Source organism: Hemitrygon akajei, chromosome 5 (assembly GCF_048418815.1).
Source record: "Hemitrygon akajei chromosome 5, sHemAka1.3, whole genome shotgun sequence".
NCBI classification, from domain to species: Eukaryota; Metazoa; Chordata; class Chondrichthyes; order Myliobatiformes; family Dasyatidae; genus Hemitrygon; species Hemitrygon akajei.
This window is the reverse complement of record NC_133128.1, coordinates 136,520,369-136,645,686: the sequence shown is the minus strand read 5'-3', so window position 1 is coordinate 136,645,686 and position 125,318 is coordinate 136,520,369. Positions and strand designations below refer to the sequence as shown.

The window sequence follows — 125,318 nt, the reverse complement described above, 5'->3', positions numbered from 1 at the left end:
AATTGACTTCCAGTCTCCTCCCTTCCAGTACTGCTTTTTTTGGTGTCAGCATATGACTCAGTAGTCAAAATATTTCATCTGACTCTACAGTAAATAACAGGAAACACTCCCACAAATTCAGTACTGTGGTGCTGTGGAGTATGTCTTTTTTTTAAGTGAGAAAGTGAACCAATGCCATGCTCCGAGGCAGATGTAAACCATAAGATATAGGAGCAGAATTAGGTTATTCAGCCCACTGAGTCTGCCCCCAATCCATCGTGGCCGATTTATTATCCCTCTCATCCCCATTCGCCTGCCTTATCGTAACCTCTGGAGCCCTGATTAATCAAGAATCTATCAACATCCGCTTTAAATATACCCAGTTACTTAGCCTGCACAGCCGTCTGTGGCAATGAATTCCAGAGATTCACCACCCACTAGCTAAAGAAATTCCTTCTCATATCTGTTCTAAATGGATGTCCCTCTATTCTGAGACACTGCCCTTTGGTCCTAGATTCCCCCACTATAGGAAATATCCTCTCCACATCCACTCAGCATGTCAATATTCAATAGGTTTCAATGTAATCTCCTCCTCATACTTCTAAACTCCAACAAGTACAGGCCCAGATCCATGAAGTGCTCACTCTTCATGTGTTAACCCTTTCATTTCTGGGATCATTCTCGTGAACCACCTCTGGACACTCTCTAGTGCCATCACATCCTTTCCTGAACAAGGGGCCCAAAACTGTTCTCAGTACACCAAGTGCGACTGACCAACATTTTATAAAGCCTCAGCATTCCACCCTTTTTTAAAATTCTAGTCCTCGCAAAATTTATGCTAACATTGTATTTGCCTTCTTTACCAATGACTCAACCTGCAAGTTCACCTTCTGTCCTGTAATCATCACCCTTTTCGAATTTGGGCCCCTGTTACACTTCAACTCATCCACTGACTTTGATTTTATCCCATCATCTTCTTGTCCTTCCTCACAGTCTCACTACATGCTGCATATATTTGCATGCCAACTGCCCCTTCCTCAGTTCTATCACACTGGTTCCCATACTCAAGCCAAATTAAGCCCTCCCTAACACCTCTAGAAAACTTTACTGCAAGGAGATTAGTCCTGCCTGGGGTTCACGTGCTAACCCGTCCTTTTTGTACAGGTCATACTTTCTCCAGAAGAGATCCCAATTATCCAGAAATATGAAACCCTGCCCCTTGCACAGATTCCTCAGCCGTCTGCCAAATCATCTAAACTCTTACCCTCACTGGCGCATAGCAGAAGCAGCAATCTATAGATTACTACCTGGAGGCACTGCTTTTCAGCTTCCTGCCTAACTCCCTATATTCTCTCTTCAGGACTGCCTCACTTTTCCTACCTATGTCATTGGTACCACAGCCTCTCCCTTCAGTACTGAATTTGTGGGAGAGTTTCCTGTTATTTACTGTAGAGTCAGATGAAATATTTTGACTACTGAGTCATATGCTGACACCAAAAAAAGCAGTACTGGAAGGGAGGAGACTGGAAGTCAATTGTCAGAATGAAGTGCCTGGGATGGTTACAGAAAAGGGATATGGCAGCCTGGTTTCCATTTCTGGGAGTGCATGCAATCGAGATATCACGGGGTGGAGTGTGACGGGATAAATGGCTTGTAGATTGCACTAAATGTATTGTATTCATAGACTGTTTTATCTGGATCATTTAGGTTGCCTCAATCTTGTTGAAGGCAGTTTTGTTGCAACCCTAGTACAACTCCAAGAAAGCTACCCTTTACTGAAGGATGGGTATCATCTGTGGCTTGGCTTATTTGTGAATGCATGCTTTTCTACTCAGTCTTAAGCTTCATTGAAATGCCAAAGTGCATCTTTGTGGATGAGGTATTCAGTGAAGACTGCTGGCCCTGTCAGATGAAGTTACCAGTTTGAATGGCAAGAAAATTTTTAACTAAGCATCACAAATGATCTCATTATTACATTGCTTTTGCAGGAACTAGTTTACAAAGCAGTTTCTCAGGGATGAAGGCAATTTAGTTTGACTCCATTCTGTGGGCTCTGAGCAGCTTGTTCACCCTCTCCCTTCAGAATATCGGTGGCCTGATCTGAGACCTCCCTGATGCTGGCACCTGGGAGGCAACCCCATCTTCTCTTCTGAGCCACACAGACTCAGTGCCAGAGATGAGGTCACTGCAGCTTCTGGTAGGTGTTCCCCACCCCAAAAATATCCAAAGTGGTATTGCGGACAATGACCTGCACTGACTTTCCTCCTTTCCTGCCCCTGAAAGTCACCCAGGTTCCTCCCTCCTGAAAGGTACGGGTAAACATCCTCGCCTATATTCTACAAAATGAGCAGGGGAGTACTTGCTACTGCCGATTGTCAAATAAAATTACTAAAGCATTCATCGTTGCATTAGAATTAAAGAGTCTATCACTGGCTGAAAACATTTGGAAATTACAGAAGGTATTATGAATTTTTTTTTGCAAAGCTTGTACAGTTTATTCCAATATCCAATTGTTTGAAAATCCTCACGGTTCACGGTTCAGCATCTGGCTTATTGGGTGCCAACTTACATGCTCCCCATTGCACACGGAGACCTCAGTTCCCACACTCCCCTTATACTTAACAGGTTCACTGGAAATTCATGATAGTACTGCGTGCTGTTATGAGTGATGAACAGACCTGATGGACAATGGGGTGCAGAGTTAACCATTCCCAACCCCCTCCTGAGAACTACGAACTATTGCTGTTGTTATGCTGCTCATGAGAGATAAAGCCCAGGCAAGAACATTTGCTACATATAAGAGGGGGAGAGAGACTGTTGAGACATAATTTACTGTATTATGACTCTTCCTGGATTATTTACCTTCTACTACAAGGACTGTACTTTGCTTGTTAACATTCCTCAGGAGACAGCAGAAGTGGCCTGATTTGATGGACACAATCATTCAGAGTTGATGGATAGCTGAGACCCCGTGAGTGGGGATAAAAGACAGGTCTGGAGAGACACACCAGCGGACACTGACTGAGTGTTGGGAACCCACAGAAAGGTGGGGGGCTTCGGAGACCAAACCAGGAGATCGGTCAATAAAGCTCACAGTGTTACAGCAGGGCCGGTGGGGACTTGTGTGTGTCCACTCATGCCGGAGTGACGAGTCCACCACTGAAGAACGGTCTAGCTGAAGACCAGAGGGGTCATAACTGAATGACCACAACAGTGCAATGGAATCAAAAAGGAAGGTTTGGCTGCTGTAGCTGTTACCTCTCGCTCTCTCTCTCTCTCTCTCTCTCCAACGATTTCAACACAACAACCATAACTACTTTAGCATTTATGAACTGAACTCTATACTTTCCTATGACAAGTCATTTACCCCTAGACATCGATAGAGCTTGTTTATTATTGATTATTATTATTCCTACACTTTTAGATTTATTACTGCTAACTTGTTTTATATGTATATTTGCAATTTTGATATTGCACAGAAAGCGTGCTGGGGAGCCGGCTGGATTCGAACTTAGAACCTCCCGCCCCCCCCAAGTCTAGCACTGATGCCACTACGCCACCAGCCATTTCACGCACATCTGCTCTCACCCTATCCTTCCGCCACACCATTAGGGATATGGTTCCTCTTGCCCTAACCTACTACCCCATCAGCCTCCGTGTCCAACATATAATTCTCCGTAACTTCCGCCACCTCCAACGGGATCCCACCACCAAGCACATCTTTCCCTCACCCCCTCTTTCTGCTTTCCACAGGGATTGCTCCCTATGCAACTCCCTTGTCCATTCGACCCCCCCCCCCCATCTCTTCCCACCGATCTCCCTCCTGGCACTTAACCTTATAACCAGAACAAGTGCTACACCTGCCCTTACACTTCCCCCCTCACCACCATTCAGGGCCCCAGACAGTCCTTCCAGGTGAGGCGACACTTCACCTGTGAGTCGGCTGGTGTGGTATACTGCGTCCGGTGCTCCCGGTGTGGCCTTTTATATATTGGTGAGACCCGACGCAGACTGGGAGACCATTTCGCTGAACACCTACGCTCAGTCTGCCAGAGAAAGCAGGATCTCCCAGTGGCCACATACCGTATTTTAATTCCACGTCCCATTCCCATTCTGATATGTCAATCCATGGCCTCCTCTACTGTCGAGATGAAGCCACACTCAGGTTGGAGGAGCAACACCTTATATTCCGTTTGGGTAGCCTCCAACCTGATGGCATGAACATTGATTTCTCTAACTTCTATTAATGCCCCTCCTCCCCTTCCTATCCCATCACTAATTTTTATTTTTTTCTCTCTCTGTCCCTCTCACAATCACTCCTTGCCTGTTCTCCATCTCCCTCTGGTGCTCCCCTCCCCCTTTCTATCTTCCAAGGCCTTCGTCCTATGAATCTCCCCCTTCTCCAGCTCCATATCACTTTCATCAATCACCTTTCCAGCTCTTAGCTTTATCCCACCCCCTCCGCTCTTCTCCTATCATTTCGTGTTTCCCCCTCCTCCCACTACTTTCAAATCTCTTACTATCTTTCCTTTCGGTCAGTCCTGACGAAGGGTCTCGGCCCGAAACATCGACAGCTCTTCTCCCTATAGATGCTGCCTGGCCCGCTGAGTTCCACCGGCACTTTGTGTGTGTTGTTTGGAGGAAAAGACGTGGTTTGCAAAAGCAGCCAATCGTCACTGAGGAAGGCGGGGCAGCCCAAAATTTCGGTTTCGTTTTCCACTTTGTTTTCCGGACCAGGTTTAAAGAAAAGGAGGAGAGAAGATCGGGGGACGGGAGAGGGCGGGCGGGCGGCACCATGTCTCTAGATTGTGTCCGAGATTACTGCATTCAGGCTTTGTGCTCCCGTTGTGGCTCGCTGAGCTACAGCACTTTGCGCAGGGAGGTCTCCAGGTATTTCAAGGTGTCGGACGGAGAGCTGTCCAAGTTACTGGCCGACGGGCAGTTGTTCACCAAAGTGCCGGCCGAGGTCTCAGGTCTCCCGGGCCCACAGCTCAGCGGAGACTCTTTGATCGTCGCCACCACTCCTGCAAGGCTGTGCAGTGACTTTCTGAAAAGAAAGTGCAGCGATGGTGACTGCAGACAACTCCATCTGTGCAAGTTCTTCCTCTTCGACAACTGCAGGTTCGCCAAAGGAAGGTAAAAGAACTCGGTCGGTCTTCTGTGTCGGCAAACACCGTGTAAAGTGAGACTTGGGCAGGGAGGCGTGATAAACAAGGAGAGGGAGTTTGGGGAAGGGGATTACTGAGAACAGAATGAGGTCAGGATTTTTTCTTTCTTACTCACTCACTCACTCACTCACACACACTTTAATGCAGTCAGCGACTTGTTTAATTTTTTCAGAATCAAGTAGAATAGAATTGATTTACTGCTTCAACTATGCCTCAAAGAGCAGTTTAATTATTTTGGATCTAGAAAATTGTGGAAACAAAGTCAAACTAAAATCTATTATCAAAATAAGTATACGTGACCATATAACCACCTTGAGATTCAGTTTCTTGCAGGCATTTACAGGAAAATAAAGGAATACAATTTATTAAAACTATACATAAGCAAAGCCCAAAAAACAACTAATGTGCAAAAGAATACAGATTGAGCAAATAAAAAAAATACTGAGAAGTTGAGTTGTAAAGTCAACTTGTAGAGTCTGTAGGTTGTGGAATCAGTTTCAGATTTGTGGTTCAAGTGTGGTTTTACAAACACACTGTTGGGAAAACCATCTTTCAGGTGAGGCATTAAGCTGAGACCTTGTCTCTCTTCAGTGTTGAATGTAAAGATCAGTGGAAATGCACTGAAGTTGTACATCTCCCTGTGCCTCCATTAGGAATACAACAACAGAGCACAGTTGTGTCACAATCTACATTCAATAAAGACTAGTTCAGGACTTCAAATGAAACTGATAATATTTGATCAGATCTGGGATGTAACTGGCAATGCTAATTGGATTTTCTCATATGCAGACTGACAGCCACTGTTAAGTGGAGCAATGGCCGTACTTCAGAAAAGTACCCAATTGTCAGAACTTTTGAATGACCTAAGGTAGTATATCTTGATAGGCCACTCTTGAACATCTGATATGTCAACAGGTTTATTCGCTTAAGGGTCTTGTGTTCATTTCCCAGCCCCAGTAAAGTTATATTTAGTATTTATTATATATATTTTAAATTGTGATGGGATAAAGATCTGGGATCTAATGGATTCCATCCCAGCATGTCAAAAAGAGGAGTGAGTAAATTATGGTACATTATTTGCAATCCCTAAATCCTGTAATTTTACCTGTAAAGTTTACTATAACAATCAGTTGATGACTTATTAAGGGAGAGAGGAATTACAGTTGACAAAGCCCCTCATGGTAGGCTGATGCAGGAAAGGAAATTAAGATGCATGGGATCCATGGTAACTTGGTAGTGTGGATTCAAAGTTGGCTTGCCCACAGAAGACAGAGGGTACAGGAAGGGTATTATTCTGGCTGGATTCCTGTGACCAGTGGTGTTCTGCGGTGAGCAGTGCTGAGGTCCCCATGTGTGATACCTGTAAAGTAGCTTAGATGAAAATGTAGATAGGTCAGTTAGTAAGATGGCAAATGGCACAAAGGTTGATGGAATAGTTGACAATGTGGAGGTTGTCAAAGAATACAGCAGAATATAGATCAGAGAAATGCAAATCAAGTTTAATCTGAACAGGATCATAAGAGAGAGGAGTAGAATTAGGCCATTCAGTCCATTGGGTTTGCTCTGCCATTTTACCATGGCTGTCTCAACCCCATTCTCCTGCCTTCTTGCTGAAAGCTTCCTGACACTGGATTCCAGCTACCACTTTTGCCCTTTCTCCTAATCTGTCATGAGTACTTCTGCAGACACCTTGCTTTCTCAACACCTGCCCCTTCACCTACCTTCATATTGTCTGCAGACTTGGACACAAAGCCATCAATTCCATCATTCAAGTCTTTGACATTTATGTCCTAGCACTGACCTCTCAGAACACCGGCAGCCAATCAGAAAAGGCTGCTGTATCCATGTGATAATCTGGGCTGTTAACTTGCTAAGCAGCCTCGTGTGTGGCACCTTGTCAAAGGCCTTCTGAAAATCCAAGTAAACGACATCGACTGATTCTCCTGCTTGTCATTTTGTCAATGAATTCTAACAGATGTGTCAGGCAAGATATTCCCTTAAAGAAACCATGCTAATTTTGGCCTATTTTATCATGAGACCTCATCCCTAACATTCAACTTCAGCATCTTCCCAGCCACTGAGGTCAGGCTAACTGACCTACAATTTTCTTTCTTCCATCACCCTTCCTTCTTGAGAGTAAGGTGTTGCACTTTGAGAGGTCACATGTAATGAAAGTATACAGTTAATAGCAGGATACTTAACAGTACTGATTTACAGACCAATGTTTGGGTGCAACTCTATAGCTCCCTGAAAGTGACTAAACAGTTAGATAGTTTGGTAAAGAAGTCATATAGCACACTTTCCTTCACAGGTAGGTGCACTGAGTATATGAGAAAGGAAGCCATGTTGAGCTGTATAAAATTCTGGTTAAGCTGCACTTGGAGTATTGTGTAGTTGCCCCATTACGGAAAGGATAAGGAGGCTTTGGAAAAGGCGCAGAGGATGTTTACTGAAACACAGGGTTACGAGCACCAAGAAGAAATTGGATAAACTTGGGTTGTTTCTGACAGGGTCAGAGACCGACAGGGCACCTGAGAGAATTTAATAAAATTATCAGAAACGTAGATTGGATGGACAGTCAGAATCTTTATCCCAGAGTAGAAATGTCATGTGCTAGAAGACATGCATTTCAAATGAGAGGGGAAAGTTTAAAGGAAATTTGTGGGGCAAGCTTTTTTATTAAAAATACTGCTGAGTATCCCAAATGGGCTTCCAGGGGTAGTGGTGGTATAGATATGATGGTGGCATTTAAGATGACATGAGGATATAATATGCAGGCATAAGAGGCATATGGATTAGGGATTGGCAAAAGTGATTTTAATTTAGCATCACCTAGTATTGACCAATCTTGTTGCCCCCTTTTTTTGAGATTATCAGTGAATGTCATTCGTTTAAGAAGTTTTCTATTGGAAGATTTCCAGAAAACATTTAATTATATTTCAAATTTAAAAAACTAGTAGCAGAAGCAAACATGGATTTGGAGAGAACCTAACAATGTGCTTTGTTAATTGCTTGGGAGAAAGGAAATGGAGAATGGTAATAAAGGAAATGAAGTTTGATTGACAGGGTGGAGCGAGTGATGTAACCAGGAGAGTCTTTCCATCATGCCATTTGCATAAAGCAGGTGACAGCTAGTTCCCAGATGTCACTGTATTTAAAGGGAGGGAAACTAGCATGGGACCGGGAAACTACAAAGAGATGTTCATGAAGAGAGCAGACAAAACTGGGAAAGCTGGAGATAACTGTGGGAGAGTGAGAGGTTGGGGAGGGGCAAGGGAATGCAAATGTGTAGAGGAGAGGTACAAACTTTATCATAAACAGAATGGAATGTTGGTCTGTGTCTTGAGGAGAATGAAAACAGAATACAGTGACGCGAGAAACCTTGAACCCTGTAGAATTTTCTCTATTTCTGCTTAAGTATAACCTAAAGTGTGATCAGACCTTCATGCAAGTCCTAAAACAAGATAAAGAGAACCCAATTAAATAAGTAACACAAAAACATTATACTTGTTCATCTCTTTATTGAGAAAATTATCTGATATTTGATTTAAAAAGTATGTGAACCTTTGCTGGTATGACCCCCTTGTACAGCAATAACTTCAAGCAAACATTTCTGGTAACTGTTGATCAGTCCTGCACATCAGCTTGGAGGAATTTTAGGCCATTCCTCCTTACAGAACTGCTTCAACTCTGGGATGTTGGTTGGCTTCCTTGCATGAAGCTAGTTTTTTAACTCGGCATAATCCCTCAAGCAAGATTCTGATAACAAGCAGAATATTTTTCCCAGTTTATTCATTGGTTTCTTCTTTATATTTGCACAGTTAGAACAGTTGAGATGCCAGGCAGAATAGCTGGATGGTCCTCTTGCGGGATGTGGGAAGGCAGGGATGCTTTCAGTCCCTTGTCGACTACACCTAAGAGAAGTGCATCCAGCTGCAGATTGTAACACTCTGTGTTAAGGAGCCGGAGCTGGAACTGAATGGACTCCGGATCATTCAGGAGGCTGAGGGGTTGATAGAGAGGTAGTTACACTCAAGGTGCAGGACACAGGAGTCTGGAGACGGTCAGGAAGGGAAAAGGTGTGAAACAGCCAGTGCAGAGCATCCTGGCCATTCCCTCAACAACAATAGCTATACCACTTTGGGTAATGTTCTGGGGGATGACCTAGCAGAGGAAAGTCACAACGATCAGGCCTCTGGCACTGAGTCTGGCTGTGTGACTCAGAAGGGAAGTGGGGTGGGGGGGGGGGGAGAAGAAGAGATGAGCTGTGATGATAGGGGATATGTTCGGGGAACAGAATGGAGGTTCTGTGGACAAGGACGAGCTACCCTGATGCCTCCCCGGTGGCAGGATTCAGAACATCTTCAAAGGTTCAAAGGTCAACTTTAATGTCTGAGAAATGTATACTATATATATTGTCGTGGTTTCTCATGCCCCACAAACGACCAGGAGACGCAGAAGATTCTTCAAGAAGTATTAAACTTTAATTTGCAAATCAAAGCTTGAGACAGTGAGCTAGTCGCTGATTGCCCACCGATCCTTGTACATAGCATTTTTTATAGCAATCTCCTGGTTTAGTTGTATTAGCATATCCAATCGGTCTATAGGTGCGTATCACAAGTACATCTGCCACTATTGTTTCTACCTATTGACTTAATCATGTTCTAATCTACATCTCTTAGCTTCCTCTTATTAACACACCATTGTCTTCTACATTCTTAAGATTTCATTTCTAGTAAATAGCAAGTTACATAATCCACATCTCTTAGCTTCCTCTTATTAACACACCATTGTCTTCTACATTCAATTGGATACATGCATAGCAAATAGCAAACTCAGACTACATAATCCACATCTCTTAGCTACCTCTCATTAACACACCATTGTCTTCTACATTCTTAAGATTTCATTCTCTAGCAAATAGCAAGTTCAAAGCTGACTACATAGTTTTGGTTACACAGCAAACAACGCAACTTTTATACTCCAATATATCCCCCCTTTGAGACCCAGAGAAAGAAGACTAAGAGTCTGTGCACAAAAGCCCCAATAAACTCAAGCACTTATTCCCAAATCTTGGGTTAAACTATAATTTTCTGCACCAAGACCTCTAAGTATTCTCTCCCTGTTACCTTGGGCCACTGAGCCAAAAACCTGTCCCTTTGTATCTGAGACAGGGAAAAAACTCAGAAGCCCTTACAATCTACTCCCACGTTGTCGTTTTGCTCTTGTTCATCCTACAGGTGTTGTAGGCTGTAACGATACATTTTCGGTGTTTCTTTCTCCACTAAGCTTGCTTCAGTAATTGCCACGAGCATCGGAAATTGTTTGGTTGCATCACGCACTACAAGAGATTTGAGACAAGGAAGAAAACAGCACAGCACAAGCACACAGCTCAATACAATACTGACAGTTATTGTTATTTTAGTCATCCATGCTCCCCATCCTCCGAGTCTACTTTCTAACCAGTCAAATAACTGATGTCAGAACCCTGCATTCTGTGTGCATACCTCGCACTGTGACAAGACAAAGTCCACTGAAGCCTGTAAATAAGGTGACCAAAAACCATCCTTCTTTATTTTATCACTTCCCCCCTTGCACAATGGTCAATCCCATGCGCTTCTGAAATCAGAATCGTCAGTGGAGGGGTGGGAGCTACCAACAAACCGTTTTCCATGCTCCACAAGCCTTCCGGGTTCTGCTTGGCCCCCCTTCGTCTCCACATTGTCTGTTCTGCCAAAGTTGCCTTACCTTGTATTTCAATTAGGTCCTCTGCCACAGGTTCTGGAGCTAGGCTTACCTGGGGGGCAATGACAGCTGGTGTACATCCAGATGCTTTTCTGGCTGCCTCGTCCGCAGCTTGATTTCCCTTTGTTATTACATCATTTCCCTTTTTATGTGCCTGGCATTTTACTATAGCCAATGCTTTAGGTTTCATTATGGCTTTTATTAAGTCTAGAATTTGCTGACAATGTTGCATGGGATCTCCTCCCGAACAAATGGCATACTCCATAAGCATATGTCGAATCAGTATAGATGCCTACTTTCTCACCTTCCATCATTTCACACGCAGCTGTCAGGGCTTTGATTTCCGCTAGTTGGGCGGAACACGGTTGGGGACAGGACTCCATCCTAATAATCTTATAGCTCGACTGATCCTGCTGCACTACTGAGAACCCTGCATGATTTCCATCTTAATCTCTATAACAAGAGCCATCTACGAACAGAACCTTTTTATCTGCATCCTCTAGTGGTTCTGACCGTAAATCTGCTCTCAATTTGGCAAATGCCATCGTCTTCCCTACACAATCATGGGGTTCTCCTTCATAGCTCAAAGGGACAAAATTGGCTATATTACTGGTAGTGCATCTCTGTATAGTTATGTCTGGAAATGTCAATAGCATCTGATACGCTGCTATCCTGGCTGGCGTCAGCACAAATTTCCCTCTTTCCAGCAACTCTGCTACTTTGTGGTGTGTGTACAGAGTCACAGGATAGCCCAGGGTTACAGATGATGGGGATGCCTTTTCATATGCATAGTACAGTGTCACCAATCCCTGATAACAAGGTGGATACCCCTGAGCCACCTCATCTAGTCTCGTACTGTAGTATGCTATCGGCTGCTTTGCTTTTCCTGTGCCTGTCTCTTGTGTTAGAACCGCTGTGACATAACCCTCCTGTCTGTTGGATACATACAAATGAAATACCTTCTCGTAGATAGGCAAAGCTAATGCTGGTGCTGACTGCAATTCCTGCTTAATAGTATTGAAAGCTATCTCCGCCTCTCCATTCCACTGTAAGCCCGTTCTTCAAATTCGTATGTCCTGCTTCTTTCATTATCTTAAAGGTGCCACAATCTCAGCATATTCTCCTATCCAATCTGAGCTGTACCCTGCCATTCCCAAAAACGTCATCATCTGCCCTACAGTCTGGGGTTTTGGGGCCTTAGTTATTGCCTCAATCTGATCTGGTGCTATCGCCTTCACTCCCTTGGATATTACCCTGCCTAAGTATTCCACTTGCTGCGTGCAAAATTGCAGTTTCTTTTTGGATACTTTATGTCCTCCATGTGCCAGCTTCTCTAACAGAGTTATAGTGTCCTGCTCACACTGTTCCTTACTGTGGGAGCAAATCAACAGGTCATCCACATACTGTAACAATGTACTTTCCAATGGCATGCCCTCTAGGTCTGCCTTCAACACCTGATTAAAAACATGTGGTGAATGTTTAAATCCTTGCGGCATTCTGGTATAGGTATACTGAGCACCTCTGTAAGTAAATGCAAACAGATACTGACACTGGTCGGCTAGAGGAATGCTGAAGAAAGCCGAACACAAATCAATCACTGAAAAGTAACTCGCTTCTGGTGGAACATTAGTCAAAAGCGTGTGTGGGTTGGGGACTACCGCTGGCCAGTCCTCTACCACATTATTTACCGCTCGCAAATCATGCACCAATCTCCACTTAGATTTATCTGCTTTTAAGACTGGCAGCAACGGGGTATTGCATGGACTGTTTGTTCTTTTAAGAACTCCTATTTCAAGCAACCCCTGCACTGTCGATGCTATTCCCTCTTCTGCTTCTGGTCTTAGAGGGTATTGTGGTCTCCTGGGTGGAATTGCTTTCCTTTTTAGCCTTATTTCCACCGGACTAGCTGTTTTTATTTTCCCTACATCCGTGTCATGCTGTGACCACAGAATAGACGGCAACTCATCTAACCTTCTATCTTTCTGCTGGCCTCTTTCCTTTCCCAGCAAGGGCAGGTGTGGTTGGGGAGTTATTTCGACCTCTCTCACTGTCCCTACCATATTTACACTTACCATTATTTTAATGCAATTGTTGTCTTCTGATATCCACACCTCTGGCATGATTTTCCTCCACACTGTTACGGTTTCAGCACTCTTAACTAAGTCTTTAGACTGATATCCCTTGTTTACCAACAACGTTACGTGGGGCACAGCCTCCGGTATCCTGTACCATTTTTCTAAAAAGGTGTTCCACTTAACTTGTAAAGCTGCCCCTTGCTTTCCAATTATCACAGCCTCCCCTTCCAGGTGCTGTTGGGTACATGCCTCCAGGTGCCATCTCTCCTCTAACTCCCTGTTCTGAGTCTTGTCAAAAATCACTGTACAATGTAGCTCAGATTTGGGCATTACAGCCCTGGGTAATATAGCCTGCACGCCCTTTTTCCATTTCTCCCAGGTTTCCTGAATCTGATCTGCGATGTCTCCTATCCAAAAGACATTAGCCTTCTTGTCTTCTCGCACTATCAATTGAGCCCCTGCTCTCTCCACACTCAGCCCATTTCTGGTGCATTCTAATTTTAATTCCAGTTTCAATAAGGCATCTCTGCCTAACAAATTAATTGGAGTTCCTTTAAATACTAGCACCGGCAAAACAATTCCTTTATTTCCCATTCTCAACCACACTGGAGCCGTGCACTGTGTCAACTGTGTTTTCCCCGAGAACCCTACCGTCTTAATAAACTTTCTTGACATGGGAAGGTGAAGGGCATACTGTGGCTGTACACAAGTGTACGTGGCTCCAGTATCTATCATCATTGGTGCCAGTTGCCCTTCTAACATAACCTGAACAATGGGTTCCTCATCTGCCTCCCTTGTTATCATTGGGTAATGTCCCTTCCCACTCGAGTTCTCGGGGCACCCCTAATACCTCGCATAGGGGTTCATAGGTCCGCTTGGGCCTGTGGGGGCTGGTCCTTGGCTAAACTTTAGTTCCCTTCTTATCGGTTCCTGATGGTGTGTGACAGGCCATGGTGTAAACGGACAATCTCTTCTCATGTGACCTGGCTGATTACATCCCCAGCACAATCTCTCTACCTCTCTTTCCCCCTGTTTCCTCACTGGTCCCCTCTGCCCATAGCTCCTCTGTCCCCCTCCTTGGGACTTCCAGTCCTGTCTGGGCTGTTTGAATTTAGTCTGTTCCTGATAGGGCATTTGTGGGAATGCTCCTCCAAAGACGTTGATTATTGGCATGGGGTTTTCCGGCCCTTGTCTTACAGTATGATCGGTTCCTCCATATAGCGGTGCTTCATCCAGTTCGATGGTTGTACTCGGACTGGTGTTGCTGGCAGCATCTTTTTACTTTTCTCTTTTTCCTTCTTTTTGAGTTCTTCGAGCTGCATTTGTATTAACTTTCTTTGCACCTCTTGCTGCTGCTCAGCCAACCTTCGTTTGTCTTTCCGGTACTTCTCAACTGCATGGTCTACGTGGTCTCTAAATTCTTGTGGGGTCATTGACGTCAGCCCAACCACTTCCTCCAGTTTGGATTTTACTTGCGGAGGCATTGCATCCAAAATGCTATGTCGGAATAAGCTATTTTCCACCTCTTGCTCAGTCTCCAGTCTCCACCTTTTCAACTGGTTTTCTACGTAGGCTGCTGGGTTTTCAGTGTCTCCCAGTGGATCCCCCTTTTAAGGCTTTGGGGTCCACTTTGGGTGGATAAAGCTTCCTGAGGGCCTGCCATACCCTCTGCCTCACTCTGTCAAACCCGTCTCCATCAGTTCTCGGGTCGTTCGAGTTTACTATGCCAGCCATTTCCATTAGTTCATTAAATTTGGAGGTTCCCATCAACCTTATCAATAGTGCCTTCAAATCTCCCATAGCCAATAATCATCCCGCCGTTTCTTCTTCAAAGGCTCTAATCCATTTCCCTGCTCCTTCATGTAGATTGGGTAGAGTATTTTTCAGCCCTTCTAGGTCCTGGGATCCCCAAGGGATATACTGCACCTGTCCTGATCCTTTAACTAACAATGGCATCATTCTTCCTCCTTCTTCCCACCTGCCCTGGCTCTCCTCCTCGCCTGACTCCCCATCTGTCTCAGGGTATGTCTTTACTGCCTCCCACACAAATGTCTCCGGGGTCCTCTTCTTCCCTCGGTCTCCCTGTGGAGTCCTTCCTTTCTGTCCTGATTCAATACTTGGTTGGCCCCTGGAGTATTTTTCGCATCTCCTCTGGCAATCCCCTCTCAGTAACTTATCTAGCTCTCTCTCTACTTCCGCAAGTCGCTTCCCTACCGTCTCCTTCTGCTCTTCTAGGTTTCTGCCTCCTACCTCTTCCCCACAAATTCTCGCATCCTCTCTCCACTTAACTCTTGCTCCTCCAATGAGTCACCTTCTCTTTCTTCCTGTCCGTGTCTGTACACCTGTGGCAGGGACTCCTCATGATCCTTACTCGTGCTTGATTCCCTTCTCTCTCATGTTTCTCCAAGACTCTCATCTCCTATCCTTTTTCCACTTCCTCTTGAATGCCTCATCTCTTCCTGCCCTGATGAGCCACTTTCTTTTCTAGTCTGTTTATTTCTATGGTATAACCGATACTCCTCATACTCCTTTTCCTCTCTCAAGTATTTCATCCGTTCAATCTCTTCTTTCATTTCTCTCTTTGCCTGTTCCACCTTTATCCTTTCTGCCTGTATCTCCTTCCATATCGCCGCTTTTTCCTTCTTGTATTGTCTTTTTTTCCTACTCATTATCCCAAACTTGTACTTCTCCCTGCATGTTTACTGTTCCCGTCAACAGGGGGCACTGCTTAGGGGTTCCTTCCTCATTATAGGGAGGGGGCTTTTCTGTTTCTTTCGCATCCGGGTACACGGAGCTGAAGCCAGCTTCTCACTGTACCTTCCTCTCTCTCTAACAGGCTGTTTCTCCAGCACCCTTAGTGTCTTCCTCGCTTGTAATCAATATTCTACCTGTCCTCCTCAGCCTTTCTCCCTCCGTTCTGAAGAGTTTTAGCACTTCCATTTCTCGTTCTCTTTTTTGCCCTCTTCTTAGATTTATCTTTTGGTTTGTAATTTTTAATTAGTGCCTCCATTTCTTCGCACAAGCTTACATCAAACGTTCCTTCTCTTGGCCATTTTGTGACCAGGTTTTTGGTTCTCTTTTCCCATTTTTCTGAAGTTTTTGTTATCTCATATTTATTTACCGGGATTTTTTTGCTCAGAATCTCTACTGCCGTTCCTTTACCTGTCATGTTGTTCTCTCTTTTTAAGGTTTTTCAGAGATTCACAGTTTGTTTACTGGATGATATTATTTACTCTAATTCTATGCCTAGTCTATCGCTTTAAACTATATATTGGACTGTCCTTGTTTCCTATTCTGTTCTGCCCGTACAGACCTCTATTCAGAGCGGTATCCACAGAACTTTCTTTTTGCACCTCGTCTATTCAGACCCTTATCTCTTAAGGCGGTATCCACAGGGATTTTCTCTATTTTCCTTTTCCCTGCCCGTTCAGGCCTTCGTTTCATACGAAGCGGTATCCACAGGGATTTACCAACACCACGTGGAATTTTTCTTAACTTCTTATTAACTTATTTGTACTTACCCTCACTGCAGTGTTCTTGATCAATCCTCTGAGCCTCCTGTTAACCCCCAATTCTGCCAGATTCTTTGGACCGGGTGAGAGACCCTTCGGCAGTGGTTCCACACTTCTGAGACTCCAAGACCTCCCCAAAACCAACAGAATTCTGAGTCCAAATGGTCGCAAAAAGCGCTTACCTTTTGTTTGGATGCACCCTTAATTCTGTTAGCCTTGTGGGGGTCCCTAGAGGACTGGGAAGCGTCCCCAATCTGCCGTTTCCTTTCCGCGGGTCTCTTGTCGTGGTTTCTCGTGCCCCACAAACGACCAGGAGACGCAGAAGATTCTTCAAGAAGTATTAAACTTTAATTTGCAAATCAAAGCTGAGACAGTCAGTGAGCTAGTCGCTGATTGCCCACCGATCCTTGTACATAGCATTTTTTATAGCAATCTCCTGGTTTAGTTGCATTAGCATATCCAATCGGTCTATAGGTGCGTATCACAAGTACATCCGCCACTATTGTTTCTACCCATTGACTTAATCATGTTCTAATCTACATCTCTTAGCTTCCTCTTATTAACACACCATTGTCTTCTACATTCTTAAGATTTCATTCTCTAGCAAATAGCAAGTTCAAAGCTGACTACATAGTTTTGGTTACACAGCAAACAATGCAACTTTTATACTCCAATAATATACATCCTGAAATGCTTTTTCTTTGCAAACATCCATGAAAACAGAGAAGTGCCCCAAAGAATGCACAACAGTTAAACATGAGAATCCCAAAGTCCCCCCCAGCTCCCCCCCGCACGTAAGCGACAGCAAGCGACGATCCCCCCCTCACTAGCAAACAAAATGCGCGTCGGTACTATCACCGAGCCCAAGTGTGTGCTAAGCAATACCAAAGACATAGACCAAAGTTGCCCCAAAAGCTTTGCATTTTGTCCGAAATTTGACAATCCACAGGTTCTCTCTCCCTGGCAAGGGAGAGGGGTGTGTCCACATTTTCACAGCAAGCAGGAGACATAACACCAACCCTCTGGTTTTCGATCTTAAAAGTCCGTTCGTTGCTCTTTTTCACGCTCTGTGTCTGAAGATCACAAAGATCTCGGGTCTTTGGGCCCACAGCAAAAGATTTTTCGGCCTCCCCGACAACACACGAGTCTCCTGCCGTGACACCGACCCTCAATCCGCCTGTCTCCAGAGCCTTGAGATCTTAGGCTTTCAAACACGATCGAGATTCTCAGGCCAAACCCTTGTCATGTTGAATAGCGGCCAGTCTTGGAACCCCGAGAGCGGGTCCCATTCCCACGGAGAACTGAAGCTGCATGTAACTCCAGGTCAGGGTTTTCAAAAGAACCCTGAAAGGGAAAAATAAAGATATTAAAGATAGAAATAGCAAGTCCTCAGAATTCTTAAGAGGGAGGGTGAGCAGTCAGAGACATAGGTAGGAAGAAGGCGGAGGATCTGCAAAGTAAGTTCAGAGAGTTTGGTGTTAAGTTAAATGGCAGGTCTCCAGGATTGTGATCGCAGGATTGTTACCCATGCCACATGCTAATAAGGCCAGAAATAGGAAGATTGTATGTTTTAACACGTGGCTAAGGAGTTGGTGTAGGAGGGAGGGCATAAGATTTTTGGATCTTTGGGCTCTCTTCAAGGGAAGGTGGGATCTGTACAGAAGAGATGGTTAGCTCCTGATCTGGAGGGGTGATAATATCCCAGCTGGAAGGTTTGCTGCTGCTGCTGCATGGGGGAGGTGGGTTTTAAACTAGAGTTGCAGGGGGATGGAAACCTGAGTGCCGGAACAGATAGTGGAGAGGTTGTGGAGACCTCCCAATCAGTATGCGGAAAGTTAAAATCACCTACTGTAACAAACTTGTGTTTCTTTCAATCTTATATTCTGTGATCTCCAAAAATTTGTTGTTCTAAGTCCATTAACATGGTCATCCTTTTCTTTTTCGTCGGTTCCAGCCTTAAAGCCTCACTAGGTGAGTTCTGCACTCTGTCCTGACTGAGACTGCCATGACATTTTCCCTGACAGGTGGTGCCTCTCCTCCTCCTTCAACCCCTCCCGCTCCCTGGTGTCTAAAACAGCCACATCGTGGAATATTGAGCTGCCAGTCCTGCCCCCCACAACGAAGTTTCACTAATAGCTACAATATCCTAATTCCAGGTGTTGATCCATGCCCTGAACTCGTCTGCCTTTCCTGCGATACTTCTTGCATTGAAATATATGCACAGTTCGGGACATTAGTCGTTTCTTTTGATTCCTGACTTTGTCTGGAATCTTAAGGCCAGAGGACTTAACAACATCTGTCTCCACTAACTGTGCTGGCACTCCAGTTCCCATCCTCCTGAAACTCTCTAGTTTAAACTCCACCAGCACTACCAGACCTTCCAGCTAGGATCTGCTTCCAGTTCAGGAGCAAACTGTCTCTTCTGTACAGGTCCCACCTTGCCTGGAAGAGAGCCCAATGATCCAAAAATCTTATGCCCTCCCTCCTACACCAGCTCCTTAGCTACATGTTAAACTGCTTAACCTTCCTAGTTCTGGCTTCACTAGCACGTGGCATGGGTAGCAATCCTGAGAACACAACCCTGGAGGCTGGGACCTTTAACATGGCACCTAACTCCCTGAATTCCTTTAGCAGAACTTCGTCACTCTTCCTACCTGTTCCATTGGTACTTAAATGGACCACAACCTCTGGCTGTCCACCCTTCCCACTTCAGAATGCTGGGGACTCGATCCAAAATGTCGCAGACCCTGGCACCTGGGATGCAACGTACCATTTGGGAATCTTGTTCTCGTCCACAGAACCTTCTTTCTGTTCCCCTAACTAACAAATCCCCTCTCGCCGCATCTCACCTCTTCTCCCCGCTACTCTCTGAATTGTAGAATCAGACTCAATGCCAGAAACCTGACCACTGTGAATCTCCTCTGCTGGGTCGCCCCCCCCAACAGTATACAAACTGTTCTGGTGGGGGGCAGCCATAGAGTACTCTGCACTGTTTAACTCCTTTCCCCTTCCTGACTGTTACCCAGTTTCCTGTGTCCTGCAGCTTGGGTGTAACTACCTCTCTATGTGTCCTAACGACCACCCCCAAATGATCTGGAGTTCATCCAGTTCCTGTCCAGCTCTGATAACACGGAGTGTTAGAAGCTGCAGCTGAATGTGCTTCTCGCCGGTATAGTTGTCAGGGACACTTGAGGTCTCTCTGCCTTCTACCATCCTGCAAGATTAGGGATAGTTCAGCATGGTTGTGTGCATGGTAGGTCATGTCTAACCAGTCTTTTCCAGGAAGTTGCCAGGAAAGTTGATGAAGCCAAGGCAGTGGATGTTGTCTGCATGGACTTTAGCAAGGCATTTGACAAGCTCTGGCGTGGGAAGCTGATTCAAAATGAGATAGTAAATTGGATTAGACAGCTGCTTTGTGGGAGAAGCCAGAGAGTGGTAGTAGAGGGAAGCCTCTCTGACTGGAGGACTGTGACAAGTGGAGTGCCGCAGGGATCAGTGTTGGGTCCTTTGTTGTTTGTCATCTATATCAATGATCTGGGCGATTAATGTGGTTAATTGGATGTAATGTGAAGAGGTAATTTATTTGTCAGTCAAAGGGCACTTCTGCTGTGCCTATTCGAATGATGCAGCGGCTCTTTCCCAATGGTCGCTGTATGTGCCATGGTGGTGGTGTCCGTTCTCAGGGGGGTCTCCTTTGTCTGCAGGGAGCCCTCTTCACCCTGACGTCACGACCAGTGCTGATGAACCATTGGGAAAGTGCTGCAGGCATAGGAGGGCCCGTTCACACACTTCGCTAAGTATCTGTTGGATGTTTAGCTTTGTAGTTGTGTAACTTGGGGGGACTTAATGAAGTACCTGTTGAGTTTGAAGTGCTACTGAATGTTTAGCATTGTCATTTTTGTAATTTAGGGTGGCTTGGATGTTTGGTCAAATGTTTTCCTGTTTTCTTTAAATAAATTAATTAGTAAGCAGTGTCTTCTGTCTCACTTACCAAACCTGCTCTCTTGTGACATTTGGCACAGTGAGCAGGGTTTGGTGATTGAACAGAAGATGAATATCCTGAGAAGGTTAATTAAAAGAGAGCCCCATATGTGAGTAATGCTGAGTCACAGGGTGTGGGATTTGGGAGCCTAGTCATCCTACTAATGGGTAACGGTAGATTGGTTAGATCAGTTGGATTCTCCTGGGGTTGAAACTGGACGCTAGGATTCCCCAGGAGAAAGGATAGTCAAAGGGATGCTGTCATAAAGCACCAGCACAGCATGATCATATGGAAGCGGCAGGAGACGGGGCCCTTAAGAATGAGGTGGAGATGCTGCACCAGTGTTGTGCTCCCATGGGGGAAGTCGCCCGGTTGGCTAAGACCCGTGCCACACAGCTGGAAGAAGTACGGAGATAGCCAGTTAGAGCTGGTTTGACGGGCTAATAGGCATCCGGATCCCATTAAGCTTTGATGCGGTGCACCGGGTGATGAACTCACCTTGTGGGTAGGAGATGGGGACGTCTGACTGGATGGTGAGAATGGGAAAGAGTGGAGTTCTAGGATTCTCCCTTGAAATGATCGCCTCTCCCCTACTTTCCTGAAGCAATACAGGCTGCCATGGGCGACATTTGCCTGCAGCCTCTTCCTCCCAGGAGGAAGAGGATGAGGAGGAGGAGGAGGATCAGGAACATGTGGGGAGTGGTACAACAGGCCCCCTCATGACAACAGAGATCAGGGAATTCTCCACTAAGGAATTGGTGACAGGTACAGACAGAAGCCTGGAGAGTCCATGACCATGTGGATATTAAGGATATGGGATGAGGGAGATACCAGAGTCAGCCTATCTAGTAGAGATACAGTGTTTTAAGGAGCCTTGCATCCCAACACGCAATCAATAATGCCCTGAGGATCATGCGTCATTATGGGATGGGGTGGCAGCAAGTACCCGTCTCTTCTTCTTGAATGGGCAGAGTGGAGTACAATAACGGAAGGAATTGGAGCCCTTCAGCATTGGGCTCTAATTACAGCCGTTTGTGGTGATGGTGACAGTGATAACTCGCTGGAGAATTTTGAATGCCTGTTAGGGCATTTGATTACAGCAGCAATCCCTACTTGAAAGGGGTGATGTTGGTTTTAGTAGGACCAGCAGTTGGACGTCCCATTCTGTATCACAGTGTTTGGTGCCCGTTGAAGGAAGTGCATGTAGCCAGGTACGGAAGCTGGATAAGCGGACGGGGAGTGGAGGATCCGAGGGATCCAGCATGGCCTGTAAGCTAATGTTTCTGACGTTGCTCAAAACTGGGGTCCCGAAGGAGCAGGTAAATGGGGTTCCCACTCCAACCCTCAATGCAGCATGGAGGAAAGAGAGGTCAGGATGCCACAAAAGGGTTGATTTTCAAGCCCCCTCTGAAAAAAGGGCTCCCTTTGTCCTCCGTATTTCTCACATTCTATTCAGGGTTCCCTATATCCCTAGCAGGAGGCTCTGAAAGGTACTGATGAGCCTTCAGTGGCAGCAGACATCGGTGGAGGGCGGGTGGGGGGGGTGGGGGAACGTGGCACCTTCCCACCTCACCCACAGAGGGAGGAGGTCATTCGGTTTGCAATCCCTCTGCCTATAATGAAGTGTGAATAGTTTGATTTAGTGAGAAATACTGCGTAAGGTGTGGCCACACATCAGTTGGTTGAGTGTATGTGTGTGAGTGAGGGTTGTGTCTGTGTGAATGTGTTAATGTGCCGGGCCCCCACCCACTTGTTTTTTTCCCTTCTCTTTGTTCTTTAGACAATGTGTTAGTTTTTCACTGGGAATTAACTATTTTGTTCTAAATTCTGCACTTACTTGAAAAGCTTCTACAAGCCTGGATCTTTGTTCGTCCTGTCTGTATTTTTAATTTGTTTTGTCATCTGCTTTCCATAAAATTGGGTTTAGGGAGAGACCTCGATTCCACACTGGCCATGTGGAAACCAGGTTAAGGTGATGGAAATCTGTACATCTTTATTCTGAATATGAGATGCTCACATTTCAGAGGGAAATGGGCATTTGGGGAAATTGCTCATTGGTGGACAGTTAAATTGGGAATTTGGATTTCATATTTTAGAAGATTTGGGGAGCAATCCTAAGAGTTGTTTTTGCTAACACACACTGCTTTATGTCTAATACCCAGTGACTAATCAGGAGCGAGTGAGTTTCTGTTTCCCTAATTACGGAATGGCAAAGTGGTGGACGCTGGTGGCAGTGGTGATGACGCTGATCTGTGGTGGGCGGTCGTATTACATGGAGGGTGTGTGAATATGCTAATGTGCCGGACTGCTTGATTTGTTTGAGGACTCCAAACCACGCCGCAGATGGGATGCCCGATCCCTTTCAATGATGAAGAAAAAGACTGTTGGGGAAAATTGTCCATCTTCTTGGGTTTTAGCATTTTGTTTTGGGGGAAGCCAGGAGGGAATAGCTTATTCGGGACAACCTAGTACGGCAGTACCCTTAATGAACTTGAGCCGCAGTAACCTCCAGTGGAGTAAGGGCTTTAAGGAGAGGCATTTCCCTATGGACTATTTGTTGAACTGGAAGGTCCCGACTCTCAAAGTGATTCCCCATCTGGCAGGGCAAGGAAGGGAATGCTGGTGTAGGTGGTACGATAAGCACAAGTACAACCAGTCAGTGAGATAGAGCAAGTGTAAGAAGGATCAGTATCCTGGGCGACTGTCTATGCTGAATGGTGCGGTGGTGGTGGGCAGGTACTAGATATATGGCTCCCGCGCCTATCCTGTGGGGTGGGATGGCTGCTGTTGTCTGGGATGAGCTGGTCAGTGATAGTAAGAGGACTATCACAGAGGCAGAAAGGTTGTAGATGACGGCCTTTCCCAGTACAGTATGGCCAAACTGTCCCAGGAAATGAAATGAATGGCCTTAGAATACCTTTTGCAAAGAAAGGAGGCTCTTGTGTTTTTATTGGTCAGGAATGCTGCACCTACATTCCTGACAAGTTGGGGAACAGGCCTCGCCTGGCTGATCACACCTGACAGTGTCGTGGTTTCTCGTGCCCCACAAACGACCAGGAGACGCAGAAGATTCTTCAAGAAGTATTAAACTTTAATTTGCAAATCAAAGCTGAGACAGTCATTGAGCTAGTCACTGATTGCCCACCGATCCTTGTACATAGCATTTTTTATAGCAATCTCCTGGTTTAGTTGCATTAGCATATCCAATCACAAGTACATCTGCCACTATTGTTCCTACCTATTGACTTAATCATGTTCTAATCTACATCTCTTAGCTACCTCTCATTAACACACCATTGTCTTCTACATTCTTAAGATTTCATTCTCCTACTAAATTGGATACATGCATAGCAAATAGCAAGTTCAAAGCTGACTACATAGTTTTGATTACACAGCAAACAATGCAACTTTTATACTCCAATAACAGTCAGTGGATAAGACTAAGTGGAGGGACCAGTTCCTTTGCTATTATATTTCGGGGGAAGGCTGGTGGACTACAGTAGTATACTGAGGAGTGACGATTTGGGTTTACAGTACTGGGTATTGTACCTTTGTGTTTTATATGTAGTTTAATGGGACATTCTAGTCTGGGTGCCGGATTGTTATGGTGTCACGTCTTCCGAGGCGTGGAAGGTAATGCGAAGGGTTAATTTTACTAGTCAGTCGAAAGCCGCTTCTGCTGTGCCGGTCATCGATTGGCCCATTCAAAGGATGCAGCAGCTCTTTCTCATTGGTTGCCTTGTGTGCCACGGATTCAGGTGCCCCAGGGGCTTTTCCTTTGCCTCTGGGGGCTTCTGTTCGCACTGAGGTTGTGACCAGCAAAGTGCTGCAGATGTAGGAGGGCCTACATGCACTCTTAGCTAGTTGAATGCTTAGTTTTGTACTTGTTTAACTTGGGGAGACTTAATGAGGTACCTGTTGAGTTTGAAGTTTTCTGGATGTTTAGTATTGAAAAAGTATGTAAACGGTTACCACTTCGTTAAACAATAGCAGCCTGTTTTTCTGAAAGAAACCGCTGATGATCGACAGATGTGCTAATTTTGTTATTCATTGCTGTGCAATATTTCTTCTTGAAGGTAGCTAGCTAGGGTTTCAGGATGCTATCTCCTTGTGCAGTCAGTGTAGAGATAGGACAACTCCAGTCTGTTTTGTGCATTTAGGCCATTATGCCTATTCTGTAATTTGTCTTTCGGTACTGTCAAGCAACAGATAAAGTCTGACTTCAGCTTGGTAGGTGTGTGTGGGGGGGTGGGGGTATCTGAACGAATATATCCCTTCTGTAAGGGGAATTGTGAGTGAGTTTGGTGGATCGGGCAGGAAGAGTCACAGACTGTTTCTGTTTAAGCGACTACTGAGTAAGCCCCAGGTGCTTTGAATAAAGAGTATGTACTTATACGGTCTCTGAGTGACTTCGACTTCCGCAGTATCAGAGCTTTGTAACTTAGGGTGACTTAGGTGTTTGGTTTGTTACGTGACAACATTTTTTTTGCTGCGAGCATCACTTTAAGCGCTTGGACGAGGTGGGTGAATGACGTCATTATAAAATGTGGACAGGTTTCTGGGACATTCGGCAGAGAAGGAACAGCAGACTGCGAGTACCAGCGAGAGCGAGCTGGGTGGAGATTGTTGTTGAGTTCGTTATAGCAGCAGACGAGTCTAATCCTCCATGTCCAGAGGATTGTGATAATTAGCGGCACACAGTGCATATTGGATACGTGACTGTCGCTTTACATGATCCATACCTGGATTTCTGGAGTATTCCTGTGGCGACCACTTTTGTGTCGCCTTGTGATAATCCTTTGGTGGATTTGGAATGCTACTCAATGTCTGGAATCTGCTGTGACTGCTATCGTGTTTTCTCTACATGAATCCTCTGGAATTTTCCCTGATTGCCGCCTCGTGTCATCTTAGTGTGGAGTTACAAATTTCTTTCCCTCACCTGTTTCCGTGGGTTTCTGGAATCATCTGGATTGACATTTCTGGGACTGTGTTTGAGTAAGATTTAAGAAGAACTGTTCCCAAACCTGACACTGTTTGTGAGCTGCAAATGCATAGCACTGTTAATTTTTATTTAGGGGAGTAATTTGTTTAATTGTCTGAATTCTGGGTAGTTACTGAATTATAGCTGTTTAACATTAAAAACTGAGTCTGTGGTCTGTTGCTGCTGTCACATAAGGTGGGGGCTGGCCCTGGTATCTAAACAAATTGGGGCTTACTGACAATTGATTTGATTGATTACATCCTTTTGATTGAGTTGTGTATGGAAACCGGCAGCAACGGCAGCATCACCAACCCCTGATGAATTGTAGAAAGGCAAAAAGATAGAGTTGTTGACCATTGCTAGTAAGCTAAAACTTATTACGGTAAAGCAGACTATGAGAAAGGCAGAGATTCAAAGGAGAATAGTTGAGCACTACGTGGCTAAGGATGTGTTTGCGGCTGTGGTGTTAGACCTGTTTACTGAAAGTAAACCAGATGACCCTGAGCTCCGGTACAAGCTGGAACAACTAAATTTAGAGAAACTTAGATTAGAAGCTGTGGAGAGAGAAAAACAAAGACAGCAAGAGGCTGATGAAAAACAAAGGCTGCTAGAAGCTGAGGAAAGAGAAAAGCAAAGGCAGTTTGAGTTAGAGAAGCTAAGGCTTGTGGGTCAAACTTCTGGCTCTAGTAACACACACAAAATGCTGGTGGAACGCAGCAGGCCAGGCAGCATCTATAGGAAGAAGTACAGTCGATGTTTCGGGCTGAGACCCTTCATCAGGACTAACTGAAAGAAGAGATAGTAAGAGATTTTGAGGGGGGGAGGGGGAGATCTGAAATGATAGGAAAGGACTGGAGGGGGAGGGATGAAGCTAAGAGCTGGAAAGTTGATTGGAAAAAGGGATACAGAGCTGGAGAACAGAGAGGATCATGGGATGGGAGGCCTAGGGAGAAAAAGGGAGAGGGGAGCACCAGAGAGAGATGGAGAGCAGGCAAGGAGTGATTGTGAGAGAGAGAGAGAGAGAGAGAAAAGAAAAGAGAGAAAAAAAAGAGGGAAAATAAATAAATAAGGGATGGGGTAAGAAGGGGAGGGGCATTAACGGAGGTAACTTCCGTTAATGTCTCATAACTTGCGTAAATGTCCCCCTCCCCTTCTTACCCCATCCCTTATTCATTTATTTATTTATTATTTTTTCCTCTTTTTTTCTTTTCTCTTTTCTCTCTCTCTCTGTCCCTCTCACAATCACTCCTTGCCTGTTCTCCATCTCCCTCTGGTGCTCCCCTCCCCCTTTCTTTCTCCCTAGGCCTCCTGTCACATGATCCTTTCCCTTCTCCAGCTCTATATCCTTTTTGCCAATCAACTTTCCAGCACTTAGCTTCATCCCTCCCCCTCCTGTCTTCTATCATATCGGATTTACCCCATCCCCTCCCACTTTCAAATCTCTTACTATCTGCTTTTTCCGTTAGTCCTGACGAAGGGTTTCGGTCTGAAATGTTGACTGTACTTCTTCCTATAGATGCTGCCTGGCCTGCTGTGTTCCACCAACATTTTGTGTGTGTTGCTTGAATTTCCAGCATCTGCAGATTTCCTCGTGTTTGCGTTTTGGCTCTAGGGATAGGTTTGTTGCCAGTCTGGAAGTTAGATTGGTTCCTCCATTTGATGAGGCCAAGGTTGATAAATACTTTCAGCATTTTAAGAAAGTTGCTCAGAGCCTATGGTGGCCAAGAGAGTGTTGGCCTCTCATGTTGCAGAGTGTAATTAAAGGTAAGGCTCAGCAAGCTTATTCTGCCCTATCAGTTGAAGATGCAGCTGACAATGAGATAGTAATGTGGGCTTTGCTTAAAGCCTATGAACTGGTTCCAGGGGCCTATAGACAAAGGTTTAGGAATTTGAGAAAATCTGTGAGCCAGGTTCATGTGGAATTTGCTTTTGAAAAGTCAAATGATGGTGCATGTCTAAAAATGTGAATGATGATTACGACAAATTGAAAGAGTTAGTTTAAAAGGTAATTCCTAATGATATAAAGACATATTTAGAGGAGAAGGATGCTGCAACTTTGCAGGAGGCTGCTATCCTAGCAGATGAGTTTGCTCTCACCCTTAAGTTTAAGTTTGTCCCAAGTAAGGCCTTCCAGAAGAATAGCATGGATAATCAGGGTAAATCAGAAGTCAAATCTGGGAGTAGTGACAAAGGTAAGGATGAAGGAAAGCAACTAAAGGAGAAACGTTCTGGTCCTGTTTGTCATTATTGCAAGAAACCTGGTCATGTTATGGCTAACTGTTTCCTTCTGAGGAAGAAGGCGGAGAAGAGGTAGTTCCAGATGCCTATATTCAGCGCTTTGAAACACCTGGGAACCCACAGGGTTCCGGGCATTCTGATGAAGGGCTGAGATGTCTGACCTAGTTAGGGACAAATTCATTCCTTTTGTGACAGAGGGATTTGTTTCAGTAAATGAAGGGTCACGCCCGGTGACAGTGAAAATTCTTCGAGATACTGGGGCTTCTCAGTCACTCGTTTGGACAGTGTTCTAGAGTTTTGTGATGAGACTGCCACTGGTGAAGTGAATCTTATTCAAGGCACTGGAGGAGGCATTGTTTCTGTACCTCTGCACAAGGTCATTTTGAAGTCAGAGTCAGTTTCAGGACCTTTTACGATAGGATTACAGCCCAGTTTACCAGTGAAAGGTGTTCCTTTGTTGTTAGGGAACGACAACAAGTTGTCGCTGCAGTGCAGTTGAGGAGTAAGCCAGTCACTGATGATCCAAAGATGGATTCGAACGTTTATTCATCCTGCGCAGTAACTCGAGCTTTGGCCAGGAAGCTTGCCTATGCGGATGGTCCTGTGCAGAATGGTCCTGCTACCTATGATAGCCCAAATCAGGACTCAGGTTTTGATGACATGTCAGTGACTTTCCTTCCTTCATTGTTGGACCAGGATCCTTGTATTAGGTCTGACTATAAAGATTTGTCTGTGTCCAGGAAGGAGTTTATAGTGGAACAGACCAGAGACCATCAGATTGCTACATTGAGAGATAGAGCTCTCTCAGGTGATGAGATTGAGAAAGTGCGAGTTGGGTACTATTTCAAGGATGGAGTGTTATTGAGGAAGTGGAGACCACCTGATATCCCTGCAAGTAGGAATGGGCAATTGTTCACCAGGTTGTAGTTCCTAAAATCTATAGGAATGAGATTTTGAGTTTGCCCTTGGGTGGCCATCTTGGTGTGAATAAAACTACGAATAGGGTTTTGAAATAATTTTTCTGGCTTGGATTAAGGAAAGATATTGTGTCATTTTGCCAGACTTGTCAAGTTGTGGTTAAACCTAATCGGGTCACCCCAGTGGCTCTGTTGCAGCCTATTCCTGCATTTGGTGAACCCTTTTCTAAAGTTATTGTGGATTGTGTTGGCCCATTGCCAAAGATCAGGGCTGGCTATCAGTATTTGCTAACTATCATGTGTACATCTAGATTTCTGGAAGCATTAAGGGAGCTAGGGCTTTACTCTTTGGAGAGAAGGAGGATGAGAGGAGACATGATAGAGGTGTATAAGATATTCAGAGGAATAGACAGAGTGGACAGCCAGCACCTCTTCCCCAGGGCACCACTGCTCAGTACAAGAGGACATGGCTTTAAGGTAAGAGGAGGGAAGTTTAAGGGGGATATTAGAGGAAGGTTTTTCACTCAGAGAGTGGTTGGTGCGTGGAATGCACTGCCTGAGTCAGTGGTGGAGGCAGATACAGTTTAAGAGACTACTGGACAGGTATATGGAAGAATTTAAGGTAGAGGGTTATATGGGAGGCAGGGTTTGAGGGTCGGCACAACATTGTGGGCTAAAGGGCCTGTACTGTGCTGTACTGTTCTATGTTCTATAAGCAGTACCTCTCATGAATATCAAAGCTCCAACACTGTCAAAGGCTCTCATAAAATTTTTCACTCTATTTGGTTTGCCTAAAGAAATCCAGTCCAATCAAGGAAGTAAGTTTATGTTAGGATTATTCCAGCAGGTAATTTACGAACTGGGGGCCAAACAAATTACGTCTTCTGCATACCATCCAGAATCCCAAGGGGCCTTAGAAAGATTTCATTATACTCTCAAAACCATGATTAGGACATTCTGTTTTGAAAATGAGAAGGAGTGGGATGAGGGAGTTCACTTGCTTTTATTTGCAGTAAGGGAGTCTGTGCAGAAGTCCCTAGGCTTTAGCCCCTTTGAGCTTGTGTTTGGGCACCAGGTTCGAGGTCCTTTGGCATTGTTAGGAGAGCAGTGTACCAACAATGACCTGCGCTTAAATTTGTTGGACTATGTTTTAAAATTCAAGGGCAGATTGCAGAGGGCTTGCCACCTAGCTAGGGAGAATTCAACATCTGCTCAGAGTAGAATGAAAACCTGGTATGATAAGAAAGCCAGAGTTAGGACATTTAAGCCAGGAGGTAAGGGACTCGTTCTTTTCCCTGTGCAGACAAATCCTCTGCAGGCCAGATTCCATGGTCCCTGTGAAATTGTGTCCACGGTCAATAATGTAGATTATGTAGTCAAAACACCAAATAGGAGACCAACACATTTCTGTCACATAAACATGCTTAAACCATATTATGAAAGGCTGACTGCAGCCGTGGTGGTTGCTGTGAATCGGAAGGAATCTGGGCTCTGTGACTAAATGGACGATCCTTCTGAGGCCCATTTTAAACTAAACATTCTTCTGGCTAGATTGCCAAATTCCACTATTTTGGAAAACCTTGATGAAAAGCTGGCTCATTTACAGCCGGAGCAGCAAATGAAGCAATTGATCATGAAATTTCGGGATTTGTTCCCTGATGTTCCAAAAAGAACAACAGTGGCCTCACATGATGCAGATGTTGGTGATGCTAGACCTATGAAACAGCATCCGTGTCGCATGAATGTTGGAAAATGTAAATTTGCTGATCGAGAAATTGAGTATATGTTAGAAAATGGTATTATTAGGCATTCTACTTCGGATTGGAGCTCACCTTGTGTCATGGTGCCTAACCAGTTGGTAGTATCAGGTTTTGCACTGATTACAGAAAGGTGAATGCTATAACAAAAACAGATGCTTATCCAATCCCCAGAGTGGATGATTGTGTAGATAAGGTTGGAAAAGCTAAGTTTCTTACAAAAATCAATCTGTTAAAAGGGTATTGGTGTGTTCCATTAATGGATAAAGGTAGAGAATCTCTGCATTTCTGACGCCTTCTGGGTTGTATGAATACAACGTTCTGCCATTTAGAATGAAAAATGCTGTAGGAACATTCCAGAAGATGATTAATTCTGTAATTCAAGGGTTAGAACACACAGACACCTATATTGATGACTTGGTCACAGGAAATGACACCCGGGAAGCCCATGTCTCTGCAGTGGAAAAGCTGTTTGACAGGCTCTCAAAGGCTAACCTTACAGTTAACTTAGCTAAGAGTGAATTTGGCCATGCCACTGTGGCCTATCTTGGTTATGTTGTAGGTCAGGGCAGGTTGGTTCCTGTTCAGGCAAGAGTTCAGGCAACTTCTGAGGTTCCCATTCCAACTGGTAAGAAGGCTCTTAGAAGATTCTTGGGAATGGTCGGATATTATTGCAAGTTCTGTAGGAACTTTGCTGATATTGCCCTCTCATTGACTAATATCCTGCAGAAGGGTGAACAATTTGTTTGGACAGAGCCTTGCCAGGAGGCGTTATTTGATAAATTGAAAGCGATCTTATGTCACCAAGCTGTGCTCAGGTCGCCTGACTTTGCAAAGCCATTTTCCATAGCTGTGGATGCCAGTGATGAAGCTGCAGGAACAGTGTTACTAAAGGGCTGATTATGATGATGCTGACCATCCTGTGGCCTACTGTTCAAAGAAATTCAATAAGCACCAAAAAAATTATTCCACCATAGAGAAAGGATTACTATCACTTATTTTGGCTTTGCAGAATTTTGATGTTTATGTTTGCACAGCTCAGAAACCACTTGTTGTGTATACAGATCATAATCCATTGGTGTTCTTGAGTAAGGTGAAAATCAAAAATAGAAGGTTGTTGAATTGGAGCTTGATTTTTACAAGAGTATGATCTCATGATGACTCACATTAAAGGCAGGGATAATATAACTGCCAATTGCCTTTCTAGGTGTTAAGCTTGCAATGTACTTAGATAGGGAATAGAAGTTGCTATTTGTTTATGCTTCTGCAATATGTTATTATTCTGTAGTGTGCTGTATAGTAATTGTATATGTATTGTTTCACATATTGTAGTTTGTAGTTAAAATTTTGCTCTTACAGATCAAAATTTTCCCTTCTTGGGGGGAGGTGTTACATGACAGCATTTTTTTTATGGTGAGTGTCATTTTAAGCGCCTGGATGAGGCGGGTGAATGACGTCATTATAAAATGTGGACAGGATTCTGGAACATTCGGCAGAGAAGGAACAGCGGACTGCAAGTACCACCAAGAGAGCGAGCTGGGTGGAGATTGTTGAAGAATTTGCTACAGCAGCGGACGAGTCTAATCCTCCATGTCCAGAGGATTGTGATAATTAGCGGCACACAGTGCATATTGGATATGTGACTGTCACTTTACATGATCCATACCTGGATTTCTGGAGTATTCCTGTGGCGACCACTTTTTGTTAATTCATACATGGATCTGGGTGTGTTAGGTGGCGACCACTTGTGTTAAGGAATATCCTGTGACTGTCGCCTTGTGATAATCCTTCGGTGGATTTGGAATGCTACTCAACGTCTGGAATCTGCTGTGACTGCTATCGTGTTTTCCCAGCGTGAATCCTCTGGAATTTTCCCTGATCGCCGCCTCATGTCACCTTAGTGTGCCTTTCCCTCACCTGTTTCTGTGGGTTTCTGGAATCATCTGGATTGACATTTCTGGGACTGTGTTTGAGTAAGATTTAAGAAGAACTGTTCCCAAACCTGACACTGTTTGTGAGCTACAAATGCATAGCACTGTTAATTTTTATTTAGGGGAGTAATTTGTTTAATTGTCTGAATTCTGGGTAGTTACTGAATTATAGCTGTTTAACATTAAAAACTGAGTCTGTGGTCTATTGCTGCTGGCACATAACAGGCTGAATCTTTTAGTGTTTTCTGTAAATAAATATTTTAATATGCTTATTCATAATCATGTCTTCTGTCTCACTGACCAAACCCATGAACCTGTTACCTTGTAACACTGGAGCAACAAATTTGCGGATGACACCAAGATTGGGTGTGCTGTGGACAGCAATAAAGACTGTCAGACATCACAGAGGGATCTGGACCAGCTGGAAAAATGACAGATGGAATTTAATGTAGACAAGTGTGAGGCATTGCACTTTGGTAGGACCAACCAGGGTAGGTCTTACACTGTGAATGTCGGGGCACTGAAGAGTGTGGTAGAACAGAGGGATTTGGGAATAGAGGTCCTTGGTTCATTGAAAGTGATGGCACAGGTAGATAGGGTCGTAAAGAAAACTTTTAGCACATTGGCCTTCATAAATTCAAAGTATTGAGTGCGGTAGTTGGGATGATATGTTGAAGTTGTATAAGATGTTGGTGAGGCCTAATTTGGTGTGCAGTTTTGATCATCTACCTACAGGCAAGATGTAATTAAGGTTGAAAGAGTGCAGAGAAAATTTACAAGGATGTTGCTGGGCCTGGAGGACTTGAGTTATAAGGAAAGATTGAATAGATTATGATTTTATTCATTGCAACATTGAAGATTGAGGGGAGATTTGATAGAGGTAGACAAGATTATATTGAGAGTGTATATATAGGGAAAATGCAAGCAGGCTTTTTCCACTAAGGTTGGTGGGACTACAACTAGAAGTCATGGGTTAAGGGTGAAAGGTTTAAGGTGGACATGATGGTCATGTTCTTCACTCAGAGGGTTGTGAGAGTGTGAAACCTACTGCCAACACATGGTGCATGCAAGCTCTATTTTAAACTTTTAAATGAAGTTTGGATAGTTACATGGATGTTAGGGGCACGGAGGGCTGTGGTCCAGGTGCAGGTCAATAGGAGTCGGCAGTTTAAGTAGTTCAGCATGGACTTGATGGGCAGAATGATCTGAAACTACTTTATTTACAATTCTATGACTTTTCCTTGGTGATGCTGATTTAGGGATAAAAACACAAAATGCTGGCAGAACTCAGCAGGCCAGACAGCATCTAGGGGAGGAGGAATGGAGAGCGAGAGACTTCTTCTTTAAAGCCCTAATGGACAACATAGGTGGTGTGGAGAGAGAGGCTTCTTCTTTAAAATTTGGACCTTCTGATTTAGGGATATTGGCTTTTAACATAGTACTAACAAATTGGAATAAACGGGTGTTTTACTGGTTGGCAGTCAGTGGAGAGCAGAATGCTACAGGTATTAGTGCTGGATCAGCAACTTTCATGATACACATGAATGATTTGGAAGAGGGGACAGAGTGTAGCATATGTAAGTTTGCTGATGACACCAAATTCAGTGTGAAAGCAAATTGTACAAAGGATTTAGAGAGTCTGCAGAGAGAGATAGATAGATTAAGTGAGTGGGCAAAGGTCAAGATAGTCTAGAGTTGATGCTCCAGCCTCGAAGTACTTCATGATGTGGATGTTGCAGCCAGTGGGCAGTCATTATGAAAGCACATTTTCTTGTTTTTCTTGGGTATTGAAATGATAATGGTATTAAAGTAGGAGAGGACCACAGCCTGAAGCAGGGATAAGTTAAAAATGTCTCCAAATGCCCCTGCCAGCTGATCCGCACAGGATCTAAGGATGTGGCCGTGACACCATCTAGGCCCAATGCTTTCCGTGGATTCACTCTTCAGAAGACTGATCTTGCATGCTTGAAGGTGACTGTAAATTCAAGTGCATTGGAGACTGTCAGGGTGGGCAGTGGCATACCTGGTCCCTTCAATTCAAAGGTGGAGACTAATCAGCATATACTATAGAAGGGAAGTAGAAAATCTCACTGAGTGGTGTCACAACGATATCCTCTCATTCAACGCCCACAAGACCAAGGAGCTTATTATTGACTTAAAGAGGAGCAAAAGGAGGTCTGTGAGCCAGTCCTCATTTGGGGATCAGAGATGGAGAGTTTCAACAACTTGAAATTCCTTGGTGTAGATCCTTCGGAGGATCTGCCTAGGGTCCAGCACACAAGTGCCATTATGAACAAAGCATGGCAGCACCTCTGCTTTCTTGAGGTTTGCAAAGATTCGGCATACCGTCTAAAACTTTGACAAACTTTATAGAGGTGTGATGGTGAGTGTATCGACTGGTTGCACCACGGCTCGGTATGGAAACACTAATTCTTTTGAACTGAATATCCTTCAGAAAGGACTGAATACAGCCCAGTCCATCACAGCCAAAGCTTCTCCACCGCTGAGCACATCTTTCACTGGAAAGCATCATCAAGAATTCCCACCATCCAGACCATGGTCTCCTATTGCTGCTGCCATCAGGAAGAAGGTACAGGAGCCTCAGGACCCACACCACCAGGTTCAGGAAAAGTTATTACCCTTCAACCATTAGGCTCTTGAACCAGAGGGGATAATTTCACTTGCCCAATTCCTGAACCTGTGGACTCATTTTCAAAGACTTCATTTCATGTTCACAATATTTTTTGCTTATTTATCTATCATTATTATTATTATTTTTCTTTTTGTATTTACACAGTTTGTTGTCTTTTGCACACTGGTTGCTTGTCCATCCTGTTGGGAGCAGCCTTTCATTGACTGTGTTGTGTTTCTTGGATTTACTGTGAATGCCCACAAGAAAAAAGAATTTCAGGGCTGTATATGGTGACATATATGTACTTTGATAATAAATTTACTTTGAACTTTTTTTCAAAAGGTGCATAAAATAAGGGGGTTCCCGTTTCAGATGGAGATGGGGAGGAACCTGTCTGTCAATCACAACTTAAAAAAAATTCTCCACACGAGAAAGCTGTGGAGATACAGTCATTGAATATATCTAAGGCAAAGACTGACAGGCATTTAACCTGTAAGGGAGTTAAGGGCAGGTGAAACAGGAGGAAAGTACTTTTGAGGCCAAGATTAGATTATCCTTGACTACACTGAATGATGATATAAGCTCAAAAGGACAATTGGTCTCCTCTTATTATTTTTTCCTTATATTCTCATGTTAGGCACATGATATCACTTAAATTCAAAGACTTCTGTAGTTCTTGGTTTGGTCAACTACTCCCGAGCTTAAGGATGCCCTCTTCACCGATGGTGACTGATGACTTTCGTAAACTGAATCTTAGGGATAAAAAGTCTCATCTCTTGAAGAGAACTCCCTCAACCAAACAGCTGCCTCCAATTTTTTTTGTGTAAATGTACACTGCAAGACATATTTAAAATTTTCTTGGCTGATTCTTTGCTTTCCTTTACAGAAATAGCTGCAATTTCTCACACGACATCCATTCTCGCCACAACTCCGCTGTACTGCGTGCTCACAAACTTCACCATCTGAAAGAGCTGGAATTGCGCCAGATTCTGCTACAGAATGATTCATCCCTGTTGCCTGAGGTAGGAGCTTTGTCACGCCTCCGGTTCCATTGATGTATTACCATTGCACTCCAGAGTCGTCTTAACTCCCGATGCATGAGCCGAGGAGGCAGACCGTGACGTGTGATCTAATGAATGTTGAAAGGCTTACTTGGGCTTAATTTAGCCCCAGGTTCCTTGTCTGTTAGCTCTCCAGAGTGTATTTTCTCTTTTTTCTGTATTCTTTACTCTGTCATCACCTCCAGCCTGATAGATCTCAGATCTCTGCAATCTCCAGTTTTATCTTCTTGGTCATTCTTTATCTCTGCTCCTTAACCTCAGGTTTCTAGGCCAGATATACTGGAACATCCTCTCTCAGCCTTTCTTCCTCTCCTGTCAACCAACCTCAAAATCTCTGGGGCGAGGAGGGTGGGGGAACATTTGGTTAACTATTTCAGCATCTGATTCAGTGTGAAGATTCTGCTTGCTCTCACACTTGTGAAACCCCATGGAAAGTTTCATCACATTATTTATTCATTTATCTGCTTCTGGTCAAAAATAGCATGTGTTGCCAACTCCGTCCTTCCCCCCCCCACCCCAGTTGCTTTTGAGATTATGGTGATAAACTGCTGGATTTAACTACTACAGTCCTTCTGATTGGGACATTTCCACAGTGTTGTTGCATTGGGAGTTCCAGGATTTAGACACAACAACAATGAAGGAACAGACATATCTCCAAGTCAAGCAGTATGCACTCGGGAGAGGAGCCCTCTGGTGGTGCTGATCGGACACTCCTTCTGCACTTGACCTTCCTGATGGGGGCAGTCAGAGGTTTGGCAGGTGTTGCGGGAAATCAGGTTCGCGGCCTCAGTGAATGGGGCCAAGACATTAACACTCAGCAAAGATTTTATTTACAAGACAAAACAGATAACGAACATTCAGTAAATCCTTCATACGAATCTTGGTTACAGCTACTTATCTAAACTGAGTGCACGAAGTAGTAGGACAAAACCGACAATAAACGTACACACAGAGGCAAATACCGATTTAAAGTATGTGGCCGGGTTTCCTGCACTACAGCATACCCCCACTGTTCACCGTTTCCACGGCACTCTCATCTACCTGGTCCCCGGTGACCTGAGAGCAAAAGAGACCCCATGGTTACCTTGCGCTAACTTTAAACCCTACCGACACCATGACATGCTAATGGATGCTAGTGGGCGGGGCTGTGATGCTCCTTACATGGGCCAGTTCTCGTCTCCAACGGGGTAATGGCTTTCGATGAGCAGGTAAGTTCAGATACTTACTGCAACAGTCCCCCCCCCCCCCCCCCCCAAAAGCCACAAGGCTGTTTCGTTCGGCCCGCGGGCTAGTATAACCCCTACGGATGCCTCACTTTACTTCACACAAACAATAACACAATAATACCCGGGATTATCAACCCACTGGTTACTATAAAGTACACCAGCCTCCCAATGCCCCAAAAAGCCAACATCTTTCCCCTGAGCATAATGGCTATGGAACCTCCTAAATCTTATCCACGGACTGTCGGCTGTGATCAACCAGGTGAGTGATGGTCCCAGATTTGCTGGGGATGTCGGTGCAGCACTCCTGACCAATCACTGACAGATGCCATCCTTCTCTGTGAGATTGCACAGGGAAACCGCCTGAATAGCCATCACTTCAGCTGACGCTCGGGTTAGCACGCGTGCTTGAGAGCTGTGACCATTTCATTGGCCAGTTCCTGGGACAGCCTGGCCGTGCCATTCGGGGGAAAGGCCGTCATCCAGAACCTTTCTGCCGCTGTGATACACCTCTTGCTGGCTGCCCTCATGGGTAGGGTGCATGATCCGGTTATTGAAATGGTGTATGTACCGTACTGTGTACCCTGGATAGCGGCATCCGTACCATCCCGTGGGAAGCCACAGGTACACGCAGGAGTCGTATATCTAGTGTGTACTCTTCAGCGTCCCAGGAGCGCCCACCCTCATGACACCATTAGGTGTGAACACAGCCATCCCAGGATACTGCTCCCACTCACACTCACTGCTCATTGTACCTCTTGCACCAACACTCCTTCCGTTTCCATGTTGGCAGACTGACTACTCTCCGAATTGGAACCTCGGGATTAGACAAATCATACGTAGGGAAGTACCAGTCCTTAAAACACTTCTCCACCAGGGGTTACTGAAACTCAGGTTATTTAAGGCCCGTCCCAGACAATAGGGCGAGGTGGGCTGGAATGGTCTACTCCCTGCCAGCTTACCCCACGACAGAATGCAATACCGAGAAGCAAGTTCCTCCAACTGTCCTGTTTGTCGTTAAAGAGGATCGGTATTGGTGGCACTCCTGCTGTAGCGTGATGGGGCCCTCATGCAGACCCAACAATCCAAAGCACTGGTGTGGTTTGCAGGTTCGTTTGCCATCTGTAGGAATGTGTTGTAGGATCTCACACCAACTGCTGTCATCATCACTGCCGTAAGAATCCACCACTTTGACCTTCTATAATGTAGGGAGACACACACTCTGTCCCTCATGGTTAGTCACTGGGTACTTCAGAATCAGAATCGGGTTTATTATCACCAGTATATGACAGACAGACAGACAGACGTACTTTATTGATCCCGAGGGAAATTGGATTTCGTTACAGCCGTGAAGTTTGTTAACTTAGCAGCAGTTCAGTGCAATACATGATCTAGCAGAGAGAGAAAAAAATAATAATAAATAAAATAAAACATAATAAACAAGTAAATCAATTATGTATATTGAATAGATTATTAAAAAGTGTGCAAAAACAGAAATACTGTATCTTTAAAAAAGTGAGGTAGTGTCCAAAGCTTTAAAGTCCATTCAGGAATCGGATGGCAGACGGGAAGAAGCTGTTCCTGAATCGCTAAATGTGTGCCTTTAGGCTTCTGTGATGGTAACAGTGAGAAAAGGACATGCCCTGGGTGCTGGAGGTCTTTAATAATGGAAGCTGCCTTTCTGAGACACCGCTCCCTGAAGATGTCCTGGATACTTTGTAGGCTAGTTCTCAAGATGGAGCTGACTAGATCTACAACCTTCTGCAGCTTCTTTCGGTCCTGTGCAGTAGTCCCTCCATACCAGACAGTGATGCAGCCTGTCAGAATGCTCTCCACGGTACATCCATAGAAGTTTTTGAGTGTATTTGTTGACATGCCAAATCACTTCAAACTCCTAATAAAGTATAGCCGCTGTCTTGTCTTCTGTATGCTGGGACCAGGTTAGATCCCCAGAGATCTTGACACCCAGGAACTTGAAGCCGCTCACTCTCTCCACTTCTGATCCCTCTGTGAGGATTGGTACGTGTTCCTTCACCTTACCCTTCCTGGTCCACAATCAGCTTAGGCATGCCATTCCCATTTCCCCCAGTAACACTCCCCACTGCCTACTGTATTTCCTGGAATGTGCACTGCAGTAAACGTCCTGGTAGCCCCTGTGATTGCTGCACCCAAACCTTCCCTGAGCTCCTCTGGTTTTGGAGGGTCCGACTCTGCTCAACGCTGGGGCATCAGGGACTCGCCCAGACTTTATGGCTGGGAACTCAGGTGACCCACCACTTGCTGCAGCACACACAGCCGATCCTGGAGGGTGTGGTTAGGGGTCAGCAGCTTTGCCTGATGCTTCAACAACCCATTCCAGCGTTCAGTCAGCCCTACCGCCTGTGGGTAGTAGGGGATGTGGAACAGAATGCCAGACTCACCTCCCTCCAAAAACAAATTTAATCCAATCTTGTACTTTCCTTCCTTCAGAGACTTCACAAGTAACTGCAAAATTTAGAACAGATTATTTCCAAGGTGGAAAACTTTAGCACGTTTTCCAAAGACGGAAGGGGGTAAAAATGACTAGGTGAGGGTCCCTGATACATTAACACATTCACATAGCTGCTTAATAACACAGACCTTTTAAACGATAAGAGCTTCTGGAAATTCACTTCACTGGAGTAGAGAAGTACTTCGATCGGTCACCTTTTCTGCTGAAGCATAGGATTAATTCAAACACCCTTCTGATACAAATTTAACAAACATGTGACAGACTTTTCTTTCCCCCTCTCTCCCCTTTCCCCCTCTTTCCCCTCCCACACCTCACAACATTATTCAAACTCAAAACATTTACACTTTACTCTAGGGGGGGTGGGTGCAGGCAAAATGGGGGTGGAGTGGGAAGGCGCTACCCATCGCCTCGCCCCTGTCGTCGCTGAAGATCCACCAGTACCTTTTTTCAGAGCCTCCAGCAAGAGATGTGGGTAACTCTAAGCGGAATGCGAGGAATCCTGTGGAGGGCAGAAGGAGTCCTTATCGGGAGAGAGCTTGGAAAATGACTTTTCTCCTTTTGTGGCCTCCTCACCTGTTTTCTTCTGGCAGTTCTCCCTGCACAAGGCAGAGAGGGAATCCCACTTAGCTGTTCCTTCAGCTCCGACCAATGCCAAAAATACTTCCTTACGGATCACGTGGGGCCCTCCACTGCAGATTGCTTACCTAATTTGTGCACCTGACTACAGGGACCTTTCTCCAAGTACTCTAATCCCACTAATAGTTTGATGACGGTGGCTACAGTGCCCCCCGATGTTGGTCCCAATAATGGCAGCACCATTCCCTTTAGATCGTGACCTGCTGCTTTAACTAAACAGCCCAGCATGGTTGAAGTTAACCTATGATGCCACTGTTAGAATAGATCCCTGTGACTAGAGCCCACTGACGAAGGACTTGGTTCCTTCCTGCACAGTACTCCGCTCCTCCTGGGGCTGCAGATCCCACCCAGAGAGTGATGAATACCTGACCTTAAATAGTCACTATCACTGCCCCTTGGCAATTCCTCATCCCCATGAGAAGTGGCTGGTGCATGTTGAACATGTGGTGGGAGGACAGGCCCTCTAGGACACCCATCTCCCTGTCGGATAGACTCACTCCAGCATTCCCCGCATCCCAGATCCTCAGCAACCACGTGGGCAGAGGTCCCCCTGGCTTCTGCCTTTGACGGTCTCCCAGCTCCGCCAGTTCCTTCGTGGAGAACTCCCTGATGGCCGTCATCCTGGTGAGAACCATTGTGTCATTGTCCCTAGGTCCCTCTCCCCCTGCCTGCTGCCCTTCCTCATCTTCCTCCATGGAGGCTGGAGGGCCTAGGGGCCAGCGGCCTCCTTGCTGGGTCTGGGACCACTGGTCAGGTTTGCAGTGGCTTGGCTGCACTCACAGAGAGGGAAAGCTGAGGCTCTCTTCTAACCTTTCTTCAACCTCATTGTATAACCAAATTTCCCTATCGTACATCCTGGGTTGCCTCGTCAGCCCTAAATGGGATCCAGTTGCCAGTAGCCCTGTGGGCCACCTCTACCTGCTGCACTTTCACTAGTCAACAGGCCATTTCTGTGCTCTAATCCTCTAACTCCCTGCCCAGGTAACCTCCTCCATGATAACACATTGCTGGTTTATCATTTCACCTCATTTCTCAAACTTTCTACCTCTTTCTCCTTCCGTGAGATTATCTCGAGCTGCTGCCTTACTATAGTTGACAGCAACCAGAAAGCATCCCTCTGGCTCTCCTTCTTCTTGAGGAATCCTACCTTATAAATATGGACACGATGTAGTGTCCCATTTTTATGCTATGGGAGTCCCAACTTTTCTGACCAGTCTACTGGTGTCCTGTAGTCCACTTGTAAGTAGGGTGAGTTTACAAAATCCTGCACTGTTGTTGGTCCACCCAGGACTCAATACTCCTGAAACTCTCTTACTTTTGCTTTTAAAGATGCTCATCTTCTGTATAAACACCTAGGGACTTCTAAGGTAGCTTACAGTATGTCAACAACATAAGAGAATAAAAAGATCAACATGCTTCTGGTGTTAACTTGTGAAGGATTACTGTTGTGTGAGAACTGTGTTGCGGTGAGGTCAAGCACAGCAGGTTAGACAGTATTCAGCTATCCTTACAAAGTTTACCTTGGTATAGTATCTGCCCTTTCACAACCTATGGCACTGTTTTTACAAGTAATAATGGGTAGGATCCAGCAAACTTGGAATTTGCCTGAAAGGTACATTGAGATTAATCTATGTTACTCGAATGGAAACTCTAATTACTTCATCAGGTGTACTCATCCACTGATACTCTAAAAACTGTCTCAGTACATTCAGCAGATTGTCTAGGGTCAGGGCATTTACATATCAAAGCAATTCTTTATGGCAGTCTTATAAATATCTAGGACTTCAGCTTGCAATCAGATAGACCTTCATAAATATCAGATAACTTTATATACTTAATCTGCATATGAAAGCAGTGAAAACAAAAAAAAATGAAACCTGATCCAATGTGTTCAAATATCTGACATGCAACGTCTAGTTCTCTTTTCAGTAGAAAGTTTAATTTTTGATTGGCTCTTTTGAATCCATGTTTATTTTCCAGCAGTCAAAACTGGCAAGCAGATTTAATTTTAACTATCATTTATTTTAAAGTACAAACAAACATACGAATAGATAGATAGATAGATAGATAGATAGATACTTTATTCATCCCCATGGGGAAATTCAACATTTTTTCCAATGTCCCATACACTTGTTGTAGCAAAAACTCCTTACATACAATACTTAACTCAGTAATAATATGATATGCATCTAAATCACTAACTCAAAAAGCATTAATAATAGCTTTAAAAAAAAAAAGTTCTTAAGTCCTGGCAGTTGAATTGTAAAGCCTAATGGCATTGGGGAGTATTGACCTCTTCATCCTGTCTGAGGAGCATTGCATCGACAGTAACCTGTCGCTGAAACTGCTTCTCTGTCTCTGGATGGTGCTATGTAGAGGATGTTCAGGGTTTTCCATAATTGACCGTAGCCTACTCAGCGCCCTTCGCTCAGCTACCGATGTTAAACTCTCCAGTACTTTGCCCACGACAGAGCCAGCCTTCCTTATCAGCTTATTAAGACGTGAGGCGTCCTTCTTCTTAATGCTTCCTCCCCAACACGCCACCACAAAGAAGAGGGCGCTCTCAACAACTGACCTATAGAACATCATCAGCATCTCACTGCAGACATTGAATGACGCCAATACTCGGCAAACTAAACAAGGAGCTGAGAAACAAAGCCGAAGTGAATGAACAGCAAAGAATGGGAAGATAAAAATACGGTGCCTCTGAGAAAAATCCATCACCTTTATAGTTGAGATAAGAAAAATTCCGTGGATAAACTAAACCAATCAATGATTGCACAATTACATCACGTGGGTAATATGCTAATACTCAGCCAATGAAAAATGAGAAAGGTGATGACCTGTTAGTTTAACTACAATACCGCTTCCTGCCAGTAAGCCATAACGAACCACCACCTACTGTGAAAAATACACTAGTTTGTTAAAAAGTACAAATGATTAGCTTGCAACTTTAGTCTTACATGAATTCATCTTATAAAAAGTATTTTTAAAAAACAGTGATTTCTAACAGCACAAATTGCTCTTCATCGTTCAGAAATCTCAGTTTGTATGCAAATCTTTGTGCACAATCAAAATAGTGTCACTGTAACGTTCTCGCTCGGGTGTAACGGAACGCCGAACTAAACGTCGAGTTAAACCGTAGTCAATGAAAACAAGGTCGCAGTAAGATTAACCATTTACTGTTCACTTTTCACATTAACGTATGATGAAAACTGTTGATAAAACAATACAAGATTGGTACAGTGTTTGTTTCCTTCTAGATATCACATTTACATCGTGAATACTTGCAAAGGTAAAACTACAATAACTACATTACATTAAAGTGCAGCATACAGTCAGAATCTACCTGCTCCATTGACTGCTTTAAATACACTTCAACACAAACTATCCCAGCCGTCAGCTTTAGCTCAGTGGGTACTTCGCAGCATCAACTTAACAACACAAACTATCCCGACTCGTTAACTAACGAAAACATAAACCTTATCGACCGTCGTTACTTTTAACAGAATCAGCGTTAACATTTTAATTCAACATATCGATTATCTCATGACTTACAGCGTTGCTTTCACTGTGTTTCTGGTGCGTAGAGAGAAAACTGCTCGCGCTGTGGCGCCACATGTGAGCGCCCCCCCACCCTTGCGTTTATCCCAAACCGGTATTTTCCCACAAGACACGGCGAAACCGGATGTGACGTCATCACAGCCGCGATATATTACAGACAAATGAATTTACTTAAACAATCCTAACTTTAACTAAAAAATGCTAACAAACGAATTACTAAGCGAAAATACTATAAACTAAATAACTGCCATAAAGGCAGCACAGTCACAATTGAATAAACCTGGAGTTGGCAGTTTCCATTGTTTACTGGAAAGTATTTCAAACAGATCAGATGAAAAAGATGTGCAAACTAAAATGTTTCAATTAGTTTGTGATTGATATCAGACATCAATAAGATGGTGTGATGAGATCTTAATCTGTGTAAGATAAGTCACTTTCTTTTGACAATGTCGGGCTTACACAAAGAGTGTTTTTACTTTTTAGGTAATGTCACATTTTCAAACCAAACAAACCACATCTATTGGCCATTTGTTCATAGATGGATATATTACGAGTTTGTAGTATATTTGGCCCTAACAATGTTCTCACCTGAAGTGCCAGCAGCTCAGCTGGCATAAACCTCCCAAGTACATGGGGGGAAAAATAAATTGTTCAGCAATATCATCAAACTGTTGTCAAACTTCAAGGTTAGTCCAGTAGCAGGTTAACCAATTTGGTTATAGTTGAGGTGACAGGAAATCAAATATACCTCCTTACAAGGTTTTTTTTATTTTTTTTTGAAAAGTGGATATTGAAATGTAACATCCAATTCTACCTACAGCACAGAATGTTTTCTCAAAAGCCTGATACCATCACATAAAGTAGTAGTTGAACACACCATAGGTTTCGTATTCAATAGCGGCAGGATCATGCAAGGAAAGGTTCCAAGAGATGTAAGCCATAGGGGCTGTTGACAGTGACATTTTAATTGAAATTCATTCTTTCAGTTCTCCAAAAAGGGGATGTGGGTGTTCCTCAAACAAAACTTTAGTCTGCACTGCCTCCTTCTTCATCAGAATCAATCATCAAAGCAGAGGTGAATTTAGGAGTGGGCAATTCTTAGTATTTCATTGGCTCAGTTGTAGGTTGTGAATCACAGCGCCTTTTGTCTTCCCTTCCTAGTTCTGTCCTTTGGTCCTTGTTTACGTCATCTTTCCATCCGCAGTTCATAGCGCTGTTGACTCTTCCACATTCTTTACGTGATATTTCTGCTTCATTTGTTGGTGGAACTTGTCCGGTTTTGCCACTTGGTGACCTGAGGGGTTTATTCGATGATGCACTTTTTGGTGGAAGTGGCATTGTGGCCTCTGTCTCGGTGTTCCAGTTATTATTCCACTTTGTTCAGGCATTTTCTTCAGGTGGAGGGGCAGGTACAACCATTTGGAGCTGGTCTGGTTTAGAAGATTTGGACACTGGTGAGTGTGGATCCACCTCTTTGCTGAACACTTCATTGTCCATTGATTTTTCACGCTGTTCTGACTGTAACTCAACCTGCAGGTGCACTGGTATCATTTGGCTGTGAAGAGTCGCTGGCAGTCCTTGAATGCTCACCCTGATCCTCATTGTGTCGGCTTGGATGCCTTTCTCGTGCTGTTCAACCCCTTTAATCTCTCTTTCTTCATCATCTAGTTACCTGTGCTAGTTTTCCTGCTCTTTCTTCAATCTCTCCTCAACCTCACGTCCTTTAGCTGTTGTATTTACTGGCTTGGTAGCACCAAAAATGGTTGCTGCTCTTCCAGGCGATGTTGCAGGAGGGGCACACACAACCTCTTCGTTTGGAGTGCTGCAGGATTTCAGATTCAATTCAGGCCTTTGTACGGGTCCTCTATCCCCTGTTATAATCCCATCTCTTCCTCCCTGCATTGACGACTGCATGAACACTGCTTCATACACCTATGCTGAGATAGTCAGTTTTATCAACTTTCCCTCCAACTTGCACTCTGCCCTTAAATTCACTTGGTCCATCTCTTGATACCTTCCCCCCCCACCCCCCCATCTCTCTGTCTCCATCTCTGGAGACAAACTGTCTACCAACATCTTTTATAAAGCTACTGATTCCTGTGGTTATCTCTATATCTATTCCCAACCTATCTCTTAGCGGATCCTTCCAACGAGCCAATCAATGACCGGCGCGGTAGAAGTGGCTTTCGACTGACAAGTAAACCAACCCCCTCCCCCCCACCCCCATGACATTCTTCGCTTTGAAAGACGCGACTCTATGACAGTTTGGCACTCAGACTTAGTATGACCTTCGCGAACAGCACACTAATTTACATTTAGAACACAAAAGTACTATACCCAGATTGATAAACACAGTAGTCAATCCTCAGTGTCCTGTAGCAGTCCACCAGCCTCCTAGCATTTCAAAAGGCCACCAAATACCCCCCAGAGTGTAATTGTGATGGAGCTGGCCCCCACCTTATCATCCACAGATCACAGGTGTGATCAGCCGGGTGAGTGATGTTCCCCAATTCATCAGGAATGTGTGTGCAGCATTCTTCACCAATAATAGCACAAGAGCCACCTTCTTTGCAAACAAGTAATCTGAGGCCACCAGTAGCAGTTCCCGAGACTGGCTGGGGCTGTACCATTCTGGGAAAGGTCATTGTCCAAAACCTTTCTGCCTCTATGATAGCCCTCCTACTACGCCAACCCGCCTTTACAGTACAAGTTGGCATAGACACAGCCATCTCAGGGAACTGTTCCCGCTGGCACTCGCTGTATCCCACTGACTGGTTTGACCTGCGTTCATCATACCACTTGCATCAGCACTCCTTTCCCTTACCTGCTGGGTGGGGAATTACTTTCAGAGTCGGGACTTTTGAATTAAGCAAGTCATACGTAGGGAAGTACCAGTCCTTAGAGCACATGCTCCACTGGGGGTTATTAAGGCTCAAGTTTCTGAAAGCTGCTACCATACCATAGGGTGAGGTTGGCTGGATGAAGCTACTCCCCTCTCAGCTTCCCCCAAAACAATGCCAAAAGCACAGAAGCTGGACAATTTCCCCCAACAGTCCTGTTCCTTGTCATCGAAAGGGATTGATATTAATGGCATTCCTTCTGCAGTGTAGTTAGGCGTTCTCGGGCAAATCGAGCAACCCGATGTATTGCATATTCAAATACCATCTGCAGGAATGTATTATAGGATTTCCCACCAGAAGTCAGCGTCATCACCACTGCCATCAGCATCCACCACTTTGCCATTCCGTAATGCAGGAAACACAAACTCACTTGCTCTTGATTAGCCACTGGGTAAAAAGGTGCAAAAACAATAATCCCTGGATTGCTCACCTAGTCTCCCAATTTTACAAATTATGAATGCAAAATTCCCAATTTAACCATAAAACAGGACAAACAAAAATGCAAGCTGGTATTCTGTTTCTTCAAAACCTTCGTAAGTAACTAAAGAACTTAGAACAAACAGTTAATTTCCACGGTGAAAAGCTGACACATTTTCCAATGGAAAGAGTAAACAAATGGGTGGGGCCCTGACACATTAACACAGTCACTTTCAGATACATAAAGTGTAAAAGAAAGGTGAGAGTGGATATCGGACTGCTGGAAAACAATGCTGACGGTCATTGGGGAACTATGGGGGACAAGGAATTGGCAGATAAATGGAATAAGTATTTCGAATCAGTCTTCACTGTCTTCACTGTGGAAAACACTAGCAGTATGGTGGACGTTCCAGTGGTCAGGAAGTGTGTGAAGTTACCGTAACCAGAGAGAAGGTTCTTGGGAAACTGAAAGGTCTAAAGGTAGATAAGTCACCTGGACTAGATGCTGTAGTCAAGTCAAGTCAAGATTATTGTCATTTCAACCATAAACTACTGGTACACAGTAAAAACGAAACAACGTTCCTCCAGGACCCTGGTGCTACATGAAACACAAAACTACACTAGACAGCACAAAGCTACACTAGACTACATAAAACAACATAAAAACTGCACTAGACTACAGACCTGCACAGGACTACTTGAAGTGCACAAAACAGCGCAGGGCAGTATAATAATTATATAAGCAAGACAATAGGCACAGTAAAGGTCAAATTACAATAATACTAAATGATGTAGATGTCAGTCTGGACTCTTGAGTATTGAGGAGTCTGATGGCTTGGAGGAAGAAACTGTTCCACAGTCTGGTTGGGAGAGCCCAACCCAGAGTTCAAAAGAAGTGGCTGAAAAGATTATGGAGGCATTATTAATGATCTTTCAAGATTCTGGAATGGTTCCGAAAGACTGGAAAATTGCAAACGTCATTCCACTCCTCTGGAAAGGAGAGAAGCAGAAGAAAGGGAACTATAGGCCAGGTAGTCTGACGTCAGGGGTTGAGAAGATGTTGGAGTGGATTATTAAAGATGAGGTCTCAGGGCACTTGGAGGCACATGGTAAATAGGCCATAGTCAGCATGGTTTCTTCGAGGGTCTGACAAATTGGTTGCAATTATTTAAAGAAATAACAAGCAGAATAGACAAAGGAGAATCAGTTGATGTGTGTACTTGGATTTTCAGAAGATCTTTGACAAGGTACCGCACATGAGGCTGCTTAACAAGCTGCTTAACAAGATGGTATTACAGGAAAGATCCTAGCATGGATAAAGCAGTGGCTGATTGGCAGGAGGCAAAGAGTGGGAATAAAGGGAGCCTTTTCTGACTGGCTGCTGGTGACTAGTGGTGTTGCACAGGGGTCTGTTTGGGACTGATTTCTTTTTACGTTACATGTCAATGATTTGGATGATGGAATTGGTGGCTTTGTGGAGAAGTTTGCAGAAAATATGAAGATAGCTGGAAGGGCAGGTAGTTTTGAGAGGTAGACAGGCTGCAGAAGGACTTACACAGATTAGGAGAATGGACAGAGAAAAGGCAAATAGAATAGTGTCGGGAAGTGTATGGTCATGCACTTTGGTAGAAGAAATGAAAGGGTTGACTCTTCTAAATGGAGAGGAAAATACAAGAAAACTGAGGTGCAAAGAGACTTGGGAGTCCTTGTGCAGGATTCCCTAAAGTTTAATTTGCAGGTTGAGTCTGTGGTGAGGAAGGCAAATGCAATTGCAGCATTCATTTCAAGAGGACTAGAATATGAAAACAAGGATTTAACGTAGAGACTTTATAAAGTACTGGTATTGCCCTACTTGGAGTATTGTGAGCAGGTTTGGGGACCCTTAGAAACGATTTGCTGAAATTGAAGAGGGTTTGAAGGAGATTCATGAAAATGTTTCCAGGATTGAATGGCTTGTCATATGAAGAGCATTTGACGGCTCTGGGCCTGTATTCACCAGAATTTGGAAGAATGAGGGGTGACCCCATTAAAACCTATCGAATGGTTAAAGGTCTTGATAGAGTGGATGTGGAGAGGATGTTTCCTATGGTGGGAGAGCCTCATACCAGAAGACACAGCCTCAGAATAGAGGAGTGCCCTTTTAGAATGGCAATGAGGAGGAATTTCTTTAGCCAGAGGGTGGTGAATCTGTAGAATTCTTTGCCACAGGCAGCTGAGGAGGCTAAGTCTGTATGTATATTTAAGACAGAGGTTGATAGATTCTTGATTGGTCAGGGCATGAAGGGATATGGGAAGAAGGCAGGAGATTGGGACTGAGAGGAACATTGGATCAGCCATGATGAAATGGTGGAGCAGACTTGATGGGGCAAATGGTCTAATTCTGCTCCTGCAGTGGTGCTAGAAAGTTAGTGAGCCCTGTAGAATTGTCTCTATTTCTGCAGAAACATGACCTAAAATGTAATCAGATCTTCACATAAGTCCTACAATGAGATAAAGAAAACCCAGTTAAATAAACAACACAAAAACATTATACTTGTTCATTTATTTATCGAGAAAAATGATCCGATATTAGATTGTATTTGTTGAAAAAAGTATGTGGAACTGCTCTCAGTAAACTGATGTGACCCCCTTGTACAGCAATAACTAACAAATGTTCTTGGTAACTGTTAATCATATTGCATGTGGCTTGGAGGAATTTTAGGACATTCCCCCTTACAAAAAAAACTGCTTCAACTCTGGGATGTTGGTGGGCTTCCCTGCATGAACTGCTTGCTTCAGGTCCTTCCACAACATTTCTATAGGATTAAGGTCAGGTCTTTGACTCCACTATTCCAAAACACAAATTTTCTTCTTTTTAAACCATTCTGTTATTGACTTACTCTCGTCTTTCGAATCATTGTCCTGTTGCATTATCCAAGTTCTATTAAGCTTCAGGAGACGGACGGCTAACCTGACATTCTCCTGTGACATATCTTGATACAATTCTGAATTCATTGTTCCCTCAACAATTACAAGCTGTCCAAACCCTGGGGCAGCAAAGCAGCCCCAAACCATGATACTCCTTCCACCATGCTCACAGTTGGGATGAGGTTTTAGTGTCAGTGCCCTTTCCCCTCCAAACATAGAAATGTGTATTTCTGCCAAAATGTTCAATTTTTGTCTCATCTGTCTGGAGAACATTGTCCCAGAAGCATTGTAGAATATCCAGGTGGTCTTTTGCAAACTTGAGGTATGCAGCAATGTTTTTTTTTGGAGAGCAGTGTTTCCTCTGTGGTGTCCTTCCATGAACGTCATTCTTGTTCAATGTTTTTCTTACAGTGGACACATGAACAGAGACCTTAGCAAGTTCTAGAGATTTCTACAGATCGTTTGCTGTTCTTTTTCACCTCCTTCAGCATTGCACGTTGTGCTAATGGGGTGAACGTCACAGGATGCCCACTCCTGGACAGAGTAGCAACAGTACTGAATTTCCTCCATTTGTAAACAGTTTCTCTTACTGTGGACTGATAAACACTCATGTCTTTAGAAATGCTTTTGTAGCCTTTTCCAACTTCATCCAGCTTCTACAATTCTTCTAAATTCCTCTGAAAGTTGATTTATTGATGCATGGTGCATATAAACAGAGCTTTCTTGAGAAGAGCAGGCTCTGTCAGTAGCCTGACTGTGTGTCTTTTTTATAAGGCAGGACATCTCTACAACCCACACCTCCAATCTCATCTCATTGACTTGAACACCTGACTCAAAATAGCTTTTTAAGAAGGCATTAGCCCAGAGGTTCACATATTTTTCCAACGAATACATGTAATATTGGATCATTTTTCTCAATGAATAAATGAACAGGTATAATGGTTTTTGTGTTACTTATTTCATTGGGTTCTCTTTAACTAGTTATAGGACTTGCGTGAAGATCTGATCATACATTAGGTCAGTTCTATGCAGAAATAGAACCCTACAGAGTTCACAAACTTTCTAAACTGTGTATCTTACAGTGTTATGGTCTTAAAGGCAAAACCCTCAGTCATATACACACTCAAGCAAACTGATGTGTGGCCACACCTCATGCAACACTTCTCCTACACTCAAATCATTCACATAGGGGAGAGGGATGCAGGCCAAATGGCCCCCTCAGTCTGGGGTGAGGTGTGGAGACACTAACTATCCCCCCCCCCCACCCCACACACACAACTGCAGTTACTAAAAGTCCGCCAGAACCTCTAGCGTGAGATATAGGGAATCCTGAAGGAAATGTGAAAATCCAGCTGAGGACAAAAGGTGCCCTTATCAGGAGAGGGCTTCAATGACCCTTCCCCCTTACCAGCATCTTGGCCTCTCCTCTGGCAGTAAACATTGCCTGGAGGCTGGGAATGGGAGCCGCATTCACCTTCTCCTTTGGGAAGCCAGATTTGAGCAACACCAAAAACATTTCCTTATGGATCATGCAGGATCCCCAACTTCCCGCCTACTTATCCAACTTCTGTCCCTGGCTATGTGCACTTTCTACACACTCCAAAGCCTGCAACAACTGAATGGCTACTTTTATGGGATGTCCCGACTGCTGGTCCTATTAAAGACAGCACCACCCCTCTCAAGTGGGGAGCCACCGCCATAACCAAATGTCCTATCATAGCAGGGGTTAGTTTAGAATCCACTGCAAGCTGTCACTGTCACTGTATAAGCCCATAATCAGAGCCCACTGGTGAAGGGCTGAAATCCCTCCCTCTACTGTGCTCCACTCTGCCTGGGTATTCAAAGGGGGGAGGGTACCTGGCCCCTGACCGCCACTGCCTCCCAATCCCATAAAGATGCATTATGCTCAGAAGTGAGCAGTGTCCTCAGGGCATTATTGATCACGTGTTAGGACGCTAGGCTCCCTAAAATGCCCGTCTCTGTACTAGATAGGGTCACTCCAATACTCCCCTCATCCCATTTCCCCAACAGCTTCGTGGCCAGAGACTCTCCAGGCTTCTGTCTGTACCTATCCCCTAATCTCGCCAATTCCCTAATGGAGATTTCCTGTTTTCATGAAGGGGCCTGTTGTACCACCCCCTCCCCTACACATTCCTGGTCCTCCTCCTGGGAGGACGAAGCTGTGGGACGTTCCCCCACCCCCACCCTCCATGTTGGGAATGAGACAGCAAGATCACCAGCCTAGCCTGTGCTGTTGAGAGTGCATTGGGGAGAGGGTGATCATTTCAAGAAAGACTCCTAGGACTCCACTCTACCCTCTCCTCCATCTTCAACATCCAGCCAGACATTCCCATCCCCCATTCACGCACCCCACCGCATCAAGGCTCAGACCTTAACGGGATCCGGCTGCCAATTAGCCCACTGGGCAGCCTTGAATCACAGTACCTTCACTGGCCGACAGGGTATCTCCGTATGCTTGTCTTCTAGCTCTGTGGCCCAGTTCTGGGTTGTCAGCTGACTTCCCCCCATCGTGGTACACTTCTAACGCAGTATCTCCACGGCAGTCTGAAGGCCTGCGATTGTCTTGTACTGGTGGCTTATGATGGCTGCAAACAGCCAGCAAGCATTCCCCCGGCTATCCTTTCTCCTGGGAAATCCTAATGTGTTATGTGTGGACATAATGTGTCCAGTTTCAGCCCTGGAGAATCTAACTGGTCTGACCAGTCTGCGGGATCAGGAGATTGGCGAGACACCCAAATCTCGCACTGTTCTGGGTCCACCCCGGGACTCAGCATTGCTCATACAGTGCGGGGGTGGGGGGGGGTGTTTCTCTCTCTGAAATAACCTTCTAAAGATATTCATCTTATGTTCAATCATCAAACCCTGCTCGCAACGCCAAATGTTACAGGGGAACAGGTTTGTGGGTTTCGTAGGTGAGACAGAAGATACTGATTATGAATTAAGATGAATCATATATTTTCAAAAAGTCAAATATTCAGCCAAACATCTAAGTCACAAGATACACAACTACGAAGTTAAATGCTCAATAAACAGATACTTAGCTAAGAATGCACGTGGTCTCTTTGATATCTGCAACATACTTTCCCAATGGCTCTGCAGCACTGGTCATTACCTCAAAGTGGGCCCTGGGAATGAAAGAAAGTGGCCGAGCCTTCCACATGTGCTATTCTTATACCCCCGAGGCACCTGGAACCGGACACTGGTGCCTTGCCACAAGGCAACCAATGGGAAAGAGCAGTTGCATCCTTCAAACAGGCCAGTCGATGACTGGCACGGTAGAAGCAGCTTTCGACAACTGACAAGTAGACTAACCTTCCCCCCCCCCACCCCATGTAAGAGCATTTGTTCCTAGGACACGGCTTTTGATTCCAGAGCATCAGAGATGCCCTTCTCCTTTAAAGAACAGGGTTTCCCTTCCTCTACTATTGACGCTGCCCTCACCCACATCTCCTCCATTTCCTGAACATTCGTGTTCCCCTCATCTTCCCATCGCCAGAATAGTGATAGAGTCCCTTTTGTGCTTCACCCCATCAGCCTCTGCATCTTCCACCATCTCCAAAGGGACTTTACCTCCCTCTTTTTGCAATTCCCTTGTCCATTCATCCTTCCCCACTAATCTCCTTTGAGACACTTACCCCTGCAAGTGGCCAAAGTACTCCACTTGCCCATATACAGCACCTCCTCCCTCACCTCCGTTCAGGCCCCAAAACAGTCCTGACTGGCGAGGCAACACTTCACCTGTGAATCTGCTGGGGTCGTCTATTGTGTCTGATGCTCCCGATGCGGCCTCCTCTACATTGGTGAGACCCGTTATAAGTTGGGTGTTCACTTGGTCGAGCACCTCTGCACCATCCGCCACAAGTGGGCCTTCCCTGTGGTCAAACATTTTAACTCCAATTCCCATTCCCTTTCCAGCGCGTCAATCCATGGCCCACTCTTGAGCCATGTTGAGGCCACCCGCAAGATGGAGGAGCAGCACCTTATATTCCATCTGGTATCCTCCAATCTGATGGCATGAATATCGCTTTCTCCTTCTGGTGAACAAATTCTGCCCCCTCCCTTCCTCTGTTTCCCATTCTGACCTTTCACTTTCTTTCAACTGTGTATTACTTCCCCCGTTTCCCTTTCTCCTATTGTCCACTCTCCTCTCCTATTAGATTCTTTCTTCTCCAGCCCTTGACCTTCCCCACCCACCTGGCTTCACCTATCACAGCTAACCTCTTTCCCCTCCCCCCCCCACCTTTTTATTCCGGCATCTTCCCCCTTCCTTCTCAGTCCTGAAGAAGGGTCTCAGCTTGAAACGCTGACTGTTTACTCTTTTCCATAGCTGCTGCCTGACCTGCTGAGTTCCTCCAGTATTTTGTGTGTGTTCCTCTATCTTCCTGTCTCATTTAATCTCTTGAGCCATAATCACTTCACTCGTAATCTCTTGTCAAAAACAGTCAAATCCATCACTGTAATGATTGCCACCAGCTCGATAATCATCACTCCACTTATCATTATTAATGTCACTCCTAAATCAACTGCTAAATACACACCAGCTGTCTCTATCATAACCATTGCTTCTGAAGCCATCACTCCCTGTTCCTACCTCCATCCCACTGTGGACCAACCCAATCACAAATGTCATAATGATCCCAATTGAATCCTCCAGCCTCCTTGACAGGTAATTATCATTGGTATTGGTTGCTGGCTGAGCTCTCCTATTATACTTCATCTCAACATCACAAACTCTGTACCAATCTCCTCCCCTCCCGAATTCCCTTTCCTTTTCCTGAGTTTTATCAGCAATATCCACCCTCATTCTTCAGTTCTGCAACATTTCTTCATTGAGACTTAAAGCATTCATCAGTGATTCCACATCATCAAACAGCAGAACCAAATTCCTTCGGTCCGACCCGGTAAACGCACAGCACTGATACTCATTCCTTGGAAGAGCTTGAGGTGGACTCTCCGTACATCGTAAGACAAATTTCTTAGAAAGGCTGTGTAAGGTGACTGTTTAGGAATACTATGTATTAATATTAATAGTATTAATATGTGGTGCATGCGCTGCTCAAGGTGCTGTTGGCAGTAGTGCCCTATTAATGACAGGCTCGCGAACGTCACCACCAAGCCAAGCAGTGGAAACTTCTTTATCCAAGTCTTCTATCTCATCTGCCCAACTTACTGGCTTGAGGGAATTTGGTCTGGGCTATTCCTTCCTTCATCCTCTACCAGAAAGTCAATTAAGGTAAGGGTCTTTCCCTTCTTTATGTTTTTTCTTCCCTGAAGCTGCCAGGTCAGAGTAACCTGGGTGAGTAATTATAGTGCATTTTGCAGATGGTGCATACCATAGCCACTGTGTACTAGTGGCAGAGAGAATGTGTGTTTCAGATGGTGGATGGGGTGTTGGTCAAATGGGCTGCTTTGTCTGAGTGCTACAGGCCCTATGAATGTGCTGACCAGCAAACACCCATTTCCTCTCATCCTCCACTAATCCCACATATCTCAAGCTCCTCCATTTCTAGTTAACCTGCTAACTCATACATCTTTGTGATGTGGAAGGAAACCAGGGAGGATGTGCAGCCTCCTCATGGAGGTTAGGGTTGAACCTGGGCCTCTGAGATAAACTTGCACCTTTAACAGCCTCAGGGTGTTAAAAGAATCAATGAAGCGAAGTCACCATTGTAATCAAAGAATACTGCACAGAAGTAAACCATTCTGATAGCATCTTGTATTACAATCCTGCTTCCCTACGTATTACTATCTCCCAGGAAAGTAAAAATACACAGATCAAATGCCCTCAAACGGCAATACGATAATGGCCAGGCACATTACTGTATGATGCTGATTGAAGCATAAATGTCAGGATATTGCATAGAACTTCCCACCTGCATTTGAATTCTACCCATCTTAAGGAAAATGCCTGCAGTAGTCAGTGTGAGTTTCTGCCTCTGGAATGGAAGGCAACAATTACGTCAGTGCCTAAGAAAAATATTGTGATCTGCCTAAATGACTATCGCCCGGTAACACTCACATCGACAGTGGTGAAATGCTTTGAGAGGTTGGTCATGACTGGACTGAACTCCTGCCTCAGCAAGGACCTGGATCCATTGCAATTTGCCTATATTCACAATAGGTCAATGGCAGACACAATCTCAATGGCTCTCCACACAGCTTTAGACCAACTGGACAATACAAACACCTACATCAGGATGCTGTTCTCTGACTATAGCTCAGCATTTAATACCATCATTCCCACAATCCTGATTGAGAAGTTGCAGAACCTGAAGACCACAATCTGTGTGGATTGGTGATAACATATCCTCCTTGCTGACAAATAACACTGATGCATCTCAGGGGTGTGTACTTAGCCACTGTTCTACTCTCTGTATACACATGACTGTGTGGCTAGGCATAGCTCAAATATCATCTACAAATTTGCTGATGATACAACCATTGTTGGTAGAATCTCAGGTGGTGACAAGAGGGCGTACAGGAGTGAGATATGCTAACCATCTGGCACTCAACGTCAGTAAGACAAAAGAGCTGATTGTGGACCAGGAAGGGTAAGACGAAGGAATACATACCAATCCTTATAAAGGGATTAGAAGTGGAGAGAGCGAGCAGCTTCAAGTTCCTGGGTGTGAAGATCTCTGAAGATCTAACCTGGTCCCAACATATTGATGTAGTCATAAAGGCAAGACAGCGGCTATTAGGAGTTTGAAGTGATTTGGCATGTCAACGAATACTCTCAAAAACTTCCACAGTTGTACCGTGGAGAGCATTCTGACAGGCTGCATCAATGTCTGGTATGGAAAGGCTACTGCACAGGACCGAAAGAAGCTGCAGAAGGTTGTAAATTTAGTCAGCTCCATCTTGGGTACTAGCCTACAAAGTACCCAGGACATCTTCAGGGAGCGGTGTCTCAGAGAGACAGTGTCCATTATTAAGGACCTCCAGCACCCAGGGATGCACTTTTCTCACTGTTACCATCAAGTAGGAGATACAGAAGCCTGAAGGCACACACTCAGTGATTCAGAAACAGCTCCTTCCCCTCTGCCATCCGATTCCTAAATGGACATTGAAGCTTTGGACACTACCTCACTTTTTTTAAATATACAATATTTCTGTTTATTGCACATTTTTAAAATCTATTCAATATACGTATACTGTAATTTATTTATTTATTTATTATTACTATTATTAATTTTATTTCATTTATCATTTTTTAAATATATTATGTATTGCATTGAACTGCTGCTGCTAAGTTAACAAATTTCATGTCACATGCCGGTGATAATAAACCTGATTCTGATTCTGAACACGCTTAAACTAATTGTGTTACCAGCTGACCTCAGCAATAACATAGACACTTGTAATGCACACCTAACCTAGCCTAGTTCCCCCTCCCACAGCCTTCAGTGTGGGAATTCCTGGCACATTTTCCGGGTGTGTGCAGTGTGATGGTTGCATTATTCTGTCTCATGTTTCTGAACTATCTCTTGCAGATTTGTGTGTTCTACAACAAGGGCCTCGGGCAGTATGGCAGCTGTACTTTCAAGCATTCCTGCACCAAGCTTCATGTCTGCCTTCACTTTGTCCAGGGATCCTGCAAGTTTGGGTCAAGCTGTAAACATTCCCATAATTTCAAAAACAACAATAACTCCTCTGTCTTGGAAAATCTGAGCTTAGACCTGATCATGCGCCTGCCTCAAATATACCAGAATATGTACAACATCAGAACTTACAGTGTCTGGAAAGATGATGCAAGTGAAAATAACCATCGCTGCAGCACTGCCGCTGTGAAAGGTCTGTGCAAACACAGTAAATCACTTTATAAACTTGTTCAAGGAAACATCAAATAATTGGGAAGACTAACAGAATGTTGACCTTGATCTCATAGGAATACAACAGTCAGAGAGTCATAGAGCACTACAGCACAGAAACAGGCCCTTTGGCCTACCTAGTTCATGCCAGGCTTTCTGCTGAGACCCATTTACCTGCATCCAGACCATAGGCCTCCATACCACTCCCATCCATGTACCACCCCAGACTTCTTTTAAACGTTAAAACACAATCTGTATCCACCACTTCTGCTCTCACCACCCACAGAGAGAAGAAATTCCCTCTCAGGTTCTCCATAAATTTTTCACCTTTCACCCTAAACCTATGACCTCTAGTTCTAATCTCACTCAACATGAGAGAAAAAAAGCTTGTATGCATTCATCCAATCTATACCGCTCATAATTTTATACCTCTATAAGATCTCCCGTCATTCTCCAGATTTCGAGGGAATGAAGTCCTTATTCAGCCCATCGCTGTAACTCAGACCTTCAAGTCATGGCAACGTTCATGTAAATTTCTCTACACTCTTTCAGGCTTATTGATATATTTCCTGTAGGTGATCAGAACTGCCCACAATATTCTAAATTTGGCCTCACCAATGTCTTAGCATAACATCCCAGCCAATGTGCCAAAAGCTCTCTTTACAGCCCTATCTACCTGTGATGTCACTTTCAAGGAATTTATGGAGCTGTATTTCCAGGTCCCTTTGTTCTATTGCACAGCTCATTCCCTCAAACCAGTCTTATCCTGGTTTGTTCTCCCAAAGTGCAAAACCTCACACTTGTCTACATCAAATTCCATCAGCCATTTTCAGCCCATTTTCTCAGCAGGTGGAGATCACTTTGCAAGCACTTTGGAGATCAATTTGCAGGTGGAGATCACTTCCTCGCTGTCCACTACATCCCCAGCCTTAGTGTCATCCACAAATTTGCTGATCCCAGTTTACTACATTTCCATCTAAACCAATAATATAGATGATAAGCAACAAATGGAACCAGCGCTGATTCCTGATGCACACCGCAGGCCTCCAGTCAGAGAGGCAACCATCCACTACCACTCTCTGGCTTCTCCCACTAAGCCAACATTGAACTGAGTTGACTCCTTCATCCTGAATGCCAAGCGACTTAACTAGTTGAACCAGCCTCCACTGCAGGATTTTGTCAAAGGCCTTGCTAAAGTTCCTCCAGACAATATCCACTACTTCCCCTTCATCAACTTTCTTGGTAACCTCATTTAAAACAGTAGGATCTGTTAGATATAACTGCCTCTAACAAAGCCACGTTGACTATCCCTAATCAAGCTCTGCGTATCCAGTACTTATATACTGTACAGTGCCTATAAAAATATTCACCCCCTTGGAAGTTTTTAGGTTTTATTGTTTTACAACATTGAATCACAGTAGATTTAATTTGGCTTTTTTGACACTGATCAACAGAAAAAGACTCTCCCATGTCAAAATGAAAACAGAACTCTACAAAGTGATCTAAATTAATTACAAATATAAAACACAAAATAATTGATTGCATAAGTAGTCACCCTCTTTAATATGACACACCAAATCATCACTGGCGCAGCCAATTGTTTTAGAAGTCACATAATTAGTTAAGTGGAGATCACCATGTGAAGTCAAGATGTTTCAATTGATTGTAGTAAAATACACCTGTATCTGGAAGGTCCAACTGTTGGTGAGTCAGCGTCCTGGCAGAAAATAACACCATGAAGACAAAGTAACACTCCAGACAACTCCATGAAAAGGTTATTGAAAAGCACAAGTCAGGAGATGAATACAAGAAAATTCCAAGTCACTGAATATCCCTTGGTGTACAGTTGTCAATCAACAAGAAATGGAAAGAATATGGCACAGCTGTAAATCTGCCTAGAACAGGTCATCCTCAAAAACTGAGTGACTGTGCAAGAAGTGGACTACTGAGAGAGGCCACAAAGAGACCTATGACAACTATGGAGGAGTTGCAGCTTTATGGGAGAATGGAAAACAAGAGAATGCCACTGTTGAAAAAATCTCACATGAAATCTTGGCTAGAGTTTGCCAGAAGGCATGTGGGAGACTCTGAAGTCAGCCGAAAGAAGGTTCTATGGTCTGACAAAACCAAAATTGAACTTTGTGGCCATCAGACTAAATGCTATGTTTGACGTAAACCAAGCACCACACATCATCAAAAATAGACCATCCTTACTGTGAACCATGGTGGTGGCTGCATCGTGCTGTGGGGGTGCTTCACTGCAGCGGGACCTGGAAGGCTTGTGAAGGTAGAGGGTAAAATTAATGCAGCTAAATACTGGGAAATCCTGGAGGAAAACCTGATGCAGTCTGCAAGAGAATGGTGACTTGGGTGAAGATTTGTTTTCCAGCAAGACAATGACCCCAAGCATAAAGCCAAGCTAAACAGGAATAGCTTAAAAAGAATAAAGGTAATGTCTTGGAGTGGCCAAGTCAGAGTCCAGATCTCAATCCCGTTGAGAATTTGTGGCTGGACTTGAAAAGGGCTGTTCACTCACGACCCCCATGCAATCTGACAGAACTTGAGCAGCTTTGTAAAGAAGAATGGGGAAAAATTGCAGTGTCCAGATGTCCACACGGACTTGAGGCTGTAATTGCTGCCAAAGGTGCATCTACTAAATACTGACTTTGAAGAGGGTGAATACTTATGCAAACAATTATTTTGTGTTTTATATTTGTAATTAATTTAGATCATTTTGTAGAGATTTGTTTTCACATTGACGCGAAAGTGCCTTTTTCTGTTGATCAGTGTCAAAAAAGCCAAATTCAATCCATCATGATTCAAAGCTGTAAAACAATAAGACATGAAATCTTCCGGGGGGGGGGGGGGGTGAATACTTTTTATAGGAACTGTACCTGCCAACTTCTAACTGCGTTGTAAAAACATCTACTTTATTTTGTTTATGATGTGCATTCAAATATAACACCTTCAGTCCTGTGACATCACCCTTTTTAATTTTTCCTCCACATTCCCAGAAATTAAATTTTAGCCCTTTCAAAATGCTTTGCCTTTTTATTTATTCTGGATACTTTCATAATCTCTCCTGCACTCTCAAGTTCAAAGTAAATTTATTACCTAAATACCTAATATGTCTCCATATTCAACCCTGTGATTCATTTTCTTGTAGCATACTCAATAAATCCATTATAGAATTTTACGAAAATAGAAACAAAGCCTGCACCAACTTGGACGTTCAACCAGTGTGCAAAAGACAACAAACAGTGCAAATATAAAATACAAGAAATATTAATAATCAACTAGGCAACAAATACTGAGAACATGAGATGAAGATTCCTTGAAAGTGAGTCCATAGGTTCTGGGAACATTTCAATGAAGTTGTCCCCTTTGGTTTAAGAGCCTAATGGTTGAGGTGTAATAACTGTTCGGGAGCCTGTTGGTTTGAGTCCTGAGGTCCCTGTACTTTCTTCCTGATGGCAGCAATGAGAAGGAAGTATGACCTGGGTGGTGGGGGTCACGGATGTTGGATGCTGCTCTCCGGTGGCAATGTTTCACGTAGATGTGCTCAGTGGTGGAAAGGGCTTTGCCGTGATGGACTGGGCCATAAACACTACTTTTTGAGGGAATTTCCATTCAAGGCCACAAGTGTTTCTGTACCAGGCTGTGATGCAGCCAGTCAATATACTCTCCACTAGAAATTTGTCAGAGTTTTGGATGTCATGCTGAATCTTCACAAACTCCTACGGAAGTAGAGGCACTGCCATGCTGTCTTTGTAATTGCGGTTACATGCTGGGTCTAGGACAGGTCCTCTGAAATGATAACACTGAGGAATTTAAAGTTGCTGACCCTCTCCACCTCTGATCCTCTGATGAGGACTGGCTCATGGACCCCTGGTTTCCTCCTCTTCAGGTCAATAATCAGCGCCCTGGTCTTGCTGACATCAAGTAAGAGGCTGTTTCTGTAGCAGCACTCAGCCAGATTTTCAGTCTCCCTCCTATATGCTTGAAGGCCAGTCAACGTAAACTCAATTCCTTTTTCTTGGCCTTTGCCAGGTATCCAGTAGATCATTGTGATTGAAGTCCACAAAAATTCCTGAAAGGTCCCAGGCTCATTTAAAATCTCATGTTGCCTCAGCCAAATAAGCAACTACTCACTATGGTTGAAGCCCACCAAAAGTCCTGAAAGGCCCTGATCTCTACCTGTGAGAACGCTTGCTGACCAAGATTCTACCTTTGCAGGTTCCATTTGGCTCCTAACCCCTTAAGCCTCTCCTAGCCATATACCTCTCTAAATGCCTTTTAAACATTGAAATTGTACTGAATCTGTCATTTTTTCTGGTAACTCATTCCAGATGCCCACTACCTCCTGTGTAAACATGAAAAGTTGCCCCTCTCATCCCCTTTAAATCTTTCGCCCCTCACCTTAAACTTACGGCCTCTAATGTTTACTCCTCTACCCTGGGAAAATGACTTGGGAAGCTGGTGAGCCTGTGCTGATTTTTTCCTCTCAGGGCAGAAGTGTTTAAGGGGAGCTCTTACCACAGCAGTAGAGTTGGTTCCCATATATTTAATGTATTTGCTATAAAGAAATCAGAGGAGGGATGAGTAAAAATAGTATTTATTGTTGTGATCTGGAATAGATTCTGTGCAGAGGTGGCAGAAGCAGAGTCGACAATAACACTCCAAAAGGAATGTTTCTTGCCAATAGATGATTCCTTGCTTCACATTGGAAAATCCCTTCATGTTGAGGGATTGAATTTAAGAGCAGGGAGACTATGCTGCAACTGTACAGGGTACTGGTGAGGCTGCACCTGGAGTACTGTGTGCAGTTCTGGTCTCCTTGTTCAAGGAAGGATATACTGGCTTTGGAGGTGGTGTAGAGGAGGTTCAGCAGGTTGATTCCAGAGATGTGGGGTTAGACTATGAGGAGAGAATGAGTTGCCTGGGACTGTACTTGCTGGAATTCAGAAGGATGAGAGGAGATCTTATAGAAACACATAAAGTTATGAAAGGGATAGATAAGATAGAGGCAGGAAAGTTGTTTCCACTGGTAGGTGAGACTAGAACTAGGGGACATGGCCTCAAGATTCAGGGGAGCAAATTTAGGACTGGGATGAGGAGGAACTGCTTTTCCCAGAGGGTGGTGAATCTGTGGAATTCTCTGCCCAATGAAGCAGTGGAGGGTGCCTCAGTTGATATATTTAAGACTAGATTGGATAGATTATTGCATAGTATGGGAATTAAGGGGTACGGGGAAAAGGCAGGTAGGTGGAGATGAGCCAATGGTCAGGTCAGCCATGATTTTATTGAATGGTGGAGCAGGTTCAATAGGCCAGGTGACCTACTCCTGCTCTTATTTCTTATGTTCTTATGTAAATGTAAGGTAATGAAAGAATGAGTACAGGCACAGTAATGCAATGGTTTCCTCTCAAACGGGTTTCCTTATCTGACTGATTTTGGTAAATGGGTTATTAAAGTGTTCCTGTACATTTTTAGAATCACTGATCGTAGCTGAATGCGTGAGATTGACTTTTCACCTGCTATGATTTGCAACCCACAGAGAAGAGACCTCAGTCCCGACTATCTTCCAGCAGTTCCAGTGGGGACATGGACAACGAAGAAATTTGTCTGTACTTCATCTGGAGCAACTGCAGCTTTAAAGGTACTGGAAATCTAGCAGGATCTTGTCTCCGGAGTTGGAAAAATAATGATGCTCACGCCATAAATGCAGCATGTTTTCCAATGGAACCCAAGCTTTGCATTTGTGTGTATGGTCCTTTTCCAAACCTTACGCTTGTACTTCCAATTTTACAGAAGTGTATTTGGGCAAGAATAGCATCTGGTTCACATTTAGAAACCGAGTTTACCTGCGTGTGAGAACCAATCTGATCCAATATTAGGCATTCTCTCTCCGCTATGGGTGAGCCACCACCTCAGGGACTGCAGTGGCTCAAGACAGCAGCTCATCGCCACCACCTCAAGGGCAACTAGGGATGTGCAATAAATGCTGGCTTAGCTGGCAACACACACATCCCGCAAATGAATAAATATTGAAACAAGCTTGATATAAATTGGCTTTAGGATTTGTCCTAACCTTGTCTCAGTTAAATGCCAAAAATACTACATTCCAACAGTGAGATTAGAGAAATACTCCTGACTGTTCATAGGTCTGTTAAAAGTTGGCTTTAAAATTTGGTGCTGTTGAAGTGAATGGACATAAAGATAGGGTGGGGGCACAGTGGAGACATGTAATTCAATTCTGAATTATAAATAACACAGTAAACACTCAAGAGAGCAACTGGCACTAAAAAAAAAATCAAATTAACAACACCAAATTCTGCTGTCTACCTGTATGCCTTAGTGTCATATTCTGGTATTTTTTTGGTGCTTACAATCTTACACTGTCTTCAACTACCTTCTTACAATGCACACTTCAATTTCCACCAAGTCTGGATTTGGAATTGGCTTGCCCGCAGAAGGCAGAGGATGGAAGTAGATGGAGTGTATTCTGCCTGTAGGTCGGTGACCAGTGGTGTTCTGGATGGATCTGTGTGATTTTTATAAGTGACTTAGACGAGGAAGTAGAAGGGTGGGTTAATAAGTTTGCTGATGACACAAAGTTTGGTCATATTCTGGATGGTGTCAAGGTTGTCAGAGATTATAATGGGATATTGATAGAATCCGGAGCAGGGCAGAAAAGTGGCAGATGGAGTTCAATGTGGAGAAATTTGCAGTGATACACTTTGTAAAGTTGAACTTGAAGGCAAAGTACAAGGTTAATGGCAGGATTCTTAGCGGTGTAAAGGAACAGAGGGATCTTGCAGTTCACATCCATTGATGTCTCAGAGTTGCCATGCAAGTGGTTCACAATGTGTATGGCTTTCATTAGTGAAGGGTTTGAGTTCAAGAGCCACAAGGCGATGTTGCAGTTTAAAACTCTGGTTAGACCACACTTGCAGTATTGTGTTCAGTTGCATTATCTAGTAAGGTTTTAAAACCAGATTTTACCTGCACGTGAGAACCAACCTGATCCAATACTAATCGTTCTCTCCCCACTATGTATAAATTGGCATTAGGATTGGTTCTAGCTTTGTCTCAGTTAAATGTCAACAATACACCAACATTGAGGATGTGGAAGCTTTAGGAAGGCTGCAGAACAGGTTTACCAGGATGCTACTGCATGTTTTATGAGGAAAGGTTGAGCAAGCTGGGGCTTTCTCTCTGCAGTGAAGGAGGATAAGAGGTGACTTGTTAGAGGTATACAAGATGTTAGGATGAGTAAATAGATTCAAGAGTGAGTAGCTTTTTTCCAGGGTGGCAAAGCGTATTATGAGCGGACATCATTTTAAAGTGATTGTGAGAAAGTATAGGGGATAGGTCAGAGCTAGGTTTTTACACAGAGCGGTAAGTGCATAAACAGCACTGGTTAGGGATAGTCAGCAATGCTTTGTGAGTGGGAGGTTGTGCCTTGTGAACCTGATTGACTTCTTCAAGGAAGTGACAAAACAAATTGATGAAGGTAGAGTGGTGGATGAAAAGAAGAGACCTCCTACAAGTTCCCATTAATATTTAATGACTCTACCATTACCAAGACCCGCCATCTATATTGTGTTCTCATTAAACTCATCTAGAGTAGGCAGGTAAATAAAGGTCAGAGGCTGGTTATCTTGTGGTGAGTAATTCACCTTTTAATACCCCAAAGCATTTTTGTCATCTATATTGCATTAAGGCGAGAGCAGGATCGAACAGTCTTCATTTGTCAAGATGGGGGCAGCTCAGCAACACTCAATCTCAACACCATTCAGGATGAAGCACCCTGCTTTCTTGGCATCACATCCACTTCCCACAACATGTGCTGAAGTTCATACCATTAACAAAGGGCTTCTCAAAAGGAGGGGGATGGGGCCTGCCTTCTCTTAGAGATTATTATTTTGCAGCACAGTTGAGAGCTGTGATATGTTGGTGCAACCCATCGTATGACGCTCAATGGAAAAACATTGAGGAGCGGGTACTTCCCATCCCCATACAGGCAATTTTGGCTGATAACAACCTGCAAAGGTACATAAATACCATTGATAATCCATGGGTTGAATGGACTCTTAAAATACGGAAAACTATTATAAAAGAATATAAACTAGAGGGAGATATTGCAGTTCTTAAATGGTGTGCATATGATTCGGATTTTACACCAAATAAACTGGATGCTAGATTTAAGGACTGGACAGCTAAAGGAATAACAGTTCTTTGCAATATAATGAAAGAAGGAACAGAGTTCAGTTTTGAAATGCTTAAAGAAAAACACTTATTAGAAAAACAAGACTTTTATTGGTATTTACAGATGTGACAATATGTTAATAGGACAGTTAAAAATGTAACCAAGGCAAGAACATGTTTGATAGAGCTATTTAGAAAAGCATATAATTCAGGTAACGATAGAAAAATCAGTTCAAGCGTGTATAAGGGTTTGTCAAATTTTAAAACACATTTGACTTCATACATTAAAACAAAATGGGAGAAGGAAGGAGAGATAATTATATTTGAGGAAGAATGGACAATAATATGGAGGTACCAATGGAAGTGTACCAGTTCACAGAAATGGAGGGAGTTTGGATGGAAAAACTTGACATTTTATTACACCCTCTCAGAAATCCCATTATGATAGTAACCTCCCTGTTTACTGGAGAAATTGTGGAAATCAAAATGCAAACCATTATCATATTTTCTGGGAATGCCCCGTTATCAAAGACTATTGGAGTGGGATGCACAGTGCCCTACAAGACATCTTTAAATGTGTAATACCCTTAGAGAGTAAGACCATATATTTTGGGTATATACCTCAAGAATGATTGAAGAGAGATAAATATTTAATGAATATTCTGTTGGTGGCTGATAGGAAATGGTTATCACAGGAGTGCCAAACTTTAAATACATGGATGAAAATTACAATGGACATTTACAAAATGGAGAAGATAACAGCATCTGTTAATCATAAGTTGGAACAAATTGATTCATACTGGGAAAAATGGTTTAACTACATAATGCCTCATAGGCCTGATTTTATTCTCACAAATCAATGAATCTGTTGTAAAAAAAAAGATCACTCCCTGCTTGTACATAGTCTTCTCCTTTTGCTTGTTCTTTCTTTCCTCTCTTTTCTATAAGTGTATATCTCATAGACAAATATTATGTAGAGATTTGTGGCATATATGACTATATGATATATATGTACAATATCTGAAAAACATCTTATGGAAATGTTTGTTTGATGATGAACTTCCATAAAAAATAAATTACCAAAATGGGCTTCTCTAAACCCACTACCTCGAGCACCAGGAAGAACAAGAGCAGGAACGCATTGCCTGATGATTCCCCTGAGTGACACTCCTGACTTGAAATCATTGTTTCTTTCCTTCATTGCCATTGGGTTTAAATCCTAGAAGTCCTTACCCAACAGCTATGGGAGTACCTTCACCACAGGAATTGCAGTAGTTCATTTCTACTTTCTCAAGGGAGGGGCAATAAATGTGGCCTTTTGCTGCCATACAGATCTATTAAAAATAAAAAATAAAAAATTCTGTATCCCAGAATTGTTCTCTTGAGCAGTGTAACACTAGAGTAACTCACTGCAGAAAACTGTATCTTAATAAATTCTGTGTCCTGAGTTTCTCTTTTGTTGCTGAGACTAAAGGTACTTCAGCTGCCACTTATACTTGCCATCATAGTTGGGATGGCTGATACTCCCCTAAGAACTCAGTAATAGCGGTCGAGACACACCGATTAGTCAGACAATCGGTGACAAGGGTGTAGAGGAGCACGTATCCCTAAATAAAAGTAAGATGAGCTTAATGCCTGAGATCAGATTACTGATTACTGGCAACATGCTTAGTTACAAAAGCAGAACAATGTTAAGTGACTCTGACTGGCAGCCTGAATCTTTTCCAATCTCTATAACTCCTCTAACCAAGCACCAGTGAAACCACAGCTAGGCTCAGCTTCTGTTTACTTCGAGGTTGGAGTTGGTGGCTTTGGAGGAGACTGAAATAATTCGAAGTGTGTTTCATAATCTTGCATTCCTGTCCAAAGCACAGCATTTTATCTGAGGTGCACTAATTATTAGAAGGGAATTATTTTCTCGCAGTCATTCAAGAGTGTCTCTTTGACATGATCTGCCAAGATTCTTACTTTGCCTTTCTATCTGTTGTTGATAATACTCTATTTATTGACCAAGGTAACCCTCCCTCTTCTGAAGAGCTGAACCTTGATGCTTTATCTTTCATCAGTCAGTCATCTAGGCTCTTTTTATGAAGAACCAGCAAGATACAAAAGGATTTCTGCTGCCTTACACATTGTAGTATGTTCTGTTCAAGGTGGTATGATATATGTTTTCAGAATGTTATGATCTGATTGTTGGTGCCACTAACTGTCTCCAATGTAGTACTGAGTCTATAGAGTTTAGTGCCAATGTTTATGTACGTTAAACAAACTCAGAGGTAAAACAAACTCAGAGGTAAAATCAATCACAACCACGCTGGCTGAATTGATTCTAGTATAATTCTATAAATGCTGAAGATTAACAGAGCCTTAAAGTGAGTCTGTAAAATGTCCTTAACAACGTGTCTTCATCTTCCAAAAAGGTGAAATCTTTCTTTACCAAATGTAGCTTCTCTTGTTTCAGAAGGTTAAGCAATCCTTCCTGCTACCCTGACTGGTCAGCAAAAGAAACAAACCTCAGTAATCTTATATTCCTCCACTAATGCAAAAACATTTCTACTATTTTAGGTTTCCCATTGTCTCTCAAGGTCTACAAAAGAACCATAGAACACTACAGCACCTGTTTACCTGTGATGCCACTTTCAGGGAATTATGTATCTGAACTCCCAGATCTCTTTGTTCCTCCGCACTCCTCAGTGCCCTAACATTTACTGTGTATGTCCTACCTTGATTTGTCCTTCCAAAATGCAACACCTCACACTTGTCTGCATTAAATTCCATCTGCCATTTTCTGGCCCATTTTTCCAGTTGGTCCAGATCCCTCTGCAGGCTTTGAAAGCCTTCCTCGCTGTCCACAACACCTCCTCCAATGTTAGTGTCATCAGCAAACTTGCTGATCCAATTTACCGTATTATTATCTAGATCATTGATTTAGACAACAAACACCAATGGTCCCAGCACAGATCCCTGAGACACACCACTATTCACTGGCCTCCAGTCTGAGAAGCAATCATCCACTACCACTCCCTGTCTTCTCCCACACAGCCAATTTTGAATCCAGTTTACAACCTCTCCATGGATAACTCGTGTCTGAACCTTCTGAACTAACCTCCCATGTGGGACCTTATCAAAGGCCTTACTAAAGTCCATGTAGACAACATCCACAGCCTTTCCTTCATCTACTTTCTTGGTAACCTCCTCGAAAAACTATACAAGATTCGTTAAACACGATCTACCACGCAGAAAGCCATGCTGACTATCCTTTATCAGCCCTTGGCTGTCCAATTACTTGCATATCTGATCTCTCAGAACACCTTCCAATAATTTACCTACTACTGATGTCAGGCTCACCGGCCTGTAATTACCTGGTTTACTTTTGGAGCCTTTTTTAAACAACGGAAGAACATGAGCTACCCTCCAATCCTCTGGCACTGCACCCGTTGCTAAGGACATTTAAAATATTGATGCCAGGGCCCCTGCAATTTCTACACTAGTCTCTCTCAAGGTCCGAGGAAATATCATGTCAGGCCCGGGGGATTTATCTACCTTTATTCGCTGTAAGGCAGCAAGCATCTCCTCCTCTTTAATCTCTATATGTTCCATGACACTACTGCTTGTTTCCCTTACTTCTATATACATTATGCCAGTTTCCTGAGTAAATACTGATGCAAAAATACTGTTTAAGATTCTCCCCCATCTTATGAGGCTCCACACATAGACAACCACTTTGATCTTCTAGAGGGCCAATTTTGTCCCTTACTATCCTTTTACTCTTAATAACTTGTAGAAACCCTCTGGGTTTACCTTTACGTTATCTGCCAAAGCAACCTCATGTCTTCTTTTTGACTTCCTAATTTCCTCCTTTAGTATTTTCTTACATTTTCTATACTCTTCAAGTACCTCATTTGTTCCTTGTTGCCTATACCTGCTATACACCTCTCTCTTTTTCTTAACCAGATCGCCAATATCCCTTGAAAACCAAGGTTCCCTATGTCTGTTGACTTTGCATTTAATCCTGGCAGGAACATGCAAACTCTGCACTCTCAAAATTTTGCCTTTGAAGGCTTTCCACTTACTGAACACATCCTTGCCAGAAAACAACTTATCACGATCCACTCTTCATAGATCCTTTCTCATTTCCACAAAATTGATCCTTCTCCAATTTAGAACCTCAACTCAAGGTTGAGACCTATCCTTATCCATAATTAACTTGAGACTAATGGCATTATGGTCACTGGACCCAAAATGTTCACCTACAATACTTCTGTCACCTGACCTGTATGGTTCCCTAATAGGAGATCAAGTATTGTATCCTCTCTCACAGGTACCTCTATATATTGATTTAGAAAACTTTGCTGAACACATTTGACAAACTCCAAGCCATCTAGCTCTTTCACAGTGTGGGAGTCCCAGTCAATATGTGGACTCATCCCTCCCCCTCTATCACGTCTGAAACAACGGAACCCTCCGGAGCATTAAGCTGCCAGTCCTGCCCCTCCTGCAACCAAGTCTCACTAATAGCAATAATGCCGTAATCCCACGTGCCATTCCACACCTTAAACTCATCTGCCTTACCTACAATACTCCTTGCATTGAAATAGATGCACTTGAGAACATTTCTATCACGTACAAACCTTTGATTACTGTCTATACTTGCAGTCCTTGCATAACCTTTATCCTCCTCCACCTCACTATCTGCTCTAACACTCTGGGTTCTCTTCCCCTCTTCTCTACCTGGACATTTTTGTTCCAAGTCTCTGAAAGCAGAGAAATTCACTTAACATTCCATATAGATTGGTCTAAATTTCTATATCCTTTACTGTTAGTTTTTGTGCAGTGTAGTATTTCCTTTATTTCTCATAACTGATGTAAAGATATCTATAAAGCTCAAGGCACAGTGCAAACTGGAATGCTGATTCAGTTGTGACTCAGACCAGTTTGAGTTTTGTATCTCCCGAAGAACCATTCTCTTCGAAACAATTTGGATTTGGGGGTGAAAGTGGCAAGAAAGTTACTTCGACTGAAGCATCAAGTGTGACGTATTTAATCTGTTCTTATGTTTCTGTTTCCCACAGACAGGTGTATCAGAGTTCACTTCAAGCTGCCTTATCGATGGCAGGTTTATGAAAAAGCGTGGAAAGATTGGAAAGATCTTCCAAATATGGAGAAGATTGAAAAAGACTACTGTGATCCCAATAAAGCCAGGTACAGCTAGTTTTATCCAGGGAACTTTAATTTGAACAAAGCACTTTAACTTGTTAACTTGCTACAGCATGGCTGTGCAGCTTGACCTGACTATCTGTAACAGAAGCTATTCCAACCACAATGTAAATAGATTCCTGTTATTTACTATGTCCTTTTTACAGATCTGAAAATATTGATTTTAATTCCATGCTATGTGGTTCGAACCAAGTTCGGCGCCTCTCCACAGTCTCCTCAGTTACAAAGCCCCCCAACTATATCCTCACCACAGAATGGTTATGGTATTGGAAGGATGAGAACAGAGAGTGGATTGAATATGGAAAACAAGTGAGTGTTTTCCTTATCGGTGTTTCCATCGTATTTTTGAGAATTTTAAATCAGAAGCATCACATAAAGTTGGGAGTTACATTGCATTTGTATAAGACTCTGCTGAGCCTCCACTGGGAGTATTGTGTTCGTTTCTGCACCATGGGAAGGAGGGAATGTACCATCAGTTCCCCAGAATTACACCATTGCCACAATTAATGAAGACAACTTGCATAGATGAGCCCTTTATTCTCTAAGTATGGGAGGATTGTTACGAACCCCCTAACTGGGTGTCTTACCAGCAAAGATAGGAGTAGCCCTTGAAGTCTGATGATACTATTTTTAACAGTATTTATTAGTAAAAATACACAAAAATAATATCAATGCAAATATACAGATAATATACATCATCAATACTAAACCTAAAAGTGCGGGTTATAGTAATCATCAATAAGAAATAAGCTCTATCGTTGTCTAGGGGATAATGAATTGTCCGATGGAAATATAAAGTTCAGTTCAGTTCATACAGGCTGCAGTTGTTATTGATCACCGTGTGGCAATTGTTGGAGAGAGAGAGAAAAACTTGCCGACTTTCCTTGTTACGATCTTGATCCGTATCCATCCTTTAGCTAGACCGTTCCGTGGAGGGCTCGTCACCCTAGGCAAGGATGGACACACACAGAAGCCCCCCACCGATCTCATAGCGTTTCTCCTGGTGTGTCTGAGGGGTGTTCCCCAGACCCGACTTTTATCCTCACTCACGGGGTCTCAGATGTCAGTCAGGTTGGGATGATGCAATCCCTCAACCAGACCACTCTGGTTGCCCCCTGAGGGGTTTCAATGAATAGTACACTACTCAATACACAATTCCTCCTTCAAGAGACAATAGCAGTAATCTCTCTCTTTGTCAATAGGAGACATTCCACCTTGTGTATTCTGCATTGTCTATAGCATCTGCCTTTGCTGTTATCCTGTGTCTCTCTCATCTCCCTTGATAACAGCATCGGAATAGTAGCGATTTGCGATTCTCCAAAGGGGGGGGGGGGCGACTTTGCACCCTCCGGCCCATCAGAGTTGCTCCGCATTCGTAACAGGATTAAAAGGTGGTTAAGTTAAGGTATTGAAGATAATCAAAAGGTTTAAAGCTGATAGCGAAAACAATTGCTTTTGAAATGGTTGTTTAGAATATGGTTCATAACCTTAAGAGAGCTGGGTTGCAGGGAAACAAGCACCATTAGGAAGCACTTTCCATGGTGGCCAAGGAGGAAGCCATCTTGTTCTTTGAGTTTACACAAGTTCCTTGTAGAGAAATCCCATTAATCCCAGCCCTTGAATGTTAATGGCCCTCAAATGTCTGTCCTACTGGAAATCTCGTTTATTCTGTTTCCACCATTCTTATACACAATGAGTTTCAAAATCACAACCAAACTTCATTAAAATATGTTTCTCTCCACACCCTTCTGTGTTGTCTGTCCTTCACTTTTTTCACCACATATTTGCTTCCTCCCAGTCTGTGAACCATTTGATAAGTGGGGCAGTTGACTTCTTTTTACCCTATCTAAACTTGCCACGATTGTGTGCACCCCCATCAGACCTCCACTCTTCCTTCTTTGCTCAAAGAAGAACAGGCCTTGCTTCTCCAGCCTGACATGATTGGTGAAATCCTCGATCTCAGAAACATTTTTTTTTAATAAACCTTCATCCTCTCTAGTTCTTTCACATGCTTTCTAAGGTGTGTTCACTGAAATGGATACCATTCTTTCATTGTGGCCAAAGTTGTGTTTTATAAAGGTTCGATCTAAGCATTCTGCTTTAGTACTCCATCCACATATTTATGCATCCAGAATCCCATATGCTTTACTGATTTATAAGATTAAGATTTTAAGATTAGCTTTATTTGTCACATCTACATGGAAACATAGTCCACTTTCTCAAGCAAAGCTGAATGCAAACAGACAGCGTAACGTTGCTGTGCTATGCTGTGGACTTGACAAGCACTACAATGAAGAAAAGGGAGTTAAATACCACCATAATGAAATGGAAACATAGAAAACCTACAGCACAATACAGGCCCTTCGGCCCACGAGGCTGTGCTGAACATATCCTTATTTTAGAAATTACCTAGGGTTACCCATAGCCCTCTATTTTTCTGAGCTCCCATGTACTTGTCCAGGAGTCTCTTAAAAGACCCTATGGTATCCGCCTCCACCACCGTTGCTAGCAGCCCATTCCACGCACTCACCACTTTCTGCGTAAAAAACTTACACCTGATATCTTCCCTGTACCTATTTCCAAGCAGCTTAAAACTGTGCCTTCTCATGCTAGCCATTTCAGCCCTGGGAAAAAGCCTCTGACTATCCACATGATCTTATACACCTCTCATCATCTTATACACCTCTATCAGGTCTCCTCTCATCCTCCGTCGCTCCCAGGAGAAAAGGCCATGTTCACTCAACCTATTCTCATAAGACATGCTCCCCAATCCAGGCAACATCCTTGTAAATCTCCTCTGCACCCTTTTTATGACTTCCACATCCTTCCTGTAGTGAGGCGACCAGAACTGAGCGCAGTACTCCAAGGGGGGTCTGACCAGGGCCCTATATAGCTGCAACATTACCTCTCGGCTCCTAAACTCAATCCCATGATTGATGAAGGCCAATACACCATATGCCTTCTTAACCACAGAGTCAACCTGCACAGCAGCTTTGAGTGTCCTATGGCTCAGACCCCGAGATCCCTCTGATCCTCCACACTGCCAAGAGTCTGTATAATACTGTATTCTGTCATCATATTTGACCTACCAAAATGAACCACTTCACACTTATCTGTGTTGAACTCCATCTGCCACTTGACAGCCCAGTTTTGCATCCTACCAATGTCCCGCTGTAACCTCTGACGGCCCTCCACACTACCTACAACAACCCCAACCTTAGTGACATCAGCAAATTTATTAATCCATCCCTCCACTTCCTCATCCAGGTCATTTATAACAATCACAAAGAGTAAGAGTCCCAGAACAGATCCCTGAGACACTCCACCATGCAGAATATGACCCGTCTACAACCGCTCTTTGTCTTCTGTGGGCAAGCCAGTTCTGGATCCACAAAGCAATGACCCCTTGGATCCCACGCCCCCTTACTTTCTCAGTAAGTCTTGCATGGGGTACCTTATCAAATGCCTTGCTGAAATCCATATATACTACATCTACTGCTCTACCTTCATCAATGTGTTTAGTCACATCCTCAAAAAATTCATTGAGGTTCGTAAGGCATGACCTGCCTTTCACAAAGCCATGCTGACTAATCTTAATCATATTATGCCTCTCCAAATGTTCATAAATCCTGCCTTTCAGGATCTTCTCCATCAACTTACCAACCTCTGAAGTATGACTCACTGGTCTATAATTTCCTAGGCTATCTCTACTACTTTTCTTGAATAATGGAACAACATCGGCAACCCTCCATTGCTCCAGAACCTCTCCCGTCCCCATTGATGATGCAACGATCATCGCCAGAGGCTCAGCAATCTCCTCCCTCGCCTCCCACAGTAGCCTGGGGTACATCTTGTCCGGTCCCGGTGACTTATCCAACTTGATGCTTTCCAAAATCTCCAGCACATCCTCTTCCTTAATATCTACATGCTCAAGCTTTTCAGTTCTGAAGTTATTATTTCAGAAATAATAATTAGCTGACACATGCACATTCATGAGCGCAGTCACCGAATCTGCTGTGCAGCCAAGGCCACGGTTGTGACACTGTGTGGGACTTTCTTAAACGCTGCCAATGAAATATGGGAGTTTGTCAACTAAAAATCTACATGGATGGCATCCACAGCGTTCGTTCCCTGTCATGCCATCAAATCAAGTTAGACTCTTTATTTACTTAAACTTTGCCCATCTTTTTGGGAGGTCTGGAAGATGATGGTAAACCTTCCTGCACCCTCACCCTGCCCTTCACACTCAGCCAGCTCACATCCTTCAATCCAGAGCAGGTGAATTGTTTACTGTAACATCAGCCAGATGGTGCTGCCTCAGCGGTCAGTTATTTTTATTTGTCGTTTAGCACCCTCTGCTGGTAGTTTTGTATAGCAGTCATTTAGGTTGTGTGATCTAGTTGATGACATCATCAGTAGGCATCTAGGCAGTTCTCCATGTTAGAGCCGAGGAAAAGCTCATCCCTTTTCATCTGACATCCTGACATTCAGGTCTTTGAAGGCATCGTCGGTGTGTCAAAGTAACCTTTGGGTTTATCATTTATTGATGTATATGCATATTGTTACGTTCCCCAGTAACCGGGTGACTTACCAGCAAAGATAGATAGGTCCGTTGAAGCCTGGTGCTACTATTTTCAAACGTTTTTATTTATAAAGGGGCACAAACGTATGGTTAATACAAAACATTCAGATCATATACGTCATCACAACTCAATCTAAAGCACAGGTATAGTAATAATCAATCAGAAATCAGCTCTATCATTGTCTAGGGGTAATGTATATATTGTTCGCTGTATATCTGAAAGTCTCTTGCAGCCACTGCAGTTCCACCAGCTGCCGTCTGTTGGGGTGTCGCGTTGGTGCACTTTTGTTAGAAAGAGAGAGAGAAATTGAATGAAACAGTTACCCGACAGGTTTTCCAACCTGTAGGAGTTCGGTTCGTCGGAAGTCTCGTTGGGGAATGGACTCTCATCTGTGGCCTCCCCTGTAGCTAAGCCGTTCTTCCGTGGTGAGGTCGCCAATCCCAGGCAAGGAAAAGACGCACACGAACCCCACCACTGGCTGTCGCTATCAAAACGCTGTCGCAGGATTTCTAGCGTGTCTTCTGGTGCGTCTCTGGCCCCGCCTCGGCAGCCCACCTTTTATCTGGACTGGCAGGGTTGTAGATGTCCATCAGGGTGGGGGGGGGGGGGGGGCGAGGCAATCCTTCCCCCATCACCCATCTCACATTGCCCTGAGATTTTGCACGTAGGCCAGTTCCTTATTCCACAAAGGTGTCTCCCAAGACAATGGCTATGTCCGAGGCTTTTGTCTTGTTGAGCGACCAGCCCACATTCCAAACCGTAAGGCTCGCTCTCTCTTGCGATTCTCACAAAGGAGGGGGCTGAGGTCATGACAGTATTTTCACAAATCAGAGATATTTGAGCAGTTGTGTGCAGATAAAAATACAGAGGGAGTATTCACGTGGGCCACATGTTCTGGCAAGCTTGTAGTGAGAAAATGTGTGTAAGATACTTTTTTTTAATTAGTTTTTTAAAATTAGTTTTTCAAAACATTTTACAAATTAAAAACCCCAAATCCCAATGAGGAACATTAATACAGTGCAAAATTAAGCATACAATAACAATATGCTACAAAGGAAGAGAATTAACAAAAAAGCACCTAAATTAAAGATAAGTAAGCTTAGTATCCTCCCCAAGCCCCACAACATAAGAAAAAACAACTCCAGACCAACCACAACACAATATAGAGTATAAGTCAGAACAGTCAAACTCCCAGACTGTGAATACACTTAGCAACAGAGGATAGTAATGCCTACTACCAGAAAAAAAAGGGAGCTGAAAGCAAGGGACCAAAAAGAAGAAGGAAAAAAAACAAAACCCCTACTCAAGAGGAAGGTTATGAAAGTATTCGATAAAAGGTCCCCAGACCTTATGGAACTTTAGATCCGAATTGAGAACTGAATAATGAATTTTTTCGAGGTCCAAGCAGGCCATAATGTCGTTAAGCCATTGCGCATGAGTGGGCGGGGCAACATCTCTCCATCTAAGGAGGATTAAGCGTCTAGCCAGGAGAGAGGCAAAGGATAATATTCGGCATTTGGTCGGACCCAGACATTAATCTGTCTCGCCCCAAAAACCGAACAGAGCAATTAAGGGGTTTGGTTCTAGGTGCTGATTCAGAATACACGATAACGTAGTGAAGACATCTTTCCAGAATTTCTCCAAACTAGGACAGAACCAGTACATATGGATGAGAGAGGCCACGCCCCTCTTGCATTTATCACAGAGCGGACTAATGCCAGGGTAGAATCGAGATAGTTTAGATTTAGACATATGGGCTTTATGAACAATCTTAAACTGTAAAAGGCAATGGCGAGCACAAAGAGAGGTTGAGTTAACCGATTTGAGAACTGAGTCCCAGCTCTCCTCGGATAAGGAGATATTTAAATCCTGCTCCCAGGCCATTTTAATTTTATCCACAGGGGCCCGTCGTAAGGCTGCTAGTTTATCTCGGATAATTGAAATTAAACCTTTACCTAGTGGATTAATGGAAAGAAATAGGTCCATAGCATTTTTCGCAGGCATTTCAGGAAAGTTAGGAATTAAAGGAGCAATAAAGTGTCGGATTTGGAGATATCTGAAAAAATGAGCGTTAGGCAGATTGAACTTAACAGAGAGCTGCTGAAAAGAGGCGAAGCGATTATCAATGAAAAGATCTTCAAAATGTCTAATGCCCTTCCTATACCAAACATGGAATGCTGAATCGTACGTAGTAGGTAAAAAAAGGTGATTATGTGCGACAGGGCTGGAAACGGAAAACCCCTGGAAGCCATAGCATTTCCTGAACTGAGCCCATATACGCAAAGTGTGTCTAACAAGAGGATTAGCTATTAATCTGGACAGACTACTAGGGAGTGCAGAGCCAAGAGGTGCAGAGATAGATAATTCTTTAGTGGAGCTCAACTCCATTGCCACCCAGTTAGGGCACACGGGTTGGCCATGGAAGAAAGACCAAAAGGTAGCACAACGTATATTAGCTGCCCAATAATATAAGCGAAAGTTAGGTAAAGCCATGCCACCCTCTTTTTTAGATTTTTGGAGATGTATTTTATTAATTCTAGAACGCTTATTCTGCCACAAATATGACAAAATAATAGAGTCTAAGGAATCAAAAAAAGATTTAGGAATAAAAATTGGGATAGATTGAAGTAAGTATAAGAATTTGGGGAGAACATACATTTTAACAACATTAATACGACCTACCAAAGACATAGATAGAGGTGACCATTGTACCAGATTCTGTTTTATAGCATATGAAAGATTGGCAAAGTTTTCACGAAAGAGATCTTTAAACTTCCTTGTGACTGTAATTCCAAGATAAGTAAATTGATTATGGACTACTTTAAAAGGGAGATCATGAAATGTTAGTTCTTGTGCTTCTTTATTAATTGGGAAAAGTTCACTCTTATGTAAATTAAGTTTATAGCCAGAGATCTGGCTAAACTGGTCAAGAAGTGAAAACATTAGAGGTAAGGACGTAGACGGATTTGAGAGAAAGAGTAATAAGTCATCAGCATAGAGAGAAACTTTATGCTCAACACCCCCTCTCCAAATCCCGGTCAATTCAGGACAGTTTCGAAATGCTATCGCCAGAGGTTCTATAGCCAAATCAAAGAGAAAGGGACTTAAGGGGCATCCCTGACGGGTGCCACGTTTGAGATTAAATACTTGGGATTTCTGAAAATTAGTTAAAACAGAAGCAGTAGGACACAGGTACAGCAATTGGATCCAAGAGATGAAACTTTGGCCGAGGTCAAATTTTTCTAAGACTGCAAAAAGGTAGTTCCACTCTATACGGTCAAATGCTTTCTCCACATCGAGGGAAATAACACATTCAGGAATCCCAGTTGGAGGTGAGTATAAAATATTGAATAAACGCCGGATGTTAAAAAAACGGAGACGGTTTTTAATAAAGCCTGTTTGGTCATCAGAGATAATGGAGGGAGCTGAGATCTTTACATCAACATTGAGCAGAGAGATCGGCCTATACGAGGAACACTCTGTTGGGTCTTTGCCCTTTTTTAAAAGAAGAATAATAGATGCCTCATTGAAAGAGGGTGGCAATTTGCCGTAATTAAACGAGTCAAATAATACTGAAAGTAACTGAGGAGAATGATTTATAAAATTCCACAGGGAACCCATCAGGTCCAGGAGATTTCCCTGAGGACAGTGCAGAAATTGCAAAAGATATTTCTTCTGATGATATAGGCGCATTGAGTTTGGCTTTGAAATCAGATGAAAGTGAGGGGATATTCAGATTCTGTAAAAATTGATCAACAGAGATATTGTCATTCAGAGATTCAGAGGAATAAAGCCAAGAATAAAAATTTTAAAATGCGTCATTAATTTCTAAATGATCCGATGTAAAGTCTCCGTTCTCCTTCCGGATCTTTGTAATATGTTGTTTGGCTTTGGAACACCTCAGCTGATTGGCTAGGAGTTTACCAGACTTATCCCCATGAATGTAAAAGCGACACTTGCTTTCGAGAAGTTGGCGTTCGATAGGTTGAGTGGACAGAAGGTTAAATTTAGTTTGGAGTTCAACGCGCTTCTTGTATAATTCAGGGTTCTTAGTTTGGGCATATATTTGATCCAAATCTTTAATCTGGTTAATGAGGTCTGCTCGATCTGCACAGGATCTTCTGTTGAGATTTGCTGTGTAAGAGATTATTTGACCCCTCAGATATGCTTTCATGGCATCCCAGACAATCTGGGATGGCACTTCAGGTGATGTATTAGTGTTAAAATAGAAGGTTATCTGATCCTTAATGAATTTTAAAAAATCATCATCCGATAATAAAGTTGAATCAAACCGCCAGTGTTTATTCCTCTGAGGGAGACCAGGAGAGTTCAGAGAGAGAGTAATTGGGGCATGGTCAGAAATCAGTATACTCTGATAGTCACAAGAGTGGGCAAATGGAATAAGTTGGTTATCGAGTAAGAAATAGTCAATTCTAGTGAAGGTATGGTGAACATGTGAGAAAAAAGAATAATCTCTCTCCGTAGGATGAAGGAAACGCCATATATCAGAGATACCAAAATTAGAGAGAAACGATTGGATAGCTAAGGCAGATTTAGTAGGTGATCTGGTAACAGAGGACGATCGATCCAGATTAGGATCCAACCAACAGTTGAAGTCACCACCCAGTATAAGAGAGTATGAGTTTAAGTCTGGTAGTGAGGAAAAAAACCGTTCAAAAAAGTTAACATCATCAAAGTTGGGGGCATACAGGTTTGCTAGTGCAACTTGTGCAGGAAGGCACAGAGTCGACTGTACTTCCTTAGAAGGTTGGCGTCATTCAATGTCTGTAGTGAGATGCTGAAGATGTTCTATAGGTCAGTTGTGGAGAGCGCCCTCTTCTTTGTGGTGGCGTGTTGGGGAGGAAGCATTAAGAAGAGGGACGCCTCACGTCTTAATAAGCTGGTAAGGAAGGCGGGCTCTGTCGTGGGCAAAGTACTGGAGAGTTTAACATCGGTAGCTGAGCGAAGGGCGCTGAGTAGGCTACGGTCAATTATGGAAAACTCTGAACATCCTCTGCATAGCACCATCCAGAGACAGAGAAGCAGTTTCAGCGACAGGTTACTATCGATGCAATGCTCCTCAGACAGGATGAAGAGGTCAATACTCCCCAATGCCATTAGGCTTTACAATTCAACCGCCAGGACTTAAGAACTTTTTAAAAGCTATTATTAATGCTTTTTGAGATAGTGATTTAGATGCATATCATATTTTTTACTGAGTTAAGTATTGTATGTAATTAGTTTTGCTACAACAAGTGTATGGGACATTGGAAAAAAGTTGAATTTCCCCATGGGGATGAATAAAGTATCTATCTATCTATCTATCTATCTATCTATCTATCTATCTTTAGTGTTATATAGTTTACCAGAAACAATAATAAAATGGCCATTTGTATCAGAAGTTTTATTATGGAGTTCAAAAGGAATATTTGAGTTAATAAGAATGGAGACTCCCCTAGCTTTAGCGGCAAAGGATGAATGAAAATGCTGACCCGCCCACTTTGACAGAAGCCGGGAGTTATCAACACAACGAATATGAGTTTCTTGAAGGAAAGCAATGTCAGCTTTGAGTTGTTTGATATGTGAGAATACCTTCCTCCTTTTAACAAGGTGATTCAATCCCTTTACATTCCAGCTCACGAATTTAAGTGCACTAGCCATTATCAATTACTAATGCATAAAAGGCAGCAGGCATATAAAAAGTCAAGCAGTACAATAGCAGTCTGGGAGCAGAGATGTAAACATAGATTCGTAAAATCAAAACATATACGTGTCCTGAGCAACAAAGAGAAACAATAAATACAATGAGTGATGTTGGAACTGGAAAAGCCACCCCACCCACACAACCCAAAACTAGACGGCTACCAAAACAAGTAGCTAGCTCTACCAAAAAAATTAACCCAAATATAACTTCCAGATCTGTGTCATTAACAGCAGTTCTGTATAAATACTATAGCAAATAGTAACTAGTTTATGCACTAGAAAACATAACTACAGATTAGAACACCTTCTGCAGAAATATAAAACTTAATACAGAGAAAATCGGGAGAAAACCAAAACTAACCTACCCGCGAAAAATTATAGAATAAAGTAAGAGAAAGGGGAAAAAAAAGGTAAAAAAAAAGAAAGGGAAAATTATAAATTCAAGACGAGTATTTATCAACCATTTACAGAGAGGAGAGAAAAAAATTCAGAGATTAGAAAAAAGGGTGAAGAAAATAAATAAATAAATAAATATTTTAAAAAGGAAAAATAAATCAGCAATTAAACTGTGAACCAACAAACAAGGAGGCCTTCACTAACGACTTCAAACCTCCAAAACAAGTTAGAGTCAGTTGTAGAACTCTGTAGATAAAGTTATACAAGAATAAAATAGATTACACACACACCAAATCCAGGGAGAGATTGTCAACAGCCCTTAGAGTTTCAATGAATAATGTCTGAACGATTCACATAAAGTCTGAGTCCAGAAAAAGTAATTTTACTACGAGGAGTACTTATCCACCATTTTAGGAGGTCCGGTCGGGTTCCGAAGATGACTGGATAGCCGGAAGACTTGCCACAAATGCTTCAGCTTCCTTCGCTGATTTAAACCACTTGTATTTTCCAGTATTAAGCTTGATTCGTAGATCAGCAGGAGTACGAAGAGAGGGTTTAAAACCACGATCAAAAAGCACTTTCATTGCGCCTTTAAACTCAGCGCGCATCTTTAAGGTCTGGGGTGCAAAATCTTCCACAAAGCGAATGGTTGTATCCTGGAAAGAAAAAGAACCTCTGCGACGTGCCTCTACAATCAGACTGTATTTTACCTGGTATTGATGGAAGCACAAAATTACTGGTCGCGGGCGGGAGCCCAGAATTCCGGGGGGAACGTAAACTCTGTGTGCCCGTTCGAGCTCGGGTGGGTTCGGAAGCAAATCTCTCCCGAGTATCTCACAGAGAAACTTGGCGAAAAACTTCACTGTTGATCCCTGTTCAGTGGCCTCTGGTAATCCAAGAATTCTAAGATTGCAGCGTCTGCTGCGATTTTCGAGATCCACCATTTTGGAAAGGAGTTTGTTACATTTTCCCTCTAAGCTAGAACAGAGAGTCTCCAAGTATCGAACACGGCTTTCTAAATCTTCAGAAGTCGAATCGATGCGAGATAAGTGTTCAGCATGTTTGTCCACTTTATCGTTGATCCGATCCAGTTTGTCTTCCAACTGTTTGAAAGCGGTTTTGAATTCCTTTAAAATTTCGTCTCGGAGCTGTTTGAGCGCAGCCCGGGTCTAGTCTGAGAGAGCCGTAGCTTCCTTTCTCCCGGATTTAGAACTCTTGCTAGACATTGTAAGTTAGATGTGTTCACAGGCAAGTAAGAGATACCGAAAAAGTTCCTAATTAAGGTTTAAAAAATGGAGACATTTAGTGCAAAGATAGCGACATTAATGGAACAAAAGTTCGGAGCAGCTAAGCAATCGCCATCTTACCGGACAAGATACTTTTTATGTAGCAACATCATGCTTACCGGTAGCCTATCTTTATGACATATTTGGAACTTATTCGTATGCAGTATCTTGTGTATTATTGGTATCATTTGTGATAAACTTAATACTTACCTTAATGGGAATTTGGACACCTTTTGACTGTATGTTTTTCTTTCTGTCAGTTTTACGCTACTGCCAGTTGCTACATTAAAGAAAGTCAACTTGGAACGACTTTGTCAGTGTAGTAATTGGGGATGGAGTTCATCTGCCTGTCAATTCATGCAAGGTGTGTGAAGAGGACAGGACAGTAAAACAACGCTTTCTGGAATACAAAGGCAATTCTCTTTTCAAAATGTCAGACAAAAAAATCATCAGGATCTCAGTAATTACGGACAAGGTCTCGTGCCTCAGGTCCACCTTCATCCGAATGGTCCCGTGGCTCCTCCACCAGTGCAGCCGCGGCCTTAGCTCGTGCTGAAGCCCAAGCTGCTGAAACGGAGGCAGCGTTTGCAGAGAAGGAAAGCCAAAGGAAAGTGGAACAAGCATGTTTAGAGGCATCACTTGATGCTCTTCAATGGGAGAAAAGAGCTGCAGCTGCGGTAGCTAAAGCTGAAGCATTAGAGGCGGCCATGGAAGAGCAAAATGAGGACCTTGGCTCCGAAATTGATCTTCAAACCCATGAACCAGTGGAGAGCTCAAAAGAGTATGTGGAAGAGCAGGCAAAGCACGCTTCCTATCAGTCAACACCTGCATTGGAAGGAGTTTCTACTAACAGTGTTAGTCAACCAGCCACTGTTGAACAGTGGGCACCCAAAGCTACCGTGCAGAGTCACGTTCAGGATGATGAGCGTTGGTTGGAAGTCAGTTAAGGCACACTGACACTCACATGTCACACCCTCCAGGTAGAAAGCACCAGAGAGTGTGAAGTTCAAGGGGAGCCATGGATCACATGAGTTACACAGGGGTATTTAATGACAGAAATCATCCTCAAGCACACCAGTATGCAGAGGCTCAACAGGCTAATCCTGCTGATAGTCAGAGCATGTCGGACTTTATCAGGTCTTTTGCAAGACGCAAACTTGTGTCCTCCGGGCTTCTGCAGTTCAGTGATCGTCCTGAGAGTTACAGGGCTTGGAAAGCATCATTCCCGAATGCCATAGGAGGTCTAAACCTTACAGACAGTGAAGAGATGGACCTCTTGGTGAAGTGGCTGGGTACTGAGTCAGCTGAACATGTGAGAGGGATAAAAGCTGTGCATGTCCGTCACCCACAGAGAGGGCTCAAAATGGTTTGGAACAGACTTGAGGAGTTCCAACACTCTGGAAAATGGTCACTACTCTGTCTTTGAACCATGCCCTAATCGCTGTGTTGTAAAGGAAAAGTGGTACGGCAGGCAGCAAGGCCCCAAGTCTCCCCGCATCTGTCCATGTGGAGGGTCCCACATGTGGAGGGCAGCTGGGATGTAGTGTCTTCCAACAGACAAAAGATGATGACAAGATAGGCCCTTCAGTTGAGGATATGCTCTTTCTGAAGACTATGGAACCGGGATGAGGACAGTAGCTGGGTAGCTCCCCTGCCATTCGGAGAGCCACGACCTCGTCTTCCCAACAACAGGTCACAGGCAGCAGGCTGTCTTTCTTCACTTTAACAAGAAGCCTGAGATGAAGGATTGTTTCATCTCATTATTCCAGAATGGCCATGCAGAGGAAGCTCCTCCCCTTGGAAAAGACGAAGAATGTTGGTACCTCCCTTGCTTTGGGGTTTACTATCCAAAGAAACCACACCGGATTTGGGTGGTCTTTGATTCAGGTGTTCAACACAGGGGATCGGGTGAATCGGGTCCTCCTGACTGGCCCGGACCTCAACAACAGTCTTCTTGGGGTACTTATCCGCTTTCCTAAGGACTCCATTGCCATCACAATGGATATACTACAGATGTTCCACCGGAACATCATCAGGCTGGAAGACAGAAATTTCCTGAGATTTCTTTGGTATGGAGAGAACAACCTGGAAAATGACATCACAGAGTATTCGCATGAAAGTGCATGTCTTCGGGAACAGTCCATCGCCAGCAGTCGCCATTCACTGTCTCAGACGAGCCTCTGAAAAAGGGGAGAGGGAGTTTGGCAAGGATGCAAGGCAGTTCCTTGAAAGACTTATGTTGATGTTAGACTTAAGTCCCTGTCCACGTCAGAGGCTGCTATGGACTTGCTCAAAAGAACGCAGAACATGCTGGCTTGCTCCAACCTCAGGCTACATAAAATAGCCTCAAACAGCAGAGAGGTCATGGAGGCATTCCCCACTGAGGATCACACCAATGACCTTAAAGATCTGGATCTTAAAAATCCTACGGACTCAGACTTGTAAGCATACCATAGGCTATGTATTAGGAAAATACACCTTCTCCATACCAATGCAGCTCTGTGGGGACAAAGGTTCTGTTTAACACTTTTTGTTAATGCAATGATGGCTTGGAGTTGGGGGCTGGGAGGGGTGGGGAGATAATCAAAGCATGATTGTGCTATGGGTGCATCTTTTTCCTAAATGTGAATTGTACATTTGTTATGCACTGCACAAATCTCCTTTATACTGTGCTATACTTTATAAAAATACTGTTGAGAAAAAGCCAGATCTGGATCTTAGTGTCGACTCCCTGCCTATACAGCGCAGCCTTGGACTCTGCTGGGACTTGAAGACAGACACTTTCCTATTCCAGGTGGCAGAAGAAAGGAAGCTGTTCACTTGCCGGGGAGTATTATCAACAGTGAACAGCTTGTATGACCTATTGGGATTCGTAGCACCTGTCACTAGACGAGGCAAGGCCTTACTTTGAGAACTCTCATTGGAGACGAGTGATTGGGATGCTCCATTACCTCCAGACAAAGAAGAACTGTGAGAAAAGTGGAGAGAATCCTTAAAAGAGCTTCAGTACCTGAAGATCCCAGGCCAAATACAAGTGTGCCTCCGACAGAGGCCCAGCACAAGGAACTCTGTGTCTTTTCAGGTGCTTTAGATAAGGCAATAGCTGCAGGTGCCTATCTAAAGATCTCAGATGCAGAAGGGAACTGCCACACAGATATTAGGCAAAGCAAGATCAGCTGCACGTCCAGAACAGACCGTACCTCGGTTAGAGTTGTGCGCTGCGGTGATGGCTGTGGACGTGGCGGAGCACATTACTTTAGAGACTGGCATCGAGTGTGATGCAGTCACTTTCTATACAGACAGAAGGTAGTTCTGGGCTACATTTATAATGAAGAGCGGAGATTCTACGTTTATGTCAACAATCGGATCCAGAGGATCAGGAGGGGCGCACAGCCACAACAATGGCATTATATGTCCACTGAACACAGGCCTGCGGACCATGCCACAAGGTCCATCCCTGCAGCCTGTCTGAAGGACACCACCTGCTTTACCGGGCCTGTGTTCTTATCTCAGCCAGACATGTCACGTAACCCGTGACCGGGTTACCGAACCAGCAGAAATAGAATACACGTGGGAGTCTGGTGTTACTGTAACATAATGTTTATTAGTAAACTAAGTAATACAGCACTATCAAATGCAAATATATATATATATATATATATATATAAAACAGGTTAGCAATGATATATACAGAAGTGTGGAAATAGGAATCAAAACACAAGCTCTTTCAAAGTCTAGGGGTAAATGAATAGTCCTACAATGATGCAGAATTCAGTTCAGTTCAGTTTAGGTTGAAGTAGTTACTGGTGTACCATTGGAGAGAGAGAGAGCGGAAGGTGATGCAGTTGCCGTTGAACCTTTCGTTGTCTTCCTGTCCTGTAATGGCCACCGACTGTGACCATAGCAGGCATGACCGTTCTCCAGTGGTAGGCCTGTCACCCAGGCAAGGGTGGACACACAAACAAGCCCCCCACCAGTCTCACCTTCACACACTGTGAGCCTCTGATCGATTCCCCCGAATCGATCCTCCGAATCCCCACCTTCATGTGGGTGCACAGTGCTCTTTCAGTGTCCCGTGGTGTGTCTGCTTGTGTCTTCGCAGACCTGCTTTTTATCATCACTTGCAGGGCCCCAGCCGTCCATCACCTGGTCCCGCCTTGCTGTCTGAGCAAGAATCTTACAAGCAGGCAAAAGTGTCTTTGGAGCAAAAGTAAATAATCAGCCATGGAGCCATAACTTTAAATCTTTGTCTCTGTCTCTCTCTCTCACATCTGCGCTGGGTGCCTCCCCCCTCTTCTTCTCTCTCTCTCTCTCATTAGCAGCATAGTTCACGGGGGGGGGGGGACAACTCTGGACCCCATCTCTGCTTGGTTTGCTCATCACAGAGAAAACTTCTTTCAAGACAGCCGTCTTTGAACTAGTGGACCCAGAACAAGATAACGAAATTCGCGTGCACGTGACAGTGTTCACCTCCACCTCCTAAGACAGCTGACTTGGATCTCAGCACTTTTCTACCTGGAGGGCTCTTACTCGTGCCATATCTTGTCTCAGACATATTGCATGCCTCTTCAAGAAGACCTCAAAAGACTGTACAGGGAGCTGCAAGGGATGGCATCATTGCAAGACAGCATACACAGTGGAGGAACTCAGTCAGAACAAAAACGTCATCATTCGATCTGTGCAGCAGGAAACTTATGCTGAAGAAATGGAATGCATCAGAATCCAAAGAGGTATCCCTAAGGACAGCCCTCTGAGGATGCTGGATCCATTTATTGGTGAGGATGGCCTATTAAGGGTTGAAGGACGTATACAGGAATCACAGTTGGGACATGAAGAGAAGAGGCCCCTAATCATTCCCAGGCGGCATCATGTTACATCCCTCCTTGTGCAATATTACCACGTGGATTACAACATCAAGGATGCCATTTTACTGAGGGTGCTGTCCACTCAGCTGGCTACTGGATTGTGGGTGCCAAAAGGTGTGTGAGCAGTTTCATCTTTACGTGCATCACCTGCCGTAAGCTTCGGGGGACTTGTGAAGTCCAGAAAATGGCTGACTGACTCAGCATGGAGCCGCCCCTCACGCATGGTGGTGGTGATGCATTTGAAGCCTGGATCATCTCTGTGCGCCGTACAAGGGGAGGCCATGCCGAAGGTAAAAGACGGGCAGTCTTATTTACCTGTTAAGCATCAGAGCCATCCACCTGGGGGCCATAGCGTCCGTGGACAGCTAAGTTTTATTAATGCCCTGAGAAGGTTCCTGGCGATCCGTGGGCCAGTCAAGCAAATCTGTTCTGACCAGGGATCGAATTTCATCGGAACGTGCAAAGATCTAGGAATCTCCTCCAACATTGATGAAGATGTGGTGAAGAGGTTATCTCTCAGAAAAGGGCTGTATTTGGACATTCAATCCGCCTCATTCCTCCCATATGGGAGAGAATGATTGGCATCACCCACAAAATCCTGGACCCCATGCTTCTCCAGACAGGGCCTTCTAGACTCACTCATGAGGCGCTCACCACCTTTATGGCCAAGGTGCTGGCCATTGTGAACAATAGACCTCCAGTGCCCGTGTGTACAGATGCAGAAGATCCACTCATCCTCACTCATGCCACACTGTTCACACAGAAAAGCGGCCCTTATCCCATTCCTCCAGGTGAGTTCGGCCACAAGGACCTGTACAAGAGACAGAGGCAGCAGATGCAAAGCCTGGCCAGTACCTTCTGGGACAGCTGGTGCAAACAATACTTGTCTACTTTGCAGTCACGAAGGAAATAGACATCCAGTAAGCCAAACATCACACCAGGATTCGTGGTGTTCATGAGGGATTGTCAATCCAAGAGAAATGACTGACCTTTGGGAGTCATAACTCAGGTATTTCCCAGCAAGGATGGAAGAGTCTGTAAGGTAGAGGTGAAGATCAACAGAGATGATGGAACAAAGCTGTTCTCTCAGGCCCGTGGCTGAAGTGACTTATTCATTCAGGGGTGAACTGTGGAAGTGTTAAATTGGGGTATCCAGGGATACCAGACAGGGAGTACTGCCTCAGCAGTCAGTTATTTTTATTTGTTGTTTAGCACCCTCTGCTGGTAGTTTTGTATAGCAGTCATTTAGGTTGTGTGATCTAGTTGATGACATCATCAGTAGGCATCTAGGCAGTTCTCCATGTTAGAGCCGAGGGAAAAATCATCCCTTTTCACCCAACATCATCCTGACGTTCAGGTCTTTGAAAGTGTTGTTGGTGTGTCAGAGTAACCTTTGGGTTTATCATTTATTGATGTATATGCATATTTTCACAAATCAGAGATATTTGAATGGTTGTGCGCAGATAAAAATACAGAGGGAGTATTCACGTGGGCCACATGTTCTGGCTAGCTTGTAGTGAGAAAATGTGCATAAGATAACTTTTATGTAGCAACATCATGCTTACCAGTAGCCTATCTTTATGACATATTTGGAATTTATTCGTATACAGTATCTTGTGTGTTATTGGTATCATTTGTGATAAACTTAATACTTACCCTGTACCTGCCTTAATGGGAATTTGGACACCTTTTGACTGTATGTTTTTCTTTCTGTCAGTTTTACGCTACTGCCAGTTGCTACGTTAAAGAAAGTCAACTTGGAACGTCTTTGTCAGTGTAGTAATTGGGGATGGAGTTCATCTGCCTGTCAATTCATGCAAGGCATGTGAAGAGGACAGGACACAGACTTTCTAATTCCTCTTCCTTATCAAATTTCACCATCCATTATTAACCCCAGGCTTGCATATGCTTTACAGATCTCACTCTCTCTTTCTCTTTCTTTCTTTCTCTTAATTCATGTGGCCATTACTCACCATTAACCTGTTGAATGCTGCTCATTTTGGGTTCTACCAGGACCACTTGGCCTTAGTCCAAAAGAACCTGAGTTTACATCATCCAAGTGGGATATGGCTGTGACATCCAAGATTAGTTGATAGTGTTAGGTTGAATCATTAAACCCTGAGCAGCCACTCCATGTAGTGAGTTCCATCTCTGAAAGTAAAGAAGGCAATATAAGTTAATGGCTAATGTAGTCTATAGCCTTGGATTTACAATGCAGTGCCCTTAATGCCCTTAATTCCCAAACAGAGGGTGAATTCAGTTACCTGGTATTGTAAAAGTTTAGAATCAATCTGACTATGACACTGCTGCATTTAAGCCATCTAATGTAAACCAGGAAAGTAAATCTGTTGGTGTACCTGCTCTATGTCCCCAAAGCAAAGGGGTTGACTCTTAACTGCCATTTGAAATGGCCAGACCAGCCACTCAGTTAGTATATTATAGCATAGCAATTAGGATAATGTTATAACAGTGCTAACAACCCAGGATCAGTTCCCACTGCTGCCTGTAATGAGTTTGTATATTCTCCCCGTGACCATGTGGGTTTCCTCTGGGTGCTCTGGTTTCCTCCCACAGTCCAAAGGTACACGGATTAGTGAGTGTAATCGGGTGGCACTGGCTCATTGGACTAGAAGGGTCTGTTACCTTGCTGCACTTCTAAATAAATAAGTATTTTGACTTTGTTACTAATGAATAAAATCAACCTAAATTAAAATTCCCCAGTTACCTTTGTAGGATTCAAACTAGTTTCCCCAGATGCTTTAACTTCTCTTGGGTTGTGTTTTCTGTATGATAGGAAAAGCAGCACTCGGCTGCCAACATCACGCCCCTTGAGCTGGAGAAGGCATTTTTAGCTGACAGCAACGGGAAAGTGGAATTCACTGTGGGGATACACCAGTATGTGCTGAACTTTAAAGGTGCAGTTAATATTAAGAAAGCAAATTTCAATTTTCTGTTTCATTGAAATGTGGAAATTATTGTCACACTTACTTCTCTGAGTGAAAGTCGATGGTGATCTATATCCTGTCTCTCTTCCCCAATTTCATTTATAGAAATGCAGCAAACAAATTCACGCATTGGCACTCGCAGGGAAGTCAAGAGGAGGCCCAAATTCATCTCTGAACAGGACATGAAGAGCCAGATACAAAAGTATGTAACATCCATCAATGATTCTCCTTAAGGAGGCTTCTATAATAAAACAGTCCAAAGTAAATTTATTATCGAAGTACATATATGACACTATTTACTACCCCGAGATTCATTTTCTTGCAGGCATTCACAGTAGAACAAAGAAATACAATAGAATCAATAAAAAATTACACACAAAGACTGATAAGCAACCGATGTGCAAAAGAAGACAAACTGAGCAAATACAAAATAATAATAATAATTATTATTATTATTCAGAATAGCAGATCAATGTAGAGCGATAATAAAAAAATAACTTAATCCCTTTGGGCATATTAAATCAAATAAGCCATGGAATAACACAATAGCTAGAAAGAAACCAACCCAAAGCCCACAACGATACCATACAAGAAAATAATGAAGATGCCACTTCCCAAATATTGACGAACAACTACTCCACAACCTAATGGTAATAGCAACAACACAGATGTAGAACTTCCACAGAATGCTTATAATGAAGTTTAGTTTACAGACAAAATTAACCTAACATTTAACACCACATTATCAGAATCCATGGGCACTGACCCAACAAAAAGACCCCATCTAAAACACACCATCAAAATTTGCAAAAATTGTTAATACTTTCAAACAATACTCTCAAAATATTGTCACCATATTTAGGAAAACTTGAAACATATGAAGAACTACGCACAATAATATACTGTGCAGCATTAACAGCAATGCAGTGCAATGGCTCCAAAAAAGACACACTCAGAAACCCAAAAGTGAGTAATGAAATGAGAACACTGAAATTGAAGAAGCGATTACAAAACTAAATTGAAATCTTAAGATCAGAAATAGCCTGCCTAATGGAGTATAAGATGGATAACCCAAGCAAGAAAGTTAAGAAAAAAAGCTAAGGAAATATAATCTTGCACAAGATATAATCAACCTAACAAAAGAATGGTAGAATTTATAGATACATTAAAACAAAAGCTTGGTGTGTACAAGGCCAGACTAAATGGATATTTGAAATGCGCCAGACAAAGAAAATAGAATTACCAGTTCAGGAACAATAAAAATGATTTATCCTGGACATTGAAACGAAATTGGACACTCCAAAATGTCAGCAGTCCTAGCACAGAATTATCAACAAACACAGATAATGAACTTTTGGTTTAATATTTGGTCAGATGGGGTGATGCACAATTAAGAAGCAGGCAGATTAGGGACGGAAAAGAGTACACTCACACAATTGAAGATATGCAAACACCTGCCCAAGAATTTATTAGGGGGTGCGTGGGTAATCGTTATCAATAGAACATTAAAGAAGGTACCAACATAGAGGTTGAAGGGATTCCATGGTCGCTTGCCCAAGTACAATGAAGCTTTTCAGCTGATCGGGAAGAGCATTCAAATCACCCGCTTGGGAGTTCTTCTAGACTTTCTGAAAATTAGTATCCATTCGATATCATTGCATCTATCTCAAACCAAAACTGTTACTGGCATTTTCATATGGTGGCATGTGAAGCTGTGTCTATGAGTCTGCATTTCATGTACACAGAAATACCAGCAGTAATAACTACCAAGCTTATTGTAAATTGTGCACAGCAAGATTGTACCAAGGAAGTATGCTGAAGGCTGGGAATTCTGTTTTTTTACTGAAGTGGAAGGGAAGATAAATATAACTGTTCCCCAAGGTAAACTCTTTTGCTATAGATAATGCCACATGATCTTTCTTTGCTCCTCCTAGGACACACAGTCCTTGGTTCAGCATCTCAGTTTTGCAACTTTCACTCATTACTGCATTGGAGTGACTTTGCCCCCAGATTTATGTCCAAATTGGGCTTTGACTACATGCATCCATTGTCCACATTCACAATGTAATTTGTGCCAGAGTAAATAGCATTGAACAAGATGAAGATCAGTTGAAAATTGGGTAGAGATTTGGTAATGGAGGAACAAAATGAGACCAAGTTCACCTTCACTTGAAACTTTGTTACTGACTGTGTTGTTGACACCTAATGACTCTCCTTTGACAGCCAGAGAAAAACTGGACAGGAAATTCTGGGCATTTCTCAAGGAAAATCCCTTCCAGCTCACTGGGATAAATCAGCACAGACAGATATCGGCTATAAGGTAGAATCATACAGCTGGCAATGATGATCATGGGAGAATTACAGTGTGTGCAGGTGAAGGTAATGTGCTGAATATGCTGTGTCATATTGTCCAGAAACTCTTTTAATGGAGGTACGTGTTTAATATTACTGAGTTTTTGCCCCTGTAAGAATCGCTGAGAATTCAGATGATTAACATCAGCAATACTGCAGCCCAACCTATTAACTCCTTAAATTCAATTTATCCAAAAATCCTTCACTTCCATCTATTCAATCCATAAATTATGCATTCAATCTATTATTCACATAATTGTTCTTCTCTCAATTTTGACTTAATTGTGCTCAATTCTATTGCCTTAAATTATACTCTCTCCTTACAATTCTATTATTTAATCTCTTAATGTGCAGTCCTTTGGTCTTAAATACCACAGGTTCTTACATTTTAGTCACTTCCTTAAGCGGGTTAATCTGTAGTTTTAAGAAATGCTGACCACACTCTTTACTGAAACCTCTGTTACATGAAAGTGTAGCGGTTAGCATAATTCTAATACAGTTCCAGTGACCAGGGTCCAATGCTGTTTGTAAGGAGTTTGTACGTTCTCTCCATGACCACTATGGTTTTCACCAGGTGCTCTGGTTTCCTCCCACATTCCAGAGATGTACAGCTTGGAGTTAGTAAGTGTGCTATATTGGCGCTGAAAGTATGGTAACACTTGTGGCTGGCCCTAGCGTATCCTCAGACAGTGTTGGTCACTGTATGTTTCAATATACATGCGATAAATAAAACTTAACTTTATCTTTACTTTTGAAATACAAAGGACTTTTCATCAAATAAGTTTATTCTTCCACTTGAGTATTTGCCAGTTAATGTTTAAATCTGTGTTGCCTGTTAACCTTAGCATGCTAGGTTTGTTGATTGAACGAGAACAAATGGGTAAATGTGATAGAATGATTCGCTGATATGATCACTGGGATTGTTTGGAATGAATAAGCTTCTCTTGCAATTTAACTAATGAATGTTTCTTCTCAACTCCTACACTCCTCATATTGAATAAGCGAGCACCCCGAAATAGACTAGTCATTAATACTGCGTCTTAAGGTGAATAACCTGATGGGAAAAATCTCCTGATATACATTGGTGCAACTGCAGTATCTGTCCAGCCAGGTCAAGCCTCCCAGACTTAGCAAGAAAGCATTTCCAACAAAGAAATAAATCATTAATGAACTCAGTGTGTCCTGAGGTATCAACTATCCACCTTTAAACTACAGTTACTGTTGTAAGTGAGATAGTAACAATTTGCTTAGAGCAAACTCCCCTTAAGAGTAATGTTGAGTCATCAGCCCGAGGAGGAAATTCATGTTCTCATGCTGTCTGCAATTGTTAAAGCCACCAGAGGGAGCAGACCAGGTAAACAAGAAGCCTGAAAGGTAGACATTTACCAGTATTTTAATGGTTATAGTAACTTAGGAACTAAGGAACAGAAGCATGAAAGGGGCATTTCACCCTTGTGCCTACTCCATTATTCATTCAAACTGGGGTTGACCTTTATCTTAGTGCCATTACCCTCAACTATCTCCATATTTTACTATTCCCTTAATATTCAAAAACAGATCAATCTTGATCTTTGAGTATACTTAGTAACGGAGTCTCCACAGTCTCCTTAGGTGTAGAGTTTCAGAGTCACAACCTTCTGTGAAGGAATTCTTTCTTCTACCATTGCTGAACTGCAAGCTCCATATTTTGTGACCATGAGCATTGGTTTCTCAAAGCCATAGCCAACCCTTCTGTACGTCTGCGCTTTTATGCCCTGCTGGAGTTTTATAAGTTTCACTGAGACCACTTCATTTCCTTTTAAACTCAAGATAATGTAGACCCACAGTAAAACAGAAAAGCTGAAAATACTTACCAGGTCGAATAGTGTGCAGAGAAAGAGAGTTAACAATTCAGTTGGATGATTTTCCTTTCAGAACTGGGAAAGGTTAGAAAACTAGCAAGTAAATACCCAGTCTACATACCCATGCGGCAAAGCTCCCATTCTGAAATCTGAAAACTTCCATTGCACTTCTATCACAAGTGTGCTATTTCTTAGGTGGGTGTAAGTGGCAGAACTCCACCTCAACTCCACTCTCACTCCTTCCCTTTCCTTTACCAGTTTTGATGCCTGTAGAATGTCCAGTGTATCTTCAAGTGAAATGTCTATTCTGGTACTGAAATTCCCCTGAAGTCAAAGACAACAATGTGCTTGTCTCCCTGGATGATCGTTGTCCCTGGCTGTTTCCAGAGATACGTGTACAGGGTAATCAGGACCCTCTGGATACCGAACCCTTTTGTTTCCTGTCTTGAGAACATTCTGAAAAATTCAACCACATAAGTTGATACTGATTTCTTTTAGAAGTGTTTTAAACAAGGTGGAGAGTTTCAGGAGGGTGTTTCACAGCCACCAATACTGGTGAAGAAAGGGATAAAAACAGAAGATATCTGAGCTGGAAAAGGGTCTGGAAATGAAGTCTTGGTGGAATTTGCCAGGGGCTGGGATTCAAAAGGAAGTGGGTTCCAGAAGGAATAGGAATACTGGTTCAAAGTTCAAAGTAAAATGTATTAAAGTACATACACGTCACCACTTGCAACTCGGAGATTCTTTTTTTGCAGCATACTTAGCAAATCTATAGAACAATAACAGTAAACTGTAAACAATGTGCAAATGCAGATAATAAAGAAATAGCAATAAATAATGAGCAGGAAACAACAAGATAAAAGTGTGTAGGTATCCCCTTTTACTCAAGAGCTCCGTGCTCGATACAGAAGGCTCTTTAATTCATGTATAGTGTTGAGCCACATATTTGCAGCGTGTGCACCTGATTGAACAGGGTAACACCACAAGTTCATTACGGGTCAAATGTTTACATCAGAACACATAATACAAAAGAAAGTTGTTAAGATTAGCTTTATTTGTCATATGTACATTGAAGTATTGAAACATACAGGGCATGAACAACTAACCCAGTCTGAGGACTGTGCTTGGGGCAGCCAGCAAGTATCACCAATCATCTGGCACCAACAGTGCATACATACAACTTACTAACTCTGATCTGTACGCTTTCTGGGAATGTGGGAGGTAACTGGCACACCTGGAGGAAACACTGGCGGTCACAGGGAGGAAGTATAGACTCCTTATTGACAGTGGTGGGAATTGAACCCCGATCTTCCAATCAGTGATGCTGTAAGGCATTACCCCAACTGCTATGCTATTGTGCTGCTCTGGAGTTGATTCCTGGCACTTGTTCCAGTCTCAGTAAATCTAGATGTGTTCAAGTGTTCTGTGATTCTAACTAATAACTGTCTCTATACAGCTGATTCAGGTGGCCGAGTCTTCAGATGAATTTAAACAAGTGCAGTCCCTCTTTCAGCGGACCATGAAGAGAAGTGTGATACAGAAAATTGAACGAATTCAAAACGTCTCCCTCTGGGAAGTCTATCAATGGTTTGCAAACTTTATCACTTTTCTACCTGGCTATAATGAAGGGAATTATTCATTCTGGGGATTGAAAACTGGTTGATTTCTTTGATGCAAGTTTCTTCCTGACAGTTGACAGAAGAGCCCTTATTGTCCACCCTGTTCTTGTATATTCGACTGTGATGGGGGTGAGATACAGCTCGGAACTTCTCTCCTCCATTTTTTTTCTCTTGGGTAACTTTTAGACTACCAGCCTAGAAACACCAGCAGCATAAACTTTGTGTTTCTACATCCTTCCTATGTGACCTGTGTTAAGTGGTTGTACCCCCCTTTCAATACCAACAGAGGGCTTAAGGTTTCAGCAGTGAAAATGAAACAAACTCCAAACAAATCAGGAAGTGCTGAGAAAGCTCAACAGCTGTGGGAGGAGAAACAACAAACATTGCAGGTTGAAGATCCCTTGCCTTGTCTGAGAAAGAAAGGAAGTTGCAGAGAGTGCAAGGGCTAGGGTGAAGGATAAAAGTGACAGTGAGGATACTTAGCTGTAGAAATGCTGAGGGGTCAGGCCACACTTGTGGGGAGAGACAAACTGAACCAAGATTACAAATGAACTAAAGAGTATACAGTATGTGAGCAGGTTATCTGAAGCTGGTGAATTTTCTCTTCACTACTCTCATTAATTTCTCAGCCAGTTAACTACATCTTTTTTTCTCTCTCTCTCTTTCCTAATTCTGACAGCGTCTCTGATCTGAGGCGCCAACTCTTGTTTCCCCTTCCACAAGTGCTGCTGGACCTGATACGTGTTCCCAGCATTTTGTTTCTGCTTCTTGTATAAAGATTTTAGTCATCATTTACAACTAGACCGCCTGTGAGACGGGTGAGGATGGGGTGTGTTTTACAGGCTGCATTGCGTTGGTCCGTGCTGCAAAGCTACATCTGTTGTGCAAGCACACAAAAAACAGGAGGAACTCAGCAGGTCAGGCCGTATCTGTGGAAATGAATAAACAGTCGCGGACCTTTATCAGGACAAAGCTACAAATATTGTGCTTGCATTTCTGAGGCAGGCAGAAGGAACAGATGAAGAAGAACAATAATGGCAAGGATGTGGTTGAGAAGCAGCTTTTCCATGGCACGGACTCCTCAATCATTGACGCAATCTGCCAGCAGAACTTTGACTGGAGGATCTGTGGAACTCATGGAACGACTTACGGAAAAGGTACGAGTACACAGCAGCTATTTTTATTACCTTTGTAGGCAGATTTGATTGAACTGTACCACAGTGAGGTACCTGTAGCTGGGCAGATGCTGTTCACTTCTCAAGCACAGAAGGTTGTCTGGTTCAATTACGACTGAAGATCCTGAGCACAAAGATCCAACACTTTGCTAGAGTCAGCATTGAGGGAGCACTAAGTAAATAATCCCACCCAATAATAGATGAAAAGAAAGAAAATGTCATGTTTTGTAACTTCAAAACATTAAACTAATTCAAAAGGAAGTCTAGGAATGCAGGTTTAACTTTGAGTTTTCTTTAAGCGAAGCACCCACGTTTCACATGGTAGTGTGATAACATATGCAATTAAAGTATTCTTTTATATATAACCCATAATTAATTAAACAAGAATGCTTAATTAACCAATATATGTACAAGATTACTCAAATATTATTAAAATCCTAAATACACTACAGAAAGGTTATTCTCCCTGTTATACTGACCAATATTTATCCTTCAGTTAACTCAACTAAAATGTATTTTGTCATGATTATCTCATTGCTGTTTTTGGAGCCAAATTGTATCCAAATTAGTTGCTGCATTTGTTAGCACTGCAACAGTAATTACCTTTTTAAGTTGTACTTCTATGGGCCATAAGATATCTAGGCTGATTAAATATATGGTCTTTCTCTTTCTTTTTAGGAAGTTACTTTGCCAGAGATTCATCCTATTCCCATAATTACTGCCAAGCAGGGAAAAGCACCTTAACCATGTTTGTTGCTCGTGTGTTGGTGGGAGAGTATGTGAGAGGATCCTCATCTTACCTCCGGCCACCCTTGAAAGATGGCACCAAAAAATGCTTTTATGATAGTTGTGTTGACAGTGTCTCCAATCCTTCTATATTTGTCATATTTGAGAAACATCAAATATATCCTGAGTACCTTATAGAATATAAATGTTAAGCAAAGAACAAGCACAAAATGGCTTATTTTCCATCAGCACCAACTCATTGGGTCTCAGCGAAGTGCTAAAGCATACATAGAAACATAGAAAACCAGCGCAATACAGGCCCCTCGGCCCACAAAGTTGTGCCGAATATGTCCCGACCTTAGAAATTACTAGGCTTACCTATAGCCCTCTATTTTACTAAGCTCCATGTACCTATCCAAAAGTCTCTTAAAAGACTCTATCGTATCCACCTCCACCACCTTTGTCAGCAGCCCATTCCATGCACTCACCACTCTCTGAGTAAAAAACTTACCCCTGACATCTCCTCTGTACCTACTCCCCAGCACCCTAAACCTGTGCCCTCTTGTGGCAGACATTTCAGCCCTGGGAAAAAGCCTCTGACTGTCCACATCATCAATGCCTCTCATCCTCAAAAGGCCAAGTTCACTCAACCTATTCTCATAAGGCATGCTGCAGCATTATCTCTCGGCTCCTAAATTCAATTCCATGATTGATGAAAGCCAATACAGCATATGCCTTCTTAACCACAGAGTCAACCTGTGCAACTGCTTTGAGCGTCCTATGGACTCAGACCCCAAGATCCCTCTGATCCTCCACACTGCCAAGAGTCTTACCATTAATACTATATTCTGCCATCATATTTGATGTGTTGCCTTCTTTGATTATTTTTACCCAATTTTAGAATAGCAATTCTGCTTTTTCAGGTTTTTTCCTTAATTTCTGGTTATTTCTAGTAATTGTAGTTCAGGAAGGATGTATCAGCAACCCGCACTCTTTGAATTATTGTTAAGCTAACTATTATTGAGAGTGGGTGAGATGTTTTTCGGTATTCTCTTGAGGTATAAACAATTAAATTACACCATTTGTCTAAATTGTTGGATTCTAATGTTTTTGATCAAAGGTTCATAAAGAAGTCAAGAATGGACATTAAACTTGTTGCTTCACGATCATTTCATTAAGTGCTAAGAGAACAATGCACTTGGAAAGCAAGAGTAGCAGGAGGTCAAAGAACAAAAAAGAAAGATGGTGAACAACGTGCTCTGCTCTTCTTATGCCCTGGATAACAGTCACTCCTTTCAAATTAGTAGATAAGAGTTAACCAATCTGATAGCCCCTATTCAAATAACATGATACCCAAGGAGTTTACAAAACAGTACAAAGAACTGTAACCACTAGGCGGCGCACAGAACATACACGTAGGTAACTGCATAATATACAAGCAGGCATAACATTTAAACTGCAAAGAAAGATAACAATTATACAGTCCAAGCCAACATTTCCCCCCTTGATTCTAAATAACATGTTTAGAGTCATTACATCTGAAAATTCAGAGGCAGAAAAACGTATCTACATTAAGTGTAAAATAATCAACTACCTAAGTTAAGGAAATATCGGGCCATTCATAGAGTTATGTTATTATTAGGTAGATTAGTAGGCACGCTTGCTTGAGTGTGAACTACTTTATTAATGATTGTCCTTATTCAGGTAAAAAGACATAAGTTATGATAAAGCATCTCAAGACACTCAGTATGGCTCATAATGTTGAGTAACTCCAGCTTACTAGACTTAAATGAACCCAATCAAAGAAATCAGATTGGTAATATTTTAGCTACTTTACGGATATGATCAGCCAGATAAATCAGTTATGTCTTCAGCTTTGTCAGATATGTAAGTATAACAGTCCTAGCCTGTAACTGCAGAGGTTCCCCCCTTAACTGATAGGAGGAGATCTCATGCCATACAATTTTAAAGAGCCAGAAGACCAAATGTGCAAATATAATAAACATATAAATAATACTGAGAACATAAGTTGTGAAGTCCTTGAAAGTAGTCCATAAGTTGTGGGATCAGTTCATTGTTCAGGTGAGTGAGGTTATCCATGCTGGTTCAGAAGCCTGATGGTTGAAGGGTAATGACTGTTCCTGAACCTGGTTCTGTGTGAACTAGGGCTCCTGTGCTTTCTTCCTGATGGCAACAGCAAGAAGAAACCACGGCCTGGATGACTTGAGGACTGGAAAGGAAGGGGGTCAGAAGCCGAATCAAGGTGGGGGAAGGGCAAGGGGAACAAGATGGCAAATTATAGGTGAGACCCAATCGGGGGGGGGAGGGGGGAATGAACTGAGAAGTTGGGAGGGGATAGGTGGAAGAGGTAAAGGGCTGAAGAAGGAATGTGATAGGAGAGGACAGTGGACCATAGAAGAAAGGGAGGGAGGAGGGACACCAGATGGAGGTGATGGGCAGGCAAGGAGAATAGAAGCGTGAGAGGGTCACCCTTCCTCTCACAGCTTTTTACTTCATCCCACCTCCCACTTACCTCTTCATCTGCTTTCACCTGTCACCTGCCAGCTTGTATTCCTTCCTCTCTTCACCTCCTTCTTCTGGCTTCTGCACCATTCCTGCTGAAGGATCTCAGTCTGAATTGGCAACTGTTTATTAGCTGCCGTAGTTCCTCCAGCATTTTGTGCGTGTGGCTTAAGATTTCTAGCATCTGCAGAATCTCTTGTGTCATTGATAAACTTACCAGCCCTCTGGCCCATTGTGCCGAGGAGGTCTTCACTAAGCACTGGACTGTGTTACCCGAGGAGGTGGTGAGGTCAGGTACAATAACTATGTTCAAGAGGCATACAACATAGAACAGTACAGCGCACGATGTTGCTGTCAACCTTTCAACCTACTCTAAAATCAATCTAAACCTTCCCTCCTATGTAGCACTTCACTTTTCTTTCATCCATAAGACATGGGAGCAGAATTAGGCCATTTGGCCCATCAAGTCTGCTCTACCATTCAATCCTTTTTTCCCCCTTATTAGCCCCTCTCCCTGGCCTTCTCCCCGTAACCTTTGATGCCGAGTCCAATCAGGAACCTATCAAGCTCTGCCTTAAGTACACTCAAAGACCTGGCTTCCACAGCTGCCTGTGGTAATAAATTCCACAAATTCACCACCCTGTGGCTAAAGAAATTTCTCTGCATCTCTGTTTTAAATGGATGCGCCTCTATTCTGAGGCTGTGTCCTCTTGTTATGGACTTGCCCACCATGGGAAACATCCTTTCCACATCTACTCGGTCTGAGCCTTTCAACATTCGAAACGTTTCAAGTGAGATTCCTTCTTCATTCTTCTAAATTCATTCTTCTAAATTCCAGCAAGTACAGACCCAGAGCTATCAAATGTTCCTCGTATGATAACTATTTCATTCTTGGAATCATCCTTGTGAACCTCCCCGATACCTCTTCAATGCCAGTTCATCTCCAAGTGCCTATCTAAGAGTATCTTACGTGTTCCCTATGTATCTGCCTCTATCAGCTCCCCCAGCAATGCATTCCATGCTCCACCACTGTAGGTGTAAAGAAAATCTGCCTCTAACATTATCCCTATACTTTCCTCCAATCACCTTAAAATTTCTATCAGCCACTTTAAATCTCTTAAATATCCAAATTAGCATATATTAAATATATTAAAAGTCTCTTAAATATCCATAATGAATCTGCCTTAGCATCTAGGCAACAGTTTGAAAAATTTTGGTTGTATCATTGTCAGGTACAGCGATTCAACTGCACGGGGACACAAGAAGCTGCAAAGAGTACTAAACACTGCCCAGTACTTCATGGGCACATCTCCCCACCATGGGAGGTATCTGCAGGAGGCTCTGCCTCAAGAAGGGATCATCAAAGATCCCCACCCTACAGGCCATGCCAGAGTGGGGGTACAGAAGCTTGAAATCTCACAGTGTCAGGTTGAAGGACAGCTATCTTCTTTCAACTATTCAGTTCTTGAACAGCTGGCACAATCTTAATCGCTGGAGTCTAGCAACATGGGCTTCAATCATAATCTATTAGGCACTAAGCCAATAAAAAGAAGCGAGGTGTACGTGGGGTGGCCGTTGTGGGTGCAGCTATTATTAGCATGGTTAGGCTTTGGCAAGGGGGGCAAAGGACAAGTTAAGTTTCTAGAAAGTGTTTATCTTTCTCTGTTGGTACAAAGGATGGGTCTAGAGTCAGTGCTGTGTTCTTTGTGTGAGATTTGGGAATTCTGGGAAATCTCAATTTTCCCTGATACCTGTATTTGCATGAGGTGAGCCTAGCCTCTTAGAGACTGTGTTAAGGAATTTGCCACTCACTTCTGGTGTAATTTTCACACTGTACATCTCAAGGCTAAACAGTCCAGTGCCACTCTTATAACCATATAACCATATAACAATCACAGCACGGAAACAGGCCATTCCGGCCCTCCTAGTCCGTGCCGAACTCTTAATCTCACCTAGTCCCACCTACCCGCACTCAGCCCATAACCCTCCACTCCTTTCCTATCCATATACCTATCCAATTTTACCTTAAATGACACAACTGATCTGGCCTCTACTACTTCTACAGGAAGCTCATTCCACACAGCTATCACTCTCTGAGTAAAGAAATACCCCCTCGTGTTTCCCTTAAACTTTTGCCCCCTAACTCTCAAATCATGTCCTCTCGTTTGAATCTCCCCTACTCTCAATGGAAACAGCCTATTCACGTCAACTCTATCTATCCCTCTCAACATTTTAAATACCTCGATCAAATCCCCCCTCAACCTTCTACGCTCCAATGAATAGAGACCTAACTTGTTCAACCTTTCTCTGTAACTTAAGTGCTGAAACCCTGGTAACATCCTAGTAAATCGTCTCTGCACTCTCTCTAATTTATTGATATCTTTCCTATAATTCGGTGACCAGAACTGTACACAATATTCCAAATTTGGCCTTACCAATGCCTTGTACAATTTTAACATTACATCCCAACTTCTGTACTCAATGCTCTGATTTATAAAGGCCAGCGTTCCAAAAGCCTTCTTCACCACCCTATCTACATGAGACTCCACCTTCAGGGAACTATGCACTGTTATTCCTAGATCTCTCTGTTCCACTGCATTCCTCAATGCCCTACCATTTACCCTGTATGTTCTATTTGGATTATTCCTGCCAAAATGTAGAACCTCACACTTCTCAGCATTAAACTCCATCTGCCAACGTTCAGCCCATTCTTCTAACCGGCATAAATCTCCCTGCAAGCTTTGAAAACCCACCTCATTATCCACAACACCTCCTACCTTAGTATCATCAGCATACTTACTAATCCAATTTACCACCCCATCATCCAGATCATTTATGTATATTACAAACAACATTGGGCCCAAAACAGATCCCTGAGGCACCCCGCTAGTCACCGGCCTCCATCCCGATAAACAATTATCCACCACTACTCTCTGGCATCTCCCATCTAGCCACTGTTGAATCCATTTTATTACTCCAGCACTAATACCTAACGACTGAACCTTCTTAACTAACCTTCCATGTGGAACTTTGTCAAAGGCCTTGCTGAAGTCCATATAGACTACATCCACTGCCTTACCCTCGTCAACATTCCTCGTAACTACTTCAAAAAATTCAATAAGGTTTGTCAAACATGACCTTCCACGCACAAATCCATGCTGGCTACTCCTAATCAGATCCTGTCTATCCAGATAATTATAAATACTATCTCTAAGAATACTTTCCATTAATTTACCCACCACTGATGTCAAACTGACAGGTCTATAATTGCCAGGCTTACTTCTAGAACCCTTTTTAAACAATGGAACCACATGAGCAATACGCCAATCCTCCGGCACAATCCCTGTTTCTAATGACATCTGAAAGATCTCCGTCAGAGCTCCTGCTATCTCTACACAAACTTCCCTCAAGGTCCTGGGGAATATCCGGTCAGGACCCGGAGATTTATCCACTTTTAAATTTCTTAAAAGCGCCAGTACTTCCACCTCTTTAATTGTCATTATAAGATTTTTCATCAGCAGTATGCAGATTAGAAACTAAAACTTTTTAACCTTTTTTTCTCCCCTGAGTGGTCTCTTTATTTTTGTCTGCCCAAAATACTCAATGCTGTTTTTTATGTGTTCTACTTCGTTGCATTTTCTGCAAGTTTCATCTTTAAATCTGCATTTGTTCGTTGAATGTTAGCCCCTGCCACAATGGTAACCCAATTTGTTTGGCCAGGCAAGTTTCTGTTTGCATATTGCAAATTTATTCATGCCCACTATCATTCCTGACTGTAACACAATTGCATCTTGGTTTGTGGTTTCCATTGAAACAGCAATTTCCACTGCTTGTTTAAATGTAAGCTGCACTTAAGTTAGGAGCTGTTCCTGTATGCTTTCTTTTAAGATTCCACAAACTAAACAATCTTTTAAGTGTATCATTAGGCCCATTACCAAACTGACAATGCTCAGATAAACTCTTCAATATAGCCTCATAAGCTGAAATGGACTCCCTTTTGATTCTGCTTATGAATCCTAAAGCATTCTGTGAACAATAATGGTGTTGGGTTTAATTGTTCCTGCATTAGTTTTACAATAGCAGCAAAGCTCATTTCTGCAGGTTTGGTTGGAGCAGTCAAACTTTGAAGTAAACTGTATGCTTTTAAACTTAATGCACATAGCAAAATTGGCATTTGTATCTCATTGGCTATTCCATTTGCTTCAAGATACTGTTCTAATAGCTCAGTATACATGAGCCAATTACCTGATGTGTAATCAAACTTGTCAATCTTTCTGATATAGCCAGCCATTTCTGATTGTCTTTAATGATTATTATCACCCGTTACTCAGTCTTTATGAACCCTAAATTCTTTCATTAAAAAAAAACTTGATTGTTCCTCACAGCATTTTATTTAGTTTGCATGTCTCACTTTGCTTTAACAGTTTGGTAGCTGTGTCAGTCCATTTTAAAAATACCTGGACACCAACAATATGTTTTACAAGTTCAAAACATGGGAGTCCAGACATATGGGTGTAGTTCGAGTCTACTTTAAGAGAGGCATGCACGTAACACGTGGTGGTGTGATGACGTATGCAATTAACATATCTTTACATAAAAGCCACAATTAATTATTTAAACAAACAGGAATGCTTAATCAAATTATATACAAGATCACTCAAATATTATTGGAATATCAAATACACAACAGTATGACTTGTACAAAAAGGGTGGCTTACATCTGAACTCAAGGATCATTATCCTTGTGGGGAGGTTTGCTAGAGCTGTTGGGGAGGTTCAACTTATTTAGCTTAAACTAAAATCAGGTGTATCTGTATTGCAGTGGAGCAAAGGGAAGTACAGAGGCATGGGAGAGGAGTGGCCGAAGTTGATTGGAAGGGAACACTAGCAGGGATGACGGCAGTCAGCAATAGCTGAAGTTTCTGGGAGCAATTTGGAAGGTGCAGGACAGATACATACCAAAGAAGAAGTATACTGATGAGAGGATGAGGCAACGGTGGTTGACAAAGGAAGTCAAAGATATCATAAAAGCAAAGGAGATCTTTGACGATGATAAAGAGCATGGTAGATATAAAAGAAATAATATGAATTTCAATTCTTTCTAATCCTGATTACTTCATCTCAATAGATAATGCCACTATTCTTGACAGAATCTCAGATGGTGACAAGGAGGCGTACAGGTGGTTGAGTGGCATCTCAACAACAACCTTGCTCTAAATGTTAGCAATACCAAGGAACTGATTATGGACTTCAGGATGGGCAAGTTGGGAGAACACACATCAATCCTCATTGAGGGGTCAATAAAGGGTGAGCAGCTTCAGGTTCCTGTGTTTCAACATCTCAGAGGTTCTGTCCTGGGCCCAACATATTGATACAATCAGGAATAAGTTCACCAATGGCTATACTTCATTTAGGAGCTTGGGAAGATTTGGTATGTCACCAAAGACTTGAAAATTTCTACAGATGTACGGTGGAGAACGTTCTGTCTGGTTACATCACCACCAGGTGTGGAGATGTGAAGGATTGGAAGAAGCTGCAGAGGGTTCTAGAGTCAGTCAGCTCCATCATGGACTCAACCCTCTCCACTATCGAGGATATATTTAAGAATCAGTACCTCAAGAAGGCAGCATTCATCACTAAGGGCCCTCAGCATCTAGGACATGTTCTCTTCTCATTAATACTATCTGGAAGGAGGTAACAGAGCCTCAAGACCCACACTCAATGATTTAGGAATAGTTTCTTCCCCTCAGCCATCAGATTTCTGAATGGTCCATGAACCCATGGACATGATGATTATTTTGCATTATTTATAGTAACAGTAATTTTTATGTATTGCTCTGCACTAATGCCACAAAACAACAAATTTCCTGACACACTTCAGTGATGATAACCTGATTTTGATTCTGATTCCGAAGTTGCCTCAGAAATCCACATGGTCATGGGGACAATGTACAACAAGTTCCATACAGGCAGTGGCAGGAATTGAACCCCAATCACTGATTGCTGGCACTGTAAAGTGTTGAGGTACCATGCCATCCACCTATTGCTGGTGGATCAATATTACAGGACTCCAAAGCCATCAGCTGGCAATCTCACCGAAAGGATTGTATTAGGTCAAGTGATATAGGAGAATGGAAGAATATTGGGTGGTGCAGGTGGGTGGAAATTGCTGTTAGATATGGAGGATGAGAAGTGACAACACAGGTGTATAAGATGATAGTAGATTCTGGTTCTTCATCACCATCCAATGTCCCACTGGTGCCTTCTCTATCTGTCGGGGATACCTTTCAATTCTGACATTTCTGTACACCAAAACGCTCTCCCTCGTGGTGCCATTGGGGATCTGATTTTATATTTTGTCTCACTGCAAAGCTGCTCATCATGGGACATTCCTGATACCGCAATTTTGGCCCACCCATTCTGTCCGGACCCTTTGGCCATGGGAAGGGAGGGGAGAACTACACACCCTTCATTCCCCCCTGCCCAGTATTTTCAGGGAGAGGGGGAGAATCATACAGTGCTTGCTCCTGATGGAGAAGTGGCCAAGAGGGAGGGAGTTGCGACGAAGGAGGGGACATCGCAAGAGTGGTTGGGAGGAAGGCGGAAGGAACGGTTATCAGGGGGAGGGTGCTGTGGGAAGTCAGGAATGTTACACGTCTTCTCAACCCTGATGTATAAGTCAAGGCCATTTGTTCCAAACAATCACTTTATTATTAATACAGAAATCTCTATCCCACCTTTCTGCTCCCTCTCTCCTCTCCCTCCTCCTTCCTACTACATCTCCCCTCTCTATCCCCACTTCCAAAAACCTACCCACCTACCCCCTTTAAAACCCACACAGTCACTAAGAATAGAAAGAGACATTAAAGGAGCCTCGTACTAGGCCATGCCATGTCCATGGATTTGAACAACTCTGTTCTCACTGGGCCTGACACTCACACTTTGCTCCCTCATCCCACATCAGTCCTATATAGCTCCTCCTCCTTTCTGTGAAACAACCTCCTCATGACCTGATGACATAAGGCCCTCTCCTCTTGGTGGCCTGTGGCCCTCAGCAGCCTCCATGATGCCTCCATACCTCAGATGAGGCAGAAGGTGATGCAGTATTTTTGACTCACACACCAGCTGCCTGTCCAGAAGCGTGGAGGGAGGGGATGGCCTGTCCTTTCAGCAGCTCTCTGAGAGGCTGCTCCCTCCACTTGACCTGGCCCAGGTCTTTTGCCCCATCTTATTCAGGGCACAGCAGGCCTCCTTCCACCCTCTGCTCGCCCTAGGAAAGGATTCAGCCTCCTGGCCCTTGCCTCAATGCCTGGTCAGGGGATGGGGAGGCTGCTCTTCATCACCCTGCTCCCAGGGTGTCCCACTGTGGAGGAAAATTATAAAGTTAAGATTAATTCTGAATTAGATGTCAAGCTTGATGAGCTAGGTATTGCTCAAGACCTGGGTCATGAGGGTGAAGGGAGAAGGGCTTGATGAGCTAGGTATTGCTCAAGACCTGGGTCATGAGGGTGAAGGGAGAAGAGGCAGATGCTGCCTTGCTTCTGCGAGCTAACAATAGTCAACAATACGGTATTGTTAACCTTTATTCCGATATCGTCTAGCAAGTAGCAAATAGAGGAACTAACTGTAGACATGGATCTACAGTTAGTAAACTTGCTGATACCTAACAAGTGCTTTGGAAATCGCTAATCAAGAATGTTTAGTTGTTGGTTATCACCCAAAATTTACTGTATAAATCTAAGATGTAACCTGACATTGTCAGAGTCATAAGATGACTGCTCCCTGTGATCACGTAATAAAAGGGTTAACCATATACCAAGGTCTGTGTCTTTATTTCTGTTCCCTAACAGAGTAAAATTTCTCATAGTGATTGACAATGAAATTCTTTTATGGTAAATCAGAGTAAATTCTTCAACACTGCAATGCAATGGAATGCCCTTCATGTCCTGGCTAAGATCCCAGTGGCTGACTTGGGTCTTCTTATTAATCAGGCCTGGGCTTAGGTCTACCCCCTTGCACTTCAGTGGTTCCTTTTCCATTGGACAGGAGGTGCGGATGGGTGAGCGCTGTCCTGGGCCCAGATGCGGAAGGGCATGCCTCTCTAGTGACTGGTTGCCATGGCAATGGCAGCCTGGTTTAGGCCTGGTGAGGCCTGAAGCATAAGGATGGATATCCCGGGACCCTGGAACTCCTGCGGGATGTGGATGCGCAGTTGTCAGGTAAGTTATTTAGGGTCAGAACGCAGGTGACAGCATATGGAGGCTGGGACTATACCATTGTCGAGGTTGTCTTCACCACCAAGACCTGGGAGGCAGTGAGAAGCATTATCCTCCTCACCGCAAGAACATAGGACCCGAACAGCATTACAATCCAATTCAAAACCAGGACCTGGATGAGCTCTCAGAGAAAGGCCATCCGGCGACAGCCAAAAGGGAGCGTTGAGCAAAGTTGGAGAATGACCCATACTGGGGACCCACTCAAGGATGGCCTGGGGATGTCAATGATACACAGCGTGTTGTCAGTGGGTGGCAAGTCATATCCTGGAAGAGAGAAGAGAGGTTAAAACATACAAAACGAAATTATTTCATTATTCCTAATTGTGAATGGTGCTCCCATGTGGGTACAACACGGGATACAAACTGGTAACTGTGCATGGTGCCCACATGGGTCTAAACCAGCCATATGGAGGTGGGAATCATGCACGTACTCCATAAGGATACAGAGATGAGAACTGTACATTTGACAATCCCATTTTCCAACCCCCAGTACCTGTAACTGAAATTCCACGGGTACCTGCTTTGCTCATGTTTACCATGCTGGTACATAGAATACAGGAGACTTCCTGCACGGTACTGTTACATCTGTTTTTAATAAAGACAAACAATGTGGGTAAAAGCACTAACACATGTTTATTTACAGGACACTCCAGTCATGGCTTCAGCTCAATCTGTGCATGTGCAACCAGCTCACCAAAATCACTTCCGGTTCCGTAAACCACCCACATTGCACACTCGAATCTGAAGTTCTTTATTATGTACACACAAAATAACATACCTTCCCCTTTAAAGAAAACAAATACGATGTTCGCATAAATCTGCAGGAAACAATAGTGCTTTGCAACACAGTATTTACATTAGCTTCAATTGTAATGAGCACATACAGTCTCTTATTCGTTCATCAACTCTCAGTCAGTCTCTGAGATGGTTTGATGAATCAGAATCAGAATTGGGTTTAATATCACCGGCATACGTTGTGAAATTTGTTAACTTAGCAGCAGCAGTACAATGCAATACATGATAATATAGGAAAGAAAATCAATTTTAGTAAGTGTGTATATATATGTTTTTTAAATAGTTAAGTTAAAAATTATGCAAAAACGGAAGTAATATATTAAAAAGTGAAGTAGTGTTCATAGGTTCACAGTCCATTTAGGAATCAGGTGGCAGAGGGGAAGAAGCTGTTCCTGAATCGCAGAATGTGTGCCTTCAGGCTTCTGCACCTCTTTGCAGATGGTGGCAATGAGAAGTGCTCTGAGTGAGGCCTGACCAGTGCTTTTATGGAGTTTCAACATGACATCCTTATGCATTCTAGTCCTCTTGAGGTGAGTATGGCATTGCGTTTCCCTTCCTCGGAATGGGCTCAATCTGCAGGTTGGAGTTTGGGGACTCCCGAGACCTTTTGCGCCTCAGTTTTTTGCCTTTTCTCTCCAGTTGGAGGGTGGTCAACCCTTTCATTCTGCTTCGTCAGGGCTGCCTGCCCCTTCACCTATCTGTGTCATCTATAGGCTCTGCAGTAGGACCATCAGATCTGTCATCCAGGTTATTGACATGTGGTGTGGGGGAATCAGCCCTGGTATGGACATCTGTCGGGCATTGCTGGTTTCCAGGGCTGGGGAGGATCCCTTTGTTCCCTCTCTTTGCCTCCTGTCAGTCAGCTGCTGCTTTATCCATGTTGGAGTCTTTCCGATGGTGCCATGGGCTTGTGGCTTGTTGGGCAGCCTCATGTATGACACCTTGTTGGGGGCCCTCTGGGGGTCTGGGTGCATGGCATTGCGTGATTCTGTTTGTCTATCCTGCTTCTCATTTTCTCAAAGAATTCCAACAGGTTGTGTCATCTTTCCTTCAGAATTTTCACCAAAATTGATTGGAAAAGAACACTGGCAGGGAAGACAGCAGGGTAACAATGGCTGGAATTTCTGGAGGCAATTCAGAATGCACAGAATATATATATCCCAAAGCAGAAGAAGGATTCTAAAGACAGGGTGACACAACCGTGACTGACAAGAGAAGTCAAAGCCAAAATAGCCAACCACGGGAGACAGACAAGAGGATCACAGTCAGGAGAGGGAAGGGGAAGAGTCAGGTACTAGAGAGTACCCCTGTGGCTGCACCCCTTGACAAAAAATACTCCTGTTTGAGTATTGTTGGGGGGGACAGTCTACCTGGGGTAAGCAACTGTGGTCGTACCTCTGGGTCAGAGTCTGGCCCTGTGGCTCAGTAGGGTAGGGAAAGGAAGAGGAAGGCAGTAGTGATAGGGGCCTCTATAGTTAGGGGGTCAGACAGGCGATTCTGTGGACGCAGGAAAAAAACTCGGATGGTAGTTTGCCTCCCAGGTGCCAGGGTCCGGGATGTTTCTGATCACGTCCAAGATATCCTGTGGTGGGAGGGAAAACAGCCAGAGGTCGTGGTACATATTGGTACCAAAGACATGTAGGAAAAGGGAAGAGGTCCTGAAAAAAGACTACAGGGAGCTCGGAAGGAATTTGAGAAGCAGGACCACAAAGGTAGTAATCTCGGGATTACTGCCTGTGCCACATGAGAGTGAGTGTAGGAATAGAATGAGGTGGAGGATAAATGTGTGGCTGAAGGATTGGAGCAGGGGGCAGGGATTCAGGTTTCTGCGTCATTGGGACCTCTTTTAGGGCAGGTGTGACCTGTACAAAAAAGTCGGGTTGCACTTGAATCCCAGGGGGACCAGTATCCTTGCTAAGGCTACTGGGGAAAGTTTAAGCTAGAATTGTTGGGGGGTGGGAACCAAACTGAAGAGACAGAGGAAGAGGAGGTTAGCTCACAAATAGAGAAAGCTTGTAGACAGTGTGAGAGGGAGGATAGGAAGGTGACAGAGAAGGGACGTACTCAGACCGAAGGCTTGAGATGTGTCTATTTTAATACAAGGATTGTTGTGAACAAAGCGGATGAGCTTAGAACATGGATCAGTACTTGGAGCTATGATGTGGTGGCCATTACAGAGACTTGGATGGCTCAGGGACAGGATTGGTTACTTCAAGTGCCGGGTTTTAGATGTTTCAGAAAGGACAGGGAGGGAGGCAAAGGAGGTGGGGGTGTGACACTGTTGATCAGAGATAGTGTCACAGCTGCAGAAAAGGTGGACGCCATGGAGGGATTGTCTACGAAGTCTCTGTGGGTGAAGGTTAGGAACAGGAAGGGGTCAATAACTCTACTGGGTGTGTTTTATAGGCCGCCTAATAGTAACAGGGATATCGAGGGGCAGATAGGGAAACAGATCCTGGAAAGGTGTAATAATAACACCTTTATTATTTGTCCTGATGGGAGATTTTAATTTCCCAAATATCGATTGGCATCCCCCTAGAGCAAGGGGTTTAGATGGGGTGGAGTTTGGAAGGTGTGTTCAGGAAAATTTCCTGATAGTACGTAGATAAGCCTACAAGAGGAGAGGCTGTACTTGATCTGGTATTGGGAAATGAACCTGGTCAGGTGTCAGATCTCTCAGTGGGAGAGCAGTTTGGAGATAGTGATCATAATTCTATCTCCTTTACAATAGCGTTGGAGAGAGATAAGAACAGACAAGTTAGAAAAGCGTTTAATTGGAGTAAGGGGAATTATGAGGCTATCAGGCAGGAAATTGGAGGCTTAAATTGGAAACAGATGTTCTCAGGGAAAAGTACGGAAAAAATGTGGCAAATATTCAGGGGATGTTTGTGTAGAGTTCTGTATAGGTACATTCCAATGAGACGGAAGTTATGGTAGGGTACAGGAACCATGGTGTACAAAGGCTGTAATAAATCCAGTCAAAAAGAAAAGAAAAGCTTACAAAAGGTTCAGAGAGCTAGATAATGTTAGATAACTAGAAGATTTTAATGCTACTAGGAAGGAGCTTAAGAAGGAAATTAGGAGAGCCAGAAGGGGCCATGAGAAGGCCTTGGGAGGCAGAATTAAGGAAAACTCCAAGGCATTCTACAAGTATGTGAAGAGTATGAAGATCAGACGTGAAAGAATAGGACCTATCAAGTGTGACAGTGGGAAAGTTTGTGTATGGAACTGGAGGAAATAGCAGAGGTACTTAATGAATACTCTGCTTCAGTATTCACTCTAGAAGAGGATCTTAGTGATTGTAATGATAACTTGCAGCAGACTGAAAAGCTTGAGCATGTAGATATTAAGAAAGAGGATGTGCTGGAGCTTTTGGAAAGCATCAAGTTGGATAAGTCGCCAGGACCGGATGAAATATACCCCAGGCTACTGTGGGAGGCGAGGGAGGAGATTCCCGAGCCTCTGGCGATGATCTTCGCATCATCAATGGGGATGGGAGAGGTTCCAGAGGACTGGAGGGTTGTGGATGTTGTTCCTTTATTCAAGAAAGAGAATAGAAATAACCCAGGAAATTATAGACCAGTCAGTCTTACTTCAGTGGTTGGTAAGTTGATGGAGAAGATCCTGAGAGGCAGGATTTATGAACATTTGGAGAAACTGGTTACAGTACTGCTGCCTGCTTCTGGGTTGCTATGGCGAAGAGAGGTGGAGTTATATGAGGGACAGTTGATGCTTACAGATTGATGCACCATCAATAACTCTCGGAGACGTGAGGTGAGATATAGGCTTTTATTGGCTGGAAGAAAGAACAAGCAGCAAGTGACCACCACACAACATCCTGGAGACTGAGGCCGGGGCTGTGCCTCCAATCACCTTTGTACCGGGGTCCGTGGGAGGAGCCACGGTCTGTGGGAGAAGCCACAGGAGCAGTCAGCGGTGGGGTATCCAGACAGGTATATGTAGTTCACCACACAGATGCTTTGCAGCGTGTTTATTTAAGCAAGGTCAGATGACTCTCTCGCAGACACACAGAGTGGAACACCGGTTAAGGTAACCGGTCAACGAAAAGGAAGCCAGTGACAGAAAAGTCACCGGGTGAAGCTTTCGAGTGCCCACATGGGTGGGTTGAGGATCGATCAGGAGAATCAATCAGTGGCTATCACGGTGTGCAGAGGGGCTGACCCTGTGGAGGCTACCGGTGTGTCTACCCTTGCCTGGGTGGTAGTTTTCCCTCGAAGACGGTACCTTTTGTGATAAGCTACATTTGGTTAACTCGAGAGTGGATTCAGAGTCTGACGACAGAAGAGCAACGGCACCTGTTTATTTGTTCTTCTTCTATTGTGGATTTCACCTTGACTTACAAATACCTCCCTCTCCCCCCACCAACTCCGTGCATTCAACTGAACTTTCTTACGTTACTATCGTAAGATTTTAAACCTTGCCACTCGAGCTTGAACGAGTTTGGGAATTATATTCACCCACATATATATGCATTACACTGCTAACTTTTGATTTACCTGGTTTAAGTCACTATATTAAATAGTTATAATAAATTGGGGTTTTTAACATCAAAACCAGACTCCTGGTGTATTTTATTGCTGCCAGTTCTTTTAAACCATTGCGTGTATGTAACACTACCATCAGGAAGGAGGTATTGAAGCCTGAAGGCACACACTCAATGATTCAGGAACCGCTTTTTCCCCAGCACAAGGGAATCTGCAGATGCTGGAAATCCAAAGCAACACACACAAAATGCTGAAGGAACTTAGCATTTTGTGTGTGTTGCTTTGGATTTCCAGCATCTAGCAGGCTGGGTAGCATCAATGGAAAAGATTAAGTATATATATAATTACTGTAGTTCACAGGTTTTTTCTCCGTTAATATGTATTGCATTGTACTGCTGCCGCGAAGTTAACAGATTTCACATCAGATGCCATTTATATTAAACATGATTCTGATTCCGATCACAAACGAGAAAATCTGTAGATGCTGGAAATCAAAGAAACACCCAAAATGCGGGAGGAACTTAGCAGGACAGGCAGCATCTATGGAAAAGAATAAACAGTCGATGTTCAGGGCTGGGAAAAAGAAATTAGAAGACAGAGCAAGAAGGTAGGGGAGGAGAAGAAGAGGTTCAAGGTAGTAGGTGATAGGTAATGAGGCCACTCTCAGGTTGGAGGAGAAACACCTTCCATCTGGGTAGCCTCCATAGCCTTCAACCTGATGGCATGAACATCGATTTCTCCAACTTCCGGTAATACCCCCCTCCCCCCACCCCCCACACATACACATCTCCTTCACCATTCCCCTTTCCCATTTCTCTCTGTCACCTTATCTCTTTACCTGCCCATCACCTCCCTCTGGTGCTCCTTCCTCTTCCCTTTCTTCAATGGCCTTCTGTCCTGTCCTATCAGATTCCCCCCTCTCCAGCCCTTTATCTTTTTCACAATCAACTTCCCAGGTCTTTACTTCACCCCTCCTTCTCTCCTAGTTTCACCTACCACCTACTACCTTGTACCTCTTCTCCTCTATCTTCTTACTCTGACTTCTAATCTAATTTTTCCGGTCTTGATGAAGGTTCCAAAACATCGACTGTACTCTTTTCTGTTGATGCTATGTGGCCTGCTGAGTTCTTCCAGTATTTTCTGTGTATTACTCTGATTCTGATTCTGACCCCAAGAGGGTCCCAGTTTCTCTATGAGAGCAGAACTCAGGTAAGCCTGTAGTGAAGGTAGACTTGTTTAGAGTGGATACAAATCGCCATAGAATATGGCGATTACTAATATGGCCTTTGTTAGTGTGCTGGACGGACAGAGGCTCTGAGATGCCCCTCACTTACTGTGCTCTTACTATCTTTTCTTTCAGTTAGTCCTGACGAAGGGTCTCGGCCCGAAACGTCGACAGTGCTTCTCCCTAAAGATGCTGCCTGGCCTGCTGCGTTCCACCAGCATTTTGTGTGTGTTGAATGTCCAGGGACATCGTCAATCTCTCTGCTGTAATCAGAGATTCCCACCTGTTTCAAAAGGGTATCAAGTGCCCAAGAAGAGCAGAGTGAGTTGCTTCAATGACTATCTCCCAGTGGCATTCACACCTCCTACGATGAAGTGCTTTGAGAGGTTGGTCATGGCCAGAATCAACTCCTGCCTAAGCAAGCACCTGGACCTGCTGCGGTTTGCCTACTGCTATAATAGGTCTACAGTGGATGCAATTTCACTGGCTCTCTAATCAGTTTTGGAACACCTGCATAACAGCTATGCCTATGGCAGGCAGCTGTTGATTGATTACAGCTCAGCGTTCAATACCATCATACCCTCAGTACTAATCAACAAGCTTCAAAACCTGGGCCTCCATACCTCCCTCTGCAACTGGATGCTTGACTTCCTCATCAGGAGAGCATAGTCTATGCAGATTGGAAATAACATAGAACCATAGAACATTACAGCACAGAAACAGGCCCTTCGGCCCTTCTTGGCTGAGCTGAACCATTTTTCTGCCTAGTCCTACTGACCTGCACCTGGACCATATCCCTCCATACACCTCTCATCCATGTACCTTCCAAGTTTTTCTTAAATGTTAAAAGTGAGCCCATATTTACCACTTCATCTGGCAGCCCATTCCACACTCCCACCACTCTCTGTGTGAAGAAGCCCCCACTAATGTTCCCTTTAAACTTTTCCCCCTTCACCCTTAACCCATGTCCTCTGGTTTTTTTCTCCCCTAACCTCAGTGGAAAAAGCCTGCTTGCATTCACTATATCTATTCCTATTATAATTTTATATACCTCTATCAAATCTCCCCCATTCTTCTACGCTCCAGGGAATAAAGTCCTAACTTATTCAACCTTTCTCTGTAACTCAGTTCCTCAAGTCCTGGCAACGTCCTTGTAAACCTTCTCTGCACTCTATCAACCTTATTAATATCCTTCCTGTAATTAGGTGACCAAAACTGCACACAATACTCCAAATTCGGCCTCACCAATGCCTTATACAACCTCACCATAACATTCCAACTCTTATACTCAATACTTTGATTTATAAAGGCCAATGTACCAAAAGCTCTCTTTACTACCCTATCTACCTGTGATGCCACTTTTAGGGAATTTTGTATCTGTATTCCCAGATCCCTCTGTTCCACTACACTCCTCAGTGTCCTACCATTTACCTTGTATGTTCTACTTTGGTTTTTCCTTCCAAAGTGCAATACCTCACACTTGTCTGTATTAAACTCCATCTGCCATTTTTCAGCCCACTTTTCCAGCTGGTCCAAATCCCTCTACAAGCTTTGAAAACCTTCCTCTCTGTCCACTACACCTCCAATCTTTGTATCATCAGCAAATTTGCTGATCCAATTTACCACATTATCATCCAGATCACTGATATAGATGACAAATAACAATGAACCCAGCACTGATCCCTGTGGCACACCAGTAGTCACAGGCCTCCACTCAGAGTAGCAATCCTCCACTACCACTCTCTGACTTCTCCCGTTGAGCCAATGTCTAATCCAATTTACTACCTCACCATGTATACCTAGCGACTGAATCTTCCTAACTAACCTCCCACGCGGGAACTTGTCAAAGGCCTTACTGAAGTCCCTGTAGACAATATCCACTCCCTTCCCTTCATCCACTTTCCTTGTAACCTCCTCAAAAAACTCTAATAAGTCCCTGTCTAACCAAATACTTGCAGATCCTATCTCTTAGTACACCTTCCAATAATTTACCTACCACCGATGTCAAATTTACTGGCCTATAATTTCCCGGATTACTTTTAGAGACTTTTTAAAACACGGAACAACATGAGGTATCCTCCAATCCTCCGGCTCCTCACCCATAGATACCAACATTTTAAATATATCTGCCAGGGCCCCTGCAATTTCAACACTAGTCTCCTTCAAGGTTCGAGGGAATACCCTGTCAGGTCCTGGGGATTTATCTACTCTGATTTGCCTCAAGACAGCAATCACCTCCTCCTCTTCAATCTGTATAGGTTCCATGACCTCACTACTTGTTTGCCTTATTTCCATAGACTCCATGCCAGTTTCCTTAGTAAATACAGACGTAAAAAAACCATTTAAGATCTCCCCCATTTCTTTTGGTTCCATACATAGCCAACCACTCTGATCTTCAAGAGGACCAATTTTATCCCTTACTATCCTTTTGCTCTTAATATACCTGTAGAAGCTCTTTGGACTATCCTTTTCCTTGACCGCCAAAGCAACCTCATGTCTTCTTTTAGCCCTCCTGATTTCTTTCTTAAGCTTTTTTTGAACTTTTTATACTCCTCGAGTACCTTATTTGCTCCCTGTTTCCTATACATTTCATACATCTCTCTCTTCTTCTTCATCTGACAATTAACACTGGTGCATCTCAGGGATGTGTGCTTAGCCCACTGCTCTACTTTCTCTACACACATGACTGTGTGGCTAGGCACAGGTCAAACAGTGTCCATAAAGTTACCAATGACACAACTGTTGGTGGCAAAATCTCAAATGGTGACAAGGAGACATAATGTAGTGAGAAAGACCAGCTGGTTGAGTGGCGTTGCAATAGCAACCTTGCACTCAACGTCAGTAAGACCAAGGAATTAATCGTGCACTTCAGGAAAGGGAAGTCAAGAAACACACACAAAGACTCTAGAAACTTTCTGTAAAGAGCAGTTTAACTGGTTGCATCACCATTTGGAATGAAGGGCCACTGCATAGGATTGGAAAAAGCTGCAAAGGGTTACAAACCTCAGCCAGTCCATCATGGCACTAGCCTACCCAGCACCGAAGACATCTTCAAAAGGCTATGCCTCAAAAGGTGGCTCCCATTACCCAAGACATGCCCTCTTCTCATTTCTACAGTCATGAAGAAAGTTCAGGAGCCGCACTCAATGTTTTAGAAAGAGCTTTCACCCTCTGCCATCAAATTTCTGAAAGGATGATAAACCTCACTGTGCTTTTCGCTCTCTTTTTGCACTATGGATATATATATATATACATATATATATATATATATATATATATATAGAGAGAGAGAGAGAGAGAGCATAATCCATAAAAAGAAACTATAAATTACAATAAGAAAAAACATATATATTTCTTGTAATTTATAGTTTATTTTTATGGATTGCACTATACTGCTGCTAAAAAATGTAATGGCATATGTCAGTGATATTAAAGCTGTTTCTAATTCTGATTCTGATTTTGACAGGAGGATGTGAAAGGACTGGCCTCGTATTGATTCACAGAAAGATGAGACAATGGGGCCAAAAGTTGATTAACAGGGGGATGATAAAGGGTGGTACCTTTTATTAATTGACAAGGGCAGGAGAAGGACAGAACCTATCTCGACTGATATGCAGATAAAGAGGGGCTTGACTAAGGGCTGATTGGTGAAGTCGATCAGCCCTTAGGTTGACAGTGTGGAGCGGCTGACTGGTGAGCAGTCGGGGCATAGGAGAAAGAAGGCAGGGACCTATCATTGATTAACAGGATGGTGAAAGGTAATGGGGCCTGGGGTTGACTGACAAAGGCTAAGATGTGGGGCATATCAGTGATTGACATGTAGATGAGGAGGGGTTGGGTTGAGTTGATTGGTGAGGACGAGAAGAGGGAGGAAGTGGGGTTTGGACTGACACGTGAATGAGAAGGAGGCGAGACCTATGTAGCAGCATCACTGACAATAGATGTATTGAAGGTTTCTGTGCAAGTTTGTACCAAATTGGTTTGAAATGTTGCTACCCACCCTGACAGACAGAGGTTGTGAGTGCACCCAAACCCACAGCCACTGTTGCAGACATAAGATCAGTTTTCCCATGGAAAGCATCCGGCCTGGATGGTGTCCCTGGCCTTGCCTTTAGGTCCTGTGCAGATCAGCTGATATGGGGCAACAGCAGACATTTTTATCATCCCCCACTTCAATCTGCGGTCCTCACCTGTTTTTAGATGACCTTTAATAGAAATAGGTGAATAAGCAAGAGATTCTGCTGAGCTAGAAATCTAGAGCAACGCACACAAAATGCTGGAGGAGCTCAGCAGGTCAGGCAGCATCTGTGGAGAGGAATAAGCAGTCGACGTTTCATGCTGAATCCCTTCCTCAGGACCTTAGATTGGGCTGAAACATCGGCTGTTTATTTGTCTCCATAAAAACAAGGTAATGTGCCTTAGTTACTACTGCCCAGTGGCTCTGACATCCACCATGATGAAGTGCTTCGAGAGGATGGCCAGGCACACATTAACTCCAGTCTTCTGCGACAACCACCACCCACTGTAATTTGCCTAGCCCCAAAACAGGTCTCTGGCAAATGCCATCTCCCTGGCACTATACTCATCTCAGGTTCACCCAGACAGTAAAGAGACCAATGTTGATTGACTACAGGTCCACCTACCATGCAGGCTCATCTCCAAACTCCTGCAACTAGGACACAACAACTCCCTGCTTGAGATCACAAGAATCTGCAGAGAGTTGTGGACACAGCTCAGCATGTCACAGTCAGTTCGAGTCATGGTGCCCCCAGTGCTATGTGGTCCCCCTGCTGCTGACCCAAGACGGCACTGCCCGTTCCAGCTCAGACTGCATCAGGCTTGCTGATGATGCAACTGGCTGGCCTCAGATGACCCAGCATACACTGAGAAGGCAGAGAGGTTTGTCAGATGGTGTGAGAACAGCAACCTGAGTGTCAACGTGGACAAGACAAAAGAGATGATTGTGGACTTCAAGAAGGTGCAGGTCGACCCTTCTCCAATGCACAGGAATGGCTATCTGTCAGGAAGGAGGGACAGGAGCATCAGGACTTGGACTGCCAGACTGGGTAACAGCTTCTTCCCCCACGCTGTGAGACTAATGGATACCCTGCCACCACCAAGGTCTTGTAACTGAGACAGTGAGCTGTTTACTGTACCGTTTACCTGTCCTGGTCACTTTGTGTGTATTTTGAATGGTATTTTACGAACTTATCTGTGGTGGTATTTTGTTTTATATGCTGTGTGATTATGTATTGTGGGTGCAGCGTGGGCTGCAGGGATGTTTCACTTGGTTGTACAGATGTACAGTCAGATGTCAATGCACATGAACTTGAACTTGAAACCAGCCTCCTCCCCATGGATTCTGGTGCACCTCCGCGATAAGCTGAACATTCTGGACACAAGGGAATTGGGAATATCACCACCCTCCCTGACTAGAAATCCTCCAAAATGCACCTAAAAAATTCTGCTGTGCCGAGAAGGATATATTGTGAGTACCACCGTGATTCACCAGATTGACTCCGGGGGCAGTGGGTTCATCATTTAAGGTGAGGTTAAGCAGATTAGACTTGTATGCTCCTGAGTGTAGATCTCACTGAACTGTACAAAATTTGTGATGCACAGCTGATGCTTCCCTTGGCTGAACATCTCTGGGGGTCATCGTCTAAATGAGGGATTTGTCCTTCAGGACACAGATGACAAGAAATAAATCTGCTAACATAAATCACTGCCCCAATGGGAGAGAGGACAGGGAGCAATCATACAGAGTTTACAAAAGCACAATATTTTGCAAATCTTTGTAAAGCAATAAAGCTATAAGATCACGTTTGTTATGATTTGTTATATTTAGTCATATGAAAACAAAAATGGTGGTAGAGGCAAGTATATTAGGGACAGTTAACAAACTCTTAGTTAGTCACATGGATGAAGAAAAATGGAGGGCTCTGTGGGAGGGGTGAGATGGATCTTGGACAAGGGTAAAAGGATGCTGCTACATCCTGGGCCAAAGGGCCATTAGAGTGCTGTACTATTCTAAATTAGGGTTTCGGTTTATTAATTTCCCCTCTTGTGCTTGTTGTTCTCTTTATTGGAGATTCAGCCTCACTAGACACTGTCACTTTGATACCATCATTCCTATAGGGCTCGAACTGCACTCACCTTTATTGACATCCATGCTTCATTGTTTTTTAAAAAATTTTTATTAGGGGAGGATAGGGGTCCCATGTGTTGTGGAGTGTGGACGGGGAATTCTTGAGAACAGGGCTGTGTGTGTGTTGAATATTTCTGGCGATAGGCTTAGGGACTTTTAGACACTTGAATGTGCAGAGAATGCACGGATGTGAAGGTAGAAATAATGAGTTGAGCATCAAATGAAGTGTTTAATTAGTTCATCATGGTCCAGTGGGCCTGTTCCCGTGTTGAAGTATGTTGTGTGCTTTCTGCCCCTTCCCTCTGCCGCTGTTCACCATCTCTCTCACTCTCTTGCCCTTTCCTGCCTCTGACTGATGTCATCTCATTGGCTCTTTACTCAACCCTGGAACATCTGGACCGCAAAAATACATACATCAGGATGCTCTTTATCAATTACAGCTCAGCACTCTTCAAAACTAATCAGTAAACTCCAAGACCTGGGCTTCAATACCCCCTTGTGCAATTGGATCCTGGATTTCCACAGTTGCAGACCCCAGTCAATATGGATCGGCAAAAACATCTCCTCCACAATCTCCATCAGCACAGGAGCACCACAGGGATGTGTGCTTAGCCCCGGCTCTACTTGCTTTACACCTGTGACTGTGTGGCTAAGTACAACTCCAACACCATATACAAGTTTGCTGATGACACCACTGTTGTGGGCCCTATCAAAGGTAGTGATGAATCACCATATAGGAGGGAGATTGAAAATTTGGCTGACTGGTGTAATAACAACAACCTCTCATTTAATGTCGATAAGACCAAGGAATTGTCTGTGACTTCAGTAGGAGAGGGAAACCAGAGGTCCATGAGCCAGTTCTCATTGGAGGATCAGAGGTGGAGAGGGTCAGTAACTTTAAATTCCTGGGTGTCATTATATCAGAGGACCTGTTCTGGACTCATCATTTAAATATAATTGTGAAGAAAACACAACAGAGCCTCTCCTTCCTCAGGAGTCTGTGGAGGTTCAGCATGGCATCAAAAACCTTGGCAAACTTCTGCAGATGTGTGGTGGAAAGTGTGCTGACTGGCAGCTTTACGGCCTGGTATGGGAACACCAATCCCTTTGAGCGGATTCGGCCCAGTACGTCACAGGCAAAACCCTCCCATTGAGCACATCTACATGAAATGCTGGCGTAGAAAAGCAGCATCCATCATCAAAGTCCCTCAGCACCCAGGCCATACTCTTCTCTCACTGCTGCCGTCAGGTAGAAGGTACAGGAGCCTCAGGACTCACACCACCAGATTCAAGAACACTTACTACCCCTCAACCATCAGGCTCTGGAACAAAATGGCATAACTACACTCATTTAAGGGTGCTTTTATCTTGTTATTTCATGCTTGATATTTATTGCTATTTATTTATTATCTGCATTTGCATATTTTGTTTACAGTTTACATTTCTTGATGCTTACAGTTTATAGAGCCTAATTACAGTTATCACTCTATAAATTTGCTAAGTATGCCCACAGAAAAAGAATCTCGGGGTTGTATGTGGTAATATGTATGTGCTCTGATAATAAATTTTACTTTGAACTTTGAAATGTATGCTGCCAAATGAAACATTTCTCTGGACCAAGGTGCACCCACAATATATATAATTCACATAACATAATATTACAAAGATAAATTAACAAGTAATAAGGTGTATTTACAAAACAAGTTAAAAAGTACCTAGTATAATGCTACTGGCGCTTCATGCATTATGACACCTGGATAGCGGGAGAGTTTGCAGTACTCTCCCGGCCTGGGGGATGATGTTTCCTATTCTAACAGACCCTGTTCCAAGGAGATGGTTAGATGAATAGGAAAGATCATTGACAATGGTAAGGACCCTGCGTATGCACCACTCTTAATAAATATCTTGGATGGGTGGATGAGAGAACCCGATGATCCTCTCAGCAGTCCTCACAATCCTTTCAGGGTCTTGCACTCAGATGCCTTGCAACTCCCATAGTTGGGCTACGATTCTGTGCCAGGGACCCTCTCAGGGACAGGCCAGAGAATGCAGAGGACATTGTCAGCAAGTGGCAGGTCATCTCCTGGGAGGAGGAGGGAGAAAGGAGAGAGGTTAGAATGTCCAAACGAAAATAAATTATTCCAGAAGACCCTCATGTGAATTGTGCTCCCACTGTGGTCATGGTCCAGGGATACAGAGTTGGGAACAATGCACGGTGCTCCCGTGGTGGATCTGACCCGGGTATATGGAGGCAGGAATCATACACTGCACTCCCAGTATTGGTGTGGCTGCCGGACGCAGAGCTGGGAACTATGCTTGGTGCTCCTGGTGTGGGTCTGATCCAGCCTTTTCCAGATATAACCCACAATTGACAATTCCATGGCCCAGCCCTCAGTCCTGTAGCTGATACTGCATGAGCAACTGAGTTCCTTCCACTTCCCCTGAGGGTCTGTGGAAGAGGGGTGACTTCCAGAAGAGAACAATGGCTTGTCTGGGACCCTGTGGATTTGTAGATGGACAATCAGCTCCACAGAAGGGTTGGGAACCCTGTAGGAAGAGATCACAAAGTTGCTGAACCATTACACTAACAAGGACTGTGCTCCTCCTGTGACTTGACCTAGGGATACAGAGACCGGAACCATGCACCATGCTCTCAGAAGCATAAGTCAAGAGTTGGCATTATCTCAAGTCTCACATTAAATAAAAAGTTGAGGCAGTATATAAATGCACAATCTGGCAATGGTGCAGCAGGACCGGCTGGTTTTAATCATTTACTGCCTCGTGCTGTGTTAACTCTGGATAATTCAATCGCAGTGTCTTCTTGAGAGAACACTGAATAGGAACCGTCCCTTCAGCCCGCGATGTTGCGCTGAAGTAATTAGACTAGTAACTAAACGGCTAACTTATCTCTTCAGCCTACAGCGTCCACATCCCTCTAATCTCTGCAGGTTCACGTGCATAATCTGAGAATCTATTGAC

The 125,318-nt window shown here is 43.5% G+C and overlaps 1 protein-coding gene and 2 pseudogenes across 1 annotated transcript; 1 reads left to right on the top strand and 2 right to left on the bottom strand.

Annotated features, from left to right (window-relative positions):
* The first annotated feature begins 4,725 nt into the window (after positions 1–4,725).
* On the top strand, positions 4,726–100,009 carry parp12a (poly (ADP-ribose) polymerase family, member 12a). The gene is made up of 12 exons (XM_073046592.1): positions 4,726–5,115; positions 35,804–35,939; positions 57,631–57,931; positions 63,506–63,607; positions 71,232–71,361; positions 71,523–71,685; positions 91,004–91,124; positions 91,260–91,356; positions 93,378–93,474; positions 96,804–96,934; positions 97,972–98,123; positions 98,820–100,009. The coding sequence occupies exons 1-12, from the start codon at positions 4,775–4,777 to the stop codon at positions 99,077–99,079; spliced, it is 2,031 nt and encodes a 676-aa protein (XP_072902693.1). The 5' UTR covers positions 4,726–4,774; the 3' UTR covers positions 99,080–100,009.
* On the bottom strand, positions 44,919–45,901 carry LOC140727423 (eukaryotic translation initiation factor 4B-like; annotated as a pseudogene).
* On the bottom strand, positions 54,657–56,031 carry LOC140727422 (eukaryotic translation initiation factor 4B-like; annotated as a pseudogene).
* Positions 100,010–125,318: the final 25,309 nt, after the last annotated feature.

Bases quoted from the DNA above. Each gene is read 5' to 3' on its own strand.
- parp12a (XM_073046592.1), top strand. From the start codon at position 4,775: ATGTCTCTAGATTGTGTCCGAGATTACTGCATTCAGGCTTTGTGCTCC. The intron at 5,116-35,803 runs GTAAAAGAACTC...TTTCCTTTACAG, and splicing joins TGCAGGTTCGCCAAAGGAAG to AAATAGCTGCAATTTCTCAC. The intron at 93,475-96,803 runs GTAGAATCATAC...GTCTCTATACAG, and splicing joins AGACAGATATCGGCTATAAG to CTGATTCAGGTGGCCGAGTC.